The following is a 144,179-nucleotide window of genomic DNA, read 5'->3' as shown; positions in this document are numbered from 1 at the left end:
AATTATCCCAGCCAGGGCTTTAAGCCTGACCTTAAAAGCCTCTAAGGAAGCAGATTCCATCATTTCCCTACGTAACCCATTCCAGTGCTTCACCACCCTCCTAGTGAAAAAGCTTTTCCTAATATCCAACCTAAACCTCCCCCACTGTAACTTGAGACTATTGCTGCTTGTTCAGTCTAGATCCATCCTCTTTGGAACCCCCTTTCAGGTAGTTGAAAGCAACTCTCAAATCCCTCCTCCTTTTCTTCTGCAGACTAAATAATCCCAGTTCCCTCAGCCTCTCCTCATAAGCCATGTGCTTCAGCTCACTAATCATTTTTGTTGCCCTTCACTGGACTCTTTCCAGTTTTTCCACATCTTTCTTGTAGTGTAGGGCCCAAAACTGGACACACTACTCCAGATGAGGCCTCACCTATGCCGAATAGAGGAGAATGATCACATCCCTTGATCTGTTGGCAGTGCTCCTACTTATACAGCCCTAAATGCCATTAGCCTTCTTGGCAACAAGGGCACACTGTCAACTCATATCCAGCTTCTCATCCATTGTAACCCCTAGGTCCTTTTCTGCAGAAGTGCTGCCTAGCCACTCAGTCTCTAGTCTGTAGCAGTGCATAGGATTCTTCCGTCCTAAGTGCAGGACTCTGCACTTGTCCTTGTTGAACCACATCAGATTTATTTTGGCCCAAACCTCTAATTTGTCTAGGTCCCTCTATCCTATCCCTACCCTACATCATATCTACCACTCCCAGTTTAGTGTCATCTGCAAACTTGCTGAGGGTGCAGTCCACACCATCCTCCAGATCATTAATGAAGATATTGAACAAAACCGGCCCCAGGACCGACCCTTGGGGCACTGTTTGATACTGGCTGCCAACTAGACATGGAGCCATTGATCACTACCCATTGAGCCCAATGATCTAGCCAGCTTTCTGTCCACCTTCTAGTCCATCCAGCCCATACTACTTTAACTTGCTAGCAAGAATACTATGGGACACCGTATCAAAAGCTTTGCTAAAATCAAGGAATAACATGCCCACTGCTTCCCCCTCATCTACAGAGCCAGTTATCTCCTCATAGAAGTCAATTATGTTAGTCAGGTATGACTTGCCCTTGATGAATCCCTGCTGACTGTTCCTGATCACTTTTTCCTCTCTCAGTGCTTCAGAATTGATTCCTTGAGGACCTGCTCCATGATTTTTCCAGGGACTGAGGTAAGGCTGACTGGCCTGTAGTTCCCCAGATCATCCTCCTTCCCTTTTTTAAAGATAAGCACTATATTTGCCTTTTTCCAGTCATAATTAATACATGCTACTTTCTGGATAAACATCATGACAGCAGTTTGTGAGGGGCAGTGAGTATGTCAGACCTGACAAGTGCTGACACAGTAGTAAACCATCTATGGGCCTCTCTGTCACACTTACTCACAGGAGTAATTCTCTTTATTTCAGATCTTGTCACATGTCTAAGGATTAATGGAGTGGGATGTGTGACTACTATCGTTATGCAAGAATACATGAAACTTTTGCAGAAGTGTGAAAGCCAGATGCATCCCTGGTGTAACTACCTACTTCAATTGACTGGTTTCTAAATGATGTGCATTGTACATAACTGGGGCAGCAACAGCTTGTGGTCATTAGATGAATGTGGTTAAGTGTTGCATTATTAGTCTCAAAGGCAAAGACAAATTGGTTGAAATCCTGGCTCTACCGACCTCAGTGGAGTCAGGATTTCACCCATTCTATGGGTGTAGATAATTCAGATATACCAAATCAGGGGTGGCCAACCTGTGTCTCTGGAGCCACATGTGGCTTTTCAGAAGTTAATATGTGGCTCCTTTGTATAGGCACCAAATCTGGGACTGGAGCTACAGGCACTAACTTTCCTGTGGGGGCGGGGGGTCCTCACTGCTCAACCTCTCGCTCTGCCACAGGCCCTGCCCTCACTCGACCCCTTCCCACCCCGTCCTGAGCCTGCTATGCCCTTGCTCCTCCCCCTCCAAGCCTCCTGCATGTCACGAAACAGCTGATCGGGAGGTGTGGGGAGGGAGAGGGAGGTGCTGATTGTTGGGGCTGTTGGTGGGCGGGAGAGCTCGTGGGTGGGGCGGGGCTGCTGATGTATTATTGTGGCTCTTTAGCAATGTACATTGGTAAATTCTGGCTCCTTCTCAGACTCAGGTTGGCCACTCCTATACTAAATGTTTAAGTATCAATATCTCTAGATTCCTTAATTGTTTGATATTATCTAGTTTTCTTCAGATTCTTCCTCACTGCTAGTAGATTCTTCTCTAAATAAGTCTCTATCAGTAGAATTCACAGTGACTTTGGCACTTCTTTTTTTTCAAGATAAGAGCAGGGCTGTCACCTACAAGAATGTCTTCCTGTCCAGCGCTACTGTTAGGCAGGAGATATTGCTGTCAGGTGTAAAGACAGACATAACTGAACAGTTGTCCAAGTCCCACAGACTGACTTCACCTAAAAGAAATAAAGATGTCAGACCACTGTACCTAATTTGTCCTAATTAAAACAAATGGACTGTTTCTGGCTGGACAGATATTGGTGGCTTTAAAACAAGCAGTTTTGCTATTTGCATCATGACTCTTACTAGACTGCTGAGTTCATTAAGACTCTTACCTGAATATAGAATTCCACTAGAACTAGACAGAAACAGAATTCTGATTTGCAAAAACTTCTGCATAACAAAACCAAAACCTTGAGAATTTTTTCACAAAACTTAGTTGTCAAAACATCAGCTTTTAAATCGAAATGGTCATGTTTCTGAGCTCTTCAACCCTTGACCTGGCTTGGCTGAAATGGATGTCTTCCCCAAACATTTTGGTTTTGACAAAATTTACTTTTTTAATTTAAAAAAAGAGTCAAATTTTGTGCTTACTCTTAAACGCCACCTCTTCCTCCCTGGGAAGGTCCTAGTCAGAGATGCAAGTTAGCCTGTGAGCCCCAGTAAATATTTGCACACTGTGCTGCAAATGCCTAGGGTATGTTGTCCTGTTCATAACAATAGTGATGGCTGAACTATTACTCCCAAATGAGGCAGAGCCTTTGAACAGCAGGTTCAAATCACTTTTATTTCCTACCTCCCTATCTTCTAACTCAGAGGTTGAGAAAGAGGCGAAAAATATATTTACAACGAACAATATCCTCCTGTGATCCTATGGCTCAGACCAGATTTTGACTATTTTAGCTACTGGACTAGTTACATTAGCTGGTAGCAGAAGGCTGTGCTTTTTCCAGAGTAGAGGATGGATTGCTGGGCTATGGTTAGTTCTGGGGGAGGGAGGGGGCGGCGCCCAGTCTGGCTCTCATCGGGCGCAAGAGTGGGAAGTTCCTGTCTTGTTAGATTGAGAAGGGGGGATTGGCCATTGGTACCATGTGCACAGCCACCCATGTTCCACCTGCTTCATGTGCCCCTTGGGGGAAGTGTGAAATGGGTTACTAGAGCCACATGCTGGGTTCAAGGGCTTACAATGGCTCTGCTCCCTTCTTACTACTCAGACCTCTTGTAATCTAGCTTTACAAGAAGTTTTTGGCTTTAATACCACTAAAACAAATACAATTAAAGTTACAGTAAATTCTCTCTCATATTTATCATTCAGTCTTGATGATACTTCTTGGAACCGGATGGAGAATAGAATTGTAGAAGGTTTAACTGCGGAATAGTAAGTTTCACAAATCTGCAAGTAGTACCGCGTCTGCCCGTCCTTCTAATATATGCAGTTTGCTGTTTATAGTGAGTTAAAGACTTTCATAACCTGGAATAATCTTGTGCCTGTGATGAAATGTATCCCAAACTTTAATCCTAGGAACAGTCAATCAAAAAACATACTTGGTCAATTTTGTAAGAAAAGCAACTCCATGAAATACAAGGGACAGTTTTCCAATGACCCAATTTTATGAGGTGGGGGAACGCTTGCAGCTCCTATTGAAGTCAGTGACCAACAAGAGTTAGGCAGCACAGCTCAGTTACCAAATACAGATTATTCCTCTTATCAAAATGGGTTGTGGGGCATCTCTGAAAATTGAAAAACAAATTTTGATTTTTGGGGGTTTCTGAATTTCAGAGATCCCAAAATTTAGATAACTGGGATTTCTCTGTATATAGAGAGAATGATCATGAACAGTTCTATCTTTAAGATCATAATAAGAAATAGAAAATCTGAGAAATTCACAATTCATTCATGACATTCTGTAAGCAGATAAAATTTGGACATAGTTGGTTTAATTTATTCCTTCATCTTCAGTTGTCACCCACATGAAAGAGCAACTACATTTAGTTAGTGTTGACTGTATAAAAATAGTTTATTAAATGTCAACTACTTTGAGGCTTTTCCCCATAGTAACTAAACTACCCAACTCTTGCATTACAAATTTAATGACCTCTGGGAGATTATTGGTAAAGAACATTATAACACATTTATGGTAAAACTGGGTTTAATGATTGTCATATTGTTGAATGCTGGGACAGAACTGAGATCCCTCTGCTCTGAATGCTTCAGCTAAAAGAATCTATGTTAGCTGTCATGGCTCTAAATCATAAGGCCCATAAGTGATTCTGTCCAGCATAGGGCAGGGATACCAGGCACACAGCTAGATTACAAAAATAAGGAATTTAAAAATAGCTTGTCAAACCTCCTCCCTTCTGCCTTACTATAAATGTGTTACAGACTTTTGAAGTTTGCTTAGAAGATGAAATCTGATGCTTCAAAAGCGACACTTCAAGTGTTTCAGTTTCTCTGCAGATTAATTCAGAAGTGTTCTATTGCATACCTGTGGCTGTTGTCATGGAAACAATACCAGCTCAGGGGATTCAGGTCAGACAAAGGTCTCTTTATTAAATTATTCTAAAAACTATCTGACCTGTTTGTTAATGATCTGTCATTTGTGCTTGTTGGCATGAGTTACAGGGACAGTAGTGAGAATACTTGTAGATTTCAAAAGCTCTGCTCTGCAAAGAGCGAGAGTACAGTATTTGAACTACTGCTTTATTAACACGCACTTTAAAAGGCTATTGAAAATTTGCAGTGTTCTTTAAACTGAAAAACTTTCCTAATCTAAGTCTTGCCATTCAACCAAAAAGGAACCTACTGAACATAGTTTAGTTTACTGAGAAAGGGATCTCTTGCCCCTTCCTGGTAAAGTTCAGGGTCATGCAGGATTACAAGACTGATATTTGCAGTTACATCCTTTATGTAGAAACTTCTACAGTAAAGTATTGATTGAGGGGTGAAACTCGTTTGTATAAGAACAGGACCTACAGGCCCCAACTAAGTTCAGGGTCCCACTGTTCTGGCAATATATAAGCATATGATAAGGGATAGTCTCTGTCCCTAATAATCTTACAACCTAAATAGACCAATAGTGGCTAGTGTCACAGTAGTGACAGAGCCAGACTCAGGTCTCCAGTCACCAGGCCACCTCTAACTAGACGAATCACAGATTCTGAAATGGAATCCTCTAGTAAAGAAGAAATTGACAGACATGCTCTCCTCAAACTGTATTCTTCCTAGAGAATGGTGGCACTGTTAAGTTTCCTACTTTCCTTTCTGATATAAACACCACTAGCTTCTGATAACTTCAACTTTTTCCCCAGATTATTGCACAGACTTTATCTTCTTTCTCCTTGCGCTAGTAGATTCATTAGGCACATCACTGTGTGCTCTATTTGTTGTTCAATATAGATGGTTAAGACTGAGCTGTAACTAAACTTTAAATTAATTATGTCACAATTAGCTGTTTCTGCAGTATAGCTACTGGACATTAATATCTACTTTTATTTAACATCTAGCTTTATATTTAAAATTTAATTCTATAAACCCTCCACAAATAATCTTGGCCTGGATCCCTAAAGGTACTTTGGCATTGCTGTGCCTAATCTTTAGGCACCTTGAAAAATCACAGGAACATCACTGTGATCAACAAGGACTGAGTTAGGCACCTAAGTCCCTATCCAATGAGTGGGAAGAAACAGTTGCCTCAAAATGCAATCGGCAAAAGCTAGCACTGTACCTTAGGCAACTCCCTAAACAATGGGGTATGCTAATGACAGAGGTGTGTGCTAACCCTGACCCCTCTTGGGGACAGAGGCCTATCTCTGCTTAGTGATCCACAAAGGGGAGCCTGTCTCCTTAGGTGCCTAAGTTGTTTCTTGTGGAAACTAGTTAGTTGTCTGCCTTGCTCCATGCAAAATAGGTAGTCTTCCATATATAAACATCTCATAGAGCTGGAAAGGACCCTGAAGGGTCAACTGAGTCCAGCCCCCTGTCTTCACTAGCAGGGTCAAGTACTGATTTTACCCCAGATCCCTAAGTGCCCCCCTCAAGGACTGAACTCACAACCCTGCATTTAGCAGGCCAATGCTCAAAGCACTGAGCTACCTTCCTCTGGCCATATGCAGGAGGGATAACTTTTAGCCTTGTAGGTAGAGCACTCACCTGGGATATGGGAGACCCAGGTTCAATTCTTTCCTCCTCAGGCAGGAGGGGAGAGAAGGTTTGAACAGGGGGACTCCCAGTGCCCTAATCACTGAGAGATGGGCTATTCTGAGGAGGGGGCTTCCTCAGAAAACATTACAATGATGCTGTAATGCAATGGTTAGGGCACCCACCTGGGAGGTGCACATAGGGTTGCCAACCCTCCAGGAATTAAAGATTAATCTTTTTAATTAAAGAGTGTGTCATGTGACAAAACCTCCAGGAATACATCTAAACAACACTGGCAACCCTATGTGGAAGACCCAGGATCTAGTCTCCCTGCTCCACTCACTCTTTCAATATTTATCCACAGTGGAATAGCTTCCACAGGAGAGACTGAGGGAGCCCCTCATTAGAATAAGCTATAACTCAGTGGTCAGAGCACTCTCCTGAGAGGTGGGAGACCTTGCTCCCCTGCTGCCTGAGAGGGGAATTGAATCTGGTTGTACCACATTCCAAGTGAGTGCCCTAACCATTGGGCTAAAAGCAGGTAGCATCATCTCCTGCTCCAGCCAGATTCTGAATGGGATCCAATCTGGTAGGTGGCCTCTAAGCATGCCAACTGGATCCAGCCCTACATGTGACCAGGTGGCTGAATGCCGATCCTTCTCTCCCCCCGCACCTTCAACCTGGTTTGTGAATCACTCAGGGGCTTAGGCAACCAGATACCTAGAATGGGGCAACAGTGCACATGCCCAAAGGCAGAGACATTGGCACCTTGGGAACTTTTTACTATGCCAAGTGAATTTAGATGCCCACAGAATTTCACAATGGCCTGCAGGATCAGGCTGCTGGATTCTGAACAGCCAGGTCTCATTTTATTCCTATTTTCTTGTCAGTGTTTCAAGTAGTGATGAACAGGAAGCAATTGAAGTGCTCACTACTGCTCTTTCCCCACAAAGATTTTCACCAGACAGTGCATTTCAGCTGAGTGTACGACTACTATAAACAAATCCAGAGACTTTTGGATAGCAGATCTCTCCACTGAAATACAGCCTGCCAAAAAAGCTTTTGGTTTGTGTCCTATGTTGAGACAAAAATACAAGCACTGGTTTTAATTTTAAAATTTTACAAAACTAGAGCTAGAACTATTTGCTCTTCCCTCTCCACCCCCCCACCCCCACAAGTGGCAGCAAAGTCACATGTAGTAAAGCAGAATTCCCTTAACCAGACACTGTGATAAACAAGAAGTGAGATGGTTGCACTGATGTTTTCCTCAGCAATGCATTTCACTTACTCTAAACAATTAAATGTCATACTTTGCTCTTTCTGAAAATCTATCAAATGTAGTTTACTCCTCCTTAAAACTTTGACATTCCCCAGAGAATGATATAAATGGAGTTTTGTTCTCAGTGGGTGTGGTTTTTTTGTGTTGGGTTTTTTTTTGTGTGAGATTGTGGTCATAAATATTTACACAGGAAGCTTGATTTGATCAGTTATGCTTATTCAATCAAGCAGAAACATGCCCTGTTACTGTTGTCTAATCCAACCAGCTTGAATATTGAATCATCACAATGCACACTGTTGATGGAAACTTGTGAACATCACAGAATGTGTTGCTATTTATGTGCCCAATTCTATTATATAAAATAATTATCTGCATCAAGCCACTGCTTTAATCACTGAAAGGTTTCTGACATCTGTCTTATCATAAGGTACCTCTAAGCCTTGAGCATTGCTAAGGAATCAAATACAGGAATCCTGAAATTGGAAGAACAGTGTTTGTATGACCAAAGAAACAAACAAATCACATGACAAATTAACTCTTCTCACTTGCTTATTACATAGTGATCATCTCCATCAAGAATGCCAACATAATATTCAGGCTCTGGAAATGTTAGAGAGCCATAATTCTTTATTTTTAAAAAAAGACCAGCTTCTCTCCTTTGAAGAAATCATTCCATTTACTTTGATGTGATTAACATATTAGCCCATTGAAATGTTACACTAATGGCTAAAGTAAAAGTGGTTCTAAACTATTGCAGTTTAACATCATCCCTGTCATTTTTATGGTATTCTAAGAATAGTAAGGTTAAAACATTGATTGGCAAGTCAAATTTAAGTGTACTACCATTTCAGAATAGCAAGGAAATTTATAATGGCAGATTGTGAGACCAGTATCTACCATGGAACCATATTAAACAGGACATAATTGATGCATGTGAGAACAGACTTCACTCCAGAACTAAATCAGCATCCTGCATGCTAGTTTGTGATTAAATTCAATCTGAAATGTATTAAAAAGTTCATGATGATTAATTAGAGTGTCACAGTATTGCCAACTCTTGCAATTTTATCACGAGACTTGAAATATTTGGTGTTTTTCTTACAGTCCCAGCTCTTGGAACTGAGTGAATAGGAAAGAATCTCAGCTTTCATTTAAAAAAAAAAATCTAGCCCCTGTGATTGCAAAGAAAAGTTTAAAAGCATGAGCTGAGTGTGGCCTAAGAGTTTAAAAACCAGAAGGCAAATAAAGAGGAGCCATTTATTTAAAAAAAAAATCATGATTTTGGGGAGCCTGACTTCTGACTTTCATTTATTTATTTTTGGAATGCCTTGGCTTGGCAATATTGCCATTGTCAGCATCATTTCTTGGCGAGGAGGTTGTGATTTCCAGTGCATGATGCCAGCCTCACCAGCATTATCCATGCTTTTGTAACCTTCACATTGGATTACTGCAGTGGGGTTACAATGGAAGACCACTCAAAGTTTTAGGTAGTACAAAATGCAGCTGGCTATATAGCTATGTTTCATAGATGTAGGATAATACACCTTCTAGTGCAGAGAATAGAGTAGTCTTATTAGTTTCCAGCTGCAATTCAAAGCATTGGCTGACTGTTTTTTGTTTGTTTGTTTTTTAATAGTTTGAGGCCCTGTATATCTTTGAGGCCGACTCTCTCTGTGGCGTAGCCCCAACCAGTAAGGTCAGCTGGGACACTTGAACTGACTATGCCTAGAATTCAGCAGGGTGTTCTCATTTAAGACTGTTAAGTACTGGAAATTGCTTGGTCCAACAGCACCGGAATTTGATGCTGCAGGCATACTGTGAAGCCTATATAATAAGCTTTTTCGGGAGGGAAGGGAGGACGTTGAAGAAGCAGAGGATTGTAGGATGCGGACCTGTTTTAATGTCATTCTTTACATTTTGTTACATATCAGTTACTATTGTTCTATATCTGCTCTTTGAAGACATTTTTTGGATGTGGCTCTAGAGCTGTAATAGGCACAACTATACAAGAACACTTTTTTGAAGGGAACTATTTACAAACCATGCAAATGGGACTTGTTTCAGGTGTTAAGTTTTTAATTATTAGTAATGTTGATTTGTAGTCACTGGGTATTAGAGGCTATAGGAGCTAAATGGCATTTAATAACCCTTTCTATTTCTACTGTCAGTTCAACAAGACTATTGAGATGCCCTATTGCAAATAGCAAAATGCACTTTGTGGTTTTTTTTGTTTTGTTTTCAGTTTGTGGTGTCCTACTCCAAGATAGTGAAAATGAAGAAGTGGGCTTGATTTGGGATCTGCACACCAGCTTCTATCACTGCAGATCTTTGTAGGCAGAGGATCTCCGGTAGCAGAGTCTGCTCAGCAGGGAGCTGTGGTAGTGAAAAATAGCTGCAGTCTCCTCTGGTACAGAAGAGTGGCAGAGGCCATCACAGCCATGCAAAGTAGGCAGTATTGGGTGTGAAGGGATCATTGCAAGCAGCTAGGCCAGCAGTCTGATTCAGCACATCCCTGCTGAACTATCTGCCCATTGGGATCTCAACGTGACAGATTACATCTGCCTTCTTCAGGACCGCCCAGAGGATTCATGGGGCTTGGGGCAAAGCAATTTCGGGGGCCTCTTCTATTAAAAAAAAAATTGCAATACTATACAATACTATATTCTCGTGGGGGCTCATGTCAAGGTTCCTTCCCCACTCTGACCTTTAGGCTACAGATGCGGGGACCTGCATGGACACTTCTAAGCTTAATTATTAGCTTAGATCTGCTATCACCGCCACCATCCAGAATTTCAGTGTCTGGATCACTTCCTGTCCCTCCAAAACTTTCCCCTCCCTGGGAAGCCTTGAGGGACTTCCCCAATTCCCTGGTGAACACAGATCCAAACCCCTTGGATCTTAAAACAAGGACAAATTAACCATCCCTCCTCCTTCCCCCCACCAATCCCTGGTGAGTCCAGATCCAATCCTCTTGGATCTAAAAACAAGGAAAAATCAATCAGGTATTAAGAAAAAAAAAAAGGCTTTTAATTAAAGAAAGAAAGGTAAAAATCATCTCTGTAAAATCAGGATGGAAAATATTTTACAGGGTAATCAGATTCATATAGCCCAGAGGAACGCCCTCTAGCCTTAGGTTCAAAGTTACAGCACACAGAGGTAAAATCCTCTCAGCAAAAAGGCACATTTACAAGTTGAGAAAACAAAAATAAGACTAACCCGCCTTGCCTGACTGTTACTTACAAGTTTGAAACATGAGAGACTGGTTCAGAAAGATTTGGAGAGCCTCGATTGATGTCTGGTCCCTCTTAGTCCCAAGAACGAACAACCCCCAGAACAAAGAGCACAAACAAAAGACTCCCCTCCCTCCCCCCCACCAAGATCTGAAAGTATCTTGTCCCCTTATTGGTCCTCTGGTCAGATGTCAGCCAGGTTTACTGAGCTTCTTAACCCTTTACAGGCAAAGGAGGCATTAACCCTTAACTATCTGTTTATGACAGAGCCCCTGCAGGGACCGGCGCAAATGGCCCCACTTGCTCCCCCTCCCCTCCCTCCAGGCGGCCCTGGGAAAAATAAACCTTCTGCATCTTGGCACAAACCCAGTTTCGAGAAAACTTCTTTACAAGGGGTCACTGGTTCTCAGCATCAGCTAGTGCTAAAAAGCACTAAAGCTCATTAAAAGGGTTGGACAAATATTTTCCGTCAAAACTTTTTCTGGATTGAAAACTAGGGGTTTTTAAAAAGCAGAAAAAAATCATGGACAATGTCTGCTTTCCTTAAAAATTTGTTGTGATTTTTTTAATTGAAAAACTGAAATTAGTCTTCCAAAACCTGAATATGGTTTGGGGTTTCAGAAATGTGTGGCCAAATATTTGCTGCTTGCTGTGTTTGATTGTTTAAAGAAACAATAAAAAAAACTGCTTAAAAACATCCAAAACTTTTGAACCACCTCAGCTTGTGACCAAATGCCTGAGCCCATCCAGTCAGAGATTTTTCCAGGTTTCTGATACTCTGCTGGCTTCCTTGACTCATGTCTGTCTCCATAACTTCGGGTTCATTTAGGTTAGAACATAAGAAAAGCCATACTGGGTCAAACCAAAGGTCTATCCAGCCCAGTATCCTGTCTACCAACAATGGACAATGCCAAGTTCCCCAGAGGGAGTACACCTAACAGGTAACGATCAAGTGATCTCTCTCCTGCCATCCATCTCCACCCTCTGACAAACAGAGGCTAGGAACACCATTCCTCACCCATCCTGGCTAATAGCCGTTACTGGACTTAACCTCCATGAATTTATCTGTTTCCTAGAGACTGGATCTATGGGATCCCTCACAAACTGGAGATAGTTACTGTGGGTTTGTCTTTAGTATAGCTTATGTACATACTCGAGGGACTGAGCATTTGAGGTTGTTCTGGAATCTGGGGTGATCCTATGTTGTGAAAACTTAAATGCTCAAAATAGCACATGCATGTGAATGGACACATGGTGCTAAAATTAAATTAACTAAGGATTCTCAAAGTGGGGGTCAGGACCCCTCGGGGGGCTACAAGGTTATTATTGGGGGTTGTGAGCTGTCAGCTGCCACCTCAAACCCTGCTTTGCATCCAGCATTTATAATAGTGTTAAAAAAGTGTGTTTAATTTATAAGGGGGGGGGGGTCCGTACTCAGAGGTTTGCTATGTGAAAGAGGTCACCAGTATAAAAGTTTGAGAACCACTGAATTAACCCTCTGGAGTCTCAGAGAATGTAGGGTGGGGGGGTCTCCCTTGGTAGGATTGGGAAGGAGGTAAGTGGTGTACAATATTGCTCTTCTCATGTGGTTCCTCCTCCAGTGGCTAATTTTAAATGAAGCTATGCTCCCCTGACATGAATCTCTCTCTGACACTGAAATTAAATATAGACTATACTTTGGCATTTGAGAAGTGAAAGGGATGGTAGCCCTAATGGAAAAGCTAACAGCTTGGCTCTTCTGCAAGCCTCAAATTGCTGAATGAGCTTTAGGGTAGGGAAGGCTGTGCCTCCCAAACAGCCTGGCCCTACCCCCATCCAACCCCCCCGCCCACTTCCTGCCCTGACTGCCCGCCCACCCTCTCAGAATCCCCGACCCATCCTGCTCCTTGTCCCCTCACTGTCCCCAGAGCCCCCCCCCCAATCACCACCCTGGGACCTGTGCCCTGACCCCTATCCACCCCGCTGCTGAGGCCTGACATACCCCAGAACGCCCACAATCCAACCCCCCTGACCACCCCCCCAACTTCTGCCCCCTCCCTGTCCACGGAACTCCCTGCCCCTTAGCCAACCCCCCCCCAGACTCCCCCCTCACCTGGAGCCTCAGCACATCGAGGAACGTAGCTCAACAGCAGCACACCGTGGCTCCGGCGGGGCTTAGCCCTGCCCACTCCGAGCTGCGTGGTCAGGGAGCGGGGCTGCGAGCTCCAGGCCGAGTGGAGGGAAATTGGGCCCCGCTGGAGCTCGCAGCCCTGTCCCCTGACCACGCGGCTGGGAGCCGGGCGGAGCTCAGGGGCCCAGCTGGAGCCGCGCTGCGCCGCTATCCCGGGACGCTGCTGGATGCGTTGAGGCTCCGGGAGACGGGGTTGGGCTGGGGCGGGATCCACGGTCGTTCTCATGGGGGCCCCTGCGGAGCCTGGGGCTTGGGGCAAATTGCGCCACTTGCCCCTCCCCCCCCCGGCGGCCCTGGCCTCACCCACTCTAAGTAGCCACTGAAAGAAGGCCAGAGCCGGCTCTACGGTTTCCACCGCCCCAAGCAGCGCACCGAACTGCAGCCGCAGATGGCGGGGGCAGTCCGTGTGCCCTTATGGCGCCAGGCGCGTTTCCGCGGCGGCAATTCGGCAGCAGCTTCTATGTTTAGCTGAAGCGGCGCCGGACAACTAAACATAGAAACTGCCGCCGAATTGCAGCCACAGCAGAAACGCGCAAGCAGCCCTAAGGGCACACGGACTGCCCCCGCGGCGGCAATTCGACGCGCTGCTTGGGGGCAAAACAACAGGGACTGCTGCCCCCTGCAGAATGCCGCCCCAAGCACCAGCTTGGAATGCTGGTGCCTGGAGCCGGCCCTGGGTGAGGCACTGTCTGCCCTCCTCTAATAGTGCACTTCCCCTATGTGCAGTTGCCCTGGCTAGTGTTTGGAGATAACGCTTTGCATCTTTCTCTGAAGCTAAATCTGACTCAACAAAGCCATTTGAGTCTCAGTGTGTTGACTGTATCACTAAAGACTTTTTCCCTTTTTTTTAATTAGAGAGGAATGATCATCTCTCCCACCTGGGGATACTTGCAAATAAATCCTATCTGAATCTTTTGGGTTTGGTAGATATTACTCATTTCAGCCAGGTAGAAAGGAAGCACAGATCTGATGAAACTGTGAAAAAGATAGACAATGCTAACATACTTTTCAGTTCACAATGTGTGACCCCTGATGATGGAACACCGCAGAGCATACCATAATTCTTAATAGGACACCCAACTCACAATGAATGGGAAACATCTCATGACTCTCATACTTAGAAGATCTGCACAGTGTGAGCAGAGGATTTGCTGAACATTTGAGTAGGACTTCCCTGTAATTTTTCATTCTGAAGTAACCATAATCTGTTGTTTGGTCACATTTTCTCACAAGCATTTCTTAATATACAAGAAACCCAGGCATCAAACACACAACACTGTTTTGGCTTTTGTGGGTAGGAGAAAGTGATGTGTAAGAGGCATTTTGTTTGAAAGACTTCAAAGTACTTATTGTAGACATGCAGTCGTTGTGTCAGTTTACCAGTCCATGCACAAAATCTATTCACTTATCCTTTGCTCTCCACTAGGTGGCTTGATCAGCATCAGCCCAAATAATCAGGGAATTGTATCCAATTCTCCGGTGCCATTCTCCTGTGCTGAGCAGATCTTGGCACAAGAGAAATGTGGTCTAATATCTCGACAATGCACTATAGGTATAAAGAGACATTAATATGTTCAGAAATTTCTTTTACCAGTTTTCCATCATGACACCAAAAATACTCCAGAATTGCAAACATTTTGCTACAAGTTAAAAATTTGTTCTTAAGACTTGCAAAAGGAGGGGAAAAAATGGCTGCCATTTAAATAAATTAATTATCCTTACATTTTAACCCTTAGCAACTAGTGACATCCCACTGCCCATGCAAAATTGAGTTTTTGCTTAGTCATGAGCATTATTATGTTCTCCCCTGAAAATACTTGCCTATTTCAAGTTCTTTTTGAGAAGCAGATCATGATGGAACCAATGGAGTGAACCTAACATAGAAGGGGTATATAAGAAAAACGAAAATACAAAGCAAGACAAGGCATTTGTTCAAATGTTTGTGGTGACATATGACCCGCTCATGAGTATTAAAAAATGCATGTCAGTAGCCAGAACCAAATTTTAGTAAGTAAGAAAAATTATGTTGTAAATATAGTATTGTATTGTCACGTAACTCTAAATCATATCAAATGATGAAATCATTTGTGCTGACTATTGGATGCTATTTTTTATTAATTTGCATGAGAACAAAATTGATTATTTGTATGCTAGGCCCCACAATGTGTAAGATACCATGCAGACATATGAAGACACAATCCCACCCCAAAGAGTTTAAAGTTTAAAGGCCCCAATTCTACAAATACTTTCCTAACCGCAACGGAACAATTCATGTGCGTACAGTTACCTATGAACATGTTTAGCAGATTGCGGTCTACAGTGTAGACTCTCAGCATTCCTGGAAGGGTAATTGTGAGGTTTGTTTAATGCATGCTTGTGAAGCGCTTTGAGAGCCTCAGATGAAATGCATTATATAAATGCAAAGTATTAACATTACAATAGAAAATATAATGTATTTATGCTATTATTCCTCACCTTTTCATCTCCACTGAGCAGGTACTGATTAATAGCATTGTACTTCTCATTAGCAAGTTGCTGTAGCTTCTCCAGCCTCCTTTTCTTTGCAGTCTTACTTTCATTACGTCTTTCCCAGGGCCTCTGAAGTACTAAAATAACAGGATTGATGGGAGGAGCAGGGCTAGGGCTTCTATGGGAGACATTTTATTAAAAAAAAAGGTAAGTCTGCTGTCTGTCTGCTGTGTTACTGAAGCAAAATCCCACACAAAGAATGCAGCACAACTCAGTAACGTGGAGTCACTATAGCCTTAAGGCTTCTATTTAATTTAGTCTATGCTCATCACTAGGGTAATTTAAGTAGGTTTTAGCAACTTGGGTGTTAAGTAATTGCCATGAACTAACTATGGCAGATTCAGGACTGCCCCTCTGCATTCACTTAGAAGTCAAAACAGAAATGTTTGGGTTTTATGATTACTCTTCATCTCTCTGACTGAAAACTCTTTGGGTCAGGGAAAAACTGCTTTGAGAGGTGCATGTAGCTGAGAGGTAATATCTTTTATGGGACCAACTTCTGGTGGTGAGAGAGAGATAGCTGAAGAAGAGTTCTATGTAAGCTCAAAAGAATGTCTCTCTCAGAAGTTGGTCCCATAAAAAACATTACCTCACCCATCTTTTCTTTGAGATGTGCAGGTATTTTAAAATTATTTTTTTCTAGCTGAACAACATATAGGTAGCCAAGGAAGCACCATGCCACTCTAGTAACAGATCACTTAGACATCCTTTGTGTCATTCCCAGGAACTCAACTATGAACCATGTGATGCCTCTGACTGTAACTGCAATGGGCCACCTTGAGTAGCTTCATAAATATCATCTTCAGGGCTTCCTAGTGAAGCTGTTGGAGATGCTGTCTGACTTAGTAACCGAGTTCACAAGTCTCATTGTATTGGGAAGATCAACATCCACCCAGACAATGTCTGACTCTATGACACAAACTCTATCTGAGCTCTCTACCTTAGGCTTCTCACAGGCACTCTCCAAACCCACCCATACATCGGTAATCTGGCAGGTTAATTTTGCCTGCACAGAGCCTTCAAGTTTCAAACTAATTTATCTCAAGATGGAGTGAATAATAGGCTCCAGTTCTTATTTACTGATGCAGCCTAGGAAGCTCTCCATTTAGGAGCATTATAGATGCATGTATTATAACTAGGGCTGTCGATTAATTGCAGTTAACCTCATGCAATTAACTAAAAAATATTGTGATTAATCAGAATTTTAATCTCACTGTTAAACAACAGAATACTAATGACATTTATTAAATATTTTTGGATGTTTTTCTACATTTTCAAATAGGTTGTATTCTGTGTTGTAATTGAAATCAAAGTGTACAGTGCTCACTTCATATTATTTTTATTAAATATTTGCACTGTGAAAACAAACAAAAGAAATAATATTTTTCAATTTACCTCATACAAGTATTGTAGTGCAATCTTTTTATCATGAAAATGCAAATTACAAATGCAGATTTTTTTTGTTACTTAACTACACTCAAAACCAAAACAATCTAAAACTTCAGAGCCTACAAGTCCACTCAGTCCTACTTCTTGTTCAGCCAATCACCAAGAAAAACAAGTTTGTTTACATTTATGGGAGATATGCTGCCTGCTTCTTATTTACAATGTCACCTGAAAGTGAGAACAGGCATTTGCATGGCACTTTTGTAGCCAGGATTGCAAGATATTTACATACCAGATATGTTAAATATGCATATGCCCCTTTGTGCTTCGGCCACCATTCCAGACGGCATTCTTTCATGTTGATGATACTCTTTAAAAAATGTGTTAAATAATTTGTGACTGAACTCCTTGGGGGAGAATTGTAGGTCTCCTTCTGGTTTGCCTGCATTCTACCATATATTTCATGGTATAGCAGTCTCGGATGATGACCCAGCACATGTTCATTTTAAGAACAGTTTCACTGCAGATTTGACAAATTGCAGAGAAGGTACTAATGTGAGATTTCTAAAGATAGCTACAGTACTTGACCCAAGGTTTAAGAATCTGAAGTGCCTTCCAAAATCTGAGAGAGATGAAGTGTGGAACATGCTTTCAGAAGTCTTAAAAGAGCAATACTCTGATGCGGAATCTAAAGCACCCAAACCACCAAAAAAGAAAATCAAGCTTCTGTTGCTGGCATCTGACTCAGATGATAAAAATGAACATGTGTCAGGTCACTTTGGATTGTTATCAAGCCGAACTCATCATCAGCACATATGTCACGTAAATATCTTGCAGTGCTAGCTACAACAATGACATGAGAACACCAGTTTTCACTTTCAAATGACATTGTAAATAAGAAGTGGGCAGCATTATATCCTGCAAATGTAAACAAACTCGTTTGTCTTAGTGATTGGCTGAAAAAGAAGTAGGACTGAGTGGACTTGTAGGTTCTAAAGTTTTACATTGTTTTGTTTTTGAATGCAGTTATTTTCTGTACATAATTCTACATTTGTAAGTTAAACTTTCATGATAAAGATATTGCATTACGGTAATTGTATTAGATGAACTGAAAGATACTATTTCTTTTGTTTTTTACAGTGTAAATCTTTGTAATAAAAAATAAAGTGAGCACTGTACACTTTGTATTCTGTGTTGTAACTGAAATCAATATATTTGAAAATGTAGAAAACATCCAAAAATATTTAAATAAATGGTATTCTATTATTTAAGTGTGACTAATCACATGATTAATCACAATTAATTTTTAATCACTTGACAGCCCTGATTATAATGCTATTGGTGAAAAATCCCTGAGGAAAATATCTTTATGTATAGAAATAAATTTTACATGGCCATTTAAATCTGGAGTTTGCTCCAATATAATAATAGTAAATCACATCATAAATATTACATTCAAGTAACATTTAAGAGCTATATTGTAGCATTAAGGGATAATTATACATTGTTGGCAGTGCTAAGCCACTCTGTCCACCAGGCAGTGTTGATCGGCCCTGTGTCTCAAGCTCTTGGGGACAGCCACCACTGCACCAATCTGGAAGAAGAGACAGCGTGCACTCCCTTCTGGGGCTGTCTGGTGCAGAAATGGGGGATAGCTACTGCTGCTTCTCCTCATCTCTCCTTTGACAGCTACTGGTACTAGTTCTTGTGATCACGGGAACACAAGGACTGCACATGCAGCCAGTCCTTGCCGGGGTGCAGAGGCTCTTTGCTCCCTCTCCACCTTATGCTTTTAGGGTGTGGCTACACTGCAATGAGACACCCGCAGCTGAGCCATTTGTAACCTATTGTTCCCTTCCCTCTTTTCCTTTTGGACAGAATATCCTTGTACAGGGTCCTGGTGTCCTTAGACATGAGATGGCCAAGCAGAATGGGTTGCGGGGGAACCTTGTCTTTGTACTCTGGCTTTATCCGATCCTTTACAAATCCAGTTTCCATGTTGCAAATGACAAAATGGCCTCTGAAAATATCAGAATATGCATTTACCTCACATGATCCAGATGTGGCCCCAGACATGATTTTGCCCCCTCCTCTTAGTGCGCCCCATCCCTACTTCTCCCAGTTCCTCCTGCATGCTGGAGAACAGTTATTCTGTGAGGTGCAGGAGCTTCTGAGAGGGAGAGAGAGGAGTTGATCAGTGGGGCCCATGTCTGAGAAATGCTGCCCTGTGCTAATTAGATTATTTCATAATTGCATCTTACAAAAAAAGCAAGAGAGTTGACTGAACTATGAAACCCACAATCATTATATTAATGTGTAGTTAACTGTACAGAACATGAACTTATGATTTTGTTATTTTATATGTTGCAGTTTAAATCTTCATGTATTAGCTGTTCAGTCATAAAAATGAACTCTTACCTATTCTCGGAGATGCCGAATAACAGACCTCCCTCAAGAATCTTGTACTCATTATTTTGGCAAGAAATAATGTAACAGCCTGTCTTTTTGTTTATATACTTCTTTTTCAGACAGTCATAAGTCAACAGGGTCTGGAAAATCAAAAAAGAAACTACATTGTCTGCTTTGTATGATGATTAATATATGTAAATATCTTGCTGTGCATGTTAGCATCAGGTTTAATACAAATAACTGAAAGAGGTGCATGTGCACTTACTCCAACACATTGTGATGTGGCACCTGCCCTACAGTGGGCTCTAAGAGGTTAATAGAGCCCTAGGGAGGCTGTGCAGGAAGAAGCCAATCAGAGAAGGGCTGAGGGGGGCAGCCAATCAGGGCCTGACAGGCCCCTAAAAGAATAGCTTCAGTCACTGCCTGCGGCTGGTGGAGTGAGGAGAACTGGCTGCCTTGCAGGCTGAAGGTAGTAAGCACCCTGACAGAGCATTGCTACAGGCAGCTCCTGGTGGGCTGCAGGGATCTGCAGGCTGAGGCCCTGAGGCAAGGGCAAAGGGGGTGCTGGGGCTGCAGAGAAGTGGCCCAGGGAAATCTATTAAGGCCTTCTACAGCGTCCCTGGTCTGGGACCTGAAGTAGTGGGTGGGCCCAGATTTCCCCCACCCCCTTGCCACTGGGGAAGTGGCTAGATAGTAGACTGCTGTTGCCACTGAGAGAAGTGGCTGGACAGAGACTGCAGAGATGTCCCCAGAAGGGGGAAACACAGAGTGTGGCATATTTGGAGGGCTGTGTCCCAGGTGGGAGGTGGGTCCAAGAGCAGAAGAGGTGATGGATGGAGCACCACCAGAGCAGGGCACACTGGCTGCTAGAGCGAATTCCTGTATTGACTGGAGGAGGCACCAGAGTGGTGAGTGAACCCCATTCACATGTTATTTTTTCTGTATAAATCTGTGCTTAGTACCTGAAAAATTAGTCTTGAAGCCTCTGTAAAGGAAGCCATCCCTTTGTCAGTAGGGACAAAGAGTTTCATGTCTCTAACCAGCACAACATTCTCCACCAGTCCTCTCTCCACTATTACTGCCTTGCCTTTGCACTTTGATTTCACTGCATTCCACGCTGTAATGACTCCAGAATTCAGACTTCTGCATACAATATACCTTTAAAACAACATTAAAAAGAAATGTGCGGTTCATAAACATCAACCTACAGAGCCTTCAACCATTCAGCCAAGCCTATAGCAGATATTCACCAGCAGGGAATTCCTGGCCCCACTGAACTCAAGTGGGAGTTTTGGCATTGACTTCAGTGGGACCCAGGATCTCATCCTAGATGCTTTGATTACAGGTTTTGGTGCATTACTAAGTGCAACTTGGTTTGCACAGAGTTGTGGCTCATTAAGTTGCTTCATGTTGTGATCTTGCATAATGAGTATTGACATAAATAATAATTTAGAATGGGTGGCAGTCCTTGCACACACAAAGCCTGTATAGGGACCAAATGAGAATTCAGGTGGAGAATCTGGGCAGTCATCCCAGATCACAGCTGAAACCATGTTTTGGACAACACAGTGTAATCAAAACCTCTCCAAACTGCTGTCAATGAATACTTAAGTAATTGCAATAGTCAGTCTTTTTTTGGTGGACTAGTTAGGAAAACAAAAAATGAGCTCATTTATGTGGGGAGGGATAGCTCAGTGGTATGAGCATTAGCTTGCTAAACCCAGGCTTATGACTTCAATCCTTGAGGGGGCCACTTAGGGATCTGGGGCAAGAATCAGTACTTGGCCCTGCTAGTGAAGGCAGGGGGTTGGACTTGATGACCTTTCAAGGTCACTTCCAGTTCTAGGAGATAAGTATATCTCCAAAAAAAAAAAGTAGCTCTGCTTTTGGTAGAGACAATATTAAATAGGACTCATAGGAGAGCTCTCCTTTGTATATAACGGGGACCCTCCCCTGCCCTTCCAGACTACTAGTTCTGAGATTGATCCTGCATTCTTTAGGGAGAGAAGATATTAAAGTCTGGAAGATTTGTTAAAGAGACTTTGGGTTACAACCTCTTTTATTTAAAGAGAATTTACTGCTTATGAAAGGAACTGGATTCAACCTTAGAGGGTCAAGTTCTCTGTTTATCCACAGAACAGAGATAGCATGGGTGGCAGCAGTGAAAGCTCCACCTTGCTCTGCCAGTATGCCCCAGACCTGACCTGGAGGGACCACCTCTAGAAGGAAGAGGATAGTTTGGTTTTCATGCCCATAATTTATCTAAGGCTGTCACTAACAATGGGAACTAGATTGGGACTAGATTTGTTACCTAGGGCACAAAACAGTTGTCAGATGAGAATATACAGTAATTGATTTGGACTGACACGCCTGTTATGAGAACAAATAAGTTATTCTACCTAAAGGTATTGTGAGCTCAAGGCACATTTGTGGAAGTCTTCAGTAAGGAAGCAGTTGGGTATTGATTGACATTCCTTTCCCCCACTCCCACCCCATTAAAAGCTTCAGTGTGCTCAGCGTTGTACAAATATAGAGGCAGGCATGATCCCTGCCCCAAGTCATGTATAATCTAAATCAGACAATGCAATTCAGGCACAAATGATACATAGGTTCAACCTCAAAGTAGCACAGAGATTTTGGAGGCATGGAGATGGGTGGAATCTCTTTTAAAATGTTTCACCAGTGGCTTGCCAAATCCAGCACCCTTCTTTAAATGCTGCCTGCCTGATCTAAAACAGTGGAAGAGTGCTTTAAATGAAAGAACTGTCTTAATTGCACTTGCCTGGGATAGTTTTGTATAGTCACAATCTCCTGAATTCTATTTGTTTTCTTTCCTTTGTTTGCAGTAGCAGTCAAAGATTGGTCATTGATCTTGGAAGCCAAGTTCCATGATTGAAGGTAGTTCTCTCCATTGCAAAATGCTAAGAAGTAGCGAAGGTCAGAACAAATGCCTATATATTTAAGATTAAAATGAAGAAAAAAGTTTGTAGCATGGGAATAGAATATGATGTACGTTATATAGGGTGTCAGCTGTGGTCTACATAGGGCTAACCTTGAAGGCCGCTTAGATGGTCTAGCTGAATTTAGTTGCCCACATTTTAGTGAAAACTGGTCAAATACAACATATTACACGTCTTCTACTCTGCACTGGCTGTCAGTTCATCTTCTAGGTGAAATGCAAGGTGCTGATTACCATTCATAAAGTCCTAAATGGTTTGTGCCATCCTGGATAGCTTGGAAACTAACTAGCTCTCCCCCTCTGCTTGCCTTATCATGACAACTGAGCTCAAAAGGAATACTTTGACTTTCTGTCTCTATGGTAAGGTTGATGGGATTTGGGGACTGGACATCCTTGCTAAAAAGCCCTTACATTTGATGGGATCAGAGTTAAGGGCATATTGGGACCCCCCGCTGGCCTCATGTACAACAAAAGTTAACATCTATCCTTCTTGTCCACTCTACTAACTGAGGGCCCTGACATGTACTATACTGGCTGCTGTCTCGTCTTATGTTCTTGCAGGGAAACTGATGTGAGCAGAAGAGAGAGACAGACAGCTGTTGTTTTAATGTCCTATCGTAAACACCCAAGTTAAGAAAACTCAAAACTAGATCTTCATTAACATTAATTATACTGGCAAAGTGGAAGCTATAGCAATCCTGAATTTAGCACAAAATAAATACGGACAATTTTAAATTCAGATTTCCCCTGAGTTTGGATTTGAGATTATTAGAACACTTTAGAGACCAAGGACCAGTCATTCAATTTGCATCTTGTTCCAAATTTCCACCAAGTTTCCACCTGAGCTTTTGGTTCATACCCCTCTCTATTTTTGACAGAGAAGGGAAGCATTTGCACAGCATTTAAATCATGCAACAAAAGGGAATATTTTATTTCACAGCCCTCAGTCATCCTTCTACCATAGGCTGTAAAGTTTTGTAGTGCAGTCTTTGTTACATCTGTTCTAAGTAATATGCCGCCACATAACACATCATGGGGTTTCTAACAAAAAGCAGACTACAAATCTAGCAGCTACAATAGCTTAGTGTGGTAATAAGGAGCAAGGATGATAGTGACAGTCTGAGGCTTCTGATTTACACAATTTCTGTGTAACACAGTCTAACCATAAAATAATACTATTGCTTTATAAGAATCATCAGTAGAAACGGAGCCACTCACCTCCAACAGGGACTGAAGATAATTTGGCCAGATGTTTATGATCCTCAGGCTCCATATTCCACAGTACTATCTCAGTGGTGTTGGTGTTGGGAATGGGGCTGAATGCCACAAGATGAGAGGCCAGATGATTAATGAAGAAGGTGGAAATAAAGTCATTGCAGCAACCCTTCAGAGTGTGTGTAGATGAAGGTACAAACACTGAAAAGCTCTATATGCAGACTATCCCGCTGTCTCATGAAGGGACACCTACAGTAAATGGAATTATACATCACATTGTCTGCACAACACATATTAAAAAATACACCCCAAGTCCTAGGCTCAGAAAAGTTTTTAAAAAAAAATCACAATATGTAAATGAAAAAAATAGTGTGACCTCCATGAAAAAAGTTTGGGTCCAAAATCATCCTGGTGTAAAATAGGTGCAATTAAATGGGGTTGGGTTAGTGTAGGGCTGAATTAGGCCCTCAAGCTGTCACTAGACATAGGAGTATGTACAATTCGAGTCTGACTATTTAGACACCTAAATATCTTTTAAAATCTGGCCTTGAATTCCTTCTCAGGAGCATAGTTTGATTTTTTTGCTAAATATTCTCTACTGGAAGATCACAAGGAAGTACTCCTTAGTTACAGCTACTTCTTGAATCACAGCTACTGGCTCTTGGCTTGTCAGTTTAGCAACAACCTTTTCCTTTCTGGCACTGAACACTATGGCTTCTTTTCCATTCCTGTAAAAGAGAAGAAATGAAACTAGAGCAGGTATGTCAGCAGCCTCACTCTGCCATACCATAAAGTAAAGCCCACAAAAGCGATGCTCACATAGGAGCAAAATCTGTCCACAGATGTGCACATGCAACACAGTGGGAGATGCACACAGGTATATAAGAGAAGAATTGGGCCCATACTTTGAGAACCAACTAGATCAGTGATACTCAGACCTCAGTGGTTCAGGAGCCAAATTAGTGATTGACATTACCCAAAAGAGACAGAAGTGTGAATGCATTGTTTCATTATACTATAGTACTATATTATTATAGTATTATAATACTATAGATTCATATTTAGTTTATATCTAATATTATCCTCAGCAAAACGACTGACCAAGTATTATTTTATCAACTACAATTGGTTAGTAACATAGGGAAATGATTGGGTAATAATTAAATCACAGTGTTTTAATATCATGTGCTGCAAGAGCCACAAGAGAGACATTAAAGAGCCACTTGCAAGCCTCAGTCAGAGTCTCACTGAACTAGATGAAAAGGTACAACAAAACCCCAAAGCTCTGAGGCGTGTTGATCTGGATTTTTTCCAATACTAATTATGCTCGGAAGCATGTATTGGGAGAGAAGGGAGAGGAATGCAATCTTGCTGCTGAAAAATGCCTTTCCACTACCCTGAGAAGGATCAGCTGATGGCAATCCTGGGGTGTGTAACTGACAGGTATATCAGAGATGTGCAGATCAAACATCCATTCCACATTTTTGGGCTTGAAAATGACTGACAGGCAAGCTGTCAAGGTTTTACTGTGCTTTACTTTTGCTTGCATTTAAATACTATTGCCACTCTCTCCAAATGCAGCTGAATTCTTTTGAATCTGGTTGCATTGCACTTCACTTTTTGTTGTGCTTCCAATGTCATTACCATCTGCACATCTTGTTTTTTAACATCCTCAGCCAAATAACTGATAAAAATTATGACTAATTCAGGTCCTCAAACTCAAATTGCCCTTCAGGGTATTCTATTTGTAACTTCTTTACTCATAGCCAGCAGGGCCGGCTCTAGTCATTTCGCTGCCCCAAGCACAGCGGCACACCGTGGGGGGCGCTCTGCCAATCGCCGGTCCCGCGGCTCCGGTGGAACTCCCGCAGGCATCCCTGTGGATGCTCCACTGGAGCCGCGGGACCAGCGGACCCTCCGCAGGCACGCCTGCGGGAGGTCCACCGGAGCCACCTGCCGCCCTCCCGGCAACCGGCAGAGTGCCCCCCCCACGGCGTGCTGTCCCAAGCACGCGCTTGGCACGCTGGGGCCTGGAGCCGGCCCTCATAGCCAGTATGTACAGTAACTCCTCACTTAACATCATTCTGGTTAACATTGCTTCATGTTACGTTGCTGATCTATTAGAGAACATACTTGCTTAAAGTTGCGCAATGTTATGTTATAACATTGTTTGGCTGCCACCTGCTAGGACAATCCTTTGTTGACTACTTGCGGGATTCTCTGGAAGAGCAGCCTGTCAGTACTAGTGGGTGGAGGCTTGAAAGCAGGGTGGGCCGGCAGCCCCCTCATCAGCTCCCCTCCACCGCTCCCAGTGCCTCCCATCTGCTGGTGGGCACCGCAGATCAGCGCTTCCCCCTCACTTTCCGCCCACTGTCTGCAATCAGCTATTTTGTAGCATTCAGGAGGCTGAGGGGAGGAGCAAGCATGCAGCATGCTCAGGGGAAGAGGTAGAGTGGGAACGAAAAGAGATGGGGTGGGGACTTGGGCAAAGGGGTGGAATGGGGACAGCCAAGGGTTGAGCAACCTCCCGGCACTGTGAAATGTTGGTGCCTGCGCAGCCGTGCATGCACTGTCCAGAGGAGGGAGTGGTGCACTCCAGCAGGATAGTGTGGGCTCATCATCACTTTCAGTTTCCACAGGGAAGTGTTTGCACCTGCTGCCATGTGTCTATTATGTCTCCTGCCTCCATCTGTGCTGCCTTGTAGAGTGTGAGGCTACATTAACGACAATGTGTTAACCCTTGAGGGCTCAGCTAAGTGCTAGTTCATCATTTAGCAGCAAGGGAATCCCTGGAAAATATCCCACCTGATATCAACATGGTTGCTTTAGGAAAAGCTCAGGAAGCTCATGAGCTAGTTCCCAGACAATCCTCTGATTAGAACTTGTTTAAAACTTATACTGTATATGTATATAATGTCTTCTGGCTGGCAAAAAACCATTTATCTGAAACCTAACCCCCCACCCAGTTTACATTTATTCTTATTGCAAAATTGGATTCTCTTAACATCATTTCACTTAGTCACATTTTTAAAGAACGTAACTACAACGTTAAGCGAGGAGTTACTGTATCCCCTAGTCTTAAACCAGTCTTTTGCTTAACACCTTATTTATCCCACGTTGTATGACTGTACCTTAGCCTTAAATCTTTGATGTAGAATATTTTCCAATGCTGTTTAAAAATCTAAGTAGGTGACATTCACTGGCTTTCTCCTATACGTCATGACTACACTATTGTCAAAGAATGCCCTCAGATTAGCTAACTATGGCTTTCCCTGCCTGAGTCTGTGCTGTCTCATTTGAGTTTTAATATGGGTATATGTTCAAGAAATGCACCGAAGCATGCTTGGGAAACCTATCATTTTACAGTGAATACATCAAATAAATGAGTACAATATTTACATGGGATATTTGTTATGCAACTTCTAATTAGCAAGAAAGCTTCCATCCCGCTTTAGCACAAATCCTGCTCTCAGATGTATGAGCTCTACTCCAGGTTTTCGGCTTGGCAGTCTAGCTGACCCAGGCATCTGTAAGAAGCTGCATGCTATACTGGGATACTGACACCAGAAGAAAGTGCATCCTCACATACTGAAGCACTTCAAGGTTATTTTGGAGGAGGTCCTTACAACATCTACTTAGTGGAGGAATATACACTTCAAATGATTGGAAATCATAGTGTGCAAGGTGAGAGGCCATACCTACAAAAGGCTCCTGTTCATTTAATTCCCAATACAGTTCAAACTATTTAATGACAATAAAAAAAAATAGAAAGCCAGAGCAGACAAGACTGAAACAGAAATGTAGTGATGAAAGGCAGGCAAGAGCACTGAATTCTGAGGAGGAAATTCAGTCAGTCATGTTCATGTGCTAAGAAACTTTCTTACTAACCTGTAAGCAAAGAGAACATAATCTTTCGTTGAATTCTTTGATACCAAAATGGAGTGATCCTTGTGTATAGGAATATCCGCTGAAGAAATGTGCACTTGATGGAGCAGCTGGCATGAGTCAGTCAGATCAAAAACCTGAAATAATATGACAGGTGTATAGTCAAACACACAAATGAACACCTCTCCCTAACATCCTGCTATACCCACTTCCTCTTCCCATCCTCAGAACATAAACAACTGAAGTTCTGAGAGGGTTGGGAGGATGTAAAAGGAGAAAAATAGGAACCCTGCAATAGGACCCCAAAAAGTGAGAGGGGAGAAGGGACTTTAAATAATAAATAGAAAGAAAGTGGAGGGGATAAAAGGAGGGGGCAGAAAGAGATTGAAATGAAAATGGAGAAGAAATCCACAGTCAGAAGAGAAGTGGAAAAACTGGCTGAAATCATTAGGAAGGGAGAAAAAAGTAACACAAAATTCATAGTGAGAGAAATGGTCTCGTAGTTTTGTCAGTTAACTGGTAGCTAAGAGAAATTCAAATATAATCCAATTCCCCTTTCAAAAAATTATGTGGTCCACTTTTTCTCCTTGTTTCATTTCTCTTTATTAAACAATACTACAGTACATTACAGAAATTGTTCAGAACATGGTGATATTGCTATTTATTTATTTAACACCAACTGGTTGCTAAGTGCTATTGTAAACTTTTTGATTGTGGGTATTTTTTTAAATTTTTCTAAATAAGGCTTACCTCCCCACCACAATCTTTCTGCATTTTGTACATTTCTCTTTCTCACCACTACAGCTGGTAGACTATTTTCCATGTAAACACTTTTGCTGAAAATTTTCCACAAGGAAAAAAAAATAGACAAGTTCTACTGACTATTCACTGCCCCTTTACTTAACTGGGCTGTTAACTTGATTGATAAACTAAATTTAGAAATAAATCTTCCTCCCTAAAATTTTGAAATATTGACACTGAGAACATCCATAGGATTCCATTAGATAGGATAAAACATTTATAAGGGATATTAAAACCTCATGCTTCAGAACATAAGACAATTACTAACTGATGGGAGTTAGGAAGGAACTTCACCTATGGGCAAGTTATTCCATTATGGGGATTTTTGCACCTTCCTCTGAAGCATCTGGCACCAGCTGCTGTCAGAGAGATGATACTGGATTAGATTGGTCACTGGTCTGGAACATAGGATTGAAAAGGTCCTCCTGGGTCACTGAGTCCAGGCAATGCCATAAACTATGGCAGTGATGGCGTTCTCATGTGCAGGGAGTCAACAAACATGTGGACAAGTGTGTTCCAGTTGATCTAGTGTACCTCGGCTTTCAGAAAGCCTTTGATAAACTCCCTCACCAAAGATTCTTAAGCGAAGTAAGCAGTCAAGAGGGAAGTTCCTCTCATGGATCAGTAACTGGTTAGAAGATAGGAAACAAACGGAAGGAATATATGGTCAGTTTTCACACTGGAGAGAGGTAAATAGTGGTGTCCCCAAGTATCTGCACTGGGACCAGTGCTGTTCAACATATTTCATAATGATCTGGAAATCGGGGTAAACAGTGAGGTGGCAAAGTTTGCAGACAATACAAAATTACTCAAGATAGTGAAGTCCAAAGCTGACTATAAAGAGTTACAGAGGGGTCTTGCAAAACTGAGTGACTGGACAACAAAATGGCAGATGAAATTCAATGTTGATAAATGCAAGGTAATGCACATTGGAAAACATAATCCCAATTTTATATATATATAAATGAAGGGGTCTCAATTAGCTGTTACCACTCATCATGGATAGTTCTCTAAAAACAGCTGCTCAATGTGCAGCAGCAGTCAAAAAAGCTAACAATGTTAGGAACCATTAGGAAAGGGATAGATAGTAAGACAGAAAATATCATAATGCCATTATATAAATCCTTAGTTCACCCACACCTTGAATACTGCATGCAGTTTTGGTTGCCCCATCTAAAAAAAAGATACATTAGAATTGGAAACAGTACAGACAAGGAGAACAAAAATGATTATGGGTCTGGAATAACTTCCATATGAGGAGAAATTAAAAAGACAGACTTGATCTTAGAAAATAAACAGCTAAAGGGGGATATGATAAAAAATCATGAATGGTGTGAAAAAAGTGAATAAGAAGTATTATTCATCCCTTCCCATAACAAAAAAAAACCCGGGGTCATTCAACAAAATTAATAGGCAGCAGGTTTAAAACACACGAAATTAAGTACTACTTCACATAACACACAGTCAGCTAGTAGAACTAGTTGTCAGGGAATGTTGTGAAGGCCAGAAGTATAACTGGGTTGAAAAAAGAATTAGATAAGTTCATGGAGAATAGGTCCATCAATGGCTACTAGCCAAGATGGTCAGAGACGCAACACCATGCTCTGGGTATTCCTAAGCCTCTGACTGCCAGAAGCTGGGACTGGATGACAGGGGATGGATCCCTTGACAAATTACCATGCTCTTTCATTCCTTCTGATGCATCTGGCACCGGCCACTGTTGGAAGACAGGATACTGGGCTAGTTGAACCATTGGTCTCACCCAGTATGGCCATTTTTTACGTTCTTATGTAGGGATTTTGAATTCTATTATAAATATTGCAGGTTTGTTCAGATAGTTCTTTTCCTATGATCAGGATTATTGTAGCAAGTATATGTAGGTTTTGTCTGGGCAAGTCACTAAACTTGTCTACCTCAACTTTCCTCCACTTCACAGGAATACTAAGAAGATTAATTTAGCTAATAAGGTGTGTTGAAGATGAACAGTGCCATAATAGTGATGAGGTATTATTACACTGTCACTCTAACATTTACCTATGCCTGTCAAGGGCTACCTCAGAGACCCTATCATCACAGACTCCTGCACCTCTCAAATTTACATTTTGTCTGAATTACAGTGGCTTACAGTTTCTTTCCATTAAGATTATCTAACCGTCCATCCATCTTCCAGTCCACGAGCTATATGTCTATTTTATTCAAATCTACTTTTAACTAGAGTTGATAAGCATCCCAACACTTACAGGAGAGTCTAAGTTTAAAAAAATATGTACACTCTGTCATCAACTCATTCACACTTTCCATTGATTTGTAATTTCTGAATAAATATTGTAACTACTCTGAATGCCTACAAGTTTTCAAGAGGATCTCCAAAATGCCTTCTAAATCATTTCAAGGAGCTCTCACTTTCTAGAATACATAGAGCCCTATAAAGCTGAAAGTTTGGTATACATATTTTTAGCTTTTCTTTTTTTTAAAACTATAGTTCATTTATTACAGGTGTTCAGATTTTTCATTCTGTGGACCACGTAATAAGAAAAAGATGGTCTCATGCTCATACCACTTACAGACATGCCAATCTTTCACCACTCTCAAAGTGTTTAATTCTCTGGACCACCATGAAAAGATCATCAGATGACTTGTGGTCCACAGACAACAGCTGGAAAATCATTGGTATGTTATTTTTAAATGTTAATGTTCTTTGTTATGGCCTGAACAAATACTTTCTGTAAAATGCTTAGGGAATGTTTGTTAAGTGTTCCTGAAATACAAGCTGTCCTTGTCTTTCATTCAAAGAACATTCAAAAAAATCTCACCTTGACTAACTGGCTGCCGTCAAAAAACACTAAAAGGAGTTGCCCATTCATTGTAGATGTCAGTATTGGTGTGTCCAGAAAAACACCAGCTGTATAGATCACTTTTTCCAAGAAAAGGTCCCAGACTGTAAAGGACTTGTTTTCAGTTACTGCCACCAGCCTATTCTCCAGGCATACAGCAATGGAGTCAATATTCTTCCCAACACCATTCAGAGTAAAGGTGGCTTTGCCAGCACTCAAATCCCAGAATTTCAAAGTACCATCCTGAGCCACTGTCACAATTATAAGATCCTTTTGTGTTTCTGCAACTGCTGTGATTTTTGTCCATGTGACCTAGAAGTTCATGTTGGTACAAGTTCAAAATGATTTAATTAGTAGTATAAATTCCAATGGGTCAAAATTATTATTTTATTAATTACTATAGCTCATTTTGTATTTGCAGCACATTAGGTCATGATGAGGTTGCTGTTCTTAACTATGTTTGTGTTCTCTCATGGATTTTTACTAAAATATATGAATATTCTCAGCAAAAAACTAGCATTAATTCAACATTGGGATTGAGAAATCAACGGCTCAATCAATGCAGAGGTAAGTCTGAAAAATTCAACAAGAACAGTCATATTGGGTCAGACCAATGGTCTATCTAGCCCAGTATCCTGGGTTCTAACAGTGGCTGGTACCAGTGAACCCTAGTTCTTGTGTTATGGGAAAGGGTAAATTACACTTCCTTATGCACTTTCTCCATGCCATTCATGCTTTTAGAGACCTCAGTCATGTGCCCTTTACCTGTCTTTTTTCAAAGCTGAACAGTCCCTGTCTTTTTAATCACTCCTTATCTGGAAGCAGTTCCTTCCTAATAGTTTTTCTTTCCCTTCTCTTTACTTTTTCCAATTCTAATATATCTTTTTTTGAAATAGGGTGACCAGGACTGCATGCAGTATTCAAGATGTTGGCATTCCATGGATTTATATTGTGGCATCGAGATATTTTCTGTCTTATCATCTATCCCTTTCCTAATGGTTCCTAACATTCTGTTAGCTTTTTTGACTGCCACTACACATTGAGCAGATGTTTTCAGAGAATTATCCATCACAAGGACTCCAAGATCTCTTTTTTGAGTAGTAACAGCTAATTTAATCCCCATCATTTTGTATGTGTAGTTGGTATTATTTGCATTATCTACACTGAATTTCATTTGCCATTTTGTTGCCAAGTCACCCAGTTTTGTGAGATTCTTTTGTAACTCTTCAGAGTCTACTTTGGACTTAACTATCCAAACGAGACAAGTCTCTCTCACGAACAGAACTTGATCTAATAAATGGTATTACCTCACCCACTTTGTCTCTTAATATTCTGAGATCAACATGCCTACAACACAGCATTAACTGCACCTCTAGCCCAATATAACGGGACCTGATATAACATGAATTTGAACATAACGCGGTAAGGCAGCACTTCGGGGTGGGTGGGGCTCCGCACTCCGGCAGATCAAAGCAAGTTCGATATAACACGGTTTCACCTATAACGCGGTAAGATTTTTTGGCTCCCGAGGACAGCGTTATATCAGGGTAGAGGTGTATCTTGAATAATTTTGTATTGTCTGCACACTTTGCCACCTCGCTGTTTTCCTTTTCTCCAGATCATTTATGAATATGTTAAACAGTTCCAGTATAGATTCTTAGGGGACCTCGCTATTTACCTCTCCCCACTGTGAAAACTGACCATTTATTCCTAACTAGGGCTGTCAAGTGATTAAAAAAAAATAATTGTGATCAATGGTGCAATTAATCACACTGTTAATAATAGAATACCATTTATTTAAATATTTTTGGATGTTTTCTACATTTTCAAATATACTGATTTCAATTACAACACAGAATACAAAGTTTACTGTGCTCACTTTATTTTTTATTACAAGTGTTTGCACTGTAAAAAGACAAAAGAAATAGTATTTTTCAATTCACCTAAGTACTGTAGTGCAATCTATTTATCAGGAAAGTTGAACTTACAAATATAGAATTATGTACAAACAACCCCATTTAAAAATTGAACAATATAAAATTTTAGAGCTTGCAAGTCCACTCAGTCCTACTTCTTGTTCAGCCAATCACTCAGACAAACAAGTTTGTTTATATTTGCAGGAGATAATGCTCCCCGTCTTCTTGTTTACAATGTCACCTGAAAGTGAGAACAGGCGTTCTCATGGCACTGTAGTAGCCGATGTCACAAGATATTTACATGCCAGATACGCTAAAGATTCATTTGTCCCTTCATGCTTCAACCACCATTCCAGGGGACATGCATCCATGCTGATGATGGGTTCTCCTTTAAAACCATCCAAAGCAGTGTACACCGATACATGTTCATTTTCATCATCTGAGTTAGATGCCACCAGCAGAAGGTTGATTTTCTTTTTTGGTGGTTTGGGTTCTATAGTTTCTGCATCAGAGTGTTGCTCTTTTAAGACTTCTGAAAACATCCTCCACACTTCATCCCTCTCAGATTTTGGAAGGCACTTCAGATTCTTAAATCTTGGGTCAAGTTCTGTAGCTATCTTTAAAAATCTCACATTGGAACCTTCTTTGCGTTTTGTTAAATCAGCAGTGAAAGCGTTCTTAAAATGAAAAACAACGTGTGCTGGGTCTTCATCCAAGACTGCCATAACATGAACTATATGGCAGTATGCGGGTAAAATGGAGCAGTGGACATACAATTCTCCAGCAGGAGTTCAGTCACAAATGTAACTAACACATTTTTTAATGAGCTTTGTCAGCATGGAAGCATGTCCTCTGGAATGGTGGCTGAAGCATGAAGGGGCATATGAATGTTTAGCATTTGGCACATAAATATCTTGCAGTGCTGGCTATAAAAGTGCCATGCAAATGCCTGTTCTCACGTTCTGGTGAAATTGTAAATAAGAAGAGGACAGCATTATCTCTTGTAAATGTAAACAAATTTATTTGTTTAGTGATTGTTGAACAACAAGTAGGATTGAGTGGACTTGTAGGCTCTGAAGTTTTACATTGTTTTGTTTTTGAGTACAGTTACGTAACAAAAAAAATTATATTTGTAAGTTACACTTTCAGGACAAAGAGATTGCACTGCAGTACTTGTATTAGGTGAATTGAAAAATACTATTTCTTCTGTTTATTATTTTTACAGTGCAAATATTTGTAATCAAAATATACACCTTGATTTCAATTACAACACAGAATACAAGATAGATATATAATGTAGAAAAACATCGAAAATATTTAATACATTTCAATTGATATTCTCTTGTTTAACAGTGCGATTAAAGTTGCAATTAATTGTGAATAATTTTTTTTAATAGCGAGTTAACTGCGATTAATTGACAGCCCTATTCCTAACCTTTGTTTCCTGTCTTTAAACTAGTCACTGATCCATGAAAGGACCTTTCCTCTTATCCCATGACTGCTTACTTTTCTTAAGAGCCTTTGGTGACAGACCTTATCAAAGGCTTTCTGAAAGTTCAAATTCACTATATCAACTGGATCACCCTTGTTCACATGCTTCTGACACCCTCAAAGAATTCTTATAGATTGATGAGGAATGATTTTCCTTTACAAAAGCCATGTTGACTTTCCCCCAATATATTTTGTTCATCTATAAATCTGATAATTCTGTTTCTTTTACTTTTAATATCAACTTTTTTGCCTGCAACTGAAGCTCAGCTTACTAGCCTTTAATTGCCAGGATTCCTTCTGGTGCCTTTTTAAAAATTGGTGTTACATTGGCTAGCCTCCAATCATCTGCTGCAGAAGCTGATTTTAAGCAATAGGTTACCTACCACAATTAGTAGTTTTGCAAATTCATACCTGAGTCCCTTCAGAACTCTTGGGTGAATACCATGTGGTTCTGGTGATTTAGTGCTGTCAAATGTATCAATTTGTTCTAAAACCTCTCCTATTGACACCTCAATCTGGGAAAGTTCCTCATATCTGTCACCTAAAAAAAAATAGTGTGGGAATTTCCTCAAATCCTCTGTAGTGAAAACCAATGCAAAGAATTCATTTAGCTTCTCCGCAATGGCCTTGATCTCTTTGAGTGCTCCTTTAGCATCTCGATTTTCCAGTGGTTCCACTGATTGTTTGGAAGATTTTCTGCTTCTTAAGTGCTTAAAAATGTTGTTGCTGTTAGTTTTTTGTGTCTTTTGCTAGTTGTTCTTCAAATTCTTTTTTGGCCTGCCTAATTATACTTTTATACTTGACTTGCCAGAGTTTATGCTCCATTCTGTTTTCCTCAGTAGGATTTAACTTCCAATTTTTAAAGGATGCCTTTTTGTCTCTAATGGCCATTCCTCTGTTGTTTAACTATGGTAGCATGTTTTGGTTCTCTTACTGCCTTTTTTTTATTTGGGGTACACACTTAGTTTGAGCCTCTATTATGGTGTTTTTATAAAGTTTCCATGCAGCTTGCAGGCATTTCATTCTTGTGACTGTTCCTTTTAAATTCCATTTAACTAGATTGCTCATTTTTGTGGAGTTCCCCTTTTGGAAGTTAAACGTTATTGTGGTGTGTTTCTTTGGTATTCATCTCTGGTCTGTGACCAAGCCCAGCAAATTTCAACCCAAAAGAAACTTGTTTAAGAAAGTTATGAGCAACTGAAAAAAGATCAGAACATAAGTTTTTATACAACTTAGATATTTTAATTATGGTCAAGACACTTATACTGGAGAAAATCAATAGTTAATAGGCAGATTTACCCCAGTATACTTAGGAGCAAAATAGGGTCCATTACTTTAGCTTACAAAATTATAATTAATGATTGGTCTGACGTCAGGTCTCATGGAAACAACAAAGAAAACCCATTAGCTCTGCTCAGTATATGAACTCCCTTTCATACATCTGCTCTAGAGGTTCCTCTGTTAAAGTTTCATTTTACTTCATCCCTCACATCATTCAGTTCAATATGTGATGGCTTAGTGGGGCCATTAAAGTGTGCTTGCAAGCTTTATACATTTTGGGACCTATTTTCTCATTCGGGTGGAAAAAATGTACATGAGTAATAGTGCTAATGGGAGTTAAAGGCATAAATCCTCCATGCATCCTTTGGAGAATTAGACCCCTTTATACTTCCGTAATTAAAGAGAACTGTTTGTTAATGGAACTACTTAGGTTCTTAGCCAATTCAATCTAGCATGGAAAATTACAGTTTTAAAGCATTCTATAGACCTTTATTTTGTTCCAAATAATTCAAAAAATAGCTTGAGCTTTAACAACCTTTTGTTGATTAGTTCAAAAAGGGCTCAGGATCCTACTTGAAAACATAAAAACCCTGACATAAACGTAATAAGCAGAGCTGAGTGAAAATTGGAATTTACATCCTGCGGGATATTCTGGTATTTCAACATTTGTTTTCATCCCAAATTAGGACAAAAAAATCAAAATACCAATTTTTTTTGCCTTAGATTTAGATATGTCAAAACGTTTTGTTTGAACATTTTCAGTCAAAACATTTTGTTTGAACATTCCCAGATCCAAACATTTCATTTTGATGTAGTGAACTGGATCAAAATTTCCATTTTGCAGGAACTGCATTTTCCATTTAAAAAAAAAATCCTGATCAGCTTGTAGTGCTCAACAAAAAATCTGTCTAAAGGTGTAACAGAAATCACCTCTCGTGTTATCCTCTAATATGAGAAGAACAGGATAGACTACCCTTGCTTCCTATTATCTGTCTCTTGTTAAATTTTTTGTTTTTTTTCTAGGAACATCACACATTTTAGTCCCAAATTAACTTACCTTCTACACAATTCTAGTGTCCGCTCACTTTTATGGTTAAAAATTATTTACATCAGAAACACTGAATTGTGAAACTGAGATTGTAGAGAGTTATTTGGAATGACTCCCAGAGTGTGTTAAGTTTCCTGTGTAAATATTTTTTGTTAGTCTCATTTTGGATTTTTGTCCCCCCATCTTTGGGCCTTGGACAGGTTAAGAGATGATACCCTCTATCCAGTGGCTGTTTTCTAGGTTCTCTTTTTCATCTTCCCCAAGCTTTTTGGTCCTTGCTTGCCTCACAGTCTGGAAGCTGTTTGCCTGTGAAAGGCTCAACAGGCAGAGATTAGGGTGAACAGATGTCCTGATTTTATAGGGACAGTCCCGATTTTGGGGGCTTTTTCTTATATAGGCTCCTATTGCTCCCCACCCTCGTCCCAATTTTTTACACTTGCCATCTGGCACCCTAGCAGAGATGGTAATTTTGTTTTATTGCTACCCAGTAAAACAGAGCTACTGGCAAATGTATTTCTTTTTATCTCAACACATAACATGAAAAAGGAAATTGTTGCTGTTGATAGCAAGAGGTAACTTATGAATATCCAAAGTAGAGACCTGTCCTGTTGGATTTGCTTACTTTTATCAAATAGCAAACAAAAATGAAACTTGTTTTGTAAAAAGTCAAAGTCTAAAAAGTCACATGTCTTTGTTCATAGTCCTCACTTTTTGAGCAATAGGATCCTTTTGCTACATTGGGAAAGAAGGGCTGCTGGGGAAAGATTTCAGTTAGATTATTTTAAACTATAACATTTTCAGTGATGTTATGTGTGGAAATGCACAGCCTGTAACCATTTTCAGAACCTTAGATTGCTGACAAGGGTCCCAATTCTACAGCTTTTACTCTTACTGAAGTCAGGTCATTGAATAAGGACTGTGGATTTTAGCCCGAAAGTCTTTACAAAGTTTTTTTACAAATGCTGTTCCCTCCTACCAAGTAGAAGAAGGCCACCAGGGGTTAGAAGGCAAGATGTTGAAGGCAAAAGAACAGGGATGGAAGATTCTTGGCACTGGGACAGCAGGACTGGCAGGTGAAGGTATTTTTTAGGATCACCTTAATTAACATAAAAGATTGTTTCTATAGAGCACGGTTTTATATTGCATACCATTACAAACAATGGAAATATCAATGTCTGGTTTATCATGCTGCAATGTCTATTAGAAGCTATATTGCTGAGAATGAGTCAAGTCTTCTCGAATACTGGGTTTCCTAACATCTTTCAATAATATACTTTCAGTGAGATAATAACCAGTAGCTCACTGGTTCTAATAACAATAACTTTTTATCACCATCTCTAGAACTCCAGATGAGTGGTTATGCGAGATAATGTTTAGCAACATTGTATATTGTTATACACTTAATCTCAGTTTGTACAAAAATGTTCTTACTGACTCAAAGTTCCTTTGATGGTTTTTTTTTTAAAAATCAGTATTTTAAAACTTGTTTTTAAAATATATGCAGTTTAAAATTCACTTCCTCAACAGAGAATACCAGATTCAGATTCAATAGTCATGAAAGTTAAACTGAAAATTAATATAGATACATATATGGTACCTGGTGCCACTGGCTTATCTGCAGCTACAATTTGAGGTAGATGGCCTATAAACTGTGAAGCCAGCTGGCAAGGGTCCTGCAGTAAAACTTTCTTGGATAACTTGAGAGCTTCACTTAATAGATTCAAATCAAATATTGTCCTGTGGATGAAAAACCTATCAAATACCATACTACTTTTAATAAAGTCAGTAGAGGGCCTGGGCACTTTTAGTGTTTCATTTAAAGAGGTCAATTTTCATTGTTTTCCATTCTTGCTGTTTGCTGGGAATAAAGTTAGACTGAGGCTGAAAGACCGATTCTTAGGGTGTCAAAGCTACACTCAGCTTTGCAGTTCTTTTGGCAAAATCGTAAGAAAAGAGGCCAACATTTCTATAACTGCCAATGGGATGAATAATTCTTTTTGCTTTCTAACTAAGTACCCAACAGCTATCATAATAAATAATAATTATTAAATAAATAATGAATACATACAACTTTTAAAAAAACTGCAACCAAATCAGAGAACATTTATGTTGGAGGTGCTTTCAAATAAAGTTTAGGCTAAAGTCATAAGGCACAGTAACTAATGCACACAAAGCCAGACTGTGATAGCCTTGCTCACACTGAGTACTGCCATCTGCCTTACTTCACAAACAGCCTCACTGGAATCAATGGACCACTCAGGGAGTAAGGTGCCACTTAATATGAGTAAGGATATGACAATCTGGCCCTTAGAGCTAGATACTGATTTCAGTGGGTTTACCCAACGAGTAAGGTACTACTCAGCATAAGATATCAGAATCTGGCCTTTATTATGTATTAACTACAGCTGTGTGAGTAATGACTTACTTGTAGAGCTGGTCAGAATTCTTTTTTCTGTCGAATATTTTAACTTTTTGGCAAAAAATTAATAAAGCCAAGTTAAAAATAAAACTGACAACTTTTCACTGAAAACTGAAAAGTTCAGTTCAGAAATGCCACTGCGTTTTCTCAAAGGAGTTGTTGTTTGGGTGCCTCATGTACCTGTTCTCCTCTATGGGCCAGGCTCCCTGGGACTGTATCTTCCATGATGCACCACAGTCTCCCTTTTGCTGAGTCACTGCAGTGCATCATGGGAGATGTGATACAGCTGGAGAACTTAACCTATAGATAAAAGCAGGGCACAAGGCACACAAACTACAGCAAAGCTCCATGGTGCCATTTCTGTATCCAAATTTTTTGATGTTTGCGCAAACATGTAAGTTTTAGGGTTTGGTGGTTGTTTTGAATGAAAAGTTGAAACTTTCAGCAAAAAAGAAGACACTTTTTATTTAAAAAATGGTGTCAAAATGACAATTTTCAGTGGAAAATTGTCAATCATCCCTACTTATTTGGAATTGTATGGGCCCCCACAATAAACTGAAATAGGGACCTCAAACTGTCTTGAAGCTCATGACAATTATAGCCATTATAAGTCCCACTTTCAAAAAGTGGGGTGTAAGTAATACTGGTACCTATGGTTAACCCAGATGAGTGCACTGTATCCCTTTGCTGGGACTCAGTAACTAAAGAGTGTAACACAATGTCCTTCCAGCCATTTGCCTGCTGCTCTGGAAGTTCAAGGGGCTAGAAGGCCTAATAAAAACATAATCCAGCAGATCACTTTCAGTTTTCACTGTAACAATGTGTTTAACATAGTAACAATTCCAGGCTAACTCCTTTATTTTAGGCTGTGCATTGGCACAATTCCTTCAAACCAGGTAGATTTGGAGAGACATTCCGTTTTTGGGCATTTTGAAACTAGGTGTCAGAAGAAATGGCTTTATCTGAACCTTTTTTCTTTTGTTCCTTTTAGCTTTCTAGTTCTGAATTCCAGTGTGATCAGTGGGGGTCGGGTGAGGAAAATCCTTATCAATCTAGTCTCATAGTACCACGATAGCTTTCTTTATTGGCTTTAGCTTTTCTGTACAATAGATTTCGGACGCACATTATGCAGGCAGCAGCCCCGCTAACTCTACTCATCCATGACAAATAATTTTTTTATGGGTGAGTAAGATGATATTATTTTTTTCATTACCATCAATCACCATGGCAAATGTGGGCAAGTAGATTTTTGAGCCTCAAATAAGTAATTTTTCATGACAAATGTCAGGGCCGGCATACAATATGATACAATTTTTATTCATCCCACTTGTAGCATTACATACTCAAATATCCCCTCATTTTATAAATAACCAGAGTATAAATATATGAATGGATCTGAACAATGAGATCTTACAAACTGCCTGCTATGGAGATCCCATGTGTTAAGTAAGAGGTAAGTGTCATTGGCCAAAATATTTCCTCCCCAGTTATGTGCAGTGTTGCTCTGCACCCACTGGTTGTCTCCCTAAAGATAGTTTCTGAAATGCTTTGAGATGACAGGTGCTAAATAAATATTAATTATTACCTATACATATTTAAAAAAACTGCTAACTGGAAAAGCAGGTTGTAAAACAAATCCAGAGCTACTGGAATACTTAGTGTGTTCCCAGAATTTCCAATTGTGAAAGTCTAGTTATAGTGATTAAAAATGAATTTGTTAAAGTGAAATAGACTGGTCCTTGCTAACATGTCATATTGTTGTTCAGATGTACTATATGTGATGCTGGAATCATGGATGGGGATAGAGGAGAAAAGAGGCTCAGGATTCAGTCGCTTTCCAGATCCATTTTTATTGCTTTTATTACTATGAACTCACCTCCCAGCACTGGTAGCTGCTTTTAAATTCTCTTCTATATTGATAAAGGATGAAGCCTATACTTTATGTAAGAGAAATTCATAATTAAAGAGACATTCTGTTATTAGCAAGGGGATATTGTTAGATCTGATCAGGTGATATGAAGTTCCAAAAAGTTTACGAAGATTGAAAACATAATTGACTTTGAATTCTTTCTTCAAAACCCAGGCCAGAGGCTGGGAAGTGATCACTTCACCATACTTCCCAAGACCATGAGGAAGCTTGCGCCCTAGGTAGTAATCAGCAAAGGCAGCATGAAAAGACAGCTCTGAATCATACACTTTCAGATCTCTCTCCATACAGATATGCTTCAGAAATGAATGGGCCCAGTTGAAAACATGTGTTATCAGTTCTTTGTTCTACCAGATGTTCTCCAAGATCATCCTAAAGTTTCATCCATAATACTAGGGGGAACACCTTGGAAATGGACTGCTTTTGGTATTTTGTTATTTTCTGAATTACTGCATCATCCAGAGACACAAGATCTAGTAGTTCTTCCAGTGCTATACCGTTTCTTGACAGGGTGATGTAAGCTGCCATTCTTTTAACAACTTGCTCCCCATGTTTGTTTTTTTTCCATTCTATCCAGTAACTGTGAGTACATTTTAGAAAGATTGGGTGGGAGATACATCTTTGTCTCTGGGCTGAAGGATGCCCACAAATATGACTCTTTATAGGCACAAAACATATAGAGTGGCAATGGGCAGGCTGCACAAGCCTCCCTTAAAAGTTGCTGTTGGTAACTTGAGAGTCTTCGATGGTCCCTTTCCAACCAGTAAGTGATCTGTAAGGTATCAGAGGGTGATCTGTAAGGGTAAGATGAGGTATTTTGTAGAACATTTTGTTCCACTGTAATTTTCTGCAGAAATGAAATAATTCTTAATTAATTAAAACAGGTTGTGTGAGAGAGATTTTAGTGGTGATGTCCTCTCCAAAAACTGACCCTAATTAGGTGGTTTCACTCTTTCCTAACTGCCATCCATAGATTCATAGACTTTAAGGTCAGAAGGGACCATTATGATTATCTAGTCTGACCTCCTGCACAGTACAGGCCACAGAATCTCACCCACCCACTCCTGTATCAAACCTGTGTCTGAGCCACTGAAGTCCTCAAATCATAGTTTAAAGACTTCAAGGTGCAGAGAATCTTCCAGCAAGTGACCCGTGCCCCATGCTGGCTGCAGAGGAAGGCAAAAGTCCCAGGGCTTCTGCCAATCTGCCCTGGAGGAAAATTCCTTCCTGTTTACACAATGCTGTGCCTCGCACTATAATCTAGCTCAAACTGATGTACTACATGTCCCCATCAAATTGGCTATGAAAGAGAATTCAGCACCAAAACAAATTTCAACTAACCCTGCATTAATCCTTTTGGAATTTCTAGCTTCATTGACAACATTCAATAAGGCATAATTCTATGACATTACACTTATTGTGGTTTCAATTAATTACTAAGACTTCTGTATTTATAATTAGTAAGACTACTGGTATTTGTGATGTGACATTCTGGATATCTTCTGTAAACTGGGAAAAACAAGATATTTTCACAGAGGGCTTTTCTTTTTCTTTTAAACAGTAGTTAAATTGAAACTTCTATGCTGAATGTCAACCACAATCTAATTCGGGTTGGCAGGCAATCTGTGCTTAACTCCACTTTCATTTTTGCTTTGCAGTTCACCTTCAATAAGAAGCAAAACCATGTATTTGGGTTGCATACTCTGTGTCTAACCAAAATACCAAAGATGAACTTGATTTGCAACATCCGCATTGCAGCTCTGACATGGCATACAATAGATGTTCACTACATTTATTCTAGTTATTGTTCTGATTTGTTCACTGATACACATTGAACACGTTTATAGGACATAATAAAAAATCTGCATTGCATTTTAATATTTTTAAATCACGTCTATTTCTAGCCTATCCAAAACCTAAAATTGCCCAAAAATGCCCATTAAAATTGGTTTGTAATGGTCATAAATTGGTATTGCCTGTTTAACAATCTAGATAGCTAACAGAATACTGTGTGCGTGTGTGGAGTTAAAAATTACAAATCAAATATATTTTTTAAAAAGCTGTTTAAAATCATTGTCTCTTTCACCTACCAGTTGATAATTAAGGCCCCCACAATTCTGGGTTTCTCCTGCTATAGATGTGACAACACTAATGCCTGTTCCAGTTCTGCAGTAGGTCTTTTCTGGCAGGCCTGTAGGCCCCATACATCTCCACTAACTCCAGTGGAGCTCTGAACAATGCAGGTGGTCTGATGATATGGATCTGATTCCAGTACTGAGGCCTAAATCACTAGGAGTTGAGGACTCTCAGGTCATTGCAGGATTGGCTCTTTACAGATTAAAGACATGATCCAGCAAAAATTTGTTTACAAGCATAGGTGATAGCCACTGCCAATCCTCCCTCCCCCGCTGCTGGACACCTGGGCTGTGGTGGTCCAACCTGTGTTCTGCCTCTTCTCCTCCCTGCTCTGCCCCTTCCCCGAGGCCCCCACTGCTGCCATAAGAGTCCCTCATCTCCTCCCCTGCACCCCCACCCTCTGGAGGTTCCCACTACTCTCCGTGTCCCCTCTCTCCACCACCCAACCCCCATGCGAGGTCATTCCCTCCCGCCCGCCACTCACAGCTCAGCACGTCCCTGAGGGCAGTGGGGGCCTCATGGAGGAGGGGGAGAGAAGGAACACAGCGAGAGGTGGCAGGGGTCTGAGCAGGGAGGGGGCTGAGTGGGAGCAGAGGTGGGGCCTGGGAGGGGTGGAGTGTGGGCAGGGCTGTGGGCAGAAGTGGGACAGTGTGCTAGCCTTCCCTAGGGGAAGCTTATGTTTACAAGCCTTATTCCACTGAAGCCAATGGAACTAGGCTTGTGAGTAAAGATTACTCACATGAGCAAGGACTACAGGATCTAGCCCTAATTTTCAAGCACAATGTTGTTCAAATAATTGGAATGATTTCTTTAGTGGTGTGGGGATCAGGATAGAGATGGTTTTATATTATCTCTTTTTCTTTTTTAATTGTTTGTTTTGATTAGGAAAGTTTTTCAAACAATTATAACCACATCTCATTATTCCCTTAATAAAAAAAAAATACGTAAAACAAAAATTTAAAAACAAGTATCACATGCTAAATATTAACACCATTAAATTCATTATTAGATGCATTATTTTACTTGCAGTGTTTTCAAAGATGAGCAGTTTGATTCTGTAGATGTAGAAACAATAAAATAGACATTTTCAGGTAGCTCAGTGAGTATCCAGGAAAAGTCAGCTCCATACTCCTCTGACAACTCATCTACACCATCCAGACTTATCAACAGTGCTTTCGCCTCTGTAGCAAATTCCAGCAACAAGGCAAACTCCTTAATCAGCACTTCAAATTCCTTATTTTAAAAAAAAGAGTACAGGAATTTTAGCTGCATGAAAATAGTTTCTCATAAGCTATTTGTTGTATTTTGTAGTTATTTATACTGCATTATTTATTAGTATAATATAAAAGTAAAGAATAAGAGTTTGTTTAGGGACAGTGATTCAGCAGAAACAGTGAAAGCCAGGTAAGGTTCTTATGGAGAACACCAGAATAAGTGACCACCACTGAAAGACTCTGGTTTGCATGGGAGGTTTTGGACCTAATGGGGAGAGATCCAAAGCAGGAAGAAGGAGGCAAATCCTACACAGGTGTACTGGTCAGTGCAAGGCAGCATAGTACATTCACACACTTGTTAAAATGTCAGTGTTATACTCATAGTATGGCTTGGTTCTGCTTTCAAAATATATTGGCAGTCCCAGATCTTGTTCTGACATAACGCCTGCACTCAGTTATACTACAAACTTAAACAAGTACTGAAAGAAGTGGTTGGATGATGTTCTCAGAGTTACTCAGGGTGAACATTTTTGTTGCTGTTTGCCATCCCTGGCTATCATGTTTTCCATGTTGGAAGCCAACTGAATAGCAAAAGCCCAACGGTCACATAACTGGTTGCAGCACAGTTTCTTCACATTTGTTAAAGGATAATCATGAATGTTTTTTAGAAATAAATATAAATAGATTTTGCACTAAATCCATCCCTGTCTACTGTAGCAAGGAGAAACAGATATGCTGCTTCCCATGGCATCCTCTGCAAAAATATCTCCTGCTAGCCAGCACAGATTGCATAGCAAGGTCCTCAGTAGGTTTCACAAACACCCTTAATCTTCTCCCATGCCTACTTGAAGACATGGGGCCTGATCCAAAGCACACTGAAATCAAACGGAGTCTTCACTGCTAGGGCTTGGATCAGCCCTCTTTCCCAATGTTGTGAGCATTGTGGAGAGATTCTGGACCCTGCAGAGTAACAGCATGATTTAGCCCCTTTCACCTTAAAGGATAAACAAGTCCAGAACTTGTTAAAAGGCAGTTTTCTTTTACATTTCCATCATTTGGAAAGAGATTTAAAAAGTAATTTTTTTTTTCCTTCCCAATGTTGGTGTTTTCTATTGGAGAACTATTGATTTCTCTTTCCATGTTTCTGAGCATGAAATTGACATATCAGTTTAGGTTTATGTACACGAGCACAGTGATCCCTTCTGGTCTTAGACTCTATGAATCCTTATTTGTGTGCTACCATCGCCACCTGAAAAGACTCTTTGGATAGCTTGCCGTACAGAGTGAAAACACATAAGCCAATAAGAGTTCTGCTGCAGAACATGCAGGGGGAGCTGAAATTGACTATTAAGTACAAAAGAGACATCCAGAAAGTCCTTCATGTTACTCCAGTGTGGGGGAATCCAGGTGTGGGTTGAGAGGGTTCTGTGTGGGGCAATATGGGTGTGGGTGACTAAGTGGGGGATCCAAGTGTGTGTGTGTGTGTGTGTGTGTGTGTGTGTGTGTGTGTGTGTGTGTGTGTGTGGAGGGGGTGGACCTGAGTGCACAGAGGCTTGTTGAGGGGGGTCTGGGTGCAACACTGATGGGATTCTGCATGGGGGTCCAGGTGAAGGTGGTTGGGTTCAGCGGATGGGGGGGACTGAGTGTAGGGGGATAGAGCTCAGTATGGGGGTCTGGGTGTGGGGGGCTTAGTGGGTGGTCCAAATGCTGGAGGACTCAGGGCCCAGTGGGGTGAGGATCCAGGTGCAGTTGGTTGGGGCTCAGTGAGGTGGGGATCTGGGTGTGGGTGGCTTGACGGGGTGGTCTAGGTGCAGGGGGAGTGGGGCTCATCGGGGGGTGTCCTGAGTGCGGGGGTTGGGGTGAGGCTCAGCGGGAGAGTCTGGGTATGAGGGGATCTGGATGCACAGGGGTTGGGTGGATGGGGGAGCATCTCCCTTTACAGCGATCCCTCCCCTGCAGCTGAGGAATGATGGGCGCAGGAAGTGGGGATGGGGGGAAGGTTCCTGCAGCTGGGGGAGAAATCTGAGGATGGGTCTGACCCAGCCCCAGATGCCATGCAGGAGAAGAGGAAGTCCCATCCTCGCCAGCCAATCTGGGACTAGCAGCTGAGCCTGGCGCAGGGTAGGAGCCACCAGCCAGGTCTTCCCCAGTCCTGCACCCTGTCTCACAGTGATTTACCTCTCTGCTGGCTGCCCTGAGCACCCGAAACATACTGCTCGGGAGGGTCACGTGACAGCTCTTGTAGCTTCCATCAGAAAGTCATTTTTCTGCAGGGAAGCAAAGAAATCTGTGGGAGATATAAATTCTGTGCATGTGCAGTGGTGCAGAATTCCCCCAAGAGTACTAATATGGACAGTTCCCATTGAAGTCAATAGGAGTTTTGCATGTGGTGGACTTTCAGGGTTAGTCTGTTTGTTTACTACACCTTTACCCCGATATAACGCGACTCAATATAACACGAATTCGGATATAACGCGGTAAAGCAGTGTTCCATGGGGGCAGGGCTGCGCACTCCAGAGGTGCAAAGCATGTTCAATATAATGCGGTTTCACCTATAACGTGGTAAGATTTTTTGGCTCCTGAGGACAGCATTATATCAGGTTAGAAGTGTACTTGATTTCCGCTTCCTCTACTGGTTACACAGCAGCACACCATAGAAAACAGCACGTACTAACTGAAACTGATTTTTTTTTAAGAAGTACATACCTAAAATTCAGAAACTATTCTCAGAATGTAGGAATTCTAATTTTGATCACATTTTTGTCAAACTTTTTGACAAAGACCCATTAAAAAGTAAAGATGGCCCTGAGCTCCAAAGTTCGGGTGCAGATCTGAACTTCCCCAAAATTCAGGAGCGGGTATTCGTAGCTGGGCTTTTGGTTCAAGCTCATCTCTATTTACAACATTTGGCATTGGTTAAAACAAAATATAAAGAACTAGTTAAACAATATTTCTTTTAACAGAAAGCAACTTTTCCATTCTTAACATGTGCATTCAAGTCTGACATTTGATGTTTCTTCTTAATGCATTTTTGCAGCATTAAGAAAATTTTTTCATTCCAGAAATACATACCAGAAAGATTTCTTGTTTGTTACAGGTATTCATTCTTCTGGATTTTAAGCTCTTCAGGAAAAGGGCATTGCTTTATATTTAGCAGGTTGTTTTGTGAAGTGCAGTTGCAGCACATTGTGAAAATATTAGCATTAACAATAAAAATAATCTATGCCCATTTGCCTGGAGGGTGGCATTTTTTTAAATGAACAAGCAAAACAGAATCAGCTTCATCATCTCCTGATTATATTAAGGGTCTGGTCATATGACTAGGGTGAAAAATTGTAGATAGAGTTATGTTCTTCTAGCACAGGGTTTGGCAAGCCTTGGCCCGCGCCGCTTCCCGCAGCCCTCATTGGCCTGGGGCGGCAAACCATGGCCAGTGGGGGCCGCAATCGGCCTGCTAACGCGGCAGGTAAACAAACTGGCCCGGCCTGCCAGGAGCTTTCCCTGGTGAGCCGCGTGCCAGAGGTTGCCAACCCCTGTTCTAGCACTAAATAAATAACTTTATTAGAATAAAGAAAGCAGTATTATCCCTAAAGCAACTGGGGCAGATTCTCAGCTCATGGAAATTGCATTCAGCTGATAGAGATATGAAAATAGACAAAAATGAGGATCTGCCTCAATCTGCTTCACTGTAGAGATTTTGTCTAGAACCCTGCCCAGGCCCTGCTTGCCTGGATCTTGCTACGGCACACATAATCTTGCAGTGGGCAAGTATATTTTGTGATTGGAGTAGTACATTTTCCTGATGGATTTTAAAAAGCTGGTACGATGAAAGGTAACAAGTTGCTGGAAACCAAAAGTAGAAGAAACATTCTTGCAGTGGAGAAATAAAATAAAACTTCTAAATCTCGCCTCTTCTATTTATAAGATTATAGTGGGGTGTATTAGCCGCCCACAGACCCGGAGGTGGAGGAGCCCCTCATTGAACCCTGGTGGGCGGAGCCATGCCACACTCAACCTTCCCACTGGAAGTTAGTGGGTGGGACCAGAAGTACAAAAGGCAGGCTGGAGAACTCAGTTGGGAGGCAGCTGCTGGAGGAGCCAGATGTCTCCTGTGAGCTCCTGAGCTGGGAAGCTGCTGCAGACTCTGAGGCAGCTGAAGACTAGCCAGGAGCGCTAGGGCCATTTGCAGACCCAAGCATGGAGGAGCTGCAAGTGCTGACAGAGGCCTTCTTCCCTGACAACCAGCATGACCCTCTACAGAGCCAGGTACACCCTGAGGGGGAATTGGGAAGGGGCCTGGGGTAGCCAACCCGTCTGGCTGAAATGCTGACAGTGAGTGGGTCAGTGTGTTGTGGTTAGGATCCCCGCTGACCCAGTGGCAGACCAGTCTGCCACTGCTAGGGCTGTGGGCTGGGATGCAGTGGAGTGGGTGGGCTTGCATCCCCCCACCTCCACCCTACCCCCCAATCTGTGGGTGGCAATCTTCCCCTCGTTTAGGCAATAAGCTTGTGATTGTTGGCTCTCAGCTAGAGCTAGGTGGCTGGACTGTTTGCTGCTCAGCCTGAGGGCAGGCCTGAGCCCTCAGATTCTCTACTGCCCTGCCCCGCCCCAATCAAAGGTCTGGGCTAACTGACTATTTGCTGCCCAGTCTGATTACAGACCTGAGCCAGAGACTCTTTGCTGTCCCATCCTGACCAGGGGCTTGAGCTCCATAACTGTGTTTGTTGTTCAGCCCTGATCACAGGCCTGAGCTCATGTCTCCCTTCACCCTGCTGATTCCCCATGTCAGGTGACCCCCAGAGACGTAGTGGGGTGGATTGGCCATGCACAGACCTGGAAGGGGAGGAGCCACTCCTCCCAATGGACTACAAAGATGCACATCTGTACAAGGTTGTCCATAAAAAGAGGATTGTGAAAATTAAGGAATGCTTCATATTCAGTGGTTTTAGCATAAAAATCCATTGATCCCGTAAGAATGATATTGTACTTTAATTGTGCAGTGCCTGTGTGATTTGGTGGTGATAGTGTGGGGACACCATATAGATAGTTATAATCTAATATTATATCAAGATAATTGATCCCTGAACTGAAAACGGAGAACTGAGACTTATTTTTGTTATCTCAGATAAATTGATGGAGACATTGTAAATATCAGCAATATGGTAGCAAAGGCTTAAAAGAACCAATCGGATATTTCTGCTTTCACGAGTGACACCAACAAATTGAATAATAACTCTGAGGTCCCTGTGATTAAAGAAATAATTGAAATACTTTTCTTGCTTAGAAGCTTACTTAACCTCAAGTAGGAGCTGGTAATTGGTTTGTTGGCAGAATGACAACATTCCCTTTCCAAAATAGTGATGATTTCTAGATAGTATTTCATTAATTGTGTTCCATTAATGTCCTGTAAACTGAAGTTTTTAAGTTGATGTCTTCCACATTTTTCTCACTCAGTGCCCATTGAACCAGGTGTATAATTTTTTTTCATTTGTTAAATTGCTTATGATAGCAGCAGTACATCTTCAAAGACAAACCCATTTAAGAAGGTTAAATTGCAACAATATATGTCTTGTATCTCTATTTTTCTTGTGAAAGAACCTGGCTAATTTATAAAAGGCACTTCTCTTAAATGAACGTTTCTCCTAGTAGTGAAATCTTTATTCAATCTTCATTTACAAATAATGAACATCATCTTGCAAGCCCTTCCTATGCAGAACTTTCACTGACTTCCAGTTTTTCTTCCTTGGAATTCCAAAAATATCCCACAAAGTTCCTCTAGAATTATTTTGTTCCTTCCCGCCCCACTTCTCGTTTCCACCTCTGTGGTTGTTTCACATTTCCACATATTTATCTCTCATATTAATTAACATAGGGGATTTTTTGCATTAAATTAAATTATACAGTATATAACAGTATATCATTTATTTGAATGCAGACATCCCTATGCTAATTAAACATTAAGATTGCATAGCCAAATAAAAAAAACAGAAAATACAAAAAAAGGTTTCAACAGCAAAATTAACTCCACTGCAACCTTAAACATTTAAAGTGGACAAAGCAGCAAACCAGAGAACGAGGCTTTAGTGATTTTTAGCTGTTTCCATTAGATGGCACTAGCTATTGCTGGGGGTGACTCAGGGACAGAGGCCTGGTCTACACTACGCGTTTAAACCGATTTTAGCAGCATTAAACCGATTTAACGCCGCACCCGTCCACACTACGAGGCTCTTTATATCGATATAAAGGGCTCTTTACATCAGTTTCTGTACTCCTCCCCGATGAAAGGAGTAGCTCTAAAATCGGTATTACCATATCGGATTAGGGTTAGTGTGGCCGCAAATTGACGGTATTGGCCTCCGGGCGGTATCCCACAGTGCACCACTGTGACCGCTCTGGACAGCAATCTGAACTCAGATGCAGTGGCCAGGTATACAGGAAAAGCCCCACGAACTTTTGAATTTCATTTCCTGTTTGGCCAGCGTGGAGCTCTGATCAGCACAGGTGACCAGACAGAGCTCATCAGCACAGGTAGCAATGCAGTCTCCTGAGAATCGAAAAAGAGCACGGGTAGTACTGGATCTGATCGCTATATGGGGAGAGGATTCAGTGCTAACAGCACTCTGTTCCAAAAGACGAAATGAAAAAATATTTGAAAAAATTTCCAAGGCTATGATGGACTCAGTGCAGTGCAGAGTGAAAGTTAAGGAGCTCAGACAAGCCTACCAGAAAACCAAAGAAGCAAACGGAAGGTCCGGGTCAGGGCTGAAAACATGCCGCTTCTATGCTGAGCTGCATGCAATTTTAGGGGGCTGTGCCACCACTACCCCACCCCTGTCTGTGGATTCCGAGGTGGGGGTTGTAATCTCAACCATGGCTGAGGATTCTGCGGAGGGGGACGATGAGGAGGACGACCTTGCAGTGAGCACACAGCACTCCGTTAGCCCCAACAGCCAGGAACTTTTTGTGACCCAGACGGAATTACCCTCCCAGCCCTCCCAAGCCACTAGCCTAGACAGTGAAGCCATGGAAGAGACCTCTGGTGAGTGTACCTTTGTAAATATAAAACATGGTTTAAAAGCAAGCGTTTTTTAATGATTGATTTGCCATGAGGGCTTGGGATGCATTCGCGGCCAGTAAAGTTACTGGAAAAGTTTGTTAACATGTCTGGGGATGGAGCAGAAATCCTCCAGGGACATCTCCATGAAGCGCTCCTGGAAGTACTCCAAAAGCCTTTGCAGAAGGTTTCTGGGCAAGGCAGCCTTGTTCCGTCCACCATGGTAGGACACTTTACCACGCCATGCATGTAGCAAGTAATCCGGGTATCATTGCATGACAAAACATAGCTGCGTATGGTCCCGGTGATTGCTGGCATTCAAGAAACATCCGTTTTTATCTCGCTCTGTTATCCTCAGCAGAGTGATATTGTTCATGGTAACCTGGTTGAAATTCAGGAATTTAATTAAGGGGACAGAGATGGCCATTTTCCTACTGGGCTGTTGCTTAAAATAAATCCTTCCTTGCACGTAGCCAAGCGGGGGGAGGGGAGGAAGGATAGCGCTGAGCTTTTTTGCGTTTGGCTAGCAGGAATCTTCCCAGCTACCAGCCACGCGGTGGGGAGGGAAAAGGGAGGTGATTAGCAGTGATCTTCCATGATACCAGCCATGTGGTGGGGGGAGGGGTAAAGCAATCATCCTAGAGAATTGGATGGAGGGGGGTTGGCTTCTGCTGCTGCATGTTAACAGGAAAGAAGCATCAGAGGGCACTGTGTATATGAAGGCTGGAGAAGCCGAAAGACAATTGTCATAGTATAATTCCCAGATCTGAACCTTAGCGTCCAAAATATAGGTACTAGAATGAATTTCCCTAAGCTTAACTACCAGCTTAGATCTGATATGCTGCCACCAATCAGGACTTAGGTAGAGCGCCTGATAGACTCTCTGGTCTCCCCCAAAACCTTCCCTGGGAACCCCAAGACCCAGATTCCCTGAGTCTCACAACAAAGGGGAATAAATCATTTCCCTTCCCTCTTCTTTCTTCCTCCCAGCTCTTCCCACCCTGGGTACACTAGGAGAGATAGACAGATTCAAGCTCCGTGAATCTAAACAAAGGGATTCCCCCTTCACCCTTCCTCCTTCTTCTCACCCAGGGGCAATACAGATTCAAGCTCCGTGAATCTAACACAAAGAGGAAATTTATCCTTCCCTTCTCCCCACCAATTCCCTGGTGAGTACAGACTCAATTCCGTTGAGCCTCAACTGGGGAAAAAAATCAAACAGGTCTTAAAAAGCAAAATTTTTAATAAAAAGAAGGAAAAAAAGTACAAGTTATCTTTGTAATTTAGATGGTAAATATTACAGGGTCTTTCAGCTTATAGACAATAGAAAGAAAGCTTTCTCCAGCAGAAATACAATTTAACATACTTTCACCCAAATACACCTTAAAACTCTACCAGCCAGATACACAGTTGCAAATACAGAAAAACAATTACAAAGACTAAACTGTCTTTCTACTTTTGTACTTACAAAATTGGAACAGAAGATTAGAGAGCCTGTAGGTATGTGTGGTCACTCTCGGAGCCTAGAGAGAACAAAGCAAAACCCAAAACTACAAACAAAGGCTTCCCTCCACCGAGATTTGAAAGTATCTTGTTTCCTGATTGATCCTCTGGTCAGGTGTTTTTTTGGTTCCCTGTTTGTTAACCCTTTACAGGTAAAAGAGACATTACCCCTTAACTGTCTGTTTATGACAACAATGGCTTACTATGGCCGCATGCAGGCTGAATTCTGATGCCCGGACCTGCGTCTGTGAGATCTGCAACACCAGAGCTGCAGGCACTCAATAATAAGATGCAAAATGCGACCTTGTAGTGCAATCACATGTGCTATGTAAGGTGAATAGTGTTGTTCATTGTGAAAGAGTATAACCATTGTTCTGTAAAATGTATCTTTTTAAATACTTCTCTCCCTTTTTTCCCTCCCTCATGCAGCTGCACATTTTTCAAGTCTCCCTACTCCATCCCGAAGGCTCTCTCAGATAAGGCGGAGGAAAAAGAAGACGCGAGACGAAATGTTCTCGGAAATCATGGCAGTAACCCGCAATGAAAGAGCTCATCTGAATGAGTGGAAGGACGTGGTAGCAAAGTATAGGAAAGATGCCAGTGAACGTGAGGATAGGAGGGACGAACATGAGGAGAGGAGAGACACTCGAGATGAGAGGTGGCGGCAGGAAGATCAGAGGTGTAGGCGGGAAGATCAGCGGTGGCGGGATGCAACGCTGGAGCTGCTGCGTGATCAAACTGACATCCTCCGACGTTTGGTGGAGCTTCAGGAAGAGCAGTGGGGTCACAGAGTGCCGCTGCAGCCCGTGTAACCACCCTCACCACTCACCATGTTCCATATCTTCCTCACCCAGACGTGTAAGAATGCGTGGGGGAAGGCTTCGTGCACCCGCCCACTCCACCCCCGTGGACAGTCCAACCAAAAGGCTGTCATTACACTGAAATGTGTTTAATGGCCTTTTCCTTCCCTCCTATCCTCCTCCCAAACCACACCTGGGATACTATGTCAGTTCTCTGCCTCTTTTTATAATGACTTTTTAATAATGAATACATGATTTTTAAATGATAGTGACTTTATTTCCTTAAGCAAGCTGTAATCGAAGGGGGAGGGTGGGTTGTTTACAGGGAAAGAGTCAATAAAGGGGGGGGTTCATGAAGGGGAAACAAACACAACAGTTACACCGTACCCTGGCCCATGATGAAACTCATTTTCAAAGCTTCTCTGATGCGCACCGCTTCGTGGTGTGCTCTTCTAATCGCCCTGGTGTCTGCCTGCGCGTAATCAGTGGCCAGGTGATTTGCCTCAGTCTCCCACCCCGCCATAAAGGTCTCCCCCTTACTCTCACAGAGATTGTGGAGCATGCAGCAATACAAAGGGACAAAGGGGACATTGGTTTAGCTGAGGTCTGAGCAAGTCAGTAATGTGCGCCAGCGTGCCTTTAAACGGCCAAATGCACATTCTACCATCATCCTGCACTTGCTCAGCCTATAGTTGAACAGCTCCTAACCACTGTCCAGGCTGCCTGTGTATGGCTTCATGAGCCATGGCATCAAGGGGTAAGCTGGGTCACCCAGGATAATTATAGGCATTTCAACATCCCCAACTGTTATTTTCTGGTCTGGGAAATAAGTCCCTTGCTGCAGCCATTTAAACAAAGTAGTGCTTCTGAAGATGCAAGCGTCATGAACCCTTCCCGGCCATCCCACGTGGATGTTGGTGAAACGTCCCTTGTGATCCACCAGTGCTTGCAGCACCATTGAAAAGTACCCCTTGCGGTTTATGTACTGGGTGCCCTGGTGCTCCGGTGTCAAGACAGGGATATGGGTTCCATCTATCGCCCCCCCACAGTTAGGGAATCCCATTGCAGCAAAGCCATCCACTATGATCTGCACGTTTCCCAGAGTCACAGCCTTTCGTAGCAGCAGCTTAATGATTGCTTTGGCTACATGCATCACAGCAGCCCCTATAGTAGATTTTCCCACTCCAAATTGATTCCTGACTGACCGGTAGCTGTCTGGCGTTGCAAGCTTCCAGAGGGCTATTGCCACTCGCTTCTCCACTGTGAGGGCTACTCTCATCTTGGTATTATGGCGTTTCAAGGCAGGGGAAAGCAAGTCACAAAGTTCCATGAAAGTGCCCTTACGCATGCAAAAGTTTAGCAGCCACTGGGAATCATCCCAAACCCGCAAAACTATGTGATCCCACCAGTCTGTGCTTGTTTCCCAGGCCCAAAATCGGCGTTCAATGGCTAGAACCTGCCACATTACCACCAGGATCTCCAAAGCGCAGGGGCCCATGGTTTGAGATAATTCTATGTCCATGTCCTCATCACTCTCGTCGCCGCGCTGCCGTAGCCGCCGCCTCCTCCTCGCCTGGCTTTGCAGGTCCCGGTTCAGCACAGACTGCACGAGAATGCGCGAGGTGTTTACAACGTCCACGATTGCGGTATTGATCTGAGCAGGGTCCATGCTTGCTGTGCTATGGCGTTTGCATAGTTCACCCAGGAAAAAAGGCAGGAAATGGTTGTCTGCTGCTTTCACGAAGGGAGGGGTGAGGCTGTACCCAGAACCACCCACGACAATGATTTTTTGCCTCATCAGGCACTGGGCTCTCAACCCAGAATTCCAAGGAGCGGGGGAGACTGCGGGAACTTTGGGATAGCTACGGGATAGCTACCCACAGTGCAACGCTCCAGAAATCGACGCTAGCCTCGGACCATGGACGCACACCATCGAATTAATGTGGGTGGTGTGGCCACGTGCACTCGACTTTATACAATCTGTTTTACAAAGCCCATTTATGTAAAATCAGAATAATCCCGTAGTGTAGACGTACCCAGAGAGAACTTCTGTCCCTTTAGTTGTATAAATTCCCTCTCCTTAATGAATCTGAGCGTTCCTTACCCTGGTATCCAGTTATAAGCTAAAGATGCTGCCTTTGCCATGATGACACTTTTTTTCCACATCCAGCCTCACCGTGTACTATAAGTGGTCTTCTGTTGAAAGACAGAATCTGATTCTTTGGGTCACACAGAAAAGTTTCTCTTCCTGCAACACAGGTAACCCTATATGGAGGGAGAGGAACAGAGGCACTGATAAGTTTAGAGAAGAAAGTCAAGATAATCTACCATCCTGACACTAGTCCTCTCTCAAAAACAAGAGTTCAGTTTTTCACCACACCCAGATGTATTTTCTATATCAGACAAAACTCTCACTGTGTTTGCTCTGGTAAATCAAAGATACAACTTTATCCATGCTAAAGTAATCCCTCCCATAAATCCCTTTTACACCCTTTGTTGGGTGTAACTTCATTTCTATACGTACTGGGTTTTCCCTGAATTCATCTTTTTGCATGGAGGTATCTGTCCTTATGCCAAGTACAAGGGAAACTTTACTAGGCTGATGTGTCAATGTCACTATTTGTTATGCAATTAGCTTATCAAATATCTCGGCGCCACGTTATTTCACAATTGACACTACCAGGTCAAACTAACCTACTTGCTCACTGATTGACAGTCCATTGAGGAAACAGAGAAATAGAGGAAGTGAGGCTTCACCTACAAGCCTCTAGGTTGCCTATCTGGACAAATCCAATGAACTACTGTTGCAAGCTCTCATCTGCTTTCGATTTATTGAGCCTGAGAGAGCAAATTCAGGTGAGGGTGAATATGTAGAGGACACATATAGAAATGTACTGTGGTTTCATTTAATTTCCACAGGAAGTCATTACTCACTTTTGTCCCCCTGAAACTTGCTAGATAGATGTTGCTCACTGACAAACACTAAATTTTCAGTCAGAGAAACAGTATTTTCTTGCATTTATTGGGGAGGGCTGATGGCATCTGCAGTGCCTGTATATTGCACACTCCATTGCAGGTTGGTAACTGTGGTGTTTGCTTGGAGTAAATGTGTGCTACTCTTCTATGTGTCATTAGGGGGCAGCAGACAGCCCAGCAGGGGACCTGTAACCTGCATTGACTGTGCCATCAGATACTGCATCTGTGATAGCTAAATGATCTGAACATTGATATTCCCTAGGCCAAGGAGTTTAGCATGCTGTTGGATTAGGAGATAATAAAACAACAAGCCTTGCAGGAAGCAGTATCTGCCTCCTCTTTGTCTCAGTATCCACACTAACAGATGACCAAATTTTTGGCTGACAGAAGGGTAGAACCCACTTGCTCACAATATTTTGACCATCATCAGCTTAGCTGGGTGATTGTTTTTAAATTTCTTTCGGCATTGCTGGTCATAGCTGCCCAGATGAAGGGGAAGCAGGGTTAACAGTATTGAAAAGGTTTTTTTTATAAAATCTGCTTTTTGTTAACTGAGTGGACAGAACTTGAGGTGAAGACCAGGATTAAACAAAGGTAGAGAGCTGGTATACAGATACTTTGCACTTATACATGTAAGGATCTGGAGACTATAACCCAGGTCTGCAGAGCCTCGGACAGTTTGTTCCCACAGTGCTACCAGGAGGCCATACAGAGCCATACCCAGAAGCACTGTGGAGAGTAGGTGCCACAGGAAGTACTGCCCAAGAGACCCAAAGTGTCAGTACCTTGAGGCCCTCTGATTGGCCAAACCCTCATTTAACCCTGTAGGGTGCCCCAGAAATTGTCTGGGCAACCACACAGATTTCACCTGATCTCTGTCCTCTGATCCTAGCTGAGTCTGACCCTGACTCTTGTCTCCTAATTCTAGCCTGTTACGACCTATGATCCCCAGTCTCTGATTCCGGCCTGGTACTATCTCTGATCTCCAGTCTCTGACCCTGGCTTGACTTTTACCCTGACTCTTGCTTATTGAACCTGGCTCTAGCAATTCCTCTGACCTCAGCTCACCAACTAACGTCCCTGACATGTGGCTCACAGCCCAGCTATGACCACTAGGCCAGACTGCCTACACCCTGGTTCCTTACAATACCGCACTTTTATGTGTAGGTCTCAAAGTGCCTTACCGAACTGTACATACTATTATCCTAATTTAGAGATGGGGAAGTGGAGGCACAAACTGGTTAAAGGTCTTTAGCCCAAGGTCACTCAGTGAGCCGAGAGAGGAATAGAACTCCAGGTGCTGTGCTATAATCACTACACTCACTAACTCCCAAACAAACACATGAAATGCAACAATGACAAGAAACTTTCTGGCGTCCACTTTGACGGAACCCATGAAAGATTCTGAGTCTACTAAAACTGTGCTATCAGAGATACAGTTGTGCCCTCATCCCTTCTCATCCTAAGGTTCTGCTACCTAATGAATAGTGTATTGCTGGTTTTAGATACCCTGTGGCAGAGATAAGTCAACCCTCTTCCTATATCCTACCTCTACCTTGTTGCTTCCTTTCTAAATTAATTTTTATACTGCAGTCCTTCTGGTTGAAATATGAACCTCTTTATCAGTTTATTCACATAGTATTGCAACCATAACTCTGGCCCCGTGTGTGCATTTATTATAACCCACTCTTTCATTACTCGATCATGTGTTATATCTGGAATAATTAAATGATACTATAGTTTCTTCTGAGACCCTGGATACTAATGTGTATCTAAGTTAATGCATGATCATGAATTTACACTGGATCATAATGCACATTATCATGCTTCAGAAAAGACTTGGCCCTGACTTACCAGCAGCAAAGCTTTTTCTTTTCCTCCATTCCCTCCCCCCACAAATGGCTGATCTCGGGTGACCCATCCCTGCTCCCAGAAGACGATGCTCCCCTATACTAGATCCTGAGAAGGAGGAAGCCAAAGATAAACCTTAGCCACAGTAAGTCCCAGGATCTGTAGCCTGGGAGATCATTTTACAGGGCTTTCAGTTCATCCAAACAGTGCCCTGGTATGCTCTGCCTTACCTGGAAAATGGAGACAGGTGAGGATAGAGAAGGGAATGAGAATTTGATCTAAAATTTATTGGTAAACTATTTTAAAAAAGCAGCAGCCCAGATTAGGGTGTTACTGTAGAAACCTTTTATGTGGCTGGAGAGGAAATAAGGCAATACCCACACTTGAAAGGAAAAACCTCAGCAACCATTAAATCAGGTGAACTATTCTAAGTCTTCTTCATCACACTATGTGCTATTTGTCTTTTGTCTAGAAGCATGAATTATGTAAATTAATTCCTCAACTCACAGTGCTTGACAATGCTGGACGTGCTCCAGAATCTCTTCTTCACTATAAGCTCTATATACTTGCTTTCTTTTCCTTGCATCCAGCCCCTCAGGGAAATTCTTTGAACAGGTCATCTAGTAAAGGAAGAGCAGAAAAAAAGCCTTTGGTAGAGTTAAACGAAGGTTTTGGGTTTTTGGTGGGTTGCTTTTTGGTTGTTGTTCATTTTTGCATGAAAAGATACCAGTTGTCTTGTTAACAGGCAATGATAGTTTTCCTTTAAAGGTGAACTGTTTTTGCTTCATGAAGATGTATAAAGAACGTCTGAAAGTTCTGTTTGAAAATTGTGCTCCTAGACATAGCTGACTGATCTGCATATTTTGAGAAATAGAAGAGGCAGGCCTTCATAAGGGTGTGCAAAACTTAGAATGATCTTCAGTTTGAATTAGCCAACTCCATGGCACTTCTGAAAAAAACTCTATGCTTTCGCAGGTGCAATTTTATATGCTTAAGTCCCTAACACTACATTTAACCCAGACTCCATTTGGTATGTATGTTTTACAGTGCAGGATAGGGTTTTTACACACATCATGTGAATACAGTGGGACTGCAGAATTATCACTGAGGGCAGAATTTAGCCTGAAGTCCTTGTATCCTCAATCTTGTATTCTGTTGAACTGCATTATTTCCACAGTCGTTTGGCATTGTTTTAGATCAGAACATTTATTAATGCATCAGAGAACTAGATGTATTCACAGCTCTGACATGCTAAGTAACGTGCAAACCTTGAACAAAAGTAATCTGCCAACTGTCCAGAAACTCATTTGTTTTATCCCAATTTGCTCCAGCTTTTGGTAACGAAAGCCTGGTTTGGGACAACACAAGAGGATTCTTCACTATAACTTTTCAATGTAGCTGGAGCCCAGAATAATGGCAGTAGCTCTTACTCTCTGTGCTACTTATTTCTGCCCCCTCCTATGGGGTCATCTTCCTAGACATCACTATGTAACTGACCTGTTGAAGTGGGTGATGACAAATTTTCTGAAAGTCACTGCACAGGTGTTCAAAATAGTAGGCATGGGATCTGTTGCTGATGGGGTTGATTCCATCCTTTCCCCAGCTAACACTCACCTCCTATTAGTGTGACAAAGCTGTAAAGAAAAAACAGAGCTATAATAGGTGTATACCTAGCCACTAGTTAGCTTACTTAACAAATCTTGGAAAGGATCCCAGGATGACTGTTCTCATAATAAAATCATTTCTGGATTATAAATTGTGCAATAACATTGTCCTTGGGTGTGACTTTTTGCCACAAGATATTGCAAGGTTTAAGCTATAACAACCCTTAGGATAGTTTGTACTTTAATGTTTTTATGTTGCAGTTTTAGGCTTGCAGAAAGAAAAGAGACAAATGAAAGAGTAGCTAAAGATAAGGGAAACAGGGAAGAAGATGCCAGAAGGTGGAAGAAGGGAAATCATCAAGGGAAAAGAGTTGAAAGATTAGACAGATAAAATAGTCAGACTGAAATGAAGGACTGGAGGTAGAGAGCTAGTAGTGGAGAAGGGAGTACACAGACAGCATGTTCTTGTCTGATAATGTTAATTTTGTGTTTAAAATTTGCACAATCCTGTGCAGAGATGGATGCAGAGGAGGAGGCTGGAAAAAGGGCTTAAAGAGAAAATAAAAGGTAAAGAGAAGGCAAAAATAATTATGTGCATGTAATGTTTGTTTGCATTTTATTTTTTGATAGATGAATACAAATTGCTTGGTCTGAGAGTTAACTGGCCCTGAAACAAAAATAAATTAGTCAGCTTGGTTCTTATGCTACAATTACAGGAAGATGGGTTGCCATAGGCCAGATTTTAATATTTAATGGGCTTCTTTTTTGGCCCTCCTGGCACACTTTGAGTGCTTCTAGTACAAGAAATTGATAACAATAAATGACCATATACTGTTAATTAAATATTAATTAACCGTTAATACTAGTATTAAACATTAAAGTTCAGATTCTCAACTCACAATGAGCAGCATATTACTCCATGATTAGGCCCACTGAATTCAATAGGACTAGTTATGGAGTAGGTGAAACCAAGGTAAATTAAGGGTGGCCTAATTTGAGATTTATATAGCATCATAATTTTGCACTTTAAGGACTGTAAAAAGCATATGACTTCTCCCAGAAAGCCTGCCATGAATACTGAACATAAAGAGAACAGGCAAAGCAAGAGATTAGGGAAAAGAGGGACAAAGGTTAAAATAAATGGGAGTAAGATTAGATAGTGAGTAAATCTTAGACTGAGATGGAGTAAAAAAGAAGTAAATAACACAGGAATGAAGGTCAGTGGGGGATAAGCAAGATGAAAGAAGTGGCTTTGGAGAAGGGATATGAAGGAAGAGAGGACACTTGGCTTTCAGGAACAGAGATGTTGTTGCAGATGTAAGGAGCAGTATAAAAAGGCACAAATGGTGAAGAAAGTAAAGATGAAAAAGCTCTTTGGTTTTCTTCATCTTTCTCTGGCCACTGGACTAATGCATGAAGTAAAGAGGTCCTCTTACATGCTGATAAAAACAGGGGACTATTAGTGTACCCTGGCATGGATGCTGTCTATGAACTTCTGGTGTGCTTCATACAGTCTTGTATTGACCACTAGTCTGAGTTGCTGGATATCAAGCTATTTTGAAGCCTGTTTACTTGACAGGTAGTATTGTATGTCACTAACGTTTCTCTTGAAGCAATGACAGTGATCTTCTGGAGAGCCCTGGATCTGGAATCCTTGATCAACATCTTGCTACAAAACTTACAAAGGGAAAATACATTCTGATTCTTAAGGGGTTTTTAAACTTACTCTTAGAACACTTACAAAAATAAATGGCAGACTGTAAGAATGGCTTAGAGACTATGATAGGTACTAGCACAGCAATAAAGATACGAGCATTGTGGTTGTCAACATCACAAACTCTGTAGATTCCAGTGAGATCTAGTAAACTGTGCTGAATTACACATAATTGTTTTGTTTTACGAATTTTCTGTAAATTGCATGGTTAACATAGCAAATGGCAGGGAGAAATCTAGAAGACAGTAACACTATGAAAAAGACCTACCAGTGATAGTGGACAGCAAATCATCCAAGAATTTGCAAAGTGATATGGATGTAATAAAAGGCCCATGCAATTTTGGGTTGCAAGCTCAAAGGGCCATTCTTATGGAACAAGGCAGTAATAGCCTGGCTCCATGTGGTTTCAATGTGACCACACCTGAAATACTGTAACCAATAGTAGAATATTGACAGAAAGATATTGACAAACAAGAGGAAGTTCAGAGAAGAGCAACAAAACAGAATTGGGGATTGGAAGGATTGACATGGGAGGAATGATGATGAATTTAATGCATACAACTTGTCTAAACAACAACCTACAGGAGACATGATGATAGTCTGCAAATATATCAAAGGATATTAATGCCAAAGATTTAGGGGATTTCAGTGGGGTAAATGGGGAATAATTAAGAGTAAGTATCAAGATGGTGAACATTTAGGCTGAATATAAGGGAAAACTTCCTGACCTGTGATAGCAAGTAAAAATGCTCTTGCCAGGGCTTTGATGATGGTAAGTGAGGTATAATTCCTCCCAAAACATACTTATGCCTGTGGATAATCTCTATTATAGCCTCTGTTAACTTGAGGGTTTATTTAAACGGAGGAAGCACCTACACACCAGAGATTTTAACTGCAACCCTTTATTCTATTAATCCAGTGTTGTTTGAAGAGAGAAAATCTTTAAGAAAGACTCAAGAAGCATGAGACACTAAAATCCCTAGTCAGAAGAAAGAATACCAGTCATAGGATGAGATCTCCATTTTCTTCATCAGTGTCAGGGCCTGACTCTCTTTGCTGGATTGTATTCTAACTACATTATATTCTTTCTAAATGAGTCAACTGTTCATTAACATGCTATTTTGTGGAGCAGCTACCAGACTGAGAATTAGAGTGTTCGGGTGTATTCTGAGCCTGGGGGAGTCATTTAACCTCCTTGTTTCTCCATCTGAAAAATAGGGATACCCATCATTTCCCTACCTTTGAAAAGAACTTTTTGATCTACCCATGAAAAGTGCTGTATTAGTACTAAATTATTTTTACACTAATCCTGCAGCAAAAGTCAGATCATTTTGTACTTTGCAATGAGTGTTATTAACAGTATTTTACAGTGCCTATTTTATTTTGTCTGTTCAAAAACCAGGCTGCTTGCTCCTCTAGTAAAGACAAATAATAAGCTTGCAGAGTGAAGAAGGCGTTACATATGCTAAATGCACCAATCCAACCATACATTGAACAAAGACAGGCACTTAGGGTTATTGAGGGAAAGTAATTTCTTTTAGGTATTTATGATGCTCTAATAATCATAAGTATCCAGGCACGTTACGGGCTTCTGAACCATACTAGGCATGTAGATGTCTGCAGCTGCCACAATCTATTTGTTCATCCCTACCAACTGGAACAAACTGTTTGTTTCTCCTAAAAACTGTGTATTGTTTGCTCCAATTAACTGACACATATTCCACTTCTGGATTCCAGTCTCACCTGTTTTTAAGTAGTGTGGTGGCGGTTTCTTGGCTGAGAGCAACTGGAGCATATTCCTGAAATATCTTATGCAGTTTCTGGAAAGAACTCAGCCATTTGCTCTTAGCTTGTTTTTTGCATACAAGATCCTTGCTGAAAATATCCTGGCAAAAGGTGCTGTGTGGAAGAATGAGACCCACAAACATGAGAGATGTGTGAAAATGAAAGCTGCTCAAAATATGATTAGAGAAACAAGCTAATTAACTTCTGGCAAGGACAGCAGGGGCCTAGAATTGAGCATGTGACTAGGAGTCAGGAGACATCAATTCTAGTCCTGACTCTGCCACTGACTTTCTGACTGGGTCTCACTGAGCTCAGTTACCTCATGTCTGAAATGGGATAACAAAGTACCTTTCTGCCTTCAAGATCTGCAGATGTCAGAATTATTAGCATCATTATTAAGCAACACCTTCTGCTGGTGCATTTTGTACTATAAAGGGAGAAGTGTTGTTCATTTAAACACTGATAACTTTAGTTCGTAGATGATAGTGTTGAATGAAAATCCCTAGATCACTGAGTCCACCCTCCTCTGCAACTCTAGAAGAAACATTTCAGCCTGCACATAGCTGTTTAGAAATTACCTTTTCATTGTGTAGTGGGTTTTTTTTGTTTGTTTGTTTGTTTGTTTTCATTGATTCCATTTTTAATGAATGGAGAACAAATCTCTCAAACGGTTTGGAATCTTCTTCGTAGCATATGCGCAAAGTGCCTCAGGTGGCACGTGACCAGGATTCATCACTGAATTTGGTCTGCTGGTTTGGAATGAAAAACATCTATATTCCTTAACCAAAGGACTTCCAAACCGAAGTGATAAAACACAAACCTGATAGGTAGAAGCCTGTAAACACTTGGGTCAAAATTTTCATCCAGTTTGTACCACTGATTATGAAGCTGCATTTCTTTCTCATATTTGACCGCAGGTTTATGCTGTATGAGTGGAGACGCATTAGGAGAATCCTGCTCATCTGAAATATTTGATTCTGGTTCTTTATTGGGGTGAGTCTCAACTGTCTCTTCTTTTGATGACTTGTCAGTTCTCAGAATATTTTGGGTAACACCAGCCTGATTATCATCTACCTGTTCTCTTTTCTCAGTCAGAACTGCCTCTTTTGATCCACCATGCAGTACGTTACCTGGCATATTCTGCTTTAACTTTATTGCAACCAGCTTTATGCTTTTAATTGTCTAAGTTCTCCTTTGATAAGATTTCTGGGATGACAGGATTGTCATGCTTTTGCCCAATGAAAACCTGAAAACAGAACAATGAAAAAATAAAGAGCCATACAAAGGGGACACAATACAGCCCTGGTACACACTTTGTGCAAAAATCAAGTCATTAAGTGTCCACAGGGTGTAACTCACTGGAGTATTTACCAATTACCTCTTCAATACACTAGTTCTGTAGGAATGTGCATTGTACAGAAAATAAAATAAACAATCCCTAGAAAATATACTAGAAATCAATCAGAGACAATTAAACCCAAACTTAGAAAGAACATTTGGTGTCTCAACTCCTGGCACTACTTCAGCATTTTCAAATGAAGTAAAACCATGCAGTGATTGTTGCTGACACCAATAAAAGAGGTGTTTAGAGACTATTTCATGGTTTGATATGCTTTTTCATTCATGACCAGATGGTACTACATATAATACAGTCACCTAAGGTGCACTGTTTATGATCACCATGTGCACACATCTTCCCAATCACAGTCTAGCCATTTTGCTCATAGGTTGTACATTGTAACTAAAGATTTAAACACTCACAACCCTTTGGATGTTCACAATCCAGATGCAAATGTTGTGAGTGGCTCCTTTCTCAAAAAATAGGACAGCTAAACCCGAAGACTATATAGCACCCTTAAATGTTGGGATAAAAATCTGAAGGAAAATTTTGGGAGTCCATCTCCATCTCTTACATGCTGGGAACTGCACTTGCCTGAGGTACACAAACCTCACAGCAGATTTGTTCCTGTGTGCAACCTTTGTAGGGTGGTTTTCCTCTCCCATCTTTACATCAATTTTATTATTAGCATCTTTAAAAACTATTTTGTCATCTTTTAAATGTATTAGGTATAAATACTGAAATGCAGCATGCTTGACAGCTGTATTTTAAAGAGACATGCGAGAATTCCCACCTTTTATATAGACAGCCAATGCGCAGTTACTGAAACTTCCACACCACTGTTAGGAAAAAGGAAATGTACCCAGACTTTTCTGAAGGTTTGGGTATGGCAGATTGGGAGTATTTTAGTGCTGACATCATGTGAAAATTGTATTGTTTCTTTTTTTAAAAGACTGACTTGTTCATACTCGTTTGACGTTTCACACACTAGTAAGTTGACCAGACAGCAAGTCTGAAAAATCAGGACGAGGGTGGGGGGTAATAGAAGCCTAAATTAGAAAAAGACCCAAAAATCAGGACTGTCCCTATAAAATCGGGACATCTGGTCACCCTACTCGCTACTCCTGGAACTCGTATTTAAATGTTAAAAAAAAAGTCTAGTGATGACTGCCATTTCCACTAACACACTTTTTTTGCCTAAATAATATCTATTTAGATGGCAAGTTTTTCAGGGCAGGTACCTGTCTTTTTCTCCTCCCTCCCCCACCCCATTTTACATGTGCGTAGCACTTGATATGTTCAGAGCACTGTACAAACAACAACACACTAACCCCAGGCGGTAGATAGGTAGGTACATATTATTATTCTTACTTTACAGATGGAGAAACTGAGACAATAAATGAAGCAACTTGCTGTAGGCCAAACAGTGAGTCAAGGGCAGTCAGATTTAGAACAACCTCCTGACTCCCAGTCTTATGCTCTTCCCCCAAACTAGACTTCCTAGGAAAGCTTTGGGCACTATATAGCGAATAATAATAATTAGCCCAGATGTGATACATGATAGTCCAGGAATCTCAGAGTGTGGGAGTATCCGTGGTGGGAATGGGGCTGGTTTCCAATTGCTATACCTTGATAACCTCCACAAATGTAGACCATAAAGACTTTCTTTCTGGCTGAATATAGTATACTGATGTGTCCCCTAATTATAGTCCTGTCTCTGTCACTATCAGGAGGGTCCCGTTGTTTATCTTCTCCCAGATTAGCAAGCCCCTTCCAGCTCCTCAGTAACAAATAGAGTGACCAGACGTCCTGATAAAATTGGGACTGTCCTGATTTTTGAGGAGTTTGTCCTACATCTCGACCAGAGTACGGCCCGGATGCCATTTACCCTGATATTTTGTTTCCTGGTCTTCAGCGGCGGGCGCTTCTGTCTTTGGCGGCAACGTTTATTACTCGCCGCTGAAATACTGCCGAAGACTGTCCGCGACTGAAGGGCTCTCCGCTGAATTGCCACCGAACTCCCAGACGAGTGAGTGTAAAAAAACATGCCCCTCCTCCCACCCCACGGCGGTCCCGATATTTTCCCCTTAACATCTGGTCACCCTAGTAACAAAGGAGTAGAAGACTGTTTTCAGCCCTGCTTGCAGACTGGAGCTCAAGCTGAGCTGTACTTTGTGATGAGGACTCACTGTAGAGAGGTCTATCTGCTCCATTATCCTGACTGGAATGCTCATTTTCAGCTAAAGCAACAGTTTCTGACAAAGCACTTTTCAATGAGTTTGTCATCACCCTATTTCCCTTGTCATCACTAATCTCCAGGCTCTTCAAGTGAGGTATTTCATCTGTTCTCTCTGTTGGCAGGACCCAGTTATTTAAATTTACCCCTCTCTGCATTGCTGTTGTGTGCCTTTTGAAGAATAACTCCTCTTCTGATAAACAGGTTTTATTCTTCTGTTGAGATCCATCTGAAAATGCACTGGAATTTGCATGGTGACTTCTGGCCTGATCTGTAGTTTTTTCTTTGGACTGAAGAGAAATAAAATTGTGACAAACCTTACTGCAGCACCATGTCAAAATATGTACAGACTAGGGCCAAAAAATGCAATGCAAATGCGCACACACAATTGTCATCAACTTCAGTGGGAGTTACAGATCTGTATGGACTGCAGGGGGTGAACTAGCGGCCTAATGGTAGAATTCAGCATTGTCACATGAAAGACCTAAATTTGAGTCTTTGTCTCTTGTGGGAGTGGTGCAAACAGCACATCAAATCTGTGTGGGAATCGGAGGGCCTTGTGTTGCTAAATGGAAAACCCTCCTAGAGGCTAGACTCCCTCATTTTACTTCTTGTCTCTCACTACATCAAATGTCAGCTCCTGTTCCTCATCTGCTGGCTTCTACATAATCTTCCCCCAACCTGAATGGTTGTTTTCATTTCCTTCTGCTTCTCATGTCATTTCCTACACTTTTCCCCATCCCTTTGCCTTTCGTTCCTCTTAAAGTCATGGAGTTTAAGACCAGAAGGCCTCCTGTGCAACCTCCTGTAGATCACAGGCCACCAATATCTCCCAGAACCTGCACACTAAACCCAACAACTGAAATTAGACTAAATTGTTACAGCCCACAGGAGACAGAACTATTATGTGCCACAGATAGAGCCTGGCGGACATGCCAGCTCTTGCGAACAGATCTTGAGAGACACGATTTCTAAGTAAAACTAAGTCTGACTCATGATCTTGTGATAGAACTCTCAAATGTCAGGATTAGGGTTGTCAAACGATTAAAATAATTAATTGTGATTAATCGCACTATTAAACAATAATAGAATATCAATTTACATTATAAATATTTGTGGACGTTTTTCTAGATTTTCAAATATATTGATTTCAATTACAACACAGAATACAAAGTGTAGAGTGCTCACTTTATATTTTTGATTATTTTGTGCTCTCTCCTCTTCCACATATCTTTTTCCATACTCACTGGTGTTGATCCCTTCTTGTATGGAAGAACACAATGATGTCAATAATTTTCCCACAAAGGGTGGGAAGGAAGAAAAAGATACTGAGGAAACGCCCTTACCCAAGGACCTGTTGGAAAACTCCCTTCACTACATGGGATGGGGAAGATCAAAAGAACTGCAGCTGATGGCCTCACTCCCTGAACACACCTTTTGGGCTCTCATCATTCCCCGACATGTCTTAATTTGAAACCTTACTGACATGCATTTTAAATAGAGCTCTACTTGTAAGTCTATCGCTGGACAATTGGGTTGATGTTTTTCACCGATTCTTACCCTCAGAGTAAAAGCCTCTGTATTTCCCAAGGCAGCTTGACTTTCATCCTGAAGTGTTGCCTGACATCCAACAGGCTGCTTCAGCCTTCGAGCAAGGCGATGCTCCATATGATGCTAGAAACATGCGTAAGAGATGAATTAGCAAACTTTATTTTTCAGCTATTCCAAGCAATCTGAAAACAAGGGAAGTTGGCACATACCTTTAAATGGGACTTCACTTGTATGTCAGTTTCTCCACTTATTTTTGTACTGGGAACATGCCAATGCCAATATTGTCTCTAGATATCGAACAAAAATTAAGGGGTTCCTTAACAGTACATTTACACTTAATCCAGAAAGGTTTTTTTGTTGTTTTTTAAGAAAAAACTTGAAATGGTATATCCAAAACCCAAACCAAAATACCAGCTAAAACCAAAAAAATAGTCAATGAGTTAAATTCAACCGCTAGTTCAAGTCTCCTTCTGAAGAGTCACAATGAAATGGTACTTTCTCAAAATTTGTAATAAGGTATCAGCTTTGACAAATGATTTTAAAATCATGATAATTGAGCCATTCTTGAGAAACCCATTTCTCAGATAGGTACCTCTAGCAGTCCTGTATATTCTTAATAACTAACACATTAAGGCCCAAATCCTGATTGCCTTACTTACATAAATAGTTCCCTGAAGTCAATATAAAGACTAGCATGAATAAGTGAACTACAGTATGGTTCACACTTCGTCAGGGGCTCACAATCCCCAGACTAAGAACTCTCGATCTACAGTAATGGAAATATTTACATGAGTAAAGCAAGGAAGACTGGGCCTTAACTATGCTTTCTATTGCTTAATTGTATTATTAGTTAGTACATTGAAATTCTACTGTTTTAAATTGAGCAAGGAAGAAAACACGTTTTTGCAGTTAAAATGTTTTCATTGTCTTTATTCGCTATTTTTCGGAAATACTTTAGATTTCTTTCCATAGCTCAGGAAGTTAACTCACCTCAGCCCACTTAAAGCTGACAGCTTTGTACAGAGATTGCCGGGAACATGAAATCTCTGGGGAGAAGAACAATTCCTGAAGGGTTTTGGATGATGTCTGGCTGTTCAAATTACTGTGCTGCTGAAAATACAGAAACTTTTTATTAGAAATTTAAAATTTTTCTCCAGATTTAAATTTTAGGGACATGATTTGGTTCACTGAGTTTGAATAAACTGTTACTATGGACCTTATATGCTGAAATTATTACTTTAGTAGAACTCAGTTTGTCTTTACAATTTGCAGAGTATCAAGATGCGAGGTATATACCAAAGCAACATGCATTTACAAACAGCAGGCAGGAGTTAAACTAATGGAAAAAAAGTAGAGGTTTTCGTCAAAGCTTTATCTTCAACCAAACTCTACCTACCAGAGATGCTACAGTCTGCCACCACAATGAAACAAGTTGAAAAGTGAGGGATTGTTTAAACTGAGTGACTGTTATATCATCTTTCTCATTTATTTGTAAAGGAAAGCAGCTTTGTAATGTCTGATTACATATATCAGGGATGGCCAAACTTACTGACCCGCTGAGCTGCATATGATGATCTTCAGAAGTTACAGAGCTTGGCACACTTGCTGGAGCTCGGGGCTTCAGCCCTGCGGGGCACACTTGCTGGGGCTTGAGGATTCAGCCTTGCTCCTGCTGAAGCCTCAAGCTCCAGCAGCTGCCTCCCACAGAGCTGAAGGCCCAAGACACACACCCCACCCCCATGAGGCAGAAGCCCCTAGCCCTGCCACAGGGCAGAAGCCTTAAGACCCACCCCCCCACACACACTCCCCAGTTTGGTAGGTAGAAAATGGGAGGGGAAGAGGGGGCTCTGAGAGCCACACTTTAACTGTAAAAGAGCCACTTGTGGTTCACAAACTGCCATTTGGCCACTCCTGACATATATGATGGGGGTATAGAAACCCCCCAAGGCCCAAAATGGGATTAACGACAGCCTGTGTGCTCAGTCAGCTACACCTGCACGAGATGTCAAGCTTGGAGGGAGGAATTAAAAGGGCTGAACAGAGGTCAGCTGGTGGCTGGTCAGGAAGAAGAGCAGATGGCTGGTGTGTGCTTGCTTGCTCGCTCGCGCTCTCTCAGAGACAGGGAGCTGAGCTGGATGCTAGCAGACAGAATCTCCCTGAAGGAAAGGTAAGCCTGCAACAGGGAGCACCAGGCAGTTGTAATGCAAAACTGGGTTCTCTGTGCTGGCAGAGAGGCCTTCAGGGAGCAGGAAGATTTCTGCAGGTTCAGTGAGGGGAGTGAATGGCTGAATGTGCCAAGGAGCTCGGCAGCGAGCCTGGAGAAGAAGGTCAGATAGAGTGATACCAATACACAGTGAGCCCAGGAAGAGACTGTGGGAAAGGCCTACAGCAAGGTAGGAAGTGTAGTGGTCCAGGGAGGCAGCAATGGGTCTGTGCAGACAAGCCTCAACAGCCTATTCAAGGGTCCCTGGACCAGAACCCAAATGTGAGGAAGGGGAGGGATCATATGGGTATGTCTACCCTACAGCTGGGTGTGAACCTCCTAGCCCAGGTCAGCAGACTCATAGTAGCATATGTGGGGCTCAAATTAGAGCACCGAAAGTAGCAGAGTGGACATTCTGGCTTGGCCCCTCTAGCCTAGGGGGTTGGTCGGTTTGACTCCGTAGGCTGCAGTGTCCATAGTGCTATTTCTATCACACAAGCTTGAGCCCCATGTACATTAGTGCGAGTTTGCCTTCCTGGGCTGGGACGCTCACTCCCAGTTGTGTATATATACCTAAAGTGACCTGGCCAGTGAGGCACAAGAAAAAGGAGACCGCCACAGGGAGCACAAAAGGAAGTGAGTTTTTGTTCTTACTCCAACTTTTAGAGTACAGTACAAAGTCACCTCAGGCCACTAGTCAGCAAAGGCTGCATCGTCCTAAATGAGCTCTGTATCTGCAGACATTAGTCTGCTCTAAGAGGGGAACAGCGATGTAAGCCAGAATTTAGCCTTATGACCATGGGCAGCACATGACTCCTGCACTTAGGGAGGCTGGACGTGAGTGCTGGAAGCTCCCTAGAAGTGTGTGGGGGGGAAAGGAATTGGTGCCTGGATTATGGCCCCACACCCTACCTTAAGGTTCTGCCCATGCTTCACCCCCCACCTCCACCCCAGGCCCGCCACTCATGCCTCTCTGCCCTCTCCCCAAGTACCCCCACCCACACTGCTCATGCCTCTCCACCTCCTCCCTTGAAGACCCCCTCGCCTGCCACTTGCACCTCTCTGCCAAGGCCCCCTGTGTGCTCACTTCTCTGAATTTAAAGTGAAAAGCAGTGTCCCTGGTTACTGGGACCTCATTAAACCAGTACACTGAGACTCTATATTGAAGTACATAACTACAAGCGTCACTTGTGACTGTGTTGCTTGAGTATCCTCTAGCACTGGCCAGACTTCCATTCCAGAATGCACTGGGCTCAGGGTAAAACATAGTCCTATATTAGGGCACAGACTAACTGGAAACAGTACCTTTTCTACTTGTTCCAAAATCCTTGTCAAAAACCCATCCCAAGATATTGTATACTGTATCAATGGAGAAGATGTCTCCCAAATTAAGCTCTTAAATTGGCCTATTTGAGCATTTACACAAGCACATACACAAGGTAATTAGATATTCGTCTGCTCATATCACAAGCAGCTCACCTTGATACTGAATATTTTTAAACATTAAAATAAAATATGATCTTGGAATTGCCAACAATCAAAAATGTACAGAAGTATAAGAAACAAAAACAATGTTTCTGATTTTAAAACAATACCTTTTTAACTCTTCCAGACCATTTGTAATTTCTGCTAATCAGGCCATTCCAGCACTTTTGAAAAACATGTGTTTTGATTTCTCTCCCTCCAGAGAAGTCTGCTGTAATTCTCGGAATAGACTCCATATGCTGAACTGTCCTTCAGCCAGTATCTTTCAATGAGAAGTAAAGAGGTCACATGAGTTCATTAACCTATTAGAATCTGTGTCAATATTTACAAAACATGCACATTAATTACAAATATTTAGTCATGTATTTTCGGATATATGTGACAACTTGCAGTGTGTGTGTCTTGGAAAAATATTTTTTAAAAAGTGCATTTAGTATTTGTAAAATGTGTTAAACTGCTTACTCAATGTGGTACTTGCCCTGAGGAACTACATTCAACCCAATCCTGTAAACAACCTCATTCACTACATGACGCTAGGTCATTTGTCTAGCATCATCCATCCCGAGCACTGTATGAGGCAGGAATCCTTGTGATGGGGAAAAGTATGTGATCATTTAGTTAGAGTATCACAGTGTATGTGCACAAGAGGGCAACCTTCATTCTGGCATTTCCTCACTTCTGAGTGATTGACTTTGCAACCTTAGCACTAGATTTTTTTTTATGTGAGATTATATGGGCTATTATAAGGAAAAGATATAAGATGGTGGGGGGGGGGGAGATGAAAACAAAACCATGGTGTATATCAGTAGTTTAGCTAAAAACTTGTAATACTCTTGTGACAATATTCATTGGAGAAAAAAATAAAACTGATACTATAACATCTTGAGGCAGCTACAGAGGCCATGTACTTAGCCCACTGATGAAAATCTGATGTGTTATAATAGCAAAGGGGAACACCTTTTCCAGGTCAAGGGACCAGCAATCTTCCAATTAGTAGAGATCAAACAGCTCCCTATGCTGGAGGCTGTATCTCACATGAAAATGTTTTTTACATTATTTTCTTTACAAGAAATGATAAAATGTATTACTGACAAAGATACTTATTAAGTCTACTCTTAAAAGTGAGTCTACATAAGATGTATCATAGAGTTTGTCTCTCAATGACACCATAACAGATACTTGGATTATGAGAAAAATATCTATTCTGAATGATATGTAAATTCACCATGAAAGTAACGTTGAACTCTATTTCTGGTAATTATCAGTGACAAAGGCTGCAGACAAAATTATGCCCTCAGACACCCACACAACCCTATTAGTCTCCAATAAAGTGATGCAGTTATAATTTCGCCTGCTGTCTCTGCCATACCTTCTAATGCTGTGGCCTTATCGGCTCTCACAACCCAGGCAGCTTGGGATCCAAACCCAGATGAGAGAGAGATCCAAATGTCAGAAATCTGGGGAATGGGACAAATTTATGTATCAAGCACTTGAAATCACACATGCTGCCAACATGGGTGTTGATACTATGGTGATGTGAGCACCAGAAAATAACCTCTAAGGTATATGGGGGTTGGAGGAAGCCCTTTGAGTTTTACAAAGACCATCTGAGCCAAACAGTGATTGGATTTAGATTGTCATGTGACCTGTTTTGGGGTCATTCCTCACTCACTCTGGGCGCTGGTACACAGTGGCTGCAGTCTGTTGTTTCTGTCAACTTCATTAAATCTCTGAACATGCTCACCAGTGCCTCAGCCAAAATAAATACTCCCTGGAGCTGTTCTTATGGAGCATGTTGGTGAGTGTGAGAGACTCGATTTTCAGACTGAAAAACTGACAGCTAGTACAGTCTATTTTGGTGCAGTTTGGGAAGCTTGCACAGGAGCATTTATAATGTGGGAAGAGCAGTGTAAAGGGTCCCTATGCAGCCATGTAACACCCAGACCTCCCTTCACCACAAATCCTCTCCCATTTCAAAATAAATCTGGACCCTGATATACAGAAAAGGAATATGTTAGAATGATAGGAAACAGTATCTATGCTTCAATCTTTTGTCACATCCCAACATCACTGAATTTTCAGCTCTGTAGCTGGAGGCCCAGCTTTTAAGATTCTGGAGCAATGCAGATTAATTGTCCTCCTTCCTTCTGAGTTCTGTTCTATATTGTGAAATTGTCTTTTGCTCATTTTCTACTCTAATCTCCTCTAATGCTCCCTTCTTCCATCCCTAATTCTCACCCTTATAATATTTAGTTACTTAACCTTTATACTTTACATGCTGTACAAACATTTCCTCCTCACTCTCTGCTGCTCCTATTCACTCTCTCATTTGGTGTCAGGCCTGCTCTACACCTGACATTTAGATTGACATAGTTACATGGCTCAGAGGTTTACAAATCTCACACCCCTTAGTGCTGTAGCTATGCCAAACTAACTCCCACTGCAGACACAGCTAGGCTGAGAAGAGAATGGTTATGTTGACTGGGAGGAAGTGTCTATGCTATGGCACTGCACTGGTGTAGCTGTGCCCATGTAGTGCAGACATAGCCCCAAGTCCTTTCCTCAGCAGGCTTCCTATTGTTTCCTCTGTCTCTCCAAATGCTAATGTGAGAAGCATGGGCACAATCCGGCCATGGCTACACTGGCGCTTTACTGCGCTGCAACTTTCGCGCTTAGGGGTGTGAAAAAACACCTCCCTGAGCGCTGCAAGATACAACGCTGTAAAGCCTCAGTGTAAACAGTGCTGCAGCGCTGGGAGTGCAGCTCCCAGCGCTGCAAGCTACACCCGTAAGGGATGTGGTCTACGTGCAGCGCTGGGAGAGCTCTCTCCCAGCGCTGGCGCTCCGACCACCCACACACTTCAAAGCGCTGCTGCGGCAGCGCTTTGAAATGTCAAGTGTAGCCATACCCTGAATGTGGTGGCAATGCAGCTGAGTTTCTACAGGCTTGCCAGCAACGCTACTACTGCCTGAAATCAGAGTAAGTCTCTGTGAATTTGACTAATAGGGGGAAGAGGGGAGTAGTAACACATGACAGGTCTTCTGGTGATGGCAATACAGTTTCTGCAAGGCATACATGCACTTAGTCACGCTGCTGTCCATGTTTTCCCAATTCTGCTTTTTTGCAGCTAGTGCGTCCTGGCTATAGAGTTCACAAAAACCCAGGACAAAACATTGCTTGTATAACTGACAAAGCAGATGTTCTGGGCTTGTCAAGACACGATCACCCCAAAGCAAAGGATATACATGAGCTGTCTTGCTGCCTGCTGCCATGGAGAGGCTGGGAAGTGCACAACCTGGCAAGGGATGAAGGGAAAGGAACGTAGCAGAGAAGGGAGAAAAATGTGATCTGATGCTGAGATGTTTTGTTTATTTTTCTAGATAGAAAATGAAGTAAGTTTTAATGTATACAACTCTGTTCAAATTTTAGTGTGCCTCAGCTAAAATACCTTCACATAGTACTCAGGGACAAATGGAATTATTCTAAAGTTTACCATGGACAAAGGTGGCTCACCAACAACTAGAATAGGAATGCATTTTAGTGTTCAGAAAACAATTTTCATTTGAAGTATTTTTTCCTCTAACAAATATAGTACTAAAAAAAAAAAGAGACAAAAACAAAAACCAACCCCAACCCTTCCACTCAAGAGAATGAATCTATCAAATTTCTGCTCTTCAAAGCATTGTAAAATTAAGAGGAGGAATCAGAATTTGGTTTAAGGTGTGGCTGTGGCATTACATATCTTGCCTAAAAGAGTAAAAACAACTATCCTGCATAGTTTCTATTAAGGAAAGAGTACTGGTAAAAGAAATATGTATGAGAGTCCAAGTAAGTGTTGTTTATAGTCCATACTTTACTAAGTTCTAAAGACTTTTTAATATTGCTTTCCACTGATGAAGAACTACATAAATCCACTCTTTCCTCTTCATTCCATCTGAGAAAACCCTCATCTGAGCTTTTGATCACTCTGCACATTGGATATTGCAACTTCTTTTCTCTGGCATTCCTCACTCATCCTCCTCTTTCACTTCACTACAAAAAAACCACTCCAACTTTACCAGATATTATGGCCCTATGCTCAAGAAACCATTACCCCAGCAAGTTCACAGGTTGCAGGACCACCCTATTCCTAAATGCTACTGGTTTACCAAGTGTCTTAAAGGTACTTTTCTTTCAACACGGTTTTAGTTCAGCTGCCAGTAGCTGAGATCCCTTACGTTCAATGAATGTCTGTCCAGCATGAGGTACTGGAGCTTCTTTTTCAGTTATAAGAGTTTAGCTTTTGTATAATATCAAATGCTTAATTCCAAATGCATTTTCCTTCCCCCTCCCTCCAAGCCCCATGATAAACCATTTTCTATTACCTTTCCAGCTCCCCAAGAAACCAGCAAGTGTACAGGGCTGAATTGTTCCTTATCCAGACTACTGTCTTAGAGACAAGCTTGTTACATCTACTAAATTAGCAGAAAGAGAACAGAGCTGGAAGATAGGTTGTTTTGCAGTCACTGATCTCCTTGGAGTATGAAGTGCCAGGATAACTTCAGAACAGCCCATACCCTAGAAGCCAGCCCAGGCAGCTGATGATCAAGCAGTTCAGGAGTCACATGCTGCACAGAAAGGCAAGTAAATGTAGTACAGCAATAGGAAAGGAAGAGGCAGGAGGTGGTTCCTGTTTGTTACACACCCCCCCACCACTCTAACAACTGATCTATTCAGATACACTGTCATGGTTACTAAATTCATACACCAAGGAAATGAATGGAGTGCTCAGGAGCTTTTGAATAAAAATACTAAATCCCTTCCGAACCTGGGAGAGATTAAAGTGTTTTTTTTTTCCTCCTCAGAAATAGACCAGCCCACCGAAGGGACGTTCTCCTAAGGTGTTATTGCCTTCCTGGTGTTCTTATCTTGATTTCTTATACAAAAGTACTTTTAGTTTAAGAAGCCACCCAATATATTTGCAGCAATAAGTATTCAGTTTGTCAAACATTTGCTTTCTCCAGATGATGTAATCTTATCTATTTTAATTTTTGATGATTGTGGTTCAAGCTGAAAAACCACATTTGCTGATGATTAAAATTCCATCAGAACTAATGAGTGGGTGGTTTATTAAAAGAATGTGCACATTCAAATTCTGTTCACTTTTGGTTTGCATTGACCTATACATCGTTCCAATACAAAGTGCAACACCTTAAATCATTATTTGAACAGGGACTTGTCAGATCCCACTGTTTTTATTGGTCTCCTGGACCCCTCTCTCTCGTTTGTTGGAATTTGCATCTGCATTCATGTTTGCAGTTTATAAGCCCTCTAGTGATATATCAATAACCTATACTGTCCAATAGTCAAAAAAGCCTATTGGCTGAAAATGTAAAGTTAATTTACGCTACTGTCTTTACGGGGGACCTCTCTAGTACTTGGCTGCTCAGGGGCATGACTCAGCCCAAGTCTTCTAGAGGCACTCAGTCTGTATCCTTAACACTAAATGTTGTGATTATTAGATGCAACAGGGTGCACTTTTTAAATGAACTGGGGTTGCTGGATGCACACTTAGAGCATGACATGCAGCTCAGCAAATGTGTATCTGATTGCTGCACTCCCAAAAGTGTGACAGACTGAGGCCAAAATAAGGGAACTGCAACAATTATCCCGAAAAGTATAGAATGCACATACTGAAGAAAAAAGGATTCTCTTGACAATTTAAAGAATCTTTCTTCATAATGGGAGGTATTGGATGCAAACCTAAATATACAAATATATGCACAATAGGCATTATGCAAGAAGCCTCACACCATGGCAGATAAATAAGCATTTATTAAGCTCAAAATCTCCTTAAATGACATTAAGGCATTTAGTATTCAGTTACCGTTTATACAGCAAAGAGGATTTTTTTCTTTGATACAAGACAACAAACCTGTACAAAAAATGTTTTCCAGCATGGGAAAGTGGTGTGTTTTTCCCCAGTGTCCTGTAATTCATACAATAAAATCCTCATGGTAAACCACTGATTATCCAATGGAAAAAGCCACCAAATCATAACATTCAGGAGTTCACTATCAGTAGGACAGCTCCACACAAACGCCCTGACCTCCTCTAAAAATATACGTGAGGAGGACTACAACAGACGCACACTGGGTTGCACTGACAACACGTACTGGTATTGTAACCACTTGTTCTTTCACTCTGAATTTGTCTAGACTAGGGTATGTGGTCCTTTTTGCACTAGCATTTACAAGTGTCACATGTTGCTATTTTCTCTACCCTTATCTAGCTGAAACTTTGAGCTAGTGAGTCAAAATCACAGAGCAAGAATCTTACTCTGATTTCAGGCAATGGTGTTACTGGCAAGCCTATAGAAATTCAGCTGCATCACCACCATATGCAGGCTGTTTAACACGAGTTAAAACGGGACCAAAAGCTTCAGACTTTGTCTACACTAGCACTTCTGCTGGTAAAACTTTTGTTGGTCAGAGGTGTGGAAAAAAACGAAACCAGACTGGCATAAGTTTCACCAAAAAAAAGCGCCAGTGCGGACAGCGCTGTCTGTGGGAGACTTTCCCGCCAACATTGCTACCACTGCTCATTGGGGGTAGTTTAATTATGCCAGCAGGAGAGCTCTCTCCCATCGTTATAGAGCAGCTACATTGGAAACTTGACAGCAGCGTAGCAGCAGTGGTACAGGTATCCTGCTATAAGGTCGGTAGTGTAGACAGAGCTCTCCCCTGGTGACAAAGAGCAGCTACACTGCACACCTTACAACAGAGCAGCTGTAGCACTGCAGCCACACTGTTGTAAGGTGTGCAATGTAGACATAGCCTAGACCTAGACAAATCATTTGATTATAATTGTGTTGTGTTCCCTTTCTGCATTTGTAGAGGAACAAATCAAGGTGGCTTTGTTTAAAGGGAGTTTATTTTAAATGAACTATGCTGTCAAGTGATTAATCACTTAATATTTTTATTCCACTGGAATGAGAACTTCAGGAAATGGTCACAATATCAGAGGACTCACTAACAGAATTTTACTATATTCTTACTAGAGTAAAACAATATAAATTAACACTGCATATTTCACTATTCTTTTCAGCATTCAACAGTTAGAAACCAAATAGGCTTTCTAAAAGTTCAATATAAAAATGTCAGACTTATCTTCCCTTTAAGGCAAATTTTTGTTTGTGAAGAAAAATGTAATACCAGAATAATCTCTGGATAAATGTCTGTGCTCAGGTTTAATAGTTAGGAAATTGTCCTTTTACAAAACGTTCCACTCTGACAAGAGGAAAAAGCCATTAAGAGAAAGATGTTGACCCAAATTGCACTGTATTAAAAGGTGAAGTTTCCTTGTATGAAAGTCCATTATTCATCATCTTTAGAACCCGTTTTGCTTAACTATAAAAGACAAAGAAAAAATGTTCAGACATATTGCATGTATTAGGAACTATATTTCTATTTTACACTACATACAGGCATATTAGGCTGAGTTTGTACTAACAACTGAACGCATCAAATTCAAATGACTCTCAAAACTAATCTTATAGCTTGTCCTCTGAACATAAGACTCTGCTTTCCCATATTTTCATGAACTATTTTACATCCAAAACATATTCTACAGTAAATCTCAGAACCAGTTTAAACTTTGTTAAAAACATTAGCTGAAGTTATTGTTTCCATTTAATAAGAAAAGGCTGATACCAGTCCACAAACATTTTGGAAAGTCAAACAGATGCAGTTCTTAAAAGTGTCCCACACATTTCTGCAACAATTGTCATGAGTGGATTATTTAGAGTTTAAAAACTTTGACAGTGCCCATTTGCTGCAGTTTCAACACTATGCTCAGAGGTATGCTGACAACAGGTTATACCAATGTTCAATCAAATATGTTTTGTTATAAAATAGAACTTGTTAAAAATAGCAATGTTAATTCATATTCCAGCAGCAGAAGTAATGGGGTGGAAATGGCAAATGGAGGAACTAACAGACCAATATTGTGTGTTTCCTTGTACTCCCCGTTCTGTCTGTATCCATCTGTCTCTTGTCTTATAGTAAGATTGTAAGCTCTGTGGAGTAGGGACTATCTTTTTTTGTTTTGTTGGTACATCCCCTAGCACAGTGGGATCCTGATCAATAATTAATAGTGGGACGGGGAAGAGTACTTTGTGGGGAGACTAAGGCAGAGGGTGCAGGCATGCAGGAGATAATGTGGGGCTGCTGCTTAGGAGAAACACAACTAAATGGCTCCTTGCTTCTACTTATCCAGGGCCCTGTAAATCCTGGCTGCATCCCTATTAGTTGCCCATGTGAAGACAGCATGTTCTGGAATTCACAGCTAAATTACATACTGAAAGTTCTCACCTCAAAACTTCATTTGAAATGCTCAAAAGATAAAACCTGAGTTTAAAGGAGGAATGTAAGACAGTTAATGCTTTCACATTGGATATATCTTAAGTTTCAGAAGAAATGTGTATTTTTAAAGCCTTGTAAGGGATTATCCTTAGGCTCTATAGAGAAATGGGTAACCACAGTTACAGGCAGATTTTTTTTCAAAACGATTTCTAAAACTTGAAAATACTTACATGCTGGATGTATACAGACATTAATCAGACCACAGTCAAATCCAAATGTTGTTAGGAAGAAAAGCAAAAAGACAGATTAAATATCATTTATCATTATATCTGCAGAAAAACAATGTTCTTATGCAATAGTTTCACAGTTGTAATAGTCATGTTACCTTAATTACATCCACCCAGTTCCATCCTCGAGGAAGCTCCCCTTTGTGATCTATAGAAGAAGCAGGGTTTATTTTCAGCTCTCAGACAACAACAGCTAGACTCCAGCAAGATGTCATATCTTTAAAAGCTGAACTCTCATATTACTGATCTGGCCAACACAGTATCCAACAAGCAAATGCATGGAAAGCAAGGAACTCACAGTACTAACTTGAGGCAGGTGTAGCATGCAATGCTGTGCAAACTTCCCCGTTCAGGAATTGAGGTGAATAAGCAGACCTAGCTGCCATATCACTGCTATGTCAGTCAGTTTCTGCTTCAGGCTGTTGTCACTGGTGAAAAATTGTTTAGCTTTATAAGCAAAGCAAGTGAAGACTGGGATGAGACCCAATTCATTCTCACTCGTGATCCAAGGTGTATCTGAATCTGTCTTTGAAGGTACGAAACTATCCTGAACACACTGCACCATTTTCCTCAAGTGTGGAAAAGGAGGAGTAGACTATATTGCACAAACCTGTTTTGTCTGCTAGCTTTCGTTTCTGGGTTTTGGACAACTGCTCCTTTTTATCTCTTTTCTTACTTGATGGGACTATTTCATGAGTTCCAACTGAGATGTTATTGCCTACAGATGTCTGAGGAAAAAAAAGTATAATTTAAATCTCTCTCCAACAATGACTGAATTGGCAATTGATATCTAGGTATCACCCTGATAGGTAAACTACAAATATTTGATTATGTCTGATTTCTTACTGAGACATCCCAAATATTTTAATTACATTAGTACTGAAAGATGCCTGTGTTTTATCACACAACCACCATGACGACAGCAGTTAGTTTAAAAGTAGTAATAATATTTCTAATGTGCTTGTGACAGGTTAGATCACAGAACTCCCCTTGGAAGCTGCCACCTGATGTGCCAAGACTACCTCTGCCCCTGCTTTCCCTGCCAGCTTGGGACCCCAGCACCCTGTCTTGCTGAGCCAGACACTCCCGTCTGCTCCAACACAGACCCAGGGTCTGAATTACTTGCCCCAAACAGCTGCAGGCTTAACTAAAAGCAGCTGAGAGAAGTGTTCTTGTCTTTAACACTCAGATGCCCAAACTCCCAGTGGGATCTAAACCCCAAATAAATTCATTTTACCCTGTATAAAGCTTATACAAGGTAAACTCATAAATTGTTTGCCCTCTATAACACTGATAGAGAAATGCACAGCTGTTTGCCCCCCCAGGTATTAATACATATGCTGGGTTAATTAATAAGTAAAAAGTGATTTTATTAAATACAGAAAGTAGGATTTAAGTGGTTCCAAGTAGAAATGGACAGGACAAAGTGAATTACCAAGTATAATAATATAAAATACGCAAATCTAAACCTAATACAGTAATACAACTGAATACAGGTAAAAAATCTCACCCTTAGAGATGTTTCAGTAAGTTTCTTTTCTCAGACTGGACACGTTCCTAGTCTGGGCCCAATCTCCCCCCCCCCCCCCCCCCGGTACAGCTCTTGTTCCAGCTCAGGTGGTAGCTAGGGGATTCCTCATGATGGCTGCCCCTTTATTCTGTTCCACCCACTTATATATCTTTTGCATAAGGTAGGAATCCTTTGTCCCTCTGGGTTCCCACCCCTCCTCACTGGAAAAGCACTAGGTTAAAGATGGACTCCAGTTCAGGTGACTTTATCACATGTCACTGTAAGACTCCAAGCCTTCATTCCTCCCAGTCTGACTCACAGGAAGGCTTGCCTGCAAACAGAGCCATCCACAATCAATTGTTTTGGTTGATGGGAGCCATCAAGATTCCAAACCACCATTAATTGCCCACCTTTTGCATAATTACAATAGGCCCTCAGAGTTATATTTCATATTTCTACTTTTAGATACAAAAGTGATACATTTATAGAAATAAGATGAACAAACTTAGTGGATTATAAGCTTTGTAATGATACCTTACAATTGACCTTTTGCATGAACCATATTTCAGTTATATTATATTCACTCATTATATGATTTTATAAAAATATGCTAGAGTGCAATGTCCCAGTCCTTACAGTAGTAGCTTGAATAATTACTTCCATACCCCTTCCAATTGCATATGTCCTGACTATTGCTTAGTGGGGATAGAAGTGGTTCCCTGTCAGTGTTGCCAGTATAACTAACCTGTTTAAAATATCAGTGAAATGAGCTGGAAGTGTGGATCGGACTCCCTACATGCTCATACAATTCTTTATTCACAGCGCAAATATACAATGCCTCAAGGGCTATTTATAATGCTGCTTGTACAGTAGAGCCAAAATGGAAAGGCTGAGATAGAATCACACAGGTCCCTTCTGTGGACTAGCATTGTACAATCATACTGTCTTTCAGTCATTTCCAAGAAAGGTTTCAGTAATGTGTGTTTGAGCAAAACACTGTCACTTTAAGCAGAGTTAAAATTCCAGTTTCAAAGTCAAACATGAACCAACTCCGCAAAAACTAACTTTTTCAACTAACTTTGTCAGTTTATTTTCAAACCAAGGGCAGGTCTACACTTAAAAACTGCATTGGCACAGTTACACTGATGCAGCACTTTAATGAAGATGCTCTATGGTGACAGGAGAGAACTCTTCCAGCTGCATAGTCAATCCACCTTTCCTAGAGGTGACAGCTGTGTTGATGGGAGAAGCTCTCTCTCTGACACAGCACTGTCTACTTCGGAGATTAGGTCAGTATAACTGTCACTCAGAGTGTGGATTTTTCATGCCCGAGTGACTTTTAGTAATACCAACATAAGACTTTGTCTACACTGGCACCCCACTGAATGACAAAAGTTGTAACAACAAAAAGCACCAGTGTGGACAGCACTTCATTGGTGGGAGCTGCACTCCCGGCAATGAAGCTACCACCCCTTGTGGGGGTGGTTTTAATTTTGTTGGTGACTACATAACGCACCTTACAATGCTGCGGCTGCAGCTGCACAGCCACACCATTGTAAGGTGGGCAGTGTAGACATAGTGTAGACGAGCCCTTAGGCTATCGGCTGGATCAATGGGAAGTGATCAATCCAGCAGGGGTCGATTTATCGTGTCTAATATAGATGTGATAAATCAACCATTGATCGCTCTAGCATCGGCTCCGGTACTCCACCTTCAGGAGAAGCACAAGGGGAATTGACGCGAAGACACCGCGGTAAGTACATCTAAATATGTCAACTTCAACGTTATTCACGTAGCTGAAGTTGCTTAACTTAGCTCAGTTCCCACCCCCATAGTGTAGACCTGCCCTTAGTCTGTAGTGTAGACTTTATAGAGTGTGAACTCTTAAATTCAAGGCTCTTGAGAGGCCTGAAAACAAAGGCCCTTTATTTGTTTTCTAAAGAATACATTTACTGCTCATTAAGAAGGAAACAGACTGACAGTCATGGAGTGTGAATTCTTATTAACACACAAAGAAACCCCTCAGGTACAGTACACCTCTAAGGTCAAAAGCACCATTTAGTTCTCATACCCATTTGATCCTTGGCCTCTTTAGTAAGGTGGATAAGAGATCTGAATTATTTCCAGAAGGTGGTAGATGTATTTCCAATACTGACACTTGTCCTATAGGAACCAGCACGAGACCACCAATTCGCTATCTTCTGGCCACTACTAAAGTATGCGGAGTTAAATCTAGTCATCTAGCAGCTAAGACTCAATATCTTATAGCCAATACCATTAGCAACTCGTCCCAGTCTCTTTCCTATCTACATTTGGCTGCTTGCTTTCCCAGGCCCTCTAGAGGGAAAAACTACATCAACAGGGGCCCGAGCCTAGAGGCTTCTCTAACACAAAAGAGAATAATTGCGAGCATGGAAGATTTGAATAGGAGCTGGAGAATATGAAAGACAAAGCTTCAAATTTTCCTGGCTCAAGTGGAAGCTCAGGAATTCTCACAGAAGTTCTCAGGAGTCAGAATTATCCTGTCACAGGTGTTCTAACCTAGTTCTGAACAAAATTATAGATGAAGCAGATGAAAATTGGTGCACATGTGCTTTCAAGAAACAGGCTTTTGTCAAGTTTCCCGCTCCAGGTGAAATACTGCTTTAACAGAAGGGTCAGAAGTGAAGGTCTCCACTCAAGCCAGCTTGCGGAATCACCTGGAGCAGAGTTAATGTGCTTGGCATGTGCTTCACGTTCTAGACTACTGAGCCATTTAAAGTAGAATCAAGAAGTGTCATCTAACAAAATATTTTTATTTCCATCGCTAAATAATTTTTACATTGATTGTAATTGATTGGTTGCTTCTGCTATTCCTTCCCTCACTCTTCCTGTCAAATATTTAATTGTTCAGACCACCCAGACCATAGGCATAGCTCATCCATTCTAGAGTCTTTCTTCACACTGCAAGTCAAAACCCACACTGGCTCTCACTAACTGTCTTGCACTAGTTTTGTAGTCACCATTGGATATTAGTTGGCTATGTTAGATTAGGGAGTGTTTCTAATCACTGCTTCTCTCTCATTTCTCTTCCAGAAACTTTTTGGAAAGGTAGGTGAATACCAAATAAATATCCAGGTTACAACCACAGAGCAGTGCTACACTTCCTTTCATCTACTTTTTTCTAGCCACTATCTTAGTGACATAGCATACTGGCTTGCACCTCACAGACATGCTACAGAAGTTTTCGGTAGCAATGTGAGATGTTTAAATGTAGAGTAACTAAACATTCTATTCCTTTTGTTGTATTAAAAAAAAAAAAGTTCATTTGTAAAACTAAAATAGATCAAAATGCAAGTTACACACTTACCACAATATGAACAGGTTGATTTTCCATGAACAATTCTTTATTATCTTTGGCATATTCAAAAAGTGTGTATGTCATGGCAGTTCCAAGATTAACTTCAACTTCTTCCATTAATTTATCCAATATACTTTGTTTTATAGCTAAAGATCTAGAAGAGACCATAAAATCCAATTACAAGCACAAAAGAATTCAAGAATACTGTAAGAGACCACATGTAAAACAAAAGAGGAAGTAACTGAAATACTTACATGGTGTTGTTGAAGAAAGCATTCATTGATATGTTTGGAGCTGTCTGTGGGTATGTTTCTGGCCATGAAATTTCTATTAGGAAGGCTTTCGGATCGCCATTTTCACCTATCTGAAAGGAGATCAAACACTTTAAAATGGGAAGCCTCAGTCTGTTATCAAATCTTAGAGACAAGGGGGTGAGGTAATATCTTTTATTGCATCAACTTCTGTTGATGAGAGAGACAAGCTTTCAACTTACACAGAAGCTCTTCCTCAGCTTCTGTGTAGGTCAAAAAGAATCTCTGATGACAGTAGCTCATCTTAATTAGCCTCTTAGAGTTGGTAGGGGAACTCCCACCGTTTCAGCGTGAGTGGGTGGGTGGGTGTGTAGTCTCCTTACTATATGTTCCATTCTATGCATCCGATGAAGTGGGCTGTAGCCCACAAAAGCTTATGCTCAAATAGATTTGTTAGTCTCTAAGGTGCCACAACTACTCCTGTTCTTTTTGCGGATACAGACTAACATGGCTGCTACTCTAAAATCTGTCATTACTGATAGTCATTTTAAATTTAGATATGCAACAGTATAACCTATACTCAAACTTTTTTACAAGACTCCATAGATATGTTTAAAACTTCTATGAAAAGTCTTGTGAAAATTTAAACATTTTCTGTCACAGTGTTTGCAATCCAAACATTCTAACATTCTACATGAAACTTGCTTTCTCTTCATTGTCTAATCTAAATACAAACCAAGCAGCATAATGCTGGAAAAAAAACATGTTTTAGTGACCTTTGATGTCATAAGTAATGGGTACAATTTTTAAGACTTAAATTGTTCACCTAAGCCCATCATATCCAGGGAGAGCCTTGTCCACATGAAAAGCTTGCATCTAAAGGTGTTGTCATAAACCGATTTAATTAAACTTGCATAAATCCTTCTGTTGCCACTTATTTTAGTTTCTGTGGTGTATTCCTATACATGCCCCCACAGGAGTTTTCACTGGCCTAACTAAATTGATTTTCAAAGCATCAAGTGTGAAAATTTTCCTTGTAGACAAGGCCTATTCTTTGCAGGGCATGCTACAAGGCTAACTCTGGCTTTATTGGATTTATGTGCAATGAGCAAGAGAAGGGAGAGCAAAGATTATGTAAAGCAGATTGCGAGTAGTAGGAACCTAATATACTCAATATTAAATATAGTTTATATTTACATTGACTCAAAGTTTCCAATTTTACATAGTAAGCTTTTTGGGAATAATGTGTGTTGCATGTTGCCACTATTTGAGAAATCTTTGTTGTGTCTTCTTTTGGTCTTATTTTATAATTTACTGTAATCGATGTGCAGTGCAGTACACTAACTACATTCAGAAGAATGGCAGACTAATCCTTTCAACTCTATTCCACTGACTTTCTACCTAATGAAAAGTACACATTGCCAGATCTGATGCTGTCATATTATTCTTCCTTTTACAATGGATTGGTTTTCTCTGCCTTTCAGTAAAGATTCAGCAACATTATTGCATTCACTTGACACTTTCGTTTTGAAAGTTACACGATGCTACTCAGATTTTTTTTTTTTAAATATGATCTATTTTCAATGTACATTGTGTGTCTGTGAAGTCCCAAACCTGCAGACATACTTAACTTTACTCTTGTGAGAAAAGTCAGCAGGACTGTTCATGTTAGTAAAATGAAGGAAATCTGTGTTTGCAGGACTGGAGCATAAGTTATTTACTTAGTCTCTCTTATTTACTTAGTTCCCTACAAATTCAATTACAGTTGCTCACATTTTTTCATGACAAGTTATACTTTACTTGTTCCTCTATGACTACTGCGATGATTGCTGTTGTAATGATTTCTTCTGTTCAAAAGGGTAACTTTCATTACATTTAAGTTTGTCATGGCAAGTTTTCTGAAATTATGTAAAAGGGCACTTAGCGCCTTTATTGCTAAAGAGGTGAATATCCATCTGTTTCAAGAAAATGCTTTGTAATGGAAAATGTGCAGAATAACTTTAAATGAATATATTACATCTAATTAAAGCTTCATGTGGTCTTACCCTATACTGAAAGGAAACAGGACTAAGTTCTTTGAAACATTCATCTCCTTCATAAATAGAACGTAAAGCTTCTAGCTCCATCTGAAAAGAACAGATGGAGAATAAGGTTAGCAATTTAAATTGGATACTGAACTTTGTATAAACAGATGAGTGTCAGCATAACATACAGAAATCCCCATTCAGTTTTTTGTTGAAAAATAAATTAAAATTTAGGCAATAATTGGTCTAGATATCTTGTCTAATACATTCCAGTAACCAAAAATAGGATTGGAGAAGTGACTTCAGCAAACCTGGCATGCTAGTCTGAATTCAAATTTACTTTCTACAAACCCATTCCCCATCTTGGCACATTTTACTCAACTCTAGAAGACTTTTTTAAAAAAACCAAAACTTTATTTTTAACTTCCTCAAAAAATACCAAACATCTGTTTCAAGCACATTTCCATCCTCCCCATGTTACTTTCTAGAAAACTACAGGAAAGGGATTTTGTAAGTGAGTAGGGACCAGAGAATCTATTAATCTCCAAGTACCTATCACACAATGACTTTCTACATGGTATTTACAGTTAATAAAATCTAACATGCCGTTGGCTGAATTAATACAATCACATCTAATGTGTACACTGTATATGATCAATGTATTTTATTTATATTTATATTTTAAAGAATGTACCAAGTACAAAGATATATGCTACCCAAGAAACAATGTGATTGATGTAGCGTTCAATTTAAAGTGAAAAGCCCCTGCAGCTGATTGCCGTCTCTAGGATGGTCTCTCCGTATAAGGGTAAGGACACAGTGGCTGCCCGCGGCCCGGACCCTCCAGGGCAGGTTACTAGTGCAGGACACCGCTGGTGCCTCTTTGTGGAGCTTGTTAGCTAGAACTTTGGGCTCGGACAGGCGGGCTTGCTGCTAACGTTACTGGTGTATTTCTGCATCACCTTTCCGAGTTACGTTCAGTTGGATTTTAAAAAAATAATCCGTGATCCCGGGGAGCGGTGGGCGCCGCGACTGGCCGAGCAGGGCGGGCTGGTGACCTCGGCGCCCGGGATCACGCAGCGAGGCAGCCTCCGCCCCCGGGCCAGGCAGCAGCCCAGAGACCCGCCGAGCGAGGTGCGGCAGAGCGGCAGCTACCGCCGCGGGGAGGCGGGATCGGTGTCTCACCTCCTGGTCCTCATTCGCCGCCATGGTCCCGGCCGGGAGCCCCCGCCTCAGCCCAGGGACTCGCACACAGCGCAGCAATCGCTACCCTAACCCCAAACCACACGCGAACACAGTGCGCATGCGCAGCCGCCCGTCACCTCAGCCCTCTCTGGTTCCCCTAGCCACGCCAGGGCTGCTGTGTTGACGCCTATTTCGAGCTCTGCGCTATGATTGGGCTCGTCTGCCTCAGTGTCACCAATCCCGCAAGACAATTGGCTAAATCTTGTGGCCTAGCCTCTTTTCTCTTTCTCTCATTGGTTCCCGAGACCCAATGGTTGGCTTTGTCGTTGAGTAGGCAACGCTGATTAGTGGAATCCACTGTCACTCTTATCCCCTTGCGCTCGCTTCCCGAGGTGAGTCTCAAGCTCTGTTGGTGCCCGGTGGCGGTTTGCGGGCGGCGCTGTTGGGTAGGGGCCCGCGGGGAGCTCCCTTCCTGGAGGTGGTAGGACGGAGCCGCTGCCCCGGCCGGCGGGGAAAGCAGGTTGCCGTGGGTCAGCCGCTGGCGGTGAGTGAGACGCGGTGCGGGGCTGGGGCTGGGGCTGCGGCTGGGGCGGGCTGTGGGTGGGGGCGGGGGACTAGCTGTAGGGGCTGAGCCTGCGGGGTTAGCACTGGGTGACTCCCCCGCCGGGAGCTGCTCCTGGTCATCCTGCTCATCACTCGCTCTCTGCGCTTTTGGCGCATAATGCTAGTGGTAAAGAAACCCTTTGTCCCCCCCGCGTATGTCCGGTACTGTTGGGTTGGGCTATGCCTGTGGTCAAGCTCCACTGACAAAAACATACGCTTTTCCTTTAGTGAAAACAGAAACGATTCCTTAATAATAATTTTATAAATTAAACAACAATCCGCACTGTTGTTCCACCTGTTTTCCCTGTGTACCATGTCTATAGGCCTCATTCTTTTCAGAGCAAGACCATCTTTGTATAGTGTGCTGCATCAAACATGAGGTTGGTGCTAAAAATGACAATGCCATGGTGAGGAAGAACATGCCTGTTGCTGTATACAGTACCTGGCCGATGCAAACCTTATTTAACCAGACTGCTTCTTATAGTGGTAACAGATATAAGCCCTAGCCTGCAGTTGACTCTGCCTGAGTAGAACCTGGGCTCTGCAAGTTCATAGGATTGTTTATGCAGATCCAACTGCAGGATTGGGACCATCAGAGTTCTCAAACCAGCCCCTAACCTGCCTCTTCAACTTCCAGTTGCCGTCCCTTCTGCTTCTGGGGTAGGAGGATACTTAATGAGCTTATCTGTATGCCTGTCGTTAGTGGTCCTTTGGCTCACAACTTTGCTAATAGTGCCAGTGTCTGAACAATATGAATAAAAACAGAAAAGTTTAATCTTGCCTGAGATCCACTGAGTGGTTCTTCCCCACACTCCAAAAAACATTATTGACTAATTCTTATCAGAGTGTTTGTTTGAAAAATCCCTGCATCTTAAATTTGTTTGTATTTCTTTCATTTTAAGTTGAGTGAGCAGACTGGATTTAACTTGCATCTTAAGTGAAAAGACTAATTTAATGCATTTTTCTTAATGAAATATCTTTTGTATCTACTCAGAGATTGCATATTTGAAAAGGGATTTGAGATATGGGGTATTTTTGTTTTTCAGGCATTCTGTACAACTTCAAGATGAGCCCAACACAATGGGACTTCCCTGTGGAACTATGTTGTCGGCCTATGGCTTTTGTAACCCTCACTGGCTTGGATGTAGTATATAATGCTGTTCATCGTGCAGTTTGGGATGCCTTTTGTGCAAACAGGAGAGCTGACCGAGTACCAATTTCTTTCAAAGTTCTTCCTGGTGACCATGAGTATCCCAAATGCAGAACAAAGGTATATCGTCTATGGTGTTTTCTTATAAAGACTTAAAATACATTTAATGTATTATGCAAACTATAAAGTGACTTACTGTAAAGTGTTTGCTGTTTGTGATTATTCTGTGTAAATCTTCAGTCAGAATGAATTAACTATTAGAAAGTTAATTGAAATCTGGAAACATAGCTTGCTAAGGGAGCACTATCACTCTTAAATCAATAATTTGGATACTTTTCATTTCAAATATTCAATTTTTAGATGTTCTGGAAAATTTTTAAAGCAGCTGTTTGTGTGAGAGTAAAATACAGTATGTGCGGTCTACTTGAATTTCTGCAGTGAAACTGAGACAATATCAGCTAGTGTGACACTTGGTAAGCAGCATAGACCAGTGGTTACTTATTACAGAGGAGAGTTGGAAATAAAGAAACCTGGATTCTATTCCCTAATTTTGCTTTCAATTGTGATTTTAGGACAAGTAACTTACATCTTTGTCAGTTTCTCTCTCTGTAAAATGGGGGTAATACTTACTTCACAACATGCTTTATAAAGTTATCTCTGCATGACAGGTACTATGTAAGTTCAAAGTATTTTATATTTCCTGAAGCTGACTTTTTTCTTTAGTGTCAGAATCTTTCCTCCTTCCAACACTCCTTCTCTCCCCCCCCCCCCCGCCATGTAAATCTATTTTTTATAATGTTTCAGTGGCTTACATCTGGCTCTTGAGCCAACAAGGTGTGATGGTTTTAAAAAAATCCTACCACACCTTCTCCATTAGGAAGCGGACACTTGAGAGCAAGATTGATAGAGGAAAGATCAAGTCCTCAAGACTGATCATGAACACATGGAATTCCCCATGCACATGCCACAGCAAAAATAAACTGGGTTGGTAACTCATTTTAATGAGTTAAATTAATATTTTCAGAGAACGTCCTATGAGTGGTACATTCCAAAAGGGATATTGAAGACTGGGTGGATGAATAAACATCTGAATCTGGTGCCAGCTCTTGTTGTGGTGTTCTATGAACTGGACTGGGATGAGCCACAGTGGAAAGAAAAACAGTCAGAATGTGCTACTAGAGTTGAAATTGTCAGGTACAGTTGTTTGAGTTGGGTTATAAGTATTAACTTGTATTTGTATTAAGTGTAAGTTGCAAAGTATTTGCATGTACCATAAAGCAGTTTCATCTTATTTTTAAAATATATATAATATAATTTTGTGCTGGACAGATGGGACTCTATAGATTAATTATTACTGAAATTTTGTTTAGAATATTTGATATGTATTTAAGAGGATTTAAAGATGTCTTATTTTAGACTGTAAATTGGCAAAGTTGCTTGGGAGCCACCTTTACTTCCTGTTTTCTAAAATCAGTGAGATTAAGAATGCCGTCGTTACAATCTAGCTGAGGAAAGAGAGAGAATATGTATCTCGTGGATGGTGCATGTGCCTTTTATATGCAATTTTTTAATGACTTTAAAAGTAGACTGAAAGTCATTGTATAAATATGAAATATGAGCTTGTCATTGCAACTCTTCTATTTCAGACAAAGTTTGCAGGGAAGAAACACAAAAGTTGCTGTGGTTTTGATTCAAAAGAAAACACCCTTGCCTCCAGGTACTGAAAGACTAATCAAACTGCAGTTCATGCAAATATGAGGTCCACATTTTCAAAGGACTTTACCCTGTTCATCATTTGTGCACTTTGCATGCAGTTCTCGTGCACTTTGCATGCAGTTCTCATGCACAGTGATTTGTGCGCACAAAAATTCACTTGCCACTACATGCACATACACAATGGAAAATTTGCTCTGAAAAATTGGCCCTAAAGTCCAGGTGCTTTTTCATTACCTTTTTTAACCAATTTCAGTTCCTCAGTACTATGACTTTTTTTTTTTTTTTTTTTTTAATGTCCAGCTTCTGATACTGTGTACCAAGCCTAGTGCAAATATGACTGTAACCCAGGGGTTCTCAAACTGGGTGTTGGGACCCCTCGGGGTCACGAGGTTACTACATAGGGGGTCACAAGCTGTCAGCCTCCACCCCAAACCCTGCTTTGCCTCCAGTATTTATAATGGTGTTAAATATATAAAAACGTGTTTTTAATGTGTGGGGGGGGTCACACTCCGAGGCTTTCTGTGTGAAAGGGGTCACCAGTACAAAAGTCTGAGAACCCTTGCTGTAACCTATCCTACAAAGCGGTTGTCACTTAATGCTTACCTCAGATCAGTAAAAAATAAACTAATTGCAGCTGATTTAAAAGCTGCACTGAAGCATTTTAATGTAAGAATATTCAATTGTCATTATGAATATTTCCTTATTAAAATGTCAGATTGGAACAGGCACAATGCTTAAGGCTCTTCATTAAGCCCAAGGATTTCACCATTCTCAGTACTTATTTCTGCCCAATAAAACTGTTATGAGAGCCCCATTTTGAATGGAGGTGAGAGGTGTGTGTTATGAAGTGTACACAGTACATTTTTACCCCTCTTGCCAAACTTTGGCAAGGGATAAAATTGTCACAGTCTGTCTGAATGTCAGTCATTCAGGAAAGAAATTTGAAGGGGTCGCATCCTAAATCAATCTATCCCAAGCTGTAACTGCATGAAATCATGGAAGGAGGAGCTTGTTTGTTTTTACTTGTTACATCTCTAAAAGTCACTGGTGCTGAGCTACAAAAGTGAGTTTTGTCTCAGTGGTTGTTTTTGGATTTTTTTAAATAACATGACTAGTACCATTAATTAATCTGTAAAGTGCTTTGTGAGTACCCTGCTTGTTCCTCAGGTCTTCTGGGGGTTACTCAGCCACAACGATATTCTGCTGATCAGAGCCTTGGTGTTTCAGATGACCTGAGAGAGAGTCTGTCTTTTTAGGTACATGTATACTCCACTATAACGCAACCCGATATAACAGGTTCGCATATAGCACGGTAGCAGCGGGGCTCCAGCGGTGCTTTAAAGGGTCCAGGGCTCTGGCTGCTGTGGGGAGCCCAGGGCCCTTTAAATCACTGCTGGAGCCCTGCTGCCACTACCCCAGGGCTGCAGCAGTGGGGCTCACCGGTGATGTAAAGGGCCTGGGTTCCCCGCAGCGGCCGGAGTTCCGGGCTCTTTAAATCACTGCTGCAGTCCTGCCACTGCTACCCCAATATAACAGCGTTTCACCTATACGCAGTAGGGATTTTTAGCTCCCCACGACCGCGTTATATCGGGGTAGAAGTGTATATCAGCTATTCCATAGCTTGTGATAGTCAAGTTTTGAGAAGAGTGCAATTTGACACTGCTTTGCCAATTGATGCTTGTTTGCATGCTCTTCTGATTTCATTAGGGGAAGATGTTGTTGCTTCAGAAAGAGCAGCAGCTTTATGTAATGCTTGTGACCTCTCTGGAAAATCCTTGTTTGTGCTGCCACACACTGATCATCTGGTTGGTTACATTATAAGGTAAGTGAATTGATAAAAGTCTCTTCCTGCAATGCATTTTTTCCAGTCTATTAAGGGACATATGATATGCAGATATCAACTCGCCTGTACATCAGCTGTAGAGCAATTGTAAACTTACATTACTCATATTTTATTCCTTTGTTGAAACACTCCACATCATGCTGAGTCCTGATGAATCCAATAAGTTTCTTTTAACCTTTGTCCTTTTTCCGTAAGGTCATGTTATGATTGGCACCTTCCCTCTAAGTAGGACATAAAACCTGCTACTAAATGGATTTCTGGGAGACAGTGTCAGGAAACCCAAAGACTGCCTTTGGTTCACTCTGGATCTTTTTACGCACTTGCATAGTACATCTAGCCCTGTTAGTTATGGGAGATTGAAGCTACTGCTAGGCAAGTGTTTGCTTTTTCCTTGTCTGCCTTCATTAGATGTTTTCATTCTTTTTCTGTATATGCCAACTACAGTACAAGCTGTTTTATCTGACATGTTGAGGGACCGGGGGCTGCTGGTAAGTGAAAAATGCTGGCTAACTAATTTAGGTCAACGTACAACCACTGCAGTAAGTCAGTTGGCTGTTGTTGGCCAGGAGCACTTGCACTGACTGAAGTGGGGCACTGGCAGCTGTGTGGCAGGAGCCCCCAACCCACCCAGAATGACAGCCCAGCCTCCGCTCAGTTTCAGGGCAGGCAGAGTACCAGCAGTGAAATTGACATTCTTGTCAGTTTCATGGCTTCAACTGCTGCTCTGAGCCAGAAGCAGCCATGAAACTGACAAGAATGTTAGCCAACTGCTGATGTCAGTAACACTGTCTAAACAGACACTGTGACTCCCTAACTACACCAACTTAAGTCTTTCATGGAGGTAGAGTTATGTCGGTGTAACAGGCCACTTCATCAGCAACAACATTCTAGTGTAGACACTGACATAATTAGGTTGATACAAACTGCCTTATGTCGACCTAACTCTTTCGTGTAAACCAAGCCTGAGTACCTTTCCCAACCTGAAGAGCTCTGTGTAACTCAAAAGCAAGTCTCTCTCACCAACAGAAGTTGGTCCAATAAAAGATATTACCTCACCCACCTCATCTCAAAAATACTCTAGGCAGATAATGTAGGTTAAAATAAATATCACAAGAATTTTCAATTTAGTGCTTTCCTAAATTGGTACCTGTATGGATACCAGTAACCTAAGTGTTTGTGTTTTGGGGTTTTTTTTTGGTTGCTTACAGTGATTGTAGAAGGAATAGTGTTAAAAATAGCCTAATTTAGTACTTTAGATCCTGTATATACTGAAATAACTTCTTTATTTGCTTTAAAAGTGATGTGCAATTCTCTCTTACAGATTAGAGAATGCTTTTTATGAGCATGCACAGACCTACTACTATACCGAAATAAGAAGGGTAAAATCTCATAAAGAATTCTTGAATAAAACAACGCATCAGGTAATGCTACTCCTTTTTAAATAAGATAATTCCAAAAATGTAGATGACTTATAATATAGTCTGTGTTATCATATATAGGATTTTTTAAAAATAAGAATATTAAAACAATTTTCACACTTTTTTTTTCTTTTTCACTTTTATCCTAGATATGGTCCTTTTTCTTACCTTACATCAACTAAAGTGAAATTCACCTTTTAAAGGTGAACTTCAAATAAAAAATGACAGTGGAATTAAATCCAGAGTTACATACTGAAAACTCCCACTTGTCAGACTTGTGGTGGTAGTGTATTTCAGCATAGAAACAGGTTTTCAACTCACTTTTTGAAAATAAAATTTCTGGGCTGAAATTCTTTTGGTAGCTCAAGTCAGCCTGAAGTATTCCAGAAAACAACACACCAAATACAGGTGTCTTGCTGCAATCTCTGATATTTGGGATGTCATGGATCAATGTATTTTGGGATATCGTCTCTGAAACAGGAAGTGTCAAGCATAGACTCATAGACTCTAGGACTGGAAGGGACCTCAAGAGGTCATCGAGTCCAGTCCCCTGCCCTCATGGCAGGACCAAATACTGTCTAGACCATCCCTGATAGACATTTATCTAACCTACTCTTAAATATCTCCAGCGATGGAGATTCCACAACTTCCCTAGGCAATCTGTTCCAGTGTTTAACTACCCTGACAGTTAGGAACTTTTTCCTAATGTCCAACCTAAATCTCCCTTGCTGCAGTTTAAGCCCATTGCTTCTTGTTCTATCATTGGAGGCTAAGGTGAACAAGTTTTCTCCCTCCTCCTGATGACACCCTTTTAGATACCTGAAAACTGCTATCATGTTTATATATTTTTAAAACTTTGCAAAAGAGGAGAAATTATATGGAAGTTTTATGTTTTTTCTGTGCAGTGTTCTAGCTCAGGCTATAGAGGGCACTTACCACAGACTTCTGGGCTTAACTTGATTCTCATTTGTTTTTTTTTCAATTCACAAATACTGGTTTTGACATAAGAATTTGTGTTGCAACCACCAACTATCCTCTATTTTGGAAAACATGGAAAGATTGCCTTTAGAGCCACGAGATGTATCCTTAAGGTCTCTATTCAGGGTCACCAATGGACAGTAAAAGGCTGTCTCCCTTTCATTTGGAGTGGGAGCAATAAATTGGGTTCAGCAAAAGAGCTCGGTGTCATGTTATTAAACAACTACTCATCATTGTTTTCTGTGATATCTATACACTTCCTTATATTCTGCATACTTCCAACTAAGTTATCTGTGATTTCTCTGAGTATTAAAATATATTCCAATTTTGTAAATGTTTGCAATCCATTTAGATTATTGGTACCATTAAAATATTGGTTGTATTTTGCAGCTTTTATTTGTGAGACATCAGTTCAAAATAGCATTCTTCAGTGAGCTGAAACAAGATACACAGAATGCTCTTAAGTAAGCTTTCTTTTTTCTCAGTGACTTCTCTTACTTCAGGGTTAGTGAAATGTAAAACCCAAATTTTATATTTGGGCAGTTGTAACAAATCAAGCAATCAATATTTTGAGCTCATTCTACACTGGAATGAATTATGTGTTTTGTTCGTCTGTTTTGTTCAGAGTAAATGTTGGTACAAAGAATTTTCTTGAGTTTGTGTTCAACTTCATACTTCAAATACGTCTCTAAATTTACACTGATATAAAATAACTTTTAGAAGTACACAGGTTAAGGTTCTAACTTCAACACTAACTGATGTTTTATGGATTCTGTATTTCTTATGGAGTACATTAAGACCTAAATAGAAATGAATTGAACTCTATCTTTAAGACAAAGGGCATAGAAAATACTCTACACGCATATCCATGCACACGCTGCCTCCTTTCCCCCCCACAATTGCTCTTGGAGCCTTAACTGTTGAATTTCCGTTATGATGTGCAGCTGTGCAACCTTAATGTGGCCTTGAAATTACTTCTGCATCTAATTCTTTGTTTATTTGTTACATGCCTCTCCAAATTTTCATTAAATAAAGTATTTGCCTATTCTTTAATGTCATTTAAATGGTCTCAGTTGGGCTTTAAAGGTCACATTTCTATTAAGGTGAATGGAATATAGGAAAGGTAAGCTCCCAACCTTTACTATCATTATTTGTCAAAATCTTTCTAATAAAAAAAGATAACAAACCAGTCAACTGGTGGACTATTCATGTTTAAAGTTGTGTGTGTGCTTAATTGCTTTTGTTGGATAGACGTCATAGTCAGTTGCATGCTTAGAGCTGACCCTCAGGTGGTATCACTTCGCATATCTTGCTAAAGAAAAGCATTCCATGGCTACTTTCTGCGAAAATTTCTGAATTTCACTTTTGGATATTTTTAGATGTATCTCTGAAACCAAAAGCTGTAACTAAATCCAAACTTCAGAATATTCTAACTTACTATTTTGTTGCTTAACAAAAAAAAAATAGTCAATTTCTGACTCCTGTGCTACATCCCTGAATATGTGCTACTATTTATCATATCTGAAGATTTACTAGTATTTCAGAAATGTTTTTAATGTTCTTTTGGGAACGTGTAATCGTAGTGTTCTTTTGACTATTGCAGTTTGTGTTCAGTCTGCCTGTTGGTAGAGATTAATGAAGCAAAAAAGCACAAGGTTTGGGTTTGTTTTTGTTTCTTTTCTTTTTAAATAGCTCCTAAACTGCTGATTGGAAAAAGGCAGGAAAAGTTTTGTCTTGACCAATTAATAGAAATAGAAAGTTTGCTTGAAGATGTTGTGAATGCAGAGTCAGTTGTATGTGTTACTGTTATCAATGAGCTTTTCACCAGAAAAAATTATTTTCATTGAATGCGGATTCTTTCTTTTTGAATAGTTTGTTTTGTTTCGTATGCCAACCCACCTAACTTCTAAACATTCATGTTTAGAAATTACAGAACTGCATATAATCTTGTACATGAATTGAGGGCGCATGAAACGAACATGTTGGAAATCAAGACCATGGCAGGATTTATAAACTACAAGGTAACGAATTTGTTGTAATCTTTAGCAAACCTGTAAATTTTAAAATATGATGGTATCTGAAGGACTCAGAATTTGTAAAGATTTAATTTTAAAAATGCCTCTCCTAATATTATTGCTTTTAGAGCATTATCTAGCTCTAAAGTACTACCCGGCTGCAGTCCCCCTAAATTCCAGCTTGTGGAGGTTACTTCAAATTCCAAGGAGAAAATACCTCCTCAGTAGAAGTTGGGCTCAGGTGTTTAGAATTCAGAGGGTAGCCGTGTTAGTCTGGATCTGTAAAAGCAGCAAAGAATCCTGTGGCACCTTATAGACTAACAGACGTTTTGGAGCATGAGCTTTCGTGGGTGAATACCCACTTCCTCAGATGCATGCATCTGAGGAAGTGGGTATTCACCCACGAAAGCTCATGCTCCAAAACGTCTGTTAGTCTATAAGGTGCCACAGGATTCTTTGCTGTGTTTAGAATTGTGTTTCCTCTTTAAAGAGTTAGAGCTTACATGGGGCTCAATCCCATGAACAGCTTAGCACCTCCTCAATTCCCATTGAAGTCAGTGGGAAAAAACAGCACTTTACAGAAACAAGTTCATGTAGCCTTTAGATTAATGATCCCCCATTTTAAAAGGTGGAGAAGGAATAGTAATCCTGAAGAAAGGATGGCTCTTCCTTTGGAAGAACCAGTTTTAGGGGACCTTGGGTCAGCAAAGTGTCTTCCTGCCTACCAATTTAAAAAAAAACATTACTGGAGCTGGTCCTCAACCAGGCCCTTGAAAGGAAATATCCACAAGGTTTGGATTACTGCAGACTTCATAGTCTTTGTGGGGAAGATCACTGCCTCCAAAGGATATCTGGCGCTGTCCATCCCTCCTCTCCCAAGTAGCTCAGCAATTCCATGCTGGATCTGGGAGTGTGTGGTGTTCACTCTCTTCTGAGGTGAGTTTGATCTGTGCCTGTTTGTTTATTTTCTGGGGAGGACTAATCATTCGGTTCTTGCCATAATTTATATGGAGGACCATGTGGATGTGTGGTACGGAACCGTGCTTGCTTCAGATACAATGCTATCAGGTGTTGTATCCGACCTTCATTTTTTAAATTGTTTGGGATCTTATTTACCTACTACATTTCTAATGTTAGATTTACTTTTAGAAATTTGAACTTTGATTAGACTGTTGATAAAGATTTTAAAGTCTTTTATTTTTATTTCTATAGATTTGTCGCCTCTGTTTTCAGCATAACACCCCATTGGATGCAATTGCTCAGTTCAGGAAGCATATTGACTTGTGCAAGAAAAAAATAGGCAGTGCAGAGCTGGCTTTTGAGCATGCTGCCTGGATGTCTAAACAGTATGTTTTTGCTAAGTAATACTTCCATTGTAGCTCACGTATAAGCATTTCTCAAAGTTAATTGTTTTATGTCTAGAGAAGCAGTGAAATTCTGAATTTTTCTTCATGAAAGAGTTGCAATAGATATTAAAAGGTATAATATACTTAGGCATTTATTAGTTTAATTGTCCTGTGTCAGTGTGCTTTGCATTAATAACTGACAGTAATTCATAAGTGGTGGGACTCAGCATGTATTACGTACTGTGAGATATAGAATCTGATTTTACAGTTATTAGAAGCTTTGTCTAACTGGCTTCAGTAGGAATTTAAAACTTCATAATGTATGCCAACCTCACAAAGACATTATCATAACATTATACTGTGTTTTAAACATACAGAAGACAGCAGGCCATAGCTGTAAAGATTGCTGTCCTCTGAGGGAGCGGGCAGGAGAGTTCTACTTATTGGGATTGCCTCAAGTTAGTGGGGAGGAGTTAGGAGGCTTTCATTGTCATTGCCCAGTCTTTATTTGTTCTGCATGTAAAGGGAGGGCTTCAGTCTCCAGGGCTGTCAGTCAGCATCAGTCATGAGCACTGAATGCATATAGAAATTAAAACCCTACTGATTTTACAAAACAGTACAATTATTTCAAAATAGCTGGGCCCTGACCCTGGCATTTCTGCACCCATATGAATGCAATTGTGGGGAATGGGTCACTGAGGTTCAAAAACCTATGAAAGTCTTGGATGAACTTTAATTTAATTTACAATGACACTTTAGTTCAAATCCGCTGTGTACTGTACTTAACCACAGCCACATATATCATACAGTTAAAGCTTAATCTTTCATTTTATAGTAATATTCAGGTAAAAAAAATGTTGTTGTTTTTAAAGATTTCAGGCCTTTGGAGACTTGTTTGATGAGGCTATTAAACTAGGCTTGACAGCAATTCAGACTCAGAATCCAGGTTTTTATTACCAGCAGGCAGCATACTATGCGCAGGAACGGAAGCAACTAGCCATCGTACTCTGTAACCATGACGTAAGTTGTAAACTGTTTTGCCAATCAGCTAACTTTTTGTTCTAAATATTTATTAAAGCTTCAGTCTAGTATAGATGAAGCTAAATCCAGTAATATGCCTTTATTAGCAACCTAGGAGCAGCAATACCTAGTACAGTATTTGGAAGGATTGACTATTAGTGAATAAATTAATCATCACTTTATCCCAAACGACCTCAACTGTAAATAAAAAAAAAAACCAAAAAAAACCCCAACCAACCAATTTTTAGTTATGCAGCAGATTTTATGTAAAATATTTTTCTAAATGTTTCTAAATTATTCAGCACTTATCTGGCAGAAAAAGTCTGAAAAAGGAGCCAATTTGTATTCCGCTATGAACATTTATGTATAATTATAGCAAACTATACTTTCACACTGACGTGTCAATCATTTAAAATATGCTGAATTCCTACTGATGCTACTTAACCTGTTACTGCTGCGTAACCCTGTTAGGAACCGTTTAAAAAAAAAATAAACAAAGCTGCCTATAATTGTGCAGACTTTAAAAGGAAAAGTAATTAGTTTACACCAATTACAAGTTACGCTAAAAACAAATGAAAGTAAATAGGCTGTGGTGGTAGACTGAATTGAGAATGTAAGAATGGTCTGACCTAGTACAGCCAATGGTGCATCTAGCCCAGTATCCTGTCTTCTGACAGTGGCTAGTGGCAAATGCTTCAGAGGGAATGAGCACAACAGGACAATTCTAGTCTATCTTCTCCAGTCCCAGCTTCTGGCAGTCACAGGCTTAGGTACTCCCAGAGCATGTGATTGCATCCCTGACCATATTGGCTAATAGCCATTGATAGATAAATTCATGGAGAATAGGTCTAATTCTTTTTTGAACCCATTTATACTTTTCACCTTCACAACATCCCCAGCAATGCATTCCACAGGTTGACAGTGTATTGTGTGAAGAAGTACTTCTTTGTTTGTTTTAAACCTGCTGCCTATTAATGTCATTGAGTGACCCCTTGTTCTTGTATTATGAGAAGGGGTAAATTACACTTCCTTATTCACTTTCTCCACACCATTCATGGTTTTATGCTGTCATATCTCTCCCTTAATCATCTCTTTTCTAAATTAAACTGTTCCAGACATCTTAATCTCTCCTCATCTAAAAGGTGTTCCATACCAGTTATCATTTTTGGTTGCCATTCTCTGTACCTTTTTCCAATTCTAATATATCTTTTTTGAGATGGAGTGACGAGAACTGCATGCAGCATTCAAAGTGTGGGTGTACCATGGATTTATGTAGTGGCATTATTATATTTTCTGTCTTATTATCTATCCCTTTTCTAATGGTTACTACCAATCTGTTAGCTATTTTGATGGCCACTGCACGTTGAGCAGATGTTTTCGGAGTACTATCCGCAATGACTCCAAGATCTCTCTTGAGTGGTAATAGCTAATTTAGACCCCATTCATTTATATGTATAGCTGGGAGAATGTTTTTCAATATGCATTTCTTTGCATATATCAACACTGAATTTTATCTACCATTTTGTTGCCCAGCCGCCCAGTTTTGTGAGATCCTTTTGTAACTCTTCACAGTCAGCTTTGGGCTTAACTATCTTGAGTAATTTTGTTTATCTGCCATCTTTGCCCCTCATTGCTCACCCCTTTTTCCAGATCATTTATGAATATATTGAACAGGACTGATTCCAGTACAGATCCTTGCAACACCCTGTTATTTACCTCTCTTCATTGTGAAAACTGACGATTTATTCCTACCCCTTGTTTCCTACCTTTTTAACCGTTACTGATCCATAAGAGGACGTTCCCTTTTATCCCATGACTGCTTAGTTTGCTTAAGATCCTTTCATGAGGAACCTTGTCAAAGACTTTCTGAAAGTCCAGTACACTATATCAGCTAGATCACCTTTGGCCACCTGCTTGATGACACCCTCAGAGAATTCTAATAGATTGGTGAGGCATAGTTTCCCTTTACAAAAGCAGTGTTGACTCTTCTCCAGTGTATTGTGTCCATCTGTGTGTTTGGTAATTCTGTCCTTCACTATGGTTTCAACCAGTTTGCGTGTTACTGAAGTTAGGCTTACTGGCCTGTAATTGTCAAGATTGCCTCTGGAGCCTTTTTAAAAAATTGACATGACATTAGCTATTCTCCTATCATCTGGCTCAGAAGCTGATTTAAGCAATAGGTTTCATACCACAGTTAATAGTTCTGCAATTTCATATCTGAGTTCCTTCAGAACTCATGGGTGACTACCATCTGCTTCTGGTGGCTTATTACTGTTTAAATTATGAATTTGTTCCAAAACCTTCTCTATTTATACCTCAATCTGAGGCAGTTCCTTAGATTTATCACCTAAAAAGAATGGCACTGCTGCAGGAATTTCCTTCACATTCTTTGCAGTGAAGATCAATGCAAATAATTCATTTAGCTTTTCTGCAACAGCCTTGTCTTCCTTGAGTGCTCCTTTTAGCATTTGATTTGTCCACTGCTTGTTTGGCAGCTTTCCTGCTTTTGATGTACTGAAAAAAAATTGCTGTTAGTTTTTGTCTTTTACGTGTTGCTCTTCAAATTCTTGTTGTGGCCCGCCTAATTATACTTTTATGGTTGACTTGCGAGAGTTTATGCTTTTGTTTTCCTCATTGGGATTTGACTTCCTATTTATAAAGATGCCTTTTTGCCTCTAACCATCTTTCACTCTGATTAGCCAAAATGGCATTTTCTTGTTTTTGATCATTACTGTTTTTTTTAATTTGGAATATACATTTAGTTTGAGCCTCTATTATGATGTTTTAAATAGTTTACATGCTGCAGGCATTTCATTTCACTCTTGCGACTGTTCCTTTTAATTTCTGTTTAACTAGCTTTCTCGTTTTTGTGTCATTCCCACCACAGTAGCATTTAAAGGACTTTCTCTAGTATTTTTCTCTCTACAAGGATATTAAATTTAATTACATTATGGTTCCTATTACTTAATGCTTCAGCTATATTCACCTCTTCGTCCAGATCCTGTGCGCAATTTAGGACTAAATCAAGAATTGCCTCTCTCCTTGTGGGCTCCAGAACTAGCTGCTCTAAGAAGCAGTCATTAATCATGTCTAGAAATTTTATCTCTGCATCCCATCCTGAGGTGACATGTAGCCAGTTATTACGGGGGTAGTTGAAATCCTCCATTATTATTGGGTTTTCTCTGTTTTTGTAGCCTGTCTCTGAGCCACTTTACTGCGGTCAGTAATATATTCCTACTGCTACACTCATTATTCAAGCATGGAATTTCTATCCAGAGAGATTCTATGATAGTTTGTCATTTAAGATTTTTGCTATATTTGACTCTATACTTACTTTCATATATAGTGCCGCTCCCCCACCAGCACTATCTACTCTGTCATTTCTATATATTTTGCACCGTGGTATTACCATAGTCTATTGATTATCATTGTTGTACCAAGTTTCTGTGATGCCTACTATATCAGTATCCTCATTTAATACCAGCCTCTCAAGTTCACACATCATAGTATTTAGCCTTCTAGAATTTGAATACAACCACTTAAATAAATGTCTGCCTTCATGTGATGTAATTGAATGGGACTTTTTCATTTGAAAAAACAACAAGGAGTCCTTGTGGCATCTCAGAGACCAACAAATTTATTTGGGCATAAGCTTTCGTTGTTTTTGCTGCTACAGACTAACACAGCTACTCCTCTGAAACCTTTTTTTCATTTGACTATTTCTCTTTAGTTTCTACTTATACTTGATCAACTTCTATCATCTTCTGTTTGCTAGGATATAGAGAAACCCCTTTAATAAATCCTCCCAGAGGGAAGTCTCTGTTCAAACAATGTGCTACTCCATACCTGTCAGCTTTCCCCTACCCTTACTTTAAAAATTCCTATGACCATTTCAATTGTATATGCCAGTATTACACTTTTTTCAATTGCTTATCTGGTTTCCTAGTACGTAGTAATTTACACAAATGGTTGAAAAAGTTAAATACATTAAGAACTTGATATTCCTCTTTTTTTGCTCTTTAAATGTGTATGTTTTTGCTTATTTACTTCAACACTGATCTTTGAAATATGAACCCTTTTAAAAGGCTATATTTGCTGAATTTACAGTCTTCTGTCAGCTATCCCAATCCGGATCCACTGGAAACTCAAACTGGAGTGCTTGACTTTTATGGACAGAGATCATGGCGTCAGGGAATACTAAGTAAATAATTTTTCTGTTTTTAATTCCTACAGAGCTCAGACAAAAGGATTGAGGTCCTGATCCTGTAATTAGCTCTGGATTGACAGATTCCCTGCACCTCTTTACAGCCACCTGACTTCAGTGAGACTGAATAGGTGCAGTGGTCTGCCCTGCAGAACCAATTACAGGACTAAGTCCTTAATTTGTCCTTTTACTTGGCAGTGTAAATCTGAACTGTAATTCAGGAAAGTGTACATCTAGAATCTTATTTCTGTAAGTTTTCTCCTTCTATGTAGATGAATATATCTTTTACCTAACTAGAGAGGTATTTAAATTAGTTACTGGTGTAATATAAAATAAGTGGTACACAAAATAGTGATAGTTCTACGGATCATTTTATTCTCCTGGTTGTGGTTATGCATGTGTGTTGATGTTTTGTTTTGTTTTTTTGTTTTGTTGTTAATGTCTTTTCTAAAACCGTGACAAGTATAATGGTCCTAGCTAGATGTGAGAGAGTGAAGTCCCCATATAATATCCACAGAAATGCTCTTGGACTAAAAGTAAGAATCAATAAGAAGATAGACAAGAACCAAAAACTGGGGGCAGAGAGAGAGGCACAAGAAAGACAGGGGCCAGGAGGCCTTAAGGTAAAGAAATCAGGCCTGCAAAAATCCATCCTATTGTAAATAGCACCTCACTGTGGCAGACAAGAACTGCCACTTCCAGCAACACCTTTTCAGGTATCAAAATAGATTTAAAGGGAAAAGCTGAATCACTAGCTGTAAAGTTGGGAAGCCTGTATAGTATATTTTCACCATCCGTGGAACATTGAGTTTATGCACTTTTGAACTGCACACACTGTCAAATTCAACATTTTTCTCTCATTGATCATCTGGATGCACCTTTAGGCATAGCAACTTTTTATGTCCTTAAAACAGACTCCTTCAGGTGTTATCAGTAATAATACAGTGATATCATTTTGAGAATATAATTGGGTGGTTAACTGTGTGATTTAAAATATTGAGTCTTGACTCAAAATTATAAATATCAGTGGAGTTTAAAGTGAATAAAACTTTGTTTCTTACTAAAATGTGCATTCAGGGTTCTGTCTTCCTGCAACAGTTGACAGCCTCATAAATGCATAAAATAAACAGGGAGCAGCATTCCTTACATTGCTTTAAGTGTAGATGTTGTCAACTATTGGTAGAGAAACACAACTGTGAGGTCATTACTTAGAAGCCAGCAAATAATTTGTCTTATATATTTGTAAAATATTAGTATTCTAGCCAATGATCTAGGCATCTTTGAAAAGTCTGTTTTTTAAAACATCTAAGTTCACTTTTAAATTATTAATAAAGTGCTGGTTTGAAAGAACATTTATTCCAAAATTATCTTTGGAGAACTCTGCTGCATTCTCTGTTCTATAAACTTAAACATTCTTTCTCCTAAGAGATGGCAATGTGAAGAATCTAAATATGCCTGAGTTAGAACTCGCTTTATGTACACTTATCTTGTTGTTGTGAAAAAACGGTAATTCCTTTTGGGACTGGACAATTCAATGGACTTTTCATTATCATTTGCAGGCTTTGATCTTTCTGATCCAGAAAAAGAGAAGGTGGGAATTCTAGCCCTGCAACTAAAAGAGAAAAATGTTCCTCACTCTGTAAGTTTATCTTAGAAATAATATCTGTATTTTTCTAACACTTTTTTGAAGTATAAATATTGCTATATCACTACTGCTAATTTGTCTGTTAGGAGCTAATAATCACGTTGCTGAGTAATGCTGTAGCACAGTTCAAGAAATACAAATGTCCAAGGATGAAGAGTCACTTAAGTAAGTATCAATTACCGAACAAATCTCTGAAAATCTTTGCAACAATATTTTAAGTATTGCATTGTAGACATGTCTTTTTGTTCTTTTCAGTGGTTCAGATGGGCGAAGAATATTATTATGCTAAAGATTACACCAAAGCTCTGAAGTAGGTGTTATTTATGAATGATTCCTTTAGTGCATTATTTTTCTCATCTGGAACATAGACCTTATCAATTGTGAGATGGTGTTGGAAATTCATTTAAGAGACTTCAGTTATCTTGATGTGATGCCCATGGAGTTCTGGGAGTGAATTTGAGATTACTAATTCCCGCTTACTTACCCATTGTATGGTCCACTTCAGAAGTTACCCCTGAAAGAGAGAGTAATTCTCAGCCAATGGTCCACAAATAAAAGATTACCCAGTGGGACAAATAGAGCAGCCTAAAATTTGGAATATACTGTGTGATAGTTGCAAAGCGAATTTAATTACTCATACTCCTTTCAGATTCTTTAGCATTCAAGACATAAGAAAAAAAAAGTTAAATCTAAAGCTTAAAAGAAAATTTTCAACATGTTTTGTCTATACTTAATTAAATAATTAGTGAAGGTAGTTATAGCTATTTAATAGGGCTGTCAAGCGATTAAAAAATTAATCGCAATTAATCGCGCTATTTAAACAATAATAGACCATTTATTTAAATATTTTTGCATGTTTTCTACATTTTCAAATATATTGATTTCAGTTACAACACAGAATACAAAGTATACAGTGCTCACTTTATTATTTTTTATTACAAATATTTGCACTGTAAAAAACAAAAGAAATAGTATCCTTCAGTTCACCTAATACAAATATTATTGTGCAATCTCCTCTTTATCAACTTACAAATGTAGAGTTATGTACAAAAAAACCTGCATTCAAAAATAAAATTTAAAACTTTAGAGCCTAGAAGTCCAGTCACTCCTACTTCAGCCAATTGCTCAAACAAGTTTGGTTACAATTTGCAGAAGATAATGCTGCCTGCTTTTTTCTTTAGTGTCACCTGAATGTGAAAACAAGTGTTTGCATGGCACTGATATTTCAGTGCCGTATGCGCTGAAGATTCGTATATACCCTCATGCTTCAACCACCATTCCAGAGGACATGCATCCATGCTGCTGGTGGGTTCTGCTTGATAATGATCCAAAGCAGAGCAGACTAATGCATGTTCATTTCCATCATCTGAGTCAAATCCCACCAGCAGAAGGTTGATTTTTCTTTTTTGGCGGTTCAGATTCTGTAGTTTTAGCATCTGAGTGTTGCTCTTTTAAGACGAGTGTCATCAGCATGGAAGCGCGTACTCTGGAATGGTGGTGGAAGCATGAAGGAGCATACGAATGTTTAGCATATCCGGCATGTAAATACCTTGCAGTGCCGGCTACAAAAGTGCCATACAAATGCCTGTTCTCACTTTCTATTGACATTGTAAATAATAAGGGAGCAGCATGGTCTCATGTAAATGTAAACAAACTTGTTTTTCTTAGTGATTGGCTGAACAAGAAGTACACTCTGAAGTTTTACGTTGTTTTGTTTTTGAGTGCAGTTATGTAACAAAAAATCTACATTTGTAAGTGCACAACAATACTTGTATGAGGTGAATTGAAAAATACTGTTTCTTTTGTTTTTTACAGTGCAAATATTTGTAATAAAAATAAAGTGAGTACTGTACACTTTGTATTGTGTTGTAATAGAAATCAATATATTTGAAAATGTAGAAAAACATCTAAAATATTTAATAAATTTCAATTAGTATAATGTTTAACAGTGCGATTAATTCGTGATTAATTTTTTTGAGGTTAATCATGTGAGTTAACTGCAATTAATCAACAGCCCTACTATTTAATATTAAAGTAAAATACGCAGTTTTTTATTCATTAAAAATAAAACCTGTTAATGCAACGTTTAAGGTTACACAGGTAACAATTTAAAATCCAGGAAACACAAAAGCTGTTGGAAGTTTAGAAGTTCTGGGTGTACTAAAGTTATAAATTTAACTTTTAATCTTGTATGAAATCAGTGTTGTGCATTCAGCTTCTTAATTTTGTTTCTAAGTGCGAGGGATTAATGCCTGTGCTACTTAATGTTAAACATTTTAATACTCCCAGTTAAAGTTGTCAATACAACAGAATGTGATCTTCCGAGAGAGTGGGTTGGATGGGAGTGAGTTTGTCCTATCTTTGCTGCTGCTGCTGCTGCTGCTTGGCTGGAAACAATTTTCTGGAAGGCCTTGTCTACACAAGAAAATTTTTACAAGTTATATTGGTACAATTAATTTCTTTCCAGCTGCTGTTTTTAATTCTGTACTGAATGTTAAGGAAGGCAATCTGAGAACTTTTACTGTTGGTTGGTTTCCTTCCTGATAACTGAGATTGGAGAATCTCTTGTTGGAAGTGTGTGCTTCATTCTAGCAAGACACATACATATTTCTCTGTTGGTTTAAGTTTGTGCAGGAAGTGCCATTTAAAAAACCAAAACAATACTAATTGCAGGTATTACATTTAACATAACGTTTACCATTTTGTGTCTATACAAAGTTAAATACAGTGAAATGAACATCCTTTTTTTTAAAAATAGTACTCACTGTCCAATGGAGATGATGCATCTATTTTACAGAAGGTTCTTGATCCGCTATTAATAATAATAATAATAATAATAATAATAAAAAAAGGAGGTGGGGGGGAAAGCTTTGTCTGAGTCTCTATTGGTAAATCTGTAATTGATTAAGCTTTTTCGGAGACGAAGATGGGTTTGAGTTGGCTTCAGTATTGTTCACAATATAAGGATATCAAGTACATAACCCATAACTTTACTTAATTATACACTTGTTCCACTTTTTTTCCTCTTCCAGGCTGTTGGATTATGTCATGTGTGAATACCGTAGTGAAGGATGGTGGACTCTCCTTACTTCCATATTGACCACAGCTCTCAAATGTTCTTACCTCATGGCACACTTAAAAGATTACATTACTTACTCTCTAGAGCTGTTGGGTAGAGGTATCCTTTAAAGAAGCGTATCTCATGCCTACTAGTTGTTATAGTAATTTTGAGTCTTCAACCTTGGCACAAATCATTGTGCCAATCACATACCTTATATTAGATCAAATGCATGCCAGTGTAAGGGGTGCAATTCCATTGACTTTGGAGTTGAACCATCTTATGCCACAGCTGAATTTGGTCCCATATTTCTGACATAGAACTTGAACATCTTGCTCTTCAGTTTAAGGCACTGTCAAGTTTAGGAGTGAACTGGAGCACACTGTAAAGTTTAAGAGTCAGTTGGGGTTAGAGAAGATGTAATGCATATGATATTCTTAAAATGAGGCCAAAAACTGTATAACTAGAATAGTGCATCGAATACAATATTACAAAGATGTTAACCAGTTGAAAATAAACTTAGTAAAACATAACCATAGACAGAGGCTTACTCCCTTTGTGATAGCCTAGCTAAGACTACTTACTTGGCTCACTCCGACCACACAAAAACAAGCCAGCACAACCTCCTCCAGGATGGGTAAGTGAGAGCTTTAATATTTAAATAAAAGGTATCGATGACCAAATATATAAATGTTACTTTTTAACTCCTAGCCAACTACTGCATGGTAGCTACACTGGAATAATCCAAACTTGATGTGTAGTTTTAGTCTCTTGGATTCATATTAACTTGATCTCATTAACTGTTACCCTATCTTTTCCTGTGCTTCAAGGGACAATGTCCTTCTGCTGTCAATACACTTGTTTTATATCTCTTCTCAGCTGCCATTTTCAGTCTTATCAGAGCCTGTTGCTTCCACTACTACAAAGCATTCTGCTTGTACTTATAAGCAGAAACTACATGAGACCATTGGCAATACTTGGAGAGGAAATTGCTCCCTTCATAGACTATTACGTTATTCTCTTTGGAGTTTTTCCTCCTTGTAAGCTATAAAATACTTCATATACCAGAGTTTGGAAACAGAAGTTTATTTTGCCACAATTGAGTGTCTTCCTATTGGCTGAGGTGAGAATAAGAGGAAAGACAAAATGGATAGAAAATATTAAGTAATGGAATTTGTATTTGGAAATACCAAAGTTCTCAGGAAAGTGTTGCATGGAAGTGGTAGATTTCTGAAGATGAATGCTTTCGGTGTCTTAGTTCAGGGACTAACTTTCTCTTAATGATGAAAGATTGGGATTCTCCTGGTTTTGTAGTTTGCTTTCCTTAATTCTGTTCATTAGCATCCACTTTAAAAGAGGACCAGAAGTCTCGGATAGAAAAGAACCTGATTAAAGTTCTTATGGTAAGCAAGTAGAATTTAGCTTGCTTGAAATGTGTTCAAAGATTTTTCAATATCGGATTAAATCTTTATTTTATAACCTTCTATCTGGGTATAGAATGAGAGCCCAGATCCAGAACCTGATTGTGATGCTTCTGCTGTGAAAGCTTCACAGAAGCTGTGGACTGACCGCATTTCCCTAGCAGGCAGCAATATTTTTACAATAGAAGTTCAAGATTTTGTACCATTTGGTAAGTCGCAAAGCTTTTAAAACATAGTTATGTCCCGATAAATTATACTTTGGTGTTTGTAAATTGCACTCATTTGCTGTAAATGCCACTGAGGAGGAATAAAAATGCAAAACATGTTCTAACTTCCAGCGTTTAGAGCTTGTGGCAACAAATCCATTTCTTCTTTATCTACATCACTGGGGTGGGAGGATGGTGAGAAAATCGAAATTACATTTTTTCCCTTTCTCCTTCTCCCAAATGCGATGTGGATGTAGTTGGTACAAAAACAGTTTGAGAGCCCTGTCTTAGGAAGAATCCTCTGAGCTGCAACTGGCCCACTGAAGGCCTAACATACAATGGAAGAAAGAGAGAGTTCTGCTGAGAGAGGATGCTGTACCTGTGAAACAGAACTCCCCAGGGGCGGAAACAAGGATATGTACTAGCTTAAACCCCACAAATACAAGGGAATATGGGGAAGGCATTAGCAGCTGCATAATTGCAGTGAAAGTGTTCTGCTGAACTTCTGTCCCCTTGTGTCTCCCAAAGCCCTGTGTTAGGTCCCCAGTATTACCTAGCTTCATGTAGGAGGGCAGTATTTTAACCTTGGTATATTTATGAATAGGTGGAACTAAAAGATTGTTCTGTGTAGATGCATCTGACGAAGTGGGTATTCACCCACGAAAGCTCATCCTCCAAAACGTCTGTTAGTCTATAAGGTGCCACAGGACTCTTTGCTGCTTTTACAGATCCAGACTAACACGGCTACCCCTCTGATATCTCTGTAGATGTGTCATGTACAAGGTATACCCAGGAAGTGGGAATTCATGGTGGAGTTCAGTTTTCCAGCTTCACAGTCTTATCAACTTAACGAAGACCTTTTTTGTTTTAAATTTTAGTGCAATGCAAAGCAAAGTTTCTTGCTCCAAGTTTTCACGTTGATGTTCCTGTTGAGTTTGATATTTACTTGAAAGCTGATTGTCCTCATCCAATCAGGTTTTCTAAACTATGTGTCGGCTTCAATAACCAGGTAACTATGTTATATATGTGTGATCATCTGTTGGGGAAGGTTAATTTCTCATAATGGGTCTTATTATAACCTTGCAGCTTCATTATACTTTTCCAGTTTATTGAAAAAGGGACACTTTTCCTTTATTTTTCTGTTAGTGTTTTCTTCTCTGTCAGTCTTCTACTGAGGACTATACTGATTTAATAAAAACATCACTGATTTAGTAGAGACAACAATACAGCTTTTTGTCTCCTTGTGGTACTAATAAAACAACACTTTTGAAATTAAACCTATTTAAAATCATCTAGAATTACAAATAAGACTTTCTATATGTTACATTAACTAGGATAATTGCACTTTAATTACTGCAAAGTGCAATTATTCAGTACTATTGAGACTACTTGTTAGAGGAAACTTTTTATCCTAAATAAACTTGTATCTATCAGTTGCCTAAATACATTAGGTTTATGATCCATAACACTAATTGTTCACTGGTATGACAAGCAGAGAGCTCTAACAGGATTTCAACTTTAGTCCAGTAACACAGATTGTCAACATTCATTATATAGATAATATATTCTCAGCAATAGGATAACTTACTTTTTCTTACTTGCTATAGGAATACAATCAGTACTGTGTAGTAGAAGAAGCATATCAGAAAAGTGACGTTCTGGAATATTCATCCCAGGGACCAGTGTGCCTAGTCCCGGGTAAAACAAGAAAGTTCACTTTCAAATTTGTTGCAAAAAGTGAAGATGTGGGAAAGAAGATTGAGGTTAGTTATCTAGATTCACAGGTTTGGCTCATCAAGCTCAAAATTGCAAGGTTGACTGCAGTTCTTTACTAGTTAGTAATGTCACCATATTGTGTGTATTTAAATATAATTTGTTTTGTAAATAGCATTACAAGATTGGCACCCACCTCAAAAAACTGAGTAGAAAAAGGGGCAGGAGGGAGTGAAAAATACCAAGAGCTTCATATTAAGGGAGTGTGAGTGTGTACACAGAAATATGTCTGCACACATGCATTCCCATACTGCCACAGTTGCTTAAGTGAAACTGCCTGGACTGTAGAGCCAGTGTGTTGAGATTTTAATCTCCTGTGCTGCAAGCAGTTTTAGGGGTATGTATGTAAGTTGTATGTAAAGTGTGTGTGTGCACTGCAAAATGACTGGAGGAGGGGGGAAAAAAGTTGTATTTGAATAAACATGTTTCAGATCACCTCTGTGGATTTAATCCTGGGCACCGAAACTGGCAGATGCGTGATTCTGAATTGGCATGGAGGAGGAGGAGATGCTGCTTCATCTCAAGAAGCGTTGCAGGCAGCTCGCTCCTTCAAACGGCAGCCTAAACTTCCAGATAATGAGGTTCATTGGGACAGTCTGACTATTCAGGCAAACACTATGTAAGTAAAAGTTTAAAATGCATAATGGTGAATATCAAAAATATCTCCCATATGTACTGGATCTTTGTAAAATAAATAAAAACTAAAACGTACATTTTTGAACAAAAATAAGTAGCTCTTAAGGATTTATTTTCCGACTACCTACTGCCCACCCCCTAGTCAGTAATCGTCTTTTTTTAAGAACAGAGCTAGAGTTTACGGAAGAGGTTGATCTCATTTGTCATGGCCCAAAGATAAACCAAACAGGCTTTAGCCCCATTTTATTCATCCTGTCCAATTGTTTTTTCCAGGTAAAATAAACAAGGAAGAGTTATTTACAGCAGTATATAAATACATGGAGGCCTGAAAATGCTATACAAGGAAATAATTTTTAATCTATTTACTAACTGGACATTTTCAGAAGAATTAAATCCTCATTTTCACAACATTTGCTGTTTAATGTGGGATTCTGTATCCCTGGTTTCAGAAATGTGAGCTCCCAACTCTTTAATAGGCTCTGTGCCAGTGTTCTGTGCCACTGATTTTCAGGCATTTCAGAGACTAGTGAAACAGGATATATCTCCCCTGGCGTTCTCATTTGAGCAATAGGCAACTTTAAGCCTAACTAAAATGGACTAAAAATTGAGCCATCCAAGAAATGTGGAGTAACTAACCAGTTTTTTCCTTTTTTCATTAAAGGATCATTTCTAGAGTACCAAATATTTCTGTTCAACTCCAGCATGAACCTCCTGCCCTGACTAATGAAATGTATTGTTTGATTGTGACAGTCCAGTCACATGAGAAGACAGTTGCCAAAGATGTGAAGCTCACGGCAGGTTTAAAACCAGGTATTTATTTCTGTCATGGTAGCATCTTAAGGGGTCCTTTTGTCCTAGTTATGGTACAAAGAGTTAACACAGAGAGCACACAGTCTAAATCTAGGATTCACACAAATCATGATAGGTCAATTAACAGCTAAACAGGATGGGAGTTAAGAGGTGGATAGGAGAACAGTGGAGACAGAGGTGTATGAACAAATGAGTGGTAACAAAGGTCTCATTCGCAGGTATTGCCAGCTTAACCAATACTAGACAGTAGTGTTTTGTGGGCATCTTAAAACCTGACTTTTTTGTTGGAGGGATTTAAAAGAGAATTTTCCCGTGATCTAACAATACTGTAAAGTTACTTTTGACAACAAACAGATGGTAGGTGTTTTTTTTTTTTTAGCTGAGCTGGTAGCAAGTTTCAGTTACAGAATTAGATTTAAAAGTAATGTTTCAAATACACTTGTATTTTTCTGTTGGACAACATGGGACCAATCTTGTCGCATCTGAAATTATGGGACAGGGTAAAAGTTACGTTCTAGGTAGCTTCACATAGTTACATCCTGTTAGTTTGGATTTTGAATTCTTGATGTTATACCTATTGATGCCAGTAGTCGCTGAGAAATACACTTTGCTTTGTATGGATAGCCGCTAAAATGCATTTGTCTGTATATTATAATACAAGATCATGCAGAGTCTAATCCAAAGGCCATAGAAATGGGAGCCTTCCCACTGATCAACTTCATTGACGTTTTTCAATCAGAATCATAATTGAGTGTCTGACACCATATCTATGTGTTCCCCCTTACTCAGAGTCCGAACATTTTATACACAAGGTCATTATGGGCTTGCTGATTATTTAAGAAGAACTATCAAAATTTAACACTTCTGTTATAGGAAAGACTGTTTTCCATGTGACAAGGCATCCATGACATGTGATAGGCTGTGACCTCTGAGATTTTTTCATAACAAGTCATGGTCTTTGTAAACCCAGTCAACCCATAACTGAGCAAGATTCCCATGAATTTTTACTAATTGGGTCTTATATATGTTCAGTGTTTTAAAGTATGGAAGACCTTGTTCATTTAAAATATTGTATTGCAAAATAAAGGATATCTTGTTCACAATTTGACCCGTATGACTATGAATTGTACATTTCCCACCAAGCCCCTTCACCAATTGGCATAGGTTGCTGAAAGGCCATCAACCTGTGTACACAAAAAAAAAAAAAAAAAAAAAATTCTTCTGTGATGCATTCATGTTGTAGTTTTGTGTCTTGCTATTGCTCATTTGGTTGAGGCATATGTCTGGTAGCAGTGGTGATTGTTTATTTGTTTTTTGTGATGCGTACTTTAATATGCATAAATAGTGGCCGCTTGCCACGGTGATAAATTAACAGGATAATTATGTGAGTATAAAAACAGTATATTTGTATTCTAGGGCAAGATGCCAATCTGACTCAGAAAACTCATGTGACCCTTAATGGAACAGAAATCTGTGATGATTCTTATCCTGCATTACTTCCTGATATCCCTGTAGGAGATTTACAACCAGGAGAAAAGGTGAATTTTAATTACTGCCCCCACTCCAATTAGGAAAATGTTTAATAGCTAAACTGAAAATGAACATTGGCTAGTAAAAATACTTTCATACAGATATCAGAAGGACCAGAATTTAGTTTCAGATGTGATGATGCCTAGTATCTGGGCTTCTATCTAATGTAGCAGTTGTTTTATTCAAGGGATGAGTCTTTGACTTCCTTACGTTTTAGTTCTATGGGCTAGTTCGATGGAATGGGGTTGAGGGCTATGTGTGATACTAAGAGTGAAGAGATCTCATTAATATAATTCAAGGAGGCTGATCTGGACTGTGAATCCTTTAACACAGTTATCTCAACTGTGTATTTGACAGACAGAAGATTTTTTTATTACTGCCTTAGTGTTAAGTTTAAGTACCTGAGCATGCTGAAGAGTCTCTCAGAATTGTCAAGGTGGTTGGCACAGAGTGGACATTAGAGGGATTTCATATTGTGATATAAAGCTAAAGAGAAGGAAAGGGATAAAAGAAATGCTCAATTTTCATTCACCGCTTTGAAAGAAGAGAATGAATTCAGGATGCACTAGTTCTTCTGGTTGTGGGTTGACTTTGATGTGCTACATATCATTTAGGAGATGGCAAATATTAAAGAATAACACTATCTTCTGTAAGTGAACATTGGAAGTTTTGTAGGCTGTACTAATAATTTAACAGCCTGAGTGCTAAATCTTATAAGGATACAGAGTTGAGTAACACATACTGGCTTTTAATTTTTTTTTTTATGGAAGTGATGGTAGGAAGGGAGAAGGATTGGGTTCATGAAATGAACAGCAGTTAATGTCTGCTACAAAGAGTAATTGTCTTTCTACATTTCTCTACAGAGCAATACTGTAAAACTCATGTGGTTCAAACTAGGACTGTCAAGCAGTTTAAAAAAAATTAATTGCATTTAATTGAGCGATTAAACAAATAATAGCATGTCATTTATTTAAATATTGTTGGATGTTTTTGACATTTTCAAATATATTGATTTCAGTTACAACACAGAATACAAAGTGTACAGTGCCCACTTTTTATTTATTTTTGATTAGAAGTATTTGCACTGTTAAAAAAAAAAAGAAATAGTATTTTTCAATTCACCTAATACAAGTACTGTAGTGCAGTCTCTTTATCATGAAAGTTGAACTTACAAATATAGAATTATGTACCAAAAAAAGCATTAAAAAAATAAAACAATGAAAATTTTAAGAGCCTGCAAGTCCACTCAGTCCTACTTTTTGTTCAGCCCATTCACCTCATACAATACTGTAGTGCAATCTCTTTGTCGTGAAAGTGCAACTTACAAATGTAGAATTTTTTTGTTACATAACTCCACTCAAAAACAAAACAATGTAAAACTTCAGAGCCTACAAGTTCACTCCGTCCTACTTCTTGTTCAGCCAATCACACAGACAAACAAGTTTGTTGACATTTGCAGGAGATAACGCTGCCTGCTTATTGTTTACAATGTCTCTAGAAAGTGAGAACAGGTATTTGCATGGCACTTTTGTAGCCAGCGCTGCAAGATATTTATATGCCAGATGTGCTAAACATTGTTATGGTAAATGACACCTAGTAATGGCTCCAGCCTACTAGTGTAAATAGCAGGAGAACATCTAGTGGAATGGCCGGAGTTATGCTATTCTTGTATTGGTGTCACACTTTATGCTGCCAGTAGCCAGTGCTGAAGACAAGCAATTGTTGTCCATTATGGTTCCCCTAGTCTGTGTTAACTGAGGTACACTAAACGGGTGAAAGGGCAGCTCTGGACTTGCTGGTTGCATTTTGAGTACTATTTAACTAATTTTATCTTTATATTTTACAGCTGGAAAAAGCAGTATACATTCGTTGTGGAACAGTTGGTACCAGGATGTTTCTGGTTTATGTTTCCTATTTAATCAGTACTACAGTTGAGGACAAAGAGATAATCTGCAAGTGTCACAGGGTATGATCTGTTGAGTTCAGCAGTTTGGAATGACTCTTCATTTCATGTTAGTTCATATATGAAATGATTAAGGGATTTGGATTACTCGTGTGTGATTTTAAGAACGAGCCTAATTTCAATGGTGCTCACAGTCTGCCCATCCCGCAGGGGAGGGCCAAAGCAGATGATGCTCTGGAGAGGGCTGGGGCCGGTGATGATGAATTCAGTTGCCTGTAATCTGATGTCAATATCTAGATTTGAAATTTAATACAATCTTTTCCCCCTCCATGCAGGATGAAACTGTAACTATAGAAACTGTATTTCCCTTTGATGTTGCTGTTAAATTTGTTTCTTCAAAGGTATGTGTTTTGAAAATTGATTGACGTATCTTAGAATCATGAAAATCTGAGTAAACAAATGTGACCAGTAAAATATTGATGCATTCTTTCTCTTCTCTTGGTAGTTCGAACACTTAGACAGAGTCTTTGCAGACATACCCTTTTTACTGATGACAGACATTCTGAGTGCTTCACCGTGGGCTCTGACTATTATAAATAGCCAGCTACAACTTTCAGCTTCCATGGTACCAGTAGACCAACTGGAATCTTATGTGGAGAATGGTGAGAATTTAGATTATTATTGCTTCTTAAATAAGATATTTTGAGGAGAATGGAGTGGGAATTGGGAAGAAATACATTTTAATACCTTATTGATACATTCATTTGGAGTTTCTCTAAATTATTTGAAGCAATGTTAGCACTTTGAGCTGAACTCACAAAGGGGGAAAAAAATTAAAGGTGAAACTTAGTTTGTACCCTGTTCAGCTGTTCCTAGTTATTTGACATGGAGAAGCATGGAAAGGTCTAATTTAGACAGTGGCAGATCTGAACTGGAATAGAGACCAATACAGAGTGTGAGTTAGGTAGCATTTTGCTTAGCACAGCTTTCTGAAAGTGGTTGTGGTGACTGAATTCTCACTACTATATAAATTCTAAAATTTTATGAGTTTCTAAAATTGCTGGAAATTTCTTAATCTTCTAAAAATCTTATTTGTTGAAAGGTAACATTAATATGGGAAATATAAAGCAGTTTCTTCAAAGATGAGTATTGCTATATGGAACCACCCTCAAGTTTTGTACAGCTGTCATTCTTGTTACATGAGCCAAATGAATTGACTGTGACCAACACTCTTTCTGTGTTCAGGAGCTATTTACAAAGAGAGAGAAAACTGTCTCTGGTTCTGCTGAATATCTCAGGCACCAAATAGGGCATGAACTAAATTGACTTGTTTTTAAAATGAGCTAAAAATATCTACCAAAAAAATCCATATAAACTTCTTTCTCCTCTCTAAATGTTAGTAAAATGGAAATAAAAGGTCAGTAGCCAAAATCAGATCTCAAGTGAAGCACCAGAGAGCACAGCCTCTTAATCAGCCATTCACGAGAAAAAGCATTTGACAATTTTTGGCTTTCATGTACTACATACGGCTTTTGAAATGTGCATACTGTGCCTCTATAGAATGAAATTTAAACAAGTCCATACATAGGATTACACACACAGGCATGAAATAGCGTATGAATCTATTCTGACTAGCCTCGGAAGAACATGCAAGAAGTTTCTCCATCCTGTATTGAATACTGCCTTATTAGTTAGAATATCTTGTAGTTAAACAATAATATTCTCCATCCTTCTGAGACAGAGAGATAAACTGAGGATTGTACAGTAGTCAAAATCTTTGACTGCAGTTTTTGTTGGGAAAACATTGATTTTGTGGAATCGATTGTGTTCCACAAGAACATGCCAGTTCTGCTGAAACTTTCACCAGAAATCAGGCTGGCATGCCAGCCCATCTGCCAACTAGTTTCCCAGGTTCCCTGCGCAGCCCACTTGGCTAGCTACTGGAGAGCAGTGGCTTCCATATTCACAGCTCAGCCAGGACTCCCTGTCTGGCTCCCTTTCCTGGGCTCTCTGGCTCCCAAGGTAGTTCAGGGAGCCAGCTTCCCTGGAAGCGTGGCAGCCCTGGCTCCTGTGGCTTTTTATTTTATTTTAAAATTATATACTCTAAGTAGCTGCAGTTTTTAGTACCCTGAATGATGTCGGTCTTTGAACAAGAAGATACAATATGCGCTCTAAATAGCAGTAGCTGTTAATAATTTAAAAAATAACACAACTAAATTTTTAAAAACGGTTTAAAAATAAAATAGCCAATTCTTTTTTAATTTTGGTTAGAAACTTCCAAAATAAACAGATTTGATTTTTTTTTTCCCCAAAACAATTTACTTTCTGCAGCAAATGTCAAAATTTCTACTTTAGGTTCTAAAACCGAACAAAAACATTTTAAATTTTGGGAATTTACAACAGAAGAGAACTCCTGAGTCTGAATCAGCTGTACTGTGCAGTTTACTCTTTTGAATGTGACCTTGGAGATTCTGTCTGCTCTGTGTGGATATTAGATATTCCATGGTTCTGTTCAGAAGGTTCTCTATCATCTGTCAAATCATCATATTTCTATGGTCCTGTCATAGGGCAGGGCTTCTCCCTAGCTTACAAGCACATATTGCCATGCCCAGTCTCCTTTAAGATGGTTTATTTTCTTAAAACAAACAGTCTTTTTACTCACTCCTTTGCTTCAAACTTCAGGGTCACTCGTCCCAGGGACTTCTGGTACTCCTGGCAGCTTTCCAGTCTTAGGCCATGTCTGTACTACAAACTTATGTTGACACAAGTTACGTTGCTATAAAGCTGCTGCAGTTAGTGTGTTGCTTGTGTGTATGTATGCTTGGCGTGTTGTGTCAGCGGTATGCGTACTCACCAGGTGTTCTTGTATCAATGCACAGTGTGGTGCATCATGGATAGGTATCCCAGTATGCAACCTGCAACCATCTAGCACGCAGTCTTTTGGGAAGTCTTCTCGATGCATGGTGAGGCTGAAAGGAGTTGCGCTGGGGTGACTGGGAGCATGGGGTCCAATTCCCAGTTTGCAACTGTCTCCATATTCCTATTGTCATCTGTATCCCATAATTTTCATGCTTTTTTTTTTCAAAATCAGACAAACTCGTGGGGCCCTCCTCACTCTTTGCTGTCGCCAACAGAAGCATGGCGCTTGCACAGCTCAGCACTGTTGTCATGAGCATTGAAACACAGGGCACATGATCCTGCAGTATTTGCAGAGCTGCAAGAACCACCAAATCATTGGGGAACATAATGATTTCTTGTAGAACAGATTGCTGTAGAATTTAGCAAGAACCAACTCAGGGTTGTTGGTGGCATTCACAGAGTAGCTGCAGATGATGAAACACCACTTCTGAGCCTCAGAAGCAAGCACTGACTAGTGAGATTGCATCGTTACGCAGGTTTGGGATGACAAGCAATGGCTGCAGAACTTTCAGATGCTTATGGCAACATTCCTGGGTCTATGGGCTGAGCTTGTCCTAGTTCTCCAGTGCAGGGACCGAAAACAAGAGCTGTGTTGACAGTGGAGAACAAGTGGTGATTTTGTACTGTGGAAACTTGAAACACCAGACTGATTCTAGACTGACCAGTAGCAATTTGGAGTTGGGAAATCCACTGTGGGTGCCACTGTCATGCAAGTGTGCAGGGCCAGTAATCGCTTTCTACATGGGACTGTGATCCTCAGCAATGTAAAGGACATAGTGGATAGATTTGCCGCAGTTGGGTTCACGAGCTGCAGTGGAGCAATAGATGGCATGCATATCCCTGTTTTGACACAAAATTAACTTGCCACAGAATATATCAATATAAAGGTCTACTTTTCTATGGTAATGCAAGCATTGGTGGATCTCCAGAGACACTTCACCAACGTCTGTGTGGGCTGGGCTGGGAAGGTACATGAGGCTCACATCTTTAAGAACACAGGACTGTTCAGAAAGCTGCAAGGAGGAACATTTTCTCAACTAACAGATGGCTGTTGAGAATGTTGAAATGCCAGGATCACTATTGGCATTTCAACATTCCCAGTAGTAATCTGAAGCCTACCTGTTGCTCGCCACCAGCCACCTCGACAGCACCAAGGAACAATTCAACTACCAGCTCAGCAGGTGCAGAATGACAGTTGAATGTTTTTTGGACGACTGATGGGACACTGGCATTGTTTATGCACAAGATTGGACCTCAGTGAGAAAAATATCCCAATGGTAATAGCCGCCTGCTGTGTCCTGCGTAATATTTGTGAGGCCAAGGGGGAAACCTTTCAACGAGTTGGAAGTCTGTGATTCTTGGGCAGTAGAGTTCACAATGGTGACAATACAGTCAGCGTGGGGTATAGTAGGAAAGCTGCTGGAGGACTGTTAGGGTTGACATAGGTAATGCAGTGTCTGTGTGCTGTGTTGACCTCCGTACATTAACCTTGGTGCAGTGCTGCTCTGGGAGGTTGTGTTACTGTGTCGGCATAAGAGGCCACTTACCTCAGTGGGAGACAAATTTAAGTGTAGACACGTTCACAACTAGGTTGATGCAAGGCAGCTTACCTCACCCTAACTTTGTAGAATAGACTAGGCTTTAGTTAGCTCTGCTCCCTTCCTGGAGCTTACCGGAGCACCTGGCCTCTTGCACCAGGGACCCACCACCAGAGTTACCTCCACTCCACTGTCTTCCCTTCTCCAGGCACAGCCAGTCTCCGTCATTCTTTCATACCCCTCTCATTTCCTGCCCTTTATAGGTCCAGGTGTAGCCCAGCCCCTTTTAATTGGTGGATTGGGCTTACTTGCTCTGTGCAGGGGAACTGGGCCCAGCTCTACTCACAGGGACCAAGGACCACATGACAGGCCCCATTACTGAGCACCTCATTATTTCTAATGTTTTCGTGTACAGTTTGTGAATTAATTGGGGATCCCTCAGACTGTGTATATATTGCATATATACAATACCTTTATTCCTAAAATTTATATATAATCTGTATGTATTACTAACTTTAGTTTTTCAGCTCTGGATCATTTCTGTGCTAATATTCAGTGTGTCTTTTACTTTAAAATTAAACAGAACATTGCTGATAGTTGTTTTGCAGACAGGCGAGAGTGCCAGTGAATGCTTTTGCCTACGGTGTCCATCAGTTACAAATGTTCAAGGCGGAGTGGCTACCGGACGTTATGTAATCTCCTGGAAGAGGTAGGGATTCCTTGTCTGGTTTTTTAAAGCAGTTCATGACTTTTTTTTTTTTTAGGGTGCGGGTGGTCGGGAGGATATATTTTGCTTTTTCTTCTTCCCTTACTAATCCTCACAGTGGAATCATCTTGGGTGAAAGCAGTAGGAATCATTTTCTTTTAAAATGTGCGTACTGCTGAAATTGCATCTAAATGGTGATATTTATTATTAAGTTTTCAACTGTGTGATATCCTACACTAATTCTTAAGTTTTCTAAAGCCAAGGAGTACTTCACATGTAGAGAGGGGAGGAAGAAAGACAAGTTAAAGAACACTCCAGCTGTATAAAAAGTACTGTTTTAAAAAAATTAATGAACCTAATATTTTTTCCACCTCAATCACAGGTTTCTGTATGTGGGTTTGTTGTTAGATTCGTCATTATAAGATACATCTGTCTTCTCTAGATTTTAAGATTTTAGATGTTTTTACAATATTATTGTAATAAAAACATTAAGATAAGACTTTTCTCCTTTTTTAACTGTTGGGATTGCTGTAAATATTGCTTGTTAGTTTGCTGCTTGATCCCAATATTCTTTTGGCTTAGTCAGGAATATAAATGCAGTCTACATGTGTTGTGTTATTTCCTCTGATAGGAGTTCAGCTGTTGAAAGTGTACCCGTTGTTTGTACTGTGATCACTCTACCACATGTGATTGTAGAAAGCATCCCACTCCATGTTAATGCAGGTAATATTAACATGCATGGAATATTTTTAGCCCTGGGCTGCATGCATGGAATGTTCACTCAAGGCTGTGAAACCCCAGAAGTACATCTTAGAGCAGAATTTGGTCCATAGGAACACATTTATCCTTACAGCCACAGACTTGAGATTACCATATTTCTCCTGTAAGAAGAGGGCTGGAGGGAAAAGCCCCGCCCATGCAGTATCTGCGTGTTCTCTAGTCATTCTAACCCATGCTTGTATTGCTTCTTTGCCCCCGCAATTAGTGCAGATTAGTGATATTGTGATACATAGAACTAGTCTTGTAACAGTAATTTCTGATATCTTTCAATGCTTTCTAATTAGAGCTGATAGTTCTATTTGAAAACTTATAACATATTTTCATAATTTTTGTTCCTGAAACATCTGATCAGCTGTACTATAGATATTGAGTTTTGTGCCAGCTTTTGCAAACCTTTCTACTTTTATTGAGTCAGACTTTGTTTTTGTATGTGAAACCAAGACATTTATTTACATATCAGGTTATGTAACCTTTATATTCATTCCCTTTGTCTCCAAAGATCTGCCATCATTTGGTCGAGTAAGAGAATCCTTACCTGTCAGATATCACCTGCAAAACAAGACCAGTTTAGTCCAGGATGTGGAAATATCTGTGGAACCAAGCGATGCCTTCATGTTTTCTGGTCTTAAACAGGTACAGATTGTCCTCTTTGTCACTACTGCGTAATGATACGTTTCATATCACTGTTAAACTATTCTAATAGACTTCAACATACTCTCTAGATTAGTGGTTTTCAACCTTTTTTCGTTTGTGGACTCCTAAAAAAAAAAAAAAAATTTCTAATGGAGATGTGGATCCCTTTGGAAATCTTAGACATAGTCTTTGGACCCAAGTTTTGGAAACCACTTTTCTGTGGTAACAACAATCTTTTGCAGACCCCTTAGATATAGTCTGCAGATCCCCCACAGTCCATGGACCACAGGTTGAAAACCACTGCTTTAGATTATATAAATTGTATTTAAAAACTAAATGTTTTTAATGTAACTTTATGTAAAACAGGAAAAGAAATATTAAAAACAAATAAATTTGTAACTATATTCAGAACAAATCTGTCTCCCAGCTCAGTTAAATTTCTGTCTACCAAAACAAGGCTTGGGAAATTTACATCTTTTTTTCTCTCACTTTGAATCAAGTGATGTAGAGAGAAACACAGTACACTGTAACAAATATGGGCTACCCTAAGTGAATGGTAGACTCTCAAATGTTACCTTGTGATAGTAAGCTCATAGGCTATCAACTCTGCTATAGTCCGATCAAATTACCCTAGAGTTATTTAGTAAATACTCATCCTTAAGACATGGTGAACTGAAGAATGAGCAATATATCTGGAGGAAAATGTACGTCCAAAGCTGCTCTCTTTTTTTTTTTTTAATACTAAGATGACTTATTTTCAGTCCTAGGAGTGTCTAGTTATGTCTTTCTGGATAGGCTAAGGAAATTCATGTTGATCATATGATACAGTGTGTGCAGTTGGGTAGAAAAGAGAGTTGTAATATTTTGAATAACGTTTTTTAGTCAAACCGATTAAAGAGAATATTTAAGAGAATTATTTTTAACTTTGGAGTGTGCAAATGTTTAATATATGTAAACAGCTTTCTTTCCTGGAATTATTTATGATTTTAGATGCGATTGCGAATCCTTCCTGGCACACAGCAGGACATGTTATATAACTTCTACCCTCTCATGGCTGGATATCAGCAGTTACCATCTCTTAATATCATCTTGCTGCGGATTCCAAACTTCACTAATCAGTTGCTCAGACGATTCATACCAACGCACATTTTTGTAAAGGTAAGGTTCCAATGGAGGCTTTTGGCCTCTTTATAACGAATGAATTCTTTGAGAATTTACTTGGGATTTATTTTTCTTTTGAGAACTGCAACCCCATCTTTACTCTTAGCAGATTAACTGAATGGACCGTTAACTAGAGAGCAGGCTTGTCTGCTTTAAGACGCACAGGCACCATGCTGTGTGTACATGGAGACCATGGACTTCACTGGGGCTCTGTGTGGGTGCAGCAATCTGCTTAGGCACTACACAATGCTGGACTGGGCTCTATATGAGCAATAGTCACTTTGCTCTTAAAACCATCCAGAATTACTTTACTGTTATCCTCCTGGTCACAGGATATTATCCATTTTTCTGACCATTTGGATAATATCTTGTGACTAGAAGGATAATAGTCATTCAATTTAAAGCGTCAGTTAAAATTCTGTCTGCATTTGAGTATTGGTGGAACTGTACTTGGTTACAATATTTCCAAGTTTTCATTTATTATCTGCCACCCCATCTTATATTTATATTACTCAGGTGAGAATTGATTGCAGAAAGTGAAGTGCTGGTGTTCATAATGTGATGGGTTTTGTGGGGTTCCAGAATATTTCTGAATCTGTTACTATCTGAACTATTTCATGTTCTAAGCGCACATGAAATTTATTATACTAGACTTTTTCAACAATGTTGCAGCTACTCAGATATTATGAAAACTTTATGATTGAAAATTGCATTTCATCCCATCATACCAAACAGGTGTCATGCAATCTTTCTGGTCCTTTCCCACTTATTTTAAAGCCTTTTACCCAAAACAGTGCTAGCTAGCTAGCCTTGTGTCTGTCTGTCCTTTACAGAATCCTTTCCTATTGGAGCATAAGCAGTGAGTGAGAGGCCTGAAGTGTTCTTTTGTGTCTTTCTGAGAGAGGCTTGTTCCAACATCTATAATCCTCTCTCTGTTCCCTGCAAACAGTCTTTGCATTCCTCACTTTTACTGCAGCTAAGAGGGCTGAGTGGAATTTATTATTTATACACACTGTCAATCAATGTCTCTCCTAGATCAGTCATCAAAACTTGCTGTTAGATCAACACAAACTTCTGCTCCCCCCCCCCAGGGAAAGGAGATCTGAGCATTTACAAGAGAACCTCTCTAGGTTTTTAATTCCTTTCTTCTCTTCTTTGGGGTTATCAGAATCCCAGTATTCTTTCTTGTATGCTCCTTTGCACATCCATGCTTTTCCTCTTAAAATATTCCTTTTCCCAAGGGACCCCACTTCAAACTTACCCTAGAACCTTCTGGGGCTGTTCCTGCTTCATGCATGTATTTATCATCAGCATCATTATCAATGGAACATCTGTATTGCAGTAGTACCCAGAGAGTCTAATCAGGGTCAGACCCTATGCTAGGTGCTATACAAACATCTATAAAGAGATGGCTCCTGCCCTGAAGAGCTTATGGAGGCGGTTGGGAGAGTTAGAAGACTTGAATGTAGATAACATCACAATATTTTGTGCTGCCATTAGAAATACCTTGAAGCTAGGAAAGATACAGCCCTGTTTAGACATTGTAACATCCTGTTCATTTATGATGATGTTGTTAGATGAATTTCATAACTATATATAATCTTTATACTGACTCTTCTTTTTCTTTAAAGCCACAAGGTCGACAAGCTGATGATACTTCTATTGCAGCTGCATAACTGCAGACATGGACTTATGCACTAGATGAAAATGGGATGTTGCACAGAATGTATAAAATATTGCTCTTTGAACCATAGCTTTGATCAAACTTTACGAATTAAACTTTTATTTTTGAATTACAGTTATGACCGCTATCAGCAGAACTAATGTTTAAACATTTAGTTTTTCATAAACTTTCACTAATGAATATATGGAATAAGTTGGTGCTCTGTTTAACATGAACATTCTTTCTCTTGAAGTTAATTTCATGAATCTTAAATGTTTTTAAGTAGTAGTATTATATGGAATGTCTTGAGAATGAAGATGAAGAAAACATGTTCACTTGCCCAAAAAAGAGGAGTGCCACTTTCTTCATTAATGATGGTTTGAGGTGCAATGTCTGTACTTTTTGTTATCAGGATTTACAGCATTTGAAAGTGATCGTATCTGATAGAAACTTATTTTTTTGCCATTTATATTCAGAGGGTAGAACAGTATGCAGTAGCCTGGACTCTCAGATCTATAAATGACTTACTACTACAAATGGATCTGTTGGTATTCAGTGGCTTTCTAATGCTTTCAGCAGAGGCATTAATTTAAAAGGCTCTCTTTGTACCAGGTGAGCTGTACTTCAAAACGTTTTACTCAGTAGTGTCTAGTCAGTAAAATCTGGAGTCTTTGTGAGTAGCTTCATTAATTAGAGTTGTACCATCCAACATTAACTTGAAATGGTTTGAATTGTTAAAAATGCACTACTTCCAGGACAAAAACGTTTTGACAGTATTCTGGTATGTCAGTTTAGAGGTACATCCTTGTGTAGCTTCACAAGCTGGTATTTAAAATATTCACAATAAATCATGTAAATAAAAATTGTGTTGTGAAATCTTCCATTGTTTAACTTTCTAAATAGTTAAATTAAACAACTGAATTTTGATCTCCTGGAAATTATGGTATTTATTGTCCAAGTGAAGTTATATTAAATGACTTATTGTAACTGAATATTTGTGAAACTGAGCTGAATGTGTTCATTTCCCAACTATATTGATTTGTATGTAATGGATAACTGTCCAGTGTGGTCCAGTGGCTTAGTGGATAAGATTCTGGACTTGATTCTCTTTTTTATGTCTGCCTTCAGCATCGTTTAGGGCAGAGGTTCCCAAACGTTTCTTATTGCATACCTCCTCCAGATCTATGAGCTGCCCCGCATATCCCTACCCTTTTCATCTCTGATATCGTGTGTTCTACTTAACTACCTATCTTTAGCCATCTGTCCATATTTCACTGTTATGTACAGATATAGTTAGAGTGTGACCTATACAACTGGGTTGGGGGGGATCCCTGACAGAGTTCTGAGTTCAATTAGGCTTGACAGTTGCTGGGCAACTGAACCTGCACTGTACAATGATTGGAGGTGAGGGCTCTGTACAGTCAGTGCTCTGTATATCAGTGTTCTCATTGCTATGTCTTGAAGTAAAATTAACTACCGTATTTTGGAGAACAAGTTCCCACACAGCTGTAAAGCTCATCTGAGTAGACTATTATGAAAATGCAATACAGAAAGTAAGTAATAAATAAAAGTCACCGATACACAACTTCTCCTACATACCACCCCTCCCCCCAAAATGCCTCTCATACCCCCACGAGTACCACAGTTTGGGAACTCCTGCATTAGTCAGACAGAAACTATAGTGAAGCCAGTAAAAGTTCTTACTTGTAAGGACTTCAGGGTCTAGCCCTAGATGGCTGATTTTAGAGTGGCAGTAGGCTCTTGAAGGAAGTTGTATACCACCCACTTCTCAGAGCTGATATAACATTTCTGTGGCACATGCAGCTGGAGGGAGGTTGTTGGTTATTGGCATGAAGGAAAAGAGGGCTGCAAACCCTATTGCTCTCTTTCATTCTTCTCTCCCCGATGATTTCAGTTGCGTTTTATCCTGTAGTCAAATAGGGAGAGTTAAAACGCCTATTCGGGTGGCTGGTATCCAGCATTTGCCCCCACAGATGCACCTTTCTACATTTTTTAAAATAGAAGTTAAACATATTTTCCCCTCTTGGCTTGTCCTTGGCTTCCAACAAAATTTTTTGTTCAATCTGCAGTTCAGATTTAAAGAAACTGCGCTGAGGCGTCTATGCTATGCGACTTTTTCTGAAAGTGTTCATACAACTATAAAATAGAGAACTGCGATAGAATGTTACATGGGAACATGGGTAATAGTAAATTATGATGACTTGTATCCTTTTGAAAGTATACAGGGTGTTTAAACACCTCTCAATTCCAACAACTTGAGACAAGTCTAGGAACAATGCAAATTACCATCTCTTATAAAATCAAACAAATTAGGAAGGGTGTATTGAAGATCAAAAGTACAATTTATAATCAATATTCTATAGCTAACAGTAATAAACTAACCAGAAATGTAAACTTGTAATATACATGGAGTAGGAAAAACTACCCAAGAATTGTATTTCCCTACCCATTGTTCATATTTTTTATTCTTTTCTCTCTGCCTCATCTTCCTCTTCCCTTCCCCAAAGTTATCACTTTGGTTTCAGCTTGATTTTATTCAGACTAAACACCACAGAGCAGGGCTCTTGTTTTATTTGCTACAAAAATAAGAGCAAACAAAATTATTCAGCATGGGCGAACAGCCACAGTAAGGATACCTAGATGATTAAAGGTGACTGTTACTGAGTCATGGGACTCTACAATGCTGAAGGCTGGGGGAGGGAGTAGGGATTATAGACACCCACACCCCATAAGAGCCTTTGAGAATTATTGTATACACAAGGTGCCATTGTCATAGATTCCAAGGCCAGAAGGGACCATTGTCATCATCCCGTCTGATCTCCTGTATAACACAGGCCCTAGAATTTCCCCAAAATAATTCCTACAGCAGCTCTTGTAGAAAACCATCAAAATTTTGATTTAAAAATGGTCAGTGATGGAGAATCCACCACAACCCTTGGTAAATTGTTCCAATGGTTAATTACTCTGTTAAAAATTTACCTTATTTCCAGTCTGAATTTGTCTTGGTTCAGCTTCCAGCCTTTGAATTGTGTTATGCCTTTCTCTGTAAGATTAAAAACCCATTATTAAATATCTGTTCCCTATGTAGGCACTTATAGACTGTAATCAAGTCACCCCTTATCCTTTGTTATGCTACATCAATTAAGGTCTTTCAGTTTTTTCACTTTAAGGGCAGGTTTTCTAATCTTTTAAGCCTTCTCATGGCTCTTCTCTGCACCCTCTCCAAGGTACCAACATGCTTCTTGCACTGTGTACACTAGAACTAGACACAGTATTCCAGCAGTGGTCACACCAGTGCCATATATATAGAGAGATGTAAAATAACCACTCTGCTGCTACTCAAGATTCCCCTATTTATGCATCTCAGGGTCACATTAGTTCTTTTGGCCACAGCATCACACTGGGAGCTTATGTTCAGATGACTATCCATGACCCTGAAATCCTTTTCTGTGTCACTGCTTCCCAGGATAGAGTCCTCCACCTGTGAGTATTGCCTATATTCTTTTGTTCCTAGATACATACATTTACATTTACCCATATTAAAACCTATATTGTATGTTTGCCCAGTTTACCAAAGTCAGCTTTTATGATTTCTTCTGGAATGAGGCTGAATATATATAAAACAGATATATATCCACTGAATATATCTTTTAAATTGGAACCTGCTATAAGTTACATGTAACATCAAAGGGAAATAAGCTACTTTTAAAAAGCACTTTTATCAAAGTAATTTTCCACATGCAGTCATAAGCATAAAATTGTGTAAGTTTATACAGGGTCTACTTGGGCTACATGTTAAAACTCCCACTTTATGCAGATCAAAGTTGATATCAATTTAGGAGATGAATTGCATGTTTTAGTGGTGGTTACTGCTTTCAAGTGGAGTTGCTTCCTGGTCACTTAGCTGTCCTCTCCTTGCTTTGTTACAAGATGAGATTGCATAGGCCAAAAGAGGTGGATTCAGCTAGCTGCAAGAGTGGAAAAGGGGAATTCAAAAATCGGAGAGCAGGCCGTGCTTACAGGTGTTGCCTGTTGTTATGGGAGATGTGATGTTCCAATAATTCATCAGTTTCACGCTGTGGTCTGGGTAGACAAGTGAGGCCAAATTAAAGGGAAGGCAGGAGGCTAGAAAAACACCATTTCTTTATAGAAATTTTCCAAAGAGGGAAAAAAATAATTTTTTTTGCTTTCCTACTTCCACGGAAACAATGAAACCCAACTACTTCAGTGCAGTACATGTTTCCTAAAAGGTACAAGGTGGATGAGAATGCCTGCAGCACAGCATTTTTCAACAACCTACTGCACCTGATGTGTACATAATGGATAGAAACACTTGGAAGCCTGTAATTGAAATGTTGAGTTACCCAATGTTTATTTTTATGCAGTGCCCTCGCCATGGCATCTGCCTGCTGTCACAGTAGCTTAGACGATGTGGAAGTAATCTCAGTGGCAGACCTCAACCAGTCTAGGTTCAGAAGGTCTGTGACAATCATTCCCAAAGTCTTTTTAAATAGACATCCTATGCACTGTGCCCTAAGCTCTCCAGAGTCTCCTTCCTGCTTCTCCGCTTGACCCAGGGCAGTTAACAAAGAATGAGTTCCAATTGGTGCCTTTTAAGCACTGAATGACTTTACTAAAATGATGAAACACCTTAAATACCCAAACAATACTTTTTAAAAAGTCCATTTATTCCTCTTGTTTCCATTTCTTAAGTAGGCATTTTAATCCAGTCACATACCAATATTTACATAGAAACCTTAGCTTTCTGTATAGATCCCTGCCAGTGTGGAGCTGTTTTCTTTTGTTTTAAATGCTAATAAAGTCACGTTAGACTACATTAATGTTATAGTGAATGTTCTGTTACATACTGTATGCTGCTAAATATTGGATATTTCAATACTTCATAAAAAAAGGGAAAAGAGTTACGTTTCTGTATGTCCTATACCCTCTGCACAGGGTTTTGTCATCAGAGTTTTCCTGATTTGTAGAGTAGTAGGAAGCTTGAAATTTCATCATTTTGTGTCCTATGGTAAAATAAAAACAGAATAACTCCATTTCCTTTTGCTAGAAAGCTTGGGCAAGATAACATAAGCCTCTGTAGTGACCTGCAAATAGATATGTAGCCCAAAATAAATATGTGGGACACTGAGAAGCAGCTAGAGAAAAAAATTTAGGATCTCAACTTTAACTATAGCTTCATTATCAATCATACTGTAATACATATATCTGTGTAAAAGGCACAATATTATATTTAAATAATGACATGGTGGGAGAGGAAGTGATTAATCCAGGGAGGGTTATAGATGTTAAAAAAGCTAATGGTTTTGGTGGCTTTACCTATACATGGGAAGAAATTTCTTCCCCTCCAATTTTACATAATGAATGGACTGATTTCTAATTAAATTTTTGAATATTAGTACTAGATATTGTTAAACATAATTCCAATCTCTTACCCCAGCTATTCTATTAACATCTGCTGTGCCATCAACACCTTTGCCACTTTTAATCACTGTTTCAAAAATATTGCTGTTTGGTTAGATTGCATAGCACCACACTGTTATATTCAAAGGGTAATTAAACTTTTGTTATGAGTCCTGAAGATGGCTGGTTTGGTGTGCTGATATGAGTGTGTTAGCCTTTAAGGAAATTAATTCAAGAAACCCTTTAGCTAACTGCTTCTAAATGTTGACTATTTTTCATGCTATGGGGATGCAGAGCAATAGATAAGGCCCTATGAAATTCACGGCCATGAAAAACGCATCACAGACCGTGAAAGCTGGTCTCCCCCTGTGAAATCTGGTCTTTTGTGTGCTTTTTCCCTTATGCTATACAGATTTCAGGGGGAGCACCAGCATTTCTCAAATTGGAGGTTCTGCCCAAAAGGGAGTTGCAGAGGGGATCACAAGGTTATTTTAGGGGGTTGTGATATTGCCACCCTTGCTTCTGCCTTCAGAGTTGGTTGGCCAGAGAGTGGTGGCTGCTGACTGAAGGCCCAACTATGCAGGCAGCAGCACAAAAGTAAGGGTGGTAATACCATACCATGCCATCCTTACTTTTGCGCTGCTGCTGGCAGTGACTCTGCCTTCACAGCTGGGCTCCCGGCCATCAGCTGCCACTCTTCAGCTGCCCAGCTCTGAAGACGGCACCACTGCCAGCAGCAGCACAGAAGTGAGGGTAGCCATACCGCAACACCCCCTGTGCTCTGTGCCCAGCACCCCTTAGGAATATGTGTTTTTTGCAATATCAACCCTCTGCTTGCCAAATTCTGTGAGCAGGGCCTGCCTCTTGCTCACAACCTGAATTTGCTTCATATCTGCAAAGTTTTGGCCACTACTTTAGTTTAGGCCTCAACACCCAAGCCATTCTTCTTAGGTGACAAAAAAAGAACTGTCATAGACTGGAACTGTCATAGACTGAGGTGTCGATAGAGGAGGTGTGGGGATAAATTAAACAGTAATAAGCCATTAGGACCAGATAGTGTTCACCCAAGAATTCTGAAGGAACTCAGATATGAAATTGCAGAACCACTAACTGTGGTATGTTACCTATTGCTTAAATCAGCCTCTGTACCAGCTGACTGGAGGATACCTATTGTAACACTGATTTAAAAAAAAAAAGTTCCAGAGACAATCCTAGCAATTACAGGCTCGTAAATCTAACTTCAGTACCAGGCAAATTGATTGAAATTACAATAAAGACCAAAATGATCAGATACCTAGATGAATATTATTTGTTGGGGAAAAGTCAGCACAGCTTTTGTAAAGGGAAATCATGCCTCACTAGTCTATTAGAATGTTTTGAAGGGGTTAACAAGCCCGTGGACAAGGGGGATACAGTTGATATACTATACTTGGACTTTCAGAAAGCCTTAGACAAGCTCCCTCACCAAAGGCTCTTAAGCAAACTAAGCAGTTATGGGAGAAGAGGGAAGGTACTCTTGTAACTGGTTAAAAGATAGGAAATAAAAGGTAGGAATAAATGGTCAGTTTTCATAATGGAAATAGTAGAATCCTTCAATGTATTCACAAATGATCTGGAAAAAGGGGTGAACAATGAGGGGCAAAGTTTGCAGACAATACAAAATTACTCAAGATAGTGAAGTCCAAAGCTGACCTTGAAGAATAACAAAGGGATCTCACAAAATTGGGTGACTGAGCACCAGACTGGCAGATAAAATTCAATATTGGTATATGCAAAGAAATGCATAGTGGAAGACATAATCCCAGCTATATATACAAAATGAGCGGGTCTGAATTAGCTGTTACCACTCATTGTGGATAGTTCTCTGAAAATATCTTCTCAATGTGCAGTGACAGTCGTCAAAGCTAACAATGTCAGGAGCCATTAGGAAAGGGATAGATAATAAGACAGAAAATATAATTCCACTATATAAATCCATGGTACACCCACACCTTGAATACTGCATGTAGTTCTGGTCACCCCATCTGCTGTGAAAGTGTTCTTAAAATGAACATGTGCTGGGTCATCATCCGAGACTGTTATAACATGAAATATATGGCAGAATGCGGGTAAAACAGAACAGGAGACATACAATTTTCCCCCAAGGAGTTCAGTCACAAATTTAATTAATGCATAATTTTTTTAACAAGCGTCATCAGCATGGAAGCATGTCCTCTGTAACAATGGCCGAATCATGAAGAGTCATATGAATCTTTAGCACATCTGGCATGTAACTATCTTGTGATGCCAGCTATAACAGTGCCATGCGAACACACTTACTTTCAGGTGACATTGTAATTAAGTGGGCAGCATTATTTTCTGCAAATGTAAACAAACATGTTTTTCTTAGTGATTGGCTGAAGAAGAAGTAGGACTGAGTGGACTTGTAGGCTCTTAACGTTTTACATTGTTTTTTGGAGTGCAGTTATGTAACAAAAAACTACATTTGTAAGTTTCACTTTCATGATAAAGAAATTGCACTATGGTACTTGCATGAGGTGAACTGAAAAATACTATTTCTTTTGTTAATTTGTGCAAATATCTTTTGTTTATTTGTAATAAAAATATAAAGTGATTACTGTACATTTTGTATTCTGTGTTATATTGAAATTGATATATTTGAAAATGTAGAAAAACATCCAAAATTATTTAATAAATTTCAATTGGTATTCTATTGTTTAACAGTGCAATTAATCACGATTAAATTTTTTTGAGTTAATCACGTGAGTTAACTGTGATTAATCAACAGCCCTAGTTTTAATATCATGTGCTGCAAAGAGCCACAGAAGACACATAAAAGAGCGACTTGTGGCTTTTGAGCCTCAGCATGAGTAAAAAAATGAGGAAATTTAGCATGTGAAATAAATGAGACTGGGCCCAGGGCAGTAACTTGATAAACTAGTGGGCATTTGCTCACTGCTGTGGCAACTACAGTATAAGATTATGCCAGGATTTCATCAGGGACTGAAAGGTGAAATGCTAGGCCCAGGCCTGCAGCTCTCTTACTCGCATGAGGTGTCCCATTGACTCCCAAGGGGATTATTTCTGTGCGGGCTGCAAAATGAAGACTCTAACCAATCAGCTGTGATTCTTGAAGGGCATTTTACAGCTAAGTTTAACAATCATTCACATCTAATTTTACATCCACTTGTTTTATCTCCTAAAACAGCTTTTGTTAAACTGTCCATTTAAGTCATACTTGGCTAATTGCTTCTGCCATTTCAACAAGTACTCCAGAGCCTTTTTAAACAAAACAAGACTAATTAGTATCTTGTTTTTCTGTTCAATTCCATGATCTTTCTCCAAGGAATGATTCTGTAGGAAATAGTATTTTATTAGTCAGGGTCATGGTTGCGTAAGGAATACTAACTACACCAGTGATAAAGCTCTGTGCTTGGTAATTATTTGTTGAGCCCAGTTATGACAGCAAGAATGTCTGGGGTATTAAAAGAGGTGAAAAGTTCCTGTGATAAAGAAATGGAATTGATTTGTGCTGAACAGGCATATTTTCATGGGAATTATGTGAAGAAATTGTGCTCTGTGATAAGTATATCATAGCGGATCTTGGTCTTAAATCTGAGTAATTATAGGGTAGCTTTGAACTGGGGATCAGATAAAATAGTCATACCTCTTTTCATCTGGAGGAAAGAATATGATTAGTGTTAAGTAAAAACAGAATATTCTTTGATACTTGATAAAGAACTAAATCTGTTGAAAGATTAAATTACCTCTGCAAGAAACCAGAACACTATGTTTCAGTATGATGAAACTATGCCAAAATGGAATAAAGTATGTCAAGGCAAATAACCCTTAAAGGAATAAACTGAGAAATGCTACATTCTGTTACATTAATACAATACAATTATTTGCCTAGTTACAGAACTAGTCCTGTAAAGTTTTTTATTCGCCAGATCTTATTCAACAAATCGGTTACACTTTTTGTTTTAAAAGAATAAATGTTTAAATGTATAAGTAGCACAATGTCTCTGTTAGGACACTAGTGTCAAAATTTTATTCTCCTTTAGTTTAGGTATACAGCTGAGTGCATGTAAGAGAGAAATGCTAGAAGCAGAGCTGGCTCCATCTTTTTTGCCCCAAGCAGCAAAGCAGGGAAAAAAAAAAGATAAAGCCGATCGGCAGCACTTCGGCAGCAGCTCAGTCGTGCCACTTCATTCTTCTGTGGCAATTCAGTGGTGGATCCTTCGCTCCCTCTCTTCCTCTTTGGCCAAAGACCTGGATGTACCACCTCTTTCCATTGGCCACCCCAAGCACCTGCTTCCTTCTCTGGTACCTGGTGCCCTGGCTAGAAGACCAGTCATGATAAACATTTGGAAAATACCCCAGTCAATAATATTAAAGGTCTTCATGTAAAAGCAGGGCATGTATTTAACATTATCATTTCTTTGTGATGTGTATACGGTATTCATATGATCCTATAGATTTGTCATGGTGACCTAGAGAAAACACTGGAAGCATGTTTAAGAGAGGTTATACTAAGCATACAGTGTTTCAAGAAGATAAATAAATTGCTTTGAGCAAGGTCTCATCCTCAAGGGAAATACCACCAAAGGATGACTGTCCTCATTAACCCTCAAGCAGTAAGCTCTCTGAAGGGGAAGCTCTGTTTGTAAAACACTGTCTACATTATGGCATTTAACACATCATTAATAGCAATAACTTCCCATACCTGAAATGTGTAAAACAATGTGTTAATGTTTATTCAAAGAACAAAAGCTGAACTTTCTGGTGTAGCACAGTGTTTGGTCTATGGCTAATCTTCAGAATAGCTACAAACCTTAGTCCATCCCGTGCTTTGCTGCACATTGGGCAACCCACATTTGCCATACTTGCCTGTCAACTGCCCTTCTCTCCAAATCTTCCCATTTCATATTAAGCTGCTTAATGTCATTCAGAACTGTTTGTTTCCATGTTATTTGCGGTCTTCCTCTTTTTCTTCTTGCATTTTCTGGCTTCCATTCAAGGGCGGTATTTGGTAAGTGTTCTTTTTCCATTCTCAGCCCATGTCCCAGCCACTGATGTCTTCTATTGTTGACTATTTGTGAGAGAGTGCCTTGTCTAGTCATTTTTCTGACTTCTTCATTCATCTTCCTATCTCTATATGTTATTCCCAATATTCTTCTCAGACATTTGTGATGAAATGCATCCAGTTTTTGCATATTTCTTGTTAAGTTGCCATGTCTCACTTCTATATGTTGTGATGGCAATAACAATTGCTTTGCACATGTTCAGTTTTGTTTTGAGGGAGATGTTTTTGAGTTGCCACATGTTTCTGAGTCTTCCAAATGCAGCATTTGCCTTCCTGATGCTTCTTCAGGTGCAATGATAATTGAGTCTGGGAAAACTTAGCGGGTTTGCAGAGATTTTTAAAAAAAATTTTGGATACTCCATTTTCATTGTAATGTAAAAGTGCTAATGGCAGTTTTTTCTGTCAAATGTAGGCTCCTTACCTTGTCATGATGACAAGAAAGTTATAATTGGGTGTGTACATACCTGCCAGGCAATATTACGTGGAGAATAAGCTTGTCATCTCCAGGTTTCATAAACACTTCTTAAACGGGCTGTCACCACATAGTGGTGTCTGTATTATCTCAGCTGATTCAATATTGGGACTGATGACAAACAGGGTCATCAGCATAATTTATATAATCCTAGCAAGATGAGGCAAAGGAAGAAGATAAGAAAGAAGCAGGGTCATTGGTGAAGATAACCAAGATGGAGCTGAGTTACTGCTATAAAAAGAAGCCAGCTAAATAATGTGCAGATTTTGCAATGAGTCCCACATCATATTCAGTCTTCTTTGGTATTTTACTTGCACAAGCAGCCTTTTAAATAAAGTGAATTATATCCTTTGCTGCCATTCATGAGAACCATTCATGCCATCTAGTTATAGCCTCACTCCATAAAATAAAAATATACTTAAATCTAAAATGATTAATACTATAAATCCTAGTGCAGCAGGACAGTGTAGAGAAGATGAGGGGCCTGATTCTCGTTTACACTAAGGTCCCTTTATACAGCTCTGGCAGTACAAAAGGTATATTAAAATGGGACTAAATTATATGTATACCCACTTTAATACCACTCTATACCGCCATAATGGTGCAAAGGGGACTTGTCAATAAGAATCAGACCCTTTTTTTTTTTACACTTGATACTTTGTTTTGAGTGAACAGATAACATAGGAGTGTGAAAATTAAAGAATTTCTGGTAAAAAAAAAAAGGGAATCCTAATGTTAGTGAATATTTGGAAGTCACCCAACGTGTAAAAAAAATTACTGAAATAACTTCAATCAACACTGCTTTGTGAAGCCAGCAAATTATTTCTGAAATTGTGCAAATGAGTATTCACTTAGATAGTCCAGTGTCAATCACCATTTTAAAAGTGTGACAATGCGAGATGGATCATATCATGTTGCAACGAGTATCGGGATTAAAAAAAAAAAAAGTAATTATCTTTTAAGGGATTTTCAACATCTCTCTCTGTCATAGGTATTTCTAAGACACTTATTACCTTGGTTTCTAAACAGAAAGTGTGATCTTTGACATTTTTAGAGTCTGATCTTCCAAGAGTCAGAGTACCACCTGAGAGGCGGTAAGCACACTCAACTCCAGCTAAGTCCTGTTTGGCCTTAGCTGGTGTGGAGAAGCTGGTGTCCCCGCACTCACCTCCCCAGGAGACTCTTGACCTGTATGTTCATCTTCCTTTGAAAACTGGGTCTTCAGGTTCCAAAGGGAGATGCACACACAATAGATAGAATGCAGTGAATTATATACAGCAAACAATTTAAGTCCTCAGAATAGAGTATAAGTGGACCTTAAGTGGTGGATAGGCCTAGTGCTGGCCTGCTGCACAAGGATATATTTCACCCTCATTGAATTTATCCCTGTCCTGTCTGTACTTTACTGACAAACATGCTTAGAAGCTTATTAATATCTTATTCAAATGAATGGCAAATGCAAACATACTCTAACCGATGGATTCCTTGCAAAATATACACTGTTGATGCTACAGTCATAGAGATTAAGGCCAGAAGAAACCAGTAGATCATCTAGTGTGACCTTCTATATATCAGAGGCCACCAGCACCATCTGGCATCCCTGCACTAAACCCAGCTCTGAGTATTTGCTATTCATGCAAATCAGCTAAGTCATATGGTATATTTTTTACATCCTGTGATTGGATGATGCCCAACCCCACACATAACTTGCAAAACAGCTGCACAAACACTTCTGGCACAAACACTTGTACGACACATTGGCACAGCTGACATGTTCATTTACTGTGAACATTCTTGCAAACAAACTGGCTCATATAAATGTTAGTGGAAAGGGAATGGAATAGGTCACAAATACCACTGGAGTGAACTTATGGTTTTGAATCAAACAAACGTACTTTTGCAGCATTTGTCCTGCTCTGCGCAAAGTAATTGTAGCTCTTAGCTAACATTTTCAGAGAAGCATCAGAGCTTTCCTTAGTTGTACAACGCACATGCACTCATTAATTAACAGCATTGTTTTCAAATATATATCAGATCTCTGCTGTGGCTACTACATCATTCTGTAAAAGGTGAATGTCTGTTCTGAAATCCTTCTGCAGCTACTTCACAGGAATAAGTTCTTAAGTCCAAGGTAGTGCAATGGCAGCCACTGCTTGGATCCTTCAGCTGAAAGATGGAACCACTGCTCAATTAAATGTACAACTCTGCCCTTTCTTCCATGTCTTCCCTTATGTTTGGAACATCCTCCCTGAACTAATCTGTAAAGCCATGGCCCTCTCCTCCTTCAAATCCCTCCTCAAGACTAATTTTTACTTTGATGTCTACAAAAAATTCCCAACTATTATTGGCTAGATTTAGCGCTAGTGGAGAAATTGACAATTGTCCTTGATTTCTTATATTGTGAGCTGTTTGGGCCTGGAACTGTCTTATATTTAGAAAGCACTTATCACATTGTAGGCCTGATTCACCACTAAGTTATTCCAGGTTTACACTGGCGTAATTCCATTGATTTCCATTCTGTGTACCACTAATATTAGTATTTATGGTTTAGAATATGGCAGCCCGTGAGGTACTGCTGTAATCCAAATAATAAATAATCATGTGAATAGGCAGCAACAGGAAAGTGAATCTAAAGAAGGTACATGTATTTTACTCTGATTTAATTTTCCTGGATGGGGCAATGTGTTGATAATGCTACCACTGCACACAGCATTTATTTTTAGGACTTCCCCTTCAAAGCCCTAGCAGAGACAGAATGTCTCTGCAGTTCAGTAGGAGGCAGAGCCCCTCGGTGGTGGTGCAACAGCTGCTGCAATAGCTGAGATGGAGCAGCAGATGGAAAGAGAATCTAAAGGAAAAGGAAAAAAATCAGCCTTAAATGACAAGGTTCCTGAAAGCCCTCTGATCTCACCTACACTGACTTCTGAGTCCAGCTCAACCACGTGAGTTCCCTAAGGTATGTGTCACATGCCCTTGTTTGGCTGAGCCGATAGATGAGAGGAGCCCACATGCTAATGCTTCTGGCCCACAAGCCACAAAAGGAAATAAGGAGATGAAGTGAAGATTTTATTGCTCTTTCTTCACTGGTGATTGCAAAAATTAATGGCCAGATTTGTTATTTCATACATCCATTTCATTTGCAATTTCTTGTAACTGCTAGTGGTGCTTTCATAAAAAATACACTTGGTTTTGGGTCTCAGCACATGATCTGCTTCAAGGTGTTTTCAAAGGCTCTTGCAAGCTAATTGTAACAAGCTCATACTTTAGGCAAACTGGTGTGTCATTCAAATAATTCAGTGTGTTTATTTTAAAACAATACAGTACTCAGAAGTATCAAGTCCTTTTTAGCTTCTAATGGAATAGAGCTCCATAGCTTAAAACAAAATCCTAGCTATGGCTACATCTACACTTGGAACTGGGGCCATGGAGATCTGGGTAGGTTTGTACTGTCAGCTAGCCTGTGATGCCACTGCCTGTGCTACTATGTCTACGCTACTATTTTTAGTGCAGTAGCTTAGTGAGAGCTAGCATGTCTACTTGAGCTGGGAATCACACCCCCACTCCAGGCATAGACATAGCCTATGGGAAAGGAATTGCTGGTCTCAGCCCAGTTCCTAATGGACAGTTGCAAAAACAACCATTATAATAGGCACACATTGACATGCTAGTTGGCATTCTTGGAGGATAAGACATGGTTTGAATGGACATGGACATTTTTTTGTTCAAGCAAATTATTTTTCTTGTGGGAAGACAGAGAAATTCCCCTGTCTAAACCATCTTTTTTGCTGTCTCTAAACAGTCAATAACTATCAGGCCAGTTTTCAGAGGTGTAGCCATGTTAGTCTGTATCAACAAAAACAACGAGGAATCCTTGTGGCATCTTAGAGACTAACAAATTTATTTGGGCATAAGCTTTCGTGGGCTTAAGTTAATCCATTTGTAGCCTCATCTGTTTGCATTATAATTTTAAAAAAATTATGATGCACATTTTACAACACTCTACAGCTTCAAGGTATTTTCATGTCTTTGCCCTTTCTTCCATGTCCTTCTTGGAATTTCAAACATAAATAAAGGGCCCTCCACGTCAGGGATGTGAGCACCATTGATGTATGTGTGTAAATGCAGGCACCCAAGTTTGAACGTAATGGTCTCACGTCTCATATACCTGTTCAGTGAACAGAAAACATCACTCTGTCAGTAAGGGATAACTCTGATGTTCGAGATAACATGCTGTCATAAACATACAGCTAAGGATATCATAAAATCCCTCTTTACCCTGTAAAGGGTTAATTCCTCTTTTACCTCTAAAGGGTTAAGAGGCTCAGATAACCTGGGGGCACCTGACCAAAAGGACCAATAAGGGGAGACAATACTTTCAAATCTGTGGGGGAAGTTTTTTGTCTGTCTCTCTCAGAGCCAGCCAGGAAACAGGGCAGGGGAAAATACATTTCCCTAGCTATATCTGAAGTAAGCATCTAGTCTTGCAGAAATAAGTAATAGCAGAAAAGAAATGCGTTAGATTACCTTTTGTTTTACCTTGTGAATTTTCCCTTTGCTAAGAGGGAGGTTAATCTGTAAAGTACTTACCATCCTGATTTTACAGAGGTGATTCTTTTACCTTTTCTTTAATTAAAATTATTCTTTTAAGAACCTGATTGATTTTTTCATTGTTCTTAAGATCCAAGGGTTTGGGTCTGTGTTCACCTGTACCAATTGGTGAGGATGTTATTCTCAAGCCTCCCCAGGAAAGGGGGTGTAGAGGCTTGGGAGGATATTTGGGGAAGGTAGGGCTCTAAGTGGCCCTCCTTAAATGTTTGGTTAAATCACTTGGTGGTGGCAGTGATACTAAGGCAAGGAAGGAATTTGTGCCTTGGGGAAGTTTTAACCTAAGTTGGTAAAAAT

General features: G+C 40.1%; 3 protein-coding genes and 1 long non-coding RNA gene across 16 annotated transcripts; 1 reads left to right on the top strand and 3 right to left on the bottom strand.

Moving 5' to 3' along the window:
- Positions 1-15,361: 15,361 nt before the first annotated feature.
- Positions 15,362-20,582, bottom strand: LOC115652864. Its single transcript, XR_004000758.1, has 5 exons — positions 20,399-20,582; positions 19,446-19,576; positions 19,074-19,197; positions 15,588-15,759; positions 15,362-15,450 (listed from the first exon to the last, which is right to left on the bottom strand). It is a non-coding gene; the product is annotated as an uncharacterized LOC115652864 (long non-coding RNA).
- A 23,658-nt stretch (positions 20,583-44,240) lies between these two features.
- Positions 44,241-75,358, bottom strand: LOC115651963. 7 transcript variants are annotated; one of them, XM_030563347.1, is made up of 11 exons: positions 74,033-75,358; positions 72,774-72,925; positions 69,966-70,085; positions 69,185-69,262; positions 68,985-69,098; positions 67,378-67,714; positions 64,670-65,095; positions 63,808-63,963; positions 60,244-60,380; positions 59,254-59,366; positions 44,242-44,581 (listed from the first exon to the last, which is right to left on the bottom strand). In XM_030563347.1, the coding sequence occupies exons 2-7, from the start codon at positions 72,897-72,899 to the stop codon at positions 65,073-65,075; spliced, it is 798 nt and encodes a 265-aa protein (XP_030419207.1). In that variant the 5' UTR covers positions 72,900-72,925; positions 74,033-75,358; the 3' UTR covers positions 44,242-44,581; positions 59,254-59,366; positions 60,244-60,380; positions 63,808-63,963; positions 64,670-65,072. The 7 variants fall into 7 exon arrangements, with proteins under 7 accessions (XP_030419210.1, XP_030419207.1, XP_030419211.1 ...); XM_030563351.1 differs by having other exon boundaries at positions 44,243-44,581; positions 64,980-65,095; positions 67,571-67,714; XM_030563349.1 differs by lacking the exon at positions 44,242-44,581 and adding an exon at positions 49,670-49,806.
- A 3,101-nt stretch (positions 75,359-78,459) lies between these two features.
- On the bottom strand, positions 78,460-89,760 carry RWDD4 (RWD domain containing 4). Of its 4 annotated transcripts, XM_030563356.1 has the most exons (9): positions 89,603-89,760; positions 88,439-88,519; positions 86,397-86,506; positions 86,152-86,296; positions 81,903-82,020; positions 81,391-81,440; positions 81,236-81,238; positions 81,015-81,050; positions 78,460-80,051 (listed from the first exon to the last, which is right to left on the bottom strand). In XM_030563356.1, the coding sequence occupies exons 1-8, from the start codon at positions 89,624-89,626 to the stop codon at positions 81,024-81,026; spliced, it is 558 nt and encodes a 185-aa protein (XP_030419216.1). In that variant the 5' UTR covers positions 89,627-89,760; the 3' UTR covers positions 78,460-80,051; positions 81,015-81,023. The 4 variants fall into 4 exon arrangements, with proteins under 4 accessions (XP_030419216.1, XP_030419215.1, XP_030419212.1 ...); XM_030563355.1 differs by having other exon boundaries at positions 78,460-81,050; XM_030563352.1 differs by lacking the exon at positions 81,015-81,050 and having other exon boundaries at positions 89,603-89,758.
- A 184-nt stretch (positions 89,761-89,944) lies between these two features.
- Positions 89,945-129,269, top strand: TRAPPC11 (trafficking protein particle complex 11). Of its 4 annotated transcripts, none has more exons than XM_030563266.1 (30): positions 89,945-89,994; positions 91,252-91,475; positions 92,380-92,549; positions 93,002-93,072; positions 94,779-94,893; positions 96,236-96,335; positions 97,701-97,774; positions 99,235-99,331; positions 100,538-100,671; positions 101,544-101,691; positions 105,799-105,892; positions 107,455-107,534; positions 107,627-107,705; positions 107,796-107,850; positions 110,573-110,718; positions 111,940-112,001; positions 112,096-112,228; positions 113,104-113,234; positions 113,833-113,988; positions 114,430-114,617; positions 115,296-115,444; positions 116,861-116,982; positions 118,821-118,940; positions 119,213-119,278; positions 119,383-119,539; positions 123,932-124,043; positions 124,672-124,763; positions 125,320-125,453; positions 126,444-126,611; positions 128,246-129,269. In XM_030563266.1, exons 2-30 carry the CDS (start codon positions 91,272-91,274, stop codon positions 128,288-128,290), a joined length of 3,402 nt encoding a protein of 1,133 aa, XP_030419126.1. In that variant the 5' UTR covers positions 89,945-89,994; positions 91,252-91,271; the 3' UTR covers positions 128,291-129,269. The 4 variants fall into 4 exon arrangements, with proteins under 4 accessions (XP_030419126.1, XP_030419125.1, XP_030419127.1 ...); XM_030563265.1 differs by lacking the exon at positions 89,945-89,994 and adding an exon at positions 90,002-90,146; XM_030563267.1 differs by lacking the exons at positions 89,945-89,994; positions 124,672-124,763; positions 125,320-125,453; positions 126,444-126,611; positions 128,246-129,269 and adding an exon at positions 90,002-90,146 and having other exon boundaries at positions 123,943-124,042.
- Positions 129,270-144,179: the final 14,910 nt, after the last annotated feature.

This window comes from Gopherus evgoodei, chromosome 5 (genome assembly GCF_007399415.2).
Source record: "Gopherus evgoodei ecotype Sinaloan lineage chromosome 5, rGopEvg1_v1.p, whole genome shotgun sequence".
Taxonomy (NCBI): Eukaryota; Metazoa; Chordata; order Testudines; family Testudinidae; genus Gopherus; species Gopherus evgoodei.
This window is presented reverse-complemented; position numbering and strand designations above follow the sequence as displayed.

Coding starts and splice junctions, on each gene's coding strand:
- LOC115651963 (XM_030563345.1), bottom strand. CDS start 72,899: ATGGAGTCTATTCCGAGAATTACAGCAGACTTCTCTGGAGGGAGAGAA. Junction 69,263..69,965: donor TCAGCTTTAAGTGGGCTGAG/GTGAGTTAACTT, acceptor TTCGATATCTAG/AGACAATATTGGCATTGGCA. Junction 67,715..68,984: donor CAGAGGCTTTTACTCTGAGG/GTAAGAATCGGT, acceptor ATTTCTCTTCAG/TCCAAAGAAAAAACTACAGA.
- RWDD4 (XM_030563352.1), bottom strand. CDS start 89,626: ATGGCGGCGAATGAGGACCAGGAG. Junction 88,520..89,602: donor CGGCGAATGAGGACCAGGAG/GTGAGACACCGA, acceptor TGTTCTTTTCAG/ATGGAGCTAGAAGCTTTACG. Junction 86,297..86,396: donor GCTTTCTTCAACAACACCAT/GTAAGTATTTCA, acceptor GGTCTCTTCTAG/ATCTTTAGCTATAAAACAAA.
- TRAPPC11 (XM_030563266.1), top strand. CDS start 91,272: ATGAGCCCAACACAATGGGACTTCCCTGTGGAACTATGTTGTCGGCCT. Junction 114,618..115,295: donor ACTATTCAGGCAAACACTAT/GTAAGTAAAAGT, acceptor TTTTCATTAAAG/GATCATTTCTAGAGTACCAA. Junction 124,764..125,319: donor CCCACTCCATGTTAATGCAG/GTAATATTAACA, acceptor TTGTCTCCAAAG/ATCTGCCATCATTTGGTCGA.